General features: G+C 47.1%; 2 protein-coding genes across 6 annotated transcripts in view; both read left to right on the top strand.

Moving 5' to 3' along the window:
- The first annotated feature begins 5,005 nt into the window (after positions 1-5,005).
- On the top strand, positions 5,006-68,882 carry FAM107A (family with sequence similarity 107 member A). 2 transcript variants are annotated; one of them, XM_074957349.1, is made up of 5 exons: positions 5,006-5,376; positions 35,723-35,786; positions 58,874-59,048; positions 63,718-63,874; positions 64,945-68,882. In XM_074957349.1, exons 1-5 carry the CDS (start codon positions 5,353-5,355, stop codon positions 65,050-65,052), a joined length of 528 nt encoding a protein of 175 aa, XP_074813450.1. In that variant the 5' UTR covers positions 5,006-5,352; the 3' UTR covers positions 65,053-68,882. The 2 variants fall into 2 exon arrangements, with proteins under 2 accessions (XP_074813450.1, XP_074813451.1); XM_074957350.1 differs by lacking the exons at positions 5,006-5,376; positions 35,723-35,786 and adding an exon at positions 38,073-38,297.
- A 25,309-nt stretch (positions 68,883-94,191) lies between these two features.
- Positions 94,192-112,420, top strand: part of ACOX2 (acyl-CoA oxidase 2) — a 31,488-nt gene continuing 13,259 nt past the window's right edge. Inside the window, exons 1-11 of one of the 4 annotated variants that reach the window (XM_074957338.1) lie at positions 94,217-94,308; positions 95,149-95,193; positions 96,057-96,225; positions 98,919-99,081; positions 102,113-102,264; positions 103,153-103,260; positions 105,272-105,391; positions 105,964-106,079; positions 106,904-107,076; positions 108,399-108,561; positions 109,651-109,841. In XM_074957338.1, the coding sequence (XP_074813439.1) occupies positions 94,291-94,308; positions 95,149-95,193; positions 96,057-96,225; positions 98,919-99,081; positions 102,113-102,264; positions 103,153-103,260; positions 105,272-105,391; positions 105,964-106,079; positions 106,904-107,076; positions 108,399-108,561; positions 109,651-109,841 (1,418 nt within the window). In that variant the 5' untranslated portion in view covers positions 94,217-94,290. Of the gene's footprint in view, positions 94,313-95,148; positions 95,194-96,056; positions 96,226-98,918; positions 99,082-102,112; positions 102,265-103,152; positions 103,261-105,271; positions 105,392-105,963; positions 106,080-106,903; positions 107,077-108,398; positions 108,562-109,650; positions 109,842-112,420 lie in introns of all 4 variants that reach the window. The other 3 variants (XM_074957341.1, XM_074957339.1, XM_074957340.1) reach the window with 3 other exon arrangements.

Here is a 112,420-nt window from a genome sequence, read left to right as displayed (position 1 = left end):
ATGGTAACACCCATTGTTTCATGTTCTCTGTGTATATAAATCTCCCCACTGTATTTTCCACAGTATGCATCCGATGAAGTGAGCTGTAGCTCACGAAAGCTTATGCTCAAATAAATTGGTTAGTCTCTAAGGTGTCACAAGTACTCCTTTTCTTTTTGCAAATACAGACTAACACGGCTGTTACTCTGAAACCTGTCATTTAACAAGTTGTAATGCTAGGTTCAAACCAGTAGGTGGAAACCTTCCCGCAGGAGAGCTGGGAACACAGGCTGCATGTTTAAAATCTCTACTAGAAAATCAAAGCCTGACAGCAGTGATTCACCTAATGCTTTGGAGTCTCACTAGATATCTGATGCTGAGTAAACTTCACCAGGGTCCCTACTAAGAGACTTCATGTAGATACGTAACTCCCTGTGTTTGCTGTGGATCTTATTCAGGGCAGAGTTGTACAGAATTTGGTAACAGCCCGTGGGCTATTCAGAATGCAGGGCTGCCTTTGACAGAGCCCCTTTGGGAGCGGGGAATGTCTGTACAAGTTCAAGAGGAGCAAGAGCCCCAAAGCCCTATTTCACAAACACATACGGCAAAACAGGCCAGCTCAGATGTGTCCCAGCTCAGCTCATGAGCCGAGCCACATTCAGATCTGACAGGTTTCAGAGTAACAGCCGTGTTAGTCTGTATTCGCAAAAAGAAAAGGAGGACTTGTGGCACCTTAGAGACTAACCAATTTATTTGAGCATAAGCTTTCGGAAGTGAGCTGTAGCTCACGAAACCTTATGCTCAAATAAATTGGTTAGTCTCTAAGGTGCCACAAGTCCTCCTTTTCTTTATTCAGATCTGAAACGCCTGTGTGCATCAAGTGCCTAAAGGCTGGGAAGATGTCTGGCCTAAAGCCTCTATTAGACTGCCTTCTGCCTCTTGAGCATGGTCTGGGCTAGGAAATCTAATGGCAGGTGAAAACGGTTGTCAGCAACCAGGTGAGCTGGATGGAGGAAGAACATGGGTTACCTGTAATTGTAGACCAGGACAAACTGTGTTCATGATTCTATAGTCTTTAATTTCATGGTCACATATGATTTTTTCCACCAGTCCTGGCCTCATTCAGTGCACAGCAGTGGTGCTGGAACAGTTTTTGGAGTTGGGTGCTGAGCTGCACCCCTCTTACCCCTGTCTGCGCCCCTCACCGCCCCCTAAAGCTGCGGCCGGGAGCAGGGATGTGGCTCTGGGAGGTGTGGACAGAGACAGGGTAAGGCAGCAGAGACTGGGCTCACAGCTAGGGGTGGGTGCAGAGCCCTGGGTGTGGGGCTGGTGGCTGGGACCATGCCTGTGGGTCAGGTGGCCAGGCAGAACACTGGGGCTGGCGGTGGAGCCCCCGGGCCCGGGGTCAGTGGGTGGGACCCCACATGCAGGCCGGTGGCTGGGTCCCTGAGGCGGGCAGAAGAGCCCCCAGGGCCAGCAGATGAAATCATTGTTGATAAATGCAAAGTAATGCCCCTTGGAAAACATAATCCCAACTATACATATAAAATGATGGTGTCTAAATTAGCTGTTACCACTCGAGGGAGATCTTGGAGTCATTGTGGATAGTTCTCTGAAAACATCCACTCAATGTGCAGCGGCAGTCAAAAAGCTAACAGAATGCTGGGAATAATGAAGAAAGGGATAGATAATAAGACAGAAAATATATTTCCTCTATATAAATCCATGGTATGCCCACATCTTGAATACTACATACAGATGCGGTTACCCCATCTCAAAAAAATTACATTGTAATCGGAAAAGATTCAGAAAAGGGAAACAAAAATGATTAGGGGTATGGAACAGCTTCCGAATGAGGAGAGAGTAATAAGACTGGGACTTTTTATCTTGGAAAAGAGACGACTACGAGGAGATACGATTGAGGTCTATACAATCATGACTGGTGTGGAGAAAGTAAATAAGGATGTGTTATTTACTCCTTCTGATAACACAGGAACTAGGGGCCACCAAATGAAATTAATAGGCAGCAGGTTTAAAACAAACAAAAGGAAGTATTTCTTCACACAACACACAGTCAACCTGTGGAACTCCCTGCCAGAGGATGTTGTGAAAGCCAAGACTATAACAGGGATCAAAAAAGAACTAGATAAATTCATGGAGGATAGGTCCAGCAATGGCTACTAGCCAGGATGGGCAGGGATGGTGTCCCTAGCCTCTGTTTACCAGAAGCTGGGAATGGGCGAGGGGATGGATCACTGGATGATTACCTGTTCTGTTCATTTCCTCTGAAGCACCTGGCATTGGCCATTGTCGGAAGACAGGACACTGGGCTCGATGGACCTTTGGTGTGACCCAGTATGGCCATTCTTATGACTGCAGGAAGGGACAGTCTGGTCTAGTAGATAAGATAAGATAGATAGATCAGGCATGCGGCCTGCTAGGGTAAGCCCCCTGGCAGGCCAGGCCAGTTTGTTTACCTGCCGTGTTCGCAAGTTCGGCCAATCACGCCTCCCACTGGCCGCGGTTCGCCGCTCCAGGCCAATGGGGGCTGCGGGAAGCAGCGCAGGCCAAGGGATGTGCTGGCCGCCACTTCCCGCAGCCCCCATTGGCCTGGAGCGGTGAACCGCGGCCAGTGGGAGCCGCAATCAGCCGAACCTGCGGACACAGCAGATAAACAAACTGGCCCCAGCCCGCCAGGGGGCTTACCCTGGTGGGCTGTGTGCCAAAGGTTGCTGATCCCTGAGATAGATAGTTGAGCATGACCCAGGAGAAGTGGGGTCTATCCCTGGCTTTGCCATATGTTCTTGTGAGAAATTGGCCAAGTCACTTAAACCAGCATTTTCACAGGTGGCCACAATCTGTGTGTTCCTCATTTCCTAGATGCCCAGTGAGAGACAGCGGAGGTCTAATTGTCAGGAGTGCGAACCACTCAGAATTAAAAAGAAAAGGAGGACTTGTGGCACCTTAGAGACTAACCAATTTATTTGAGCATAAGCATTTGTGAGCTACAGCTCACTTCATCGAATGCTATAGCTCACGAAAGCTTATGCTCAAATAAATTGGTTAGTCTCTAAGGTGCCACAAGTACTCCTTTTCTTTTTGCGAATACAGACTAACACGGCTGCTACTCTGAAACCTGTCACTCAGAAGTGTGACTGATGTCAATAAGAGGAAAAACTCAGGCACTCTGTGGGCTTTTTGGAGACTTTAGGCGAAGGACATGCAGTATTTATACAGCCTGGTATCTGCTTTTCCTGCAGGCTGCTCTGCGGCATTCCTGGGGTTCATGCAATATGAGGAGCTCAATCACACAGAATTAAGGCAATTTTGTTACATACAGAGACGCTCTTTCTGTTGCCTGCGAAAGAGGCCTAGGCCAAGCTAAAGAATAAAGGTCCACAGATCAATGCAAAATACCTAATCCACTTCTTAATAACCTAGGGCAGGGGCTGCACTCCTGACCCTGGGCCTTTGGCCTCTAGATTTCGAACCCTAGATCCCCTAACCCTAAAAACAATTAGGAAAAGTAAGCTGCAGTTTCTTTTCTTAAATACAAATAAAAGCAAAATTCCCTTTAATAACTTTCAAAGGTTATTGCAAAAAGCAGACAGACATCAAAATGATTAAACCGTCAGGAGCCTGCCTGGCATTTACCCTCGTACGAAGAGCCTTATGTGCTTTTCCAATACGTTTAATGAAGTCATGATTTCTCACAAATAAGTCCTCAACTGTGCTGTAAAAACACTGCTGTTAAAGCCAAGTGCTTATGCGCATACCCCATATCAGCGCTGAGAAACGAGGGCCATGTAACAACTGCAGTAGCTTTTCTAATACCACACGCCTCGTGCCTTGCCAGCGTTAATCTGTCAGCTGGTTTAATTCCCCTCAGAAAGCAGGGATTCCACGCGAGGGCAGATTAAATGCAAATTGTAAATATTTCCCACAAGGCCACGGTGTGGTTGTGGTTGGAGTGGAAGGATTTCCAAGGGGCCCTCAGGTTTCAGGCTCTGGGCAGAGACTCTACTTTTGATCCCGTGATTGAGCAATGAGTAAGGCGGGTCAAAAAACGGGGGCTTTAAAGTCAGGCGCCTAAATCCATATTTCGGCAGCTTGCCGAGCAGGCAGCTTTTCAGCAGTGCTGCAGCCGAGCAGCTCCCCCTAGCGGTACTGGACGCTAGTGATCACCCAGCACTTTGTAAAATCCACCCATGTTTCTAGGGGCCTAAGTGTGGCCTTAGGAGCCTGACTCTAGCCACTTTTTCTACAAAACCATTTGGCTGTGGTAGCTCCGCAAGGGGCGGTGGGTGCCCCAGAGGCTCCAGTCACTAGCGGTTTGAAAGGATTCTCCATGACTGAGATCGTCCCTGGTGAGTTTATTAAAGACCATTGCCAAGTGTCCTGAGTGGAACTGAGCCTCCCCATCTCACGTTGACTTCAACAGAAACAGAGGGTGCTCAGCACCGCACCGGATTGGCCCTGGGGGCTGTCTGAGCTGGGCAGAACTCCAGTTCAGCCAGAGTAAGCATGTAGGACAAGGCCTTTATACGGTGCGGTTCGGCGGTGGGTACCCACTGGGGCTAAGCCGCGCACACAGTTCACGTTATGTAACATCTTTGTTTAAGATGCTTGTTTGTGAGCAGCCGCAAGAACTTGCAGAAGTTGAAGAGCTGCCTGATTGGGATTGCAGACGCCGAGTGCAGGAGCCACAGCCTAGCCGCTGAATAATAATCCTGCATTCTTTCTCTTGGAAGTGGGGAAATGGGCTTATTTTTCAAGGCGTCTCCGCCAAGCCATCGTGAAGTGCAAGACAAATGGCTAGAGAGGATGGCACAAATCCACTAGCAAACAAGGACCTCCTAGTGCTGGGGCCCAGCCGAGCCCAGCAGGTTGAATTCTTTCACAGATCAGCTCTGCATTCTGTGACATCTTGGTCTGTCAAGTACAATTACTATAATCTTCCACAGCCTTTCAGAATAAGGAACCCAGCTTAGAAGCCAGGCATCTACGGGATGAAAGCTGCCTTTGTGCCTGGGCAGACCTTGTGTGCAAGTCAGACATTAGGTATACAAAAGTGAGTTCTTTACGTGGCAGGAGAAGAAGTAAAAGGAAAACTTCGATGCTCATCTCCTTTAAGATCCTGCTGATTTTTGCCTGCGTTGCTCTGTGGAATAAACTGGAGCTGTCAGGGTGCCAGGAGCTGTGTGTTTGCACATTCCCTAGTGTTTAATGCAGCCCATGCCTCTCCACAGATTGTGTGGACAACACCACAGAACGACACGGAGCCTGCGACTCCCTGCAAGCGCAAGCCAAGAGGACAATTTGGAGGGACTGCCGGAGATTTGGGGGAGGCTTCCTGGACACTGAACTTGTACCATGGGAGCAGCTCACGGGAAAAAGGTAATGGGATGCCTTCATTCTTTGATGCTTAAGCATTCGTGGCTTTGAAGAGATGACACTTGTCTGCTCACATGTAGCTCTGCTTCACCCCTTTGTGCGCTGCCCAAGCTTTTCAGTAGTTCAGTGGTGGATTAGAGACCAGAAGCCGCTGGTGTGGACACAGGTGTCAAACGCTGTCAGCTGGATGAAGTAATTCGATCTGATCAGATTGATAAATTGTCCTTCCTTTAGGGAGCTCTCTAGAGCCAATGAGGAACGTGGGGTGGGACTGAACAGTGATATGTCTGGAAGCTGGAGGGTTACACACACACACACACACACACACAGGGCTTAGTTTTTGCAATCACTGCCAATGACAATGTTCACTCACATATCTGATGTTTTCAATCCTGTCAGGGAAGGGCAGCAGAGTTTTACCAACTTAGCTTGTGACAGTTCTGAGCGATGTTAAAAGCAGGGCAGTATTTGGGTTCTGGCGCACTGGGGAGATGTGTCAAGTGAATGGGTGTGCAGGTCTGTAAATTGCATTCTCTGTAGATCGTCTACAACATGGCTCCAGGGGGGCATCAGCAAGCCAGTGCCAGAAGTGAAGGAGACCTCCTGGGATTGTTCTACTTGCTCAACTCAGCAGTCTGGCGTCACCAGCAGCTGCTCATGGCATTCTTTTTTCATTTCATTAGTCTAAATAAAATGCGAACGTGTTCCCCTGCAGTAAAGAGCACTCCTCTCTGGCCTGCCTACACACTTCTTATCAAAAATGACCCTCCACTATGAGAAAACATGTTAGAGGCTACAGCTGAGCAAATATTCATCACACATCATTTCTTTAATATAGCCTCTTGTCTGTTCAAGAATCACCTGCAAGCAGCTCAGCATTTCCCCTGAATGTATTCATTAGGCAAAAGCATGACAGGTTCTCAGGAATATTTCTTGCCCTGTACATTGTTCACAGCTCACTCACCACAAAGTATGCAAGGCAGGATTCCTCTGTCAGTGAAACTCAGCTGAGACTCTCCCTCCCCTCATCCTCCAGGAGCGCTCTTTTAAAAGGTTTCCTCTCTTTCTCTTCTCCCATTAACTCCCCTTCCCCAGAAGGGCACATTCAGTGTCAGATCCCATCGGCAGAGAAGAGAGGAGGCAGCAATTACAGATTCATAGATTCCAAGGCCAGGAGGGACCATTATGATTATCTAGCCTGACTCCCTGTATAACACCGGCCCGAGACCCGCCACCAAAACAACCCCTACAGCAGAGCTTTTGGAAAAACATCCCATCCTGATCTCAAAACTGTCAGTGTTGGAGAATCCACCACAACCCTTGGGAAATTGTTCCAGTGGTTAATGACCTTCGCTGTCGAAAAATTACGCTTTATTTTCAGTCTGAATTTGTCTAGCTTCAACTTCCAGCCATTGGATCTGGCTAGACCTTCCTCTGCTAGACTGAAGAGCCCATTATTAAATATTTCTTCCCTGCATAGGCACTTATAGACTGTGATCAAGTCACGCCTTAACCTTCTCTTTCTTCAGTTAGATAGATGGAGCTTGTTAAGTCTCTCACTATAAGGCAAATTTTCTAATCCTTTCATCGTTCTCAGGGCTCTTCTCTGACCCCTCTCCAATTTATCGCCATTCTTCTTGAATTGTGGGCATCAGACCTGGACACAGGACTCCAGCAGCAGTCGCACCAGTGCCAAATACAGAAGTAAAATAACCTTGCTTGCACCCAGTTTACCAAGCGAGCTAGATCACTCTGAATCAGGGACCTCTCCTCTGCATTATTTACCACTCCCTCAATTTCTGTGTCATCTGCAAACTTACATAAATTAGCCTTTTCCTAACCTATCCCATACACTCCAACACTGACACAGAGTATAGCTGCATTTGAACTGCACAGTGTAACTTCCTGCTCAAGGAGACATGCCTGTACTACCTCTGATTGAGAGTAGCCACGGTGCTGGAAGTGGCAGGAGGGGATAGCCACCCCAACCATGGTACCATCGGAGCCCCTACGTCCATGCTCACAGCAGCTAGCCCCTACTGCTGCTCAGTCCCTGTGCGTGTACTTCTAGCTCCATCAGGGATGTCTTGTGGAGCTGGAGTTTGCACCTGGCTTGAATGATGATGTACCCGAAGTCTGCAGGACGGAGGACTGAATTTGTACCAAAGCAGCCCTGAAACAAACTTCGATGCCTTCTAAGTTACACCAAGCCTTGTGCGAGGAGCTGAGCGGGGACAAGGTAACAGCATTTTTTAATTTAACGATAAAAACCCCCTCACGAGTGCTGCCCTGGGGCCAGTCCCCCCAATCGCCTGGCCTCTCCATAACCCCTGCGCAGTCGCTAGTGAATGGCAGCCCCCACAAAATACAGGCATTTCCAGTATAGCAGGCTTGACTCTGACAAGTTTCTGAAAGATGCTGGTTTGGAGACGATTTGATTTGGGTGGGTAAAACAAGGTCACAGATTTCACTTGCATTGCAACAACCACAACATTGCCTGGTTAGACAAAAGAATGTGGCCCTGGATAGTGGCCGTTAAGCAGGAAGACCTGTTAAAGGCTAATGACTTGAGGGTCCATTTTTTATGGTCTAGAGTGAATCTGATGGCAGTGGGAGGGAAAGCCCCTTGGCTCCTGTTTCCTAGGTATGGTTAGGTTGTGCATAAATGGTGCAATCCTTTCTTTCCTCCAGCACTGAGTTAAAGTCCATGGGACCGAACAGAAGCTAGCCTGGCTGATGGGCTGTAATCAGGGGTTCCCAAATGCTGACCTCCTTTCTCTGGCGTCCTTCGCAGGCATTTACAAACTCCCTGCGCGTGCTCAGAGAAAGTTTCGCCTGACACATAAAAGTGAAGCAGCAAGAGCCAGATTTAACGTGCCTGCCACAATGTCTAGTGAGTAGCTTGGCCCCGAAAAACACAGGAACAAAGGACAAGGGACTAGCCAGCCATAGGAGGACTGGCCCCGGGCAGGCATAGCAGCCCCTGAATGACACGCCTCTCTGCGGACAGTATCGGGGCTGTGGCCAGGATATAGCTATGCCCCACTGACAGCCCTTTGTGAGTCCTGCCATGTAGCCCCAGTTGTTTGCTTTGTGGAGACGTTTGGCCCTGGTTATGTGGGTAGGACTTTCATCCATCCCTGCAGTATCTGAGCCCCTCCTGTGCTGCTGGATTCAGCCTCCCAGGTGTCCTGCGAGGCAGGGACGTCAGCAGTCCCATGTTATAGCTGGGGAACCTGAGCCATCCGATGAAGTGGGTTCTAGCCCACGAAAGCTTATGCCCAAATAAATGTGTTAGTCTCTAAGGTGCCACAAGGACTTCTCATTGTTTGAGCCAGAGAGGAGAAATGACTCGCTCAGGGACACACAGGGTGTCTGTGGCAGAGGTGGGAATTGGGATTCTGTCTTGGGAATTGGGATTCTCTCCAGTCCGGTCTCTTAACCTCCTGTCCGGCTCTGATTTACACGGCTGGACCAGCCCTGTGCACAGGGCCCCGATGAACAGTACTGTGTACTCCTCGCTGCAGCCAAGGACTCAGGCCATAGCCTGTGCTCCTTGTCTCAGATCATGAGAACCGGGGATCTGCGACACTGACAGGCTGCGTGGAAGCGTACCCTGGGGCCCGCAGCGGGAGCCACACCGAGAGATTAGCAGTGTTTGTGCAACCTAAGAAAAGACATCTGCCGCCACACACGACTGGCACAAGGCGGGACTAGGGCCTGCACAAGGAGCGAGCTGATCGCCTGTGAGAGTCAAGGAGGAATTTTCCATCCTGGCACATTGGTGCTGTGTGGGAGGAGCATTACTGCCCAGTGGCATGTCAGTATTGGTCCCTCCGGACCAGCTGGCTTGCTTTGCCCATGTAGGACATCTCCTGTGTGAGCTCCTCCTCCCCTAGCTGTACCTGCCGGTCCTGGCCAGGCTGTGCTAACGGAGGCTGCGTGATGGTTTTCTCCAAGTCTTCACAGGCATCATTAAGAGCTGCATTAAATACGCTGCCCCAGACGGGCTGGGTTCCCTCAGCCAGGCCCAGGAAAGCTCCGGTGTAAAGAGCAGGACCTGCACAAGGAAGTGCCCAAGGGCTGAGCCTGATATGGGGCTTCACGCACGTCACACCCAAGCTAGGACTGAAGTCAGGAGTTGCCCCAGCTTCGTACCTCTCAGATTTAGAACAGAACAGCAGCACTGAGGGATTAAAATAAGTGGATTGTGATGTACAGGACATCAGCAGAACAATAGGGCTTAGCAAAGAACGCCGGCATGTCCGCAGGGCATTCGCCGCCAGCCCTAGGTCAGGGATCTGATGCAATTCCCCCTTCCAGGGCTGCAGCCGCTTCACCATCGCTGCCTCACATGGGGACACTGGCTCCGCATGGATCGGCTCCAGCGCTATCAACTGCAAGATCGGGGCTAAAACAGGGACAAGATGCAATGGGAGGCGCAGAACACGGCCGAGGGCAGGAAGGGGGAGATCAGGATGAAAAGGTCTCAGGGCCAGGCCCTCTGCCCAGTGCTTTGCACAGCAGTCACCAGTAAGATAGAGGGGAATAAAGGCAATGGGGGGGTTATTAGATTTAGAGTGGATCGACCTAGACTAATCTAGCTCACCAGCCCTGTCTGGGAGTGACTCCAGAGACTGGTTTGCAGTTCTGAGGAGAGACTGCAGGAAGCGTCGTGGGATGGAAGTGGAATTGCTCTTTCATGTCTCTGCTGTTGTGTCCGGGGTTTCCTTGCATCTCTTGCTCACCAGCACATTTAAGACATTAGCAATGCTGGCCCCAAGCTTTGGCTGGCAGAGCCGGCCACCTTCTCAGTGGCGGTTCTGGCTACACACATTCTCCGGAATGTCAGGCTTCCACAACACTGCAAAGACATTACCCTGGTGTCGGCTCATCTTCGGTTCCCCTTCCCTTGCAGCTGGGAGCGCGGCTTGCGGGTATGAAATATTGAAGGCAGCAGTCCAATGGTTTAGGAAGAAGGCTTCAGACAATGACCAGGGGGGTTGCTTAAGCAAATGAAGCATGCTGCACCAGCCAGGTCGTCTGTTTTAAATTCTCCTTGTGGAGAGGTGTAGTTATAGTCAAGGGGAAGGGTCTGGCGTCTCTGGGAACTGGAGATATGCCATAGGTCAAGAGTTAAACTGGAAACAGCAGCTGGAACTGAAAACTCCACCAAAGCCGTGAAGTCAGCCTGTGTATCTCATTTCTTTATGAACTGCCACGGTGCTGTACTCCTCGGCCTGTCAGTATTTCTAGTCTGCCATAGGGCAAGCCCACCTGCAGCACCCTCCAGTGGAAGAACAGGCATGCTGGCCTCAAATTCCCTCCTTCAGAGTCCCCATTAACGTCACACAGGCTTTCTTGTCTCAATAATTCCCTCCTTTGGGACAGTTTATTACCAAAACATAGTTAAAATACTCCATAACAAAAGCTCCAGACTCAGTCCACTTCTCCATAGTCGCCAGTGTTTATAGTCCTTAATGCTTCACATTGTCCAGTCACTGACCTAGCACGTACCACATGCCCACGTCTTCCACCACACCCAGATACTTCTTTGGACCTTTCAGCAAGACAGCCACCCCAGCCCGCACAGCTGGACTATAACCATGCTCTTCCCAGCAGGAACCCCCACATCCTCTCTGCTGGGAGTTCTGCCTCACCAGGGGACCACCCATATCCGCCCCCTTTTCCAGCTCCCAGCCGCCGGTGGATAAGCCCCTCTGCTGCTCACAAATTCCCGAAACGTCGGACATTCACGCACTTCTGGGAACAGCATGGGCCCGCCCCTGCCAGCATGACCTCACATGCCCGGCGTGTGCAAGGTCCCGCCACATGGGGGATGCCATTTTCTAGAGCGCCCTGGCCCCGCCAGCCTGACCCGCTTCCAGCGGGCGAGGTTAGGTCAGAGGGATGGAGTGACGCCCTCTTCAGAATGGTGCCCCCATCTGATACTGGACAAAACCACCTCTGGTTTTCTCCTAGGATCGGATGGGGGACAAACCAGCCAAAGAGAGGACAGGCCGGAATCAAACCAGACGAGTGGCCTCCCTATCCTCTTCCCCTTGCCCTCAGCCCTCTCTGGCCCTTTGCTCTGGCTCTCCAGCTTTGATGCCAGGAGGCAACTCCCTCAGCTGTTCTGCCTTCAGCCCCGCCGCGTCCCAGCTCTCCAGTGTGGGCAACTCCACAAGCAAATGCCTCCACTACTCTCATCTTCTGCCTTCGACCAGGAACCACCTACAGCTTCCTTCAGGGACCTCCCGCAATCTCCCAATCTCTGGCCTCCCAGGCAGCTCTCACTGCCCCTTCCTGACCAGCTCTTCTCTTTAGAGCCCCGGTGCCCTCTTTTAAGCCCAAATGGGGTCAGCTAACCCATCACAGGTGGCCTCTTCCCTTGCCACCATGTGACTCATGCAAACACATTTAAGGATGCTACATAAAAATAAAATGTACCACACAGATGTTGCCAGGATCACTAGAACTGCTCTGTACTCGGCTGTATTTCTGCCAGTGTCCTGTATCCCCTCACTCCCACATCTCTGTATTACTTTTCTGACTGCTGCTGATCATCGAGATATTTAAACACACCCAAGAGCTTTCCTCTCTTGTAATCAACTCATTCTGTCAGTTCCACTTATCCACAGACAATGACACAGTCCAGTGACGGTGACATCAGCCACTGGTATGGGAAACCGGTTGTCACCAGGCCCCAAGTCCATAGGAAGTGAAAGCAAAGCAGCTTGTAACCTTTTAGTACTGAGTGATAGCCTGTAATCTCTGGAGAGCTGAGCTGCTCCCGATTTAGAGTAGCTACTGTTACAGCAGTCACTGCTATATGCTATGCCAGCCGTAGTGTAACGGTACCTACTGTGCATTACATTCCATCCGTTTCATAGGTGCATAGATTCACAGATATTTAGGTCAGAAGGGACCCTTACAATCGTCTAGTCCGACCTCCTGCACAACGCAGGCCACAGAATCTCACCCACCCACTCCTGTGAAAAACCTCTCACCTATGTCTGAGCTACTGAAGTCCTCAAATCGTGGTTTAAACACTTCAAGGAGCAGAGAATCCTCCAGCAAGTGACCCGGGCCCCATGCTACAGAGGAAGGCAAAAAAACCCCAGGGCCTCTTCCAATCTGCCCTGGAGGAAAATTCCTTCCCGACCCCAAATATGGTGATCAGCTAAACCCTGAGCATAAGGGCAAGATTCACCAGCCAGATGCCCAACTGACACGGTATATCAGGCTATTGCTGAGATCATACTGCAGCACTACAGAAGTTAAAGAAAGTTGCATACTTCAACTCTTTTCTGTTTAAGAAGCTTTGGATAAGAGTGAGCTCTTCCTACTAATTTCTTCATATTTTTACCTACCGTCCCCTCCCAAGTATAAAGACAGCTCCCCAAGAAATGAAATGATGCCTTGATTGTTCAAAGGTACGGAGTCCCTGCAGCTCCCATTGATGCAAACACAGGACAGTCCAAAATAGCCCTGTTGTTTCAAAATGACCCTGCTTCCTGCAATTTCAAATAAAATATGGTTAGTCATACATTAATTGCAAATACGATCATTTCATCAAACCAGATAATTCATGCTGCACAGGTGACGAATGCTACAAGAGTCAATATTTCAATTCTAAAATACAAGCTAAGTCCTGGAATAAAATCCCTAGAAGGAAATGGGCTAATATTACTTGTACTGTACCTCTTCTCTAACGGGAGGAGAACTGTGCATTGATAAATAACAGGTCCCTTGCCCTTTTCATTGGCTTTGGTACAGGTAATAAAGTAAAGCCACGTGATCATATGTTCATAAGAGGTGTCTCTTTCAAAGCTTAGTCCATGGTAAGGCTGTCCCAGATTATGAGCATCTACCTCTTGAATCTGCCACTGGCACAGCAAAGGTAGCAAGTAAAGAACTAAGGAAAAGTTGTGTTTCTTTTGGTTCTTCCTCCTCCAGTTCTCAGTATGGCAGGAGGCAGCGATGCCATTTTTATCAGTGTCACCAGACGGCTGAACAGGTGAGTTCTCTTCCAAGCCCCACAGGTGGATCAGCATCTGAACGCAAGCACAACCTCAAGCATTGTAGCCCAACCAACCCTAAAAGGAGGGCTTCCTTTTCTGAAGGGCATATTGTTAATGAGCATCTGTTTGCCACAGACTGGACATTGGGTCAAAGCAGCACCTAATATAATTCCATTTGTTCCAATGGAGTTTACACCAGGGAAGAGTTTGACCCTTTCTCTTGAATGGTGCCTGCTGTGAAAAGGCAAGAAGCTGGCAGTGAGCAGAGCTCTTAAATGCTAAGAGGAAGTTTAAAGGGAAAATCTATGTTACTAAATGGAAAATTCATATTGACCAAAAGCCGCTTCTCTCCCTTGGAGCTTTTGGAAACTCTTGTCCTGGCCATTAGAATGCTGGGCCATTCTTTTGGAAAGAGAAGTGCAGAGAAACGGCAAACAAGAGCAGCAGTGTTTGTGGCTGGCAGGACAGAGAAGGGCTTTATCATGCGAGCCAGAAGCGGGCTAGTTCTTTGACTGCAAGGCAAAGTGCAAGGAAGAAAGAACTCCGATTTCCGGGGGATTAACATGTAATGCCAGCCAGCCACTCCGAGAGCCTGATCATGATTCCACCAGAGTTATAGATCCTGGAACTTCCATTTAACGGGAAGAACTGGAACTGGGGTCCCAGATGTGATTACTCAAAGACTGCTCTGTTCAATCTGCAGCTCAGTTCCCCTTTCCTTCCTTCGAAAGCTCATTAACCTCCTCCGGCATCAGCTGGAAAGCAACAACCAGTAACAAAACCAGCCTCAGGAATCAAACAGGAAAATGGAACAGAATGGGCCAGGTTCTCAGCTGCTATAAATCAGTAGTTCCATTTAAATCAATAGAGTTTATGCAAATTTACAGCAGCTGAGGATATGCCCCAAAATGTATTTATGTGTACATACAGCTATCCCCAAGTTAGTTGTTAATCCTAATTAAACTGGAAATGCCAATTCTGAAAGGCAGAGCAAAACTCACTGGCTGGAAGCTGACGCCTTTGTGCTCCAAGAAAGGGATGTTGGGGAAGGCAGGAGCATCTGCGCGGGAGGAGGATAAAGCAAGGGGGAAAGAGCATTTGCTTAGATTCAGAGATCCCATGGCCAGAAGAGACCACTGCAATCACGTAGTCTGACCTCCTGCATAGCCCAGGGCAGAGACCGGCCCCACAGTAACCTCTAGAGCAGATCTAGAAAAACAGCCCGTCTGGATTTCAAAATGGTGAGAATCCACCATGACCCCTGAGTAATTGTTCCAGTGGTTAATGAACCTCACTGTTACAAACCAACACCTTATTTCCAGTGTGACTTTGTCTAGTTTCAACTTCCAGCCATTGGATCCAGTTAGACCTTTTGCTGCTAGACTGAAGAGCCTATTAATTAAATATTTGTTCCCTGTGATCCCTTCTAGGCTGTGATCACGTCACCCCTTAACTTTCTCTTTGTTAACCTAAATAGCCTGAGCTCCTTGCATCTATTACTGTAAGGCAGGTTTTCTAATCCTTTAATCATTCTCATGGCTCTTCTCTGAGCCCTCTCCAATTTATCACCATCCTTCTTGAACTGTGGGCACCAGAACTGGACACAGGATTCCAGCAGCAGGCACGCCACTGCCAAATACAGGGGTGAAATAACCTCTCTACTCCTACTTGAGATTCCCCTCTTTATGCATCCAAGGATCGCATTAGCCCTTTTGGCCACAGCATTGCATTTTGAGCTGACTATCCACCATCACTCCCAAATCTTTGTCAGACTCGCTGCTTCCCAGGAGAGAGTCCCCCAGCCTGTAAGCGTGACCTACATTCTTTGTTCCTAGATGGACACATTTACATTTAGCCACATTAAAATGCATATTGTTGCTTGTGCCCAGTTTGCCAAGAGATCCAGAACGCTCTGCATCAGTGACCTGTCCTCTGCATTATTTATCACTCTCCCAATGTGTGTGTCATCTGCAAACTTTATCAGTGATGATTTGATGTTTTCTTCCAGGTCATTGACAAAAAATGTTAAATAGTGTAGGGCCAAGAACGCCCCCCACAGGACTCCATTGGAAACGCAGTGGTGCTGCTCAGTGGTGACTCCCTGTTTTAACGCTGGGGGGGGCAGGGAATGCTGGTTGAGGGGAGAGACACTGTGAGTCTATGAAACAATTGCCCTACGTGTGGTTACGGGCTATACTGACCTTAAAGAACTCTTCGTTTATGGCCAGAAATGCATGCAGGTGTGAGATGCTGTAGGACTGATGGGAATGGCTTGTGTTGTGGTGTGAAGGCTGGGTGCCCCCAGGCATTGCAGGGGACACTGACGCCCAGGCCAGAGTTCCCAGGAAGGACCCGCACTTCTGGATTGTCCCTAGCTCTTTTGTGTAGCTGTTGAGCAAAACCCAGTTTGGACGTTGCCGACTCTCCGCGTTCCCCTCAGCTGTCTAAGGGCAGCCTCTCCGCGCCTGCTAGAGCATCCGTCCTCCTAGAAGAGCAGCAGCCTTCGCCGCGCATCTGTGCAGGACACGCCCCCTTTGGGCAATGGGACCATCGATGGCAAGGCCCAAAAGGCAGAGCAAGCGGGGCTGGTGGTCACTAAACGCTGCCAGGCGTTTTGAGAGAAGATCCAAAAATCAGCTGTAGCTGTGTGTGTGGGGGGGTCCCTTGCATTTTCCATAATAAACACTTCTGTTCAGGAATCAGAAGAGTTTCGCTAGAATGACTGGCCTGGCCGGCGCTGAAACGACACCTGTTTGTGTCTCCTAGCACTGGCGAGCTTGTTGATGAGCAGCTGGCTCTGATGCAAAGATGAGCGTGCGCACTCTCTCTCCATGCAGTGCTGTTAGGGCTGGGGAGACTCGGGGCAGTGTGTCCACCTTGGCATGTGGCAAGGTTGGCGTGAGCTGGGGGATGAATTCAGTGGCCGTTTGTGGTCTGAATGTCCTCACAGCTCTGTCCACAGGAATCCCTGCAGCCTGCTTCATGATGCCACGTCCCCTCCCTTCTCCTCTTCCTCCTGTGTCCTCCTTCTGACTCTGGCAGCCTCTCCAAGCTGGCTTATAGCCAAACCTCTCTCTGGAGGAGCATGCCTTTCTTACAGCACTAGAGCCAGGCAGAGGACAATTTCATTCCCAAAGGCTTTCCCACCTCATTTTATGCTTATCCCTATGGGCTAATTTCAGTCACGGTCAGCTAGGCACCACATTTGTGCCTTTGCACGGAATACCCAAAGGCGTCCGCAGCACCCTGGCCTCACACAGCCAACAGGTTGGTAGTTGTTCAGTAATTAATAGCAATCATTGTTTGCAGTGGCCAAAAAGCCACCCCTTTTGCTTTATTTGGTGGAAAGGGGTTCCCCAGCCTTTCCTTCCCTCCAGGCCCTCACCTTCCAGCCAAACGGATCAATGCAGAGTGACAGAAGGGGCTCTCTGCCCATGGGTCTGCTCTTCACGGCACTTCAGCTCTGACAGGCAGCAAAAAATGGCCAGTTTGGAGCCGTATTCCTAGCCACGGAGCTAGTGGGTTAGCCCCACATGCTGGGGTTTTTGTGCCAGCTGCAGTATTGACTGCCCTGCTAAGATGGACAGTCTGACACTGGGACCTTCTGCCTTTTGTAATTAAAGATATGCCCGAGCCAAACCCCATAGCCACAGCCTGGCAAATGTTGTTGACATTCAGACTCCAAAACCAGATCCACACCCAAATTTCTGGCTGTTCCAGATCAGCTAAACCAAAACTCTATCCTGAACAACCGTGAATTTTGGGGTTGGGTGTCAAAATCTGGGCTTTACCAATGAGTCTTGGGCCCTTCACTATTTTCCAGATTTCTTGTGGGAACCGAGATCTCTGAGCTTTGTTACCAGGAGGAAAAGGAAAAGCAGCTCAGTGGTTTGTGAAGCCCAAGGGTAATTAAAGAGCCCAGCTTGCTGACAGGTCTCAGACTCTGGGCTTTCGCTGCAGCCGCAGTCTAGGGAGGAGAATAAGCTCATGTCACTTCGACATGCCCACAGAAAATGCCCTGATGTACAGCTGAACACACTGGGCAGGAAGCAAAAGAGAGATGCTGTCTTCATCCCTAAGAGACCATTTGAATAGAACTAAAGGGACTGAATTCTGCTGACACTTTGGCCAAATGCCACCTGCTGCGTTTGGGAGGCTGCAGAAAGCATTTCTAGACAGATCACTGGGCCACAGAATAGAGTTCCTTTTAGGACTTTTTTGCACAATTATGGACACTCATGTGCATGCGCACACACATACACAATCATTCTAACTGATCTAGCTCTTTCAAGCAGACAATCCCAAATGTATTATTGCTGGGTGAAATTCACCCAGTAGGGTAAGGCACCAGAGGAGAGTCTGAAAAGCAAACAGAGCAGCTACAATTCCACTCTATAGCCCGGGAGCTGTGGAAGAGGGGAATTTCGTATCCCCGGTGTGCAGTGGAGTAGGCTCAGCATAACCGTCTCAGGAACCATTTACTTCCCCAATGTGGAGTCAACAAAAAACAGAGCAGCTGGGAAATCTGGGTATTTTCTTTTGCTCTTTCTCCTAAAACTGTTTCCTTTGGGCCCTTCAGAAATCCAGGCAGTTCTCCCACGGCAGTGCCCAGTCTGAACTTCCAGTCTGGAGTACAGGCTCCAGATTTAGGACAGCCGCTCTTAGCCCCACAGGAGCCCTTTTGTAGCCAGTCCCGGTTTCAGGGGAGAGTGTATAGCAGGAGATGGGACTGACAAAGCCAAGTAAAAGCTCAGCTGGGGAGCAGCCTGGTCTGCGGAGTAGGAGAGGCAGGTGGAGTCGTTAGTGGGAAAGTGACCAGAGCCATCACTGCCCAGGAAAAACACCAGCTGACAGATCTGTGCCAGCTCGCTGACTCCCAAATCAAAACTGATTCAAGTCTTTGCTGGGCTGCTGCTGTGTCTTTGTTCCTTGGGGTTTGCATTTCGACTGAGCCACTCACATTTCAAGGAAACTTCAGGAAGTAGCAAAATAAGAAGAATAATTTGCGGGTGGGAGGTTGTCATCCCCACAGAATCCTTGAACTCTTACTGCTGTGATCTCTCCATAGCCAACTACTGCTATGCAGCCACCTCTGGGGTGGGACCATGGCTGACAGGTGCACAATTTGCTCAGCTTCTACTCTACGGAAGTCTGGACAGGGGAAGTGTTGGCCAAAGATGCTGGGGCAAACCGCTAAGCTAGCAATAAACACACTGCCACAACGTTCACAAACAATCTCTAGCCCGTCTCCTCGGCCAAAAGCTGGGAGTGGACAACATGAGATGGCTCACTCGAAGATCGCCTGTTCCGTTCATTCCCTCCGGGACACCTGGCATCGGCCACTGTCGGCAGACAGGACACTGGGCTGGATGGACCTTTGGCCTGACCCAGTCTGGCCGTTCTTAGGTTCTTCTCCATGTTTTCCAGTGATTTTCTATCTGTCACTTTTGCAACATTACTTCTACATGTACCAAGTCATGTAGGAGCTGCAGTGAGCATACTTCACTCTAAAATCAGCGTTAGCCGAACGTAGGACTAGAGAGAGACTCGAGATGGGCCTGGGTCATGAAGCTCAGACACTCGGCGGTAGCTAAACTTGCCCAAAGTCAGATGGTTCAGATCCAGGTTTTTGATTTAGCTGGTTATAGAGAGATGGGCCAGCCACAGAGACAGACCTGAATGTCTTCCACAGCCTTCAATTGTCCTTGTAAAAGAGCAGCAGAGAATTATTCAGCATTAACATCTCAGTGAGGAAGGCTTCCTCTACATCTAGGAATGTCTCCTTCTGTACAGGTGATGATAAAACCCACTGGCCCCATTAAACTCCAGTGTAGATCATGATTCGTTATTTTATGGAAACCACAAGTGTGCTAGGCGCTGCACATAAAACATCCAGCGGGCAGGTCCCTGCCCCACAGAACGTACGGCCTATAGGAGTGGCTTACCAGGTGAGGGAGGGCGTGCCACACACCAGGAAGGGGAGAGGCTTGGGAGGACACAGGCTGCAGACATGCCCACATGGCTGCCCGTCTAGGAGTCATACGTCTTGGCAGTTCAAACGTGAGGAGACTTTTGTTTGTGGCACCTCAGTGCCTGGCCCGTGGAGCTGGGCTGGGCACTGGGCAGACGTGTGAGTGACAGGGGAGAGGAACCCATGCAGCAATCCCATGCCATGCTCCAAGCTAGACAGGGTACTGCTACGAGATCCTGCTCCCTCCATCTGCACAGCACAGCCAGCTGGGGCCTGCTGCCTGGGGACCCACCCCAGCCATGCCCACCTGGGGGCTGAGACAGGATCGGCCAGGAAGTGTCTGTCCACACAGTTCGCTCGAGCCACATTCCCCACCTCCAGCTATTTGTGACGTGGGACAGGAAAACACAAGAGGGTGCAACATGCTGCTGCAGCCTGGGACGGCTCCCAGCATCCGCCAGCAGCAGAGTGCCAGCTTGCAGCCCTTTGAACAGGGTGGCAAAAAGAGTGCAGAGAAGCAAGAGGGCTGGGAAAGCAAAGTCTTTCAAGGACTGGTACTTCGGGGCAGCTGTATGCCCCAGCCAGGCCAGCAGTGCCCCACCGCTGCTCCAGGCCTGGCTCCTTGTAGGACGTGGCAGCTCAAGCCACCAGCAATGCACAGAAATAGCATCCAGGAGCCTTAGGGTCCCTGTGACAATCCTCCATTTGGTGTAAATCAGCCCAGTTCCATGGGCTTCACTGGAGCTACGCCAATTTACATCAGCTGAGGATCTGGCCCAACGTTTTGCCATCCTCAGTGCCTTACTGGTCCTTGCATGTTGAGCGTGTGCATGTGGCAGACCTTCCACTCCATCTTCCCGCGCTGCATGACCCCACCCACCCCCCCACAGCTTCAGTATGAATCTCTCTTCCAGGGAGCTGCCCTCTTGGGATCCCTCTGCCATTTCTGCCCTTTCTTTACTCCTCCCTCCCTCCCTCCGTGACATGCCCACCCCCGGAATGCCCAGGCCGCACTAGAGCGACGCTGACCAGCCTTGCTCTCCATTTCTAATTGCTGCAGGAACCAGGGGGCGATGGCAAGTGGGTGTGTTTGCCCAAGGCACGCTTTGTCCCAGGTTTTAAAGAACTGTCCCTGTTTGCATTCCCAGGCCAGTGGTGATGTGTCCAAGTCCTAGGCTGAAACCCCAACAACCCAAACGCTGGGGCTGGGAGCCAGACATCTAGGCCTGGGTACAAATTCCGCGGTTACCACCCCGTCTAATGGGCTGAACCAGAACCCAAAATCTGAACAGAGCAAACTTTGAGAGGTTTGGCCCAAACATAGGCTGGCTTTTCCTGCTAGGACCCATCTCCTGTAGGCCTGAGGCAGTGAGGTCAAGTGGGAAGTGGGCCGTAGTGGGCATCAGAAGAGCTGGGTTCTGTTGGTAGCTCTGTCCTCTGACCATGAGCAAGTCAGGTAACCTTTAGCACCCGACTTCCCCATCTGTAAAATAGAGATAGTGGGTAAGATTACCATGAACAGCTGTATGTCAGAGCTAGGTATTGTTACATGCGAAGTTCCTATGCGATGAGTGTCACTTGTTGCAAAGCCCAATTCTATTGGGCTCCATAGCGTTCTCCTTACCGTGTTCTCCTCCGTGTGACAGCAATTCAGCCGTGACTCTCTCTGGGCCCCTTTTGTATCTGCCATCAAGGTAAACTCTCGACACCCCTCGGAGGAGCCAGGAATATCATTTGCATCCTTCATTCAGTGTCTCTGGTGCCATGCACAGAGGACACTAACTCGGGCAGAGCAAGGAGCCTTGAATGGCTCAGGGTTTCCGAGGCCGGTCTGAAAGGGACATGAATAGCAACAGCTCAGGAGCTGCTAACTAACAAAGCTCTGCTGAATGGTGTGAATGTAGCCAACTGAGGGCAGTGCAAGAATTTGGCTGCGTGCGTGTGCACACGTTACACACTCCGCGCACCACAAGGGACTAGCTGAAAAGTGACCCATTGCAGGTGAGGATTTGGCTAAGGCCTAGAGCCAACGGGGGGTCCTTTGGCATCATGTACTGCATGACATAATGTCTCACTTTGTTTTGTGTTAGGTGGCACCCAACCAAGACTTTCCTTGTGTTCTTTGTGTTGGTGTGTAAGATTTGACAGTCAGTGCCAATGCTTCCCAAATTGTCCTTGCATACGGATTGGCTGGGCTGGGGGTAGTGTTTTACACTGTGTCCGGCCATTCATTGCTTTGGTTAGTTTGCAGGAAGTCTGTTGTTCAGACCTGTCTAAAAGCAGTACATTATGCTTGATCTCACTGGTCTCTGTAGGGTTTGTTTTTAGACTCAATACGCAGCACTGAGATTGGACATTTATTGGGGCCCAGTCTAACTCCCATTGAATTCACTAGAGGGTTTTTCCACTTGGATTGAGCCCTGAGGTTATTAGCTTCCCTTCTTTGTCTTTGCAGTTATACTTTTCCGGGGAAGTCAGCAAAATGGGCCCAATTCATCAGCGTTTTAACACTTGTGGCCCTCTCCGTTGGTTGCACCATTGTTATTTCCATCGTGCAGTACTTGCAGCCTGAGCAGTGCTAAGAGTAAAATCCAAATGAACCAGAAAGACAGGAATCCATGCCTGGAATAGGTCCCAGCCTAGAGACACAAGTGGGCACAGTACTGCAAAGAGCACACACAGCAACTGGACTGGGCTAAACTGAATTAAATCCAGACCTGCTGTCCACTACCCCAGCATCATAATATGACAGTGAGCCAATCAGTCCAACAACACATCCTTTGCCTAATGCAGAGACGATTAGCTAATGCACTAAGTAAAGGAAACGTGCTTTTCTTTTCTTTATGTTGATGCATTTATTGTGCCTGAAAGCGAAGCTTCACACTGGTTAGAAGCAGGCATCCTGCTTCCCCAGTGCATGTCCATCCTGACCTACAGGGTCCTCTTCCAGCTTCTTGGACCTCTCTGGGGCAGTGGCAGCTGGCTGCCCTGTGCAGAGCTGGTTTCTGGTTCTGAGATGTGAATGAAAGTCCGTGGGGAATGGGATGAGGTCACCAAATCTGCTTCCATTTCAGGCCTAATCCGAAGCTGAATCCTGGCCTCCCCCCAGAAATGAAAAGCTCATGCCATGAGGCCACAGAAACCTTAGGAAGGAAAGTGTAGTGCCTCTTATTCCTTGCTAAAGTTGATGGACTAGTCTCCCGCCAATAGCTCCAAACCGGCAGCACTCATTCAGGACCTGCGCGGTGTTCTGCTACCCTGTGTCGAGTATGATTATGGAGCAGCTTGTACTCAGTCCAGACTTTGGCCATGAATTAAAAGGGTGGATTCGTGTTGTGATGGCCATGCCTGTCCTGTGAGCAATGAGCATGACCTCTTGGTATTTCAGGTCAGTGTGGGCATTTGCGTTAAAGGCCACAAGGAAAAAAAACCAAAGGGTGCTTGATTTATGAATAAAATAACACCAAGTGCTATTTCAAGCACTGGCAAGGTTCTACTTGAATAGCTAGTAAAGTGGCCACCTGTCTGATAGTCTCTGAGCGCAGCCTGAGAGCCGCAGTAATGTGATAATAGTATAGTAATGAGATCTCGTGACTCGCCTCACCGTGTAAGCTTGCCATTTTTCCCTACAGTCTTTGAAAAGTCATTAGGTCACTGTTCATTTTCCTGAGATCAGCCAGAAATTAAATCACATGGAAGTACTATAACCCTGAGCCTAGCTTTAGCCCAAGTGGAATAGGACAGATTTTTAAAGGTCAGAAGATCAGTAATGAAATGTTACACCAATAATTTGATATACTGGAAAGCACTTTGCAATATGATAGTGAAATCTGCTATGTTATGGGCAGGGAATAGAGGTAATATTATCTTTGTGCTTTGCTTAAAAAAACTAATCAGATGCTGTACAAACCCAGCTATGCATATGAGTGCCAGACAATGGGAACTGGCACAAAACAGCAATGCTTATGGTGTGCTGAAACCAAGGTGACAAAAGCAAACCACCTGACTCTATGCTCAGAGGATGGTGTGTGTATTTCCCATTAACTTGTTCCTTATGTACATTAAAGGATTCCCATTATTATAGAAACACAGTATTCTGTCCTTCGTGGGTTAATGCTCTTTTCTGGAAATAAAGATGAGGCGCTATCAGAGAGGGAGGTGTTAGAAGAAGAGGTGTGGTCGCAAACTGATCATTAAAAAAGCATTAAACCACTAAGCCCACATGGTCCATCCGAGAGATCTGAAGGAACTTAAGAATTAGCGGGTGAGCTGCTGACGAAGATATGAAATCTCTTCTTAAAAACAGCTACTGTTCCACAGGACTGGATGGTAGCAAATGTTGAACCTAAATTTTAAAAAAGGCTCTGGGGAATTACACCGCAGTAAACCATACATTGGTACCTGACCAGCTGGTTGAAACAATGGTTAAAAATAGAATTATGAAACACCTGGAGATGATGATCTGATAGCGTCTATCTGGCCTGGTTTCTGTGAAGGAAAATCATGTCTCACTAATCCCTTAGAAGTCTTTGAATGTGTCAATGTAGTAATGGTTAAAGGAGAACAGGCTTACATTATTTAGACTGCCAACATGCCTTTTACAAGATCCCTCACAAGAGGCCATAAAAGAAGCTAAGTCCTCATGGGCTGGCAAAGTATTGTCATGGGTCAATTCAGCTGCTAAGGGACTGTAACAGAGTGGCTTGCCCCTGGGCTGGAGAGCCTGGGGCTAAGCCAGCCCTGATTACAGGATGAGCCCACCTGGGGGAATTGGGTATTTCAAATACAAAAGGCAGCTGGAAGCTGCAGGAAGCGGGTGTGGTTGAGATGGCCAGAGGCAGAATCCTTGCCTGTAAGCCAGGGAAGAGACTGTGTGGATCCTGGAGCTGCAGAAAGATTGTGTGTTTGTCTGGGGACTTTTTTGAGTTCTGTTTTGGACAATTATCTTGCCACCTTGCTGACAAGTGAATTAAAGGAGCTGGGGCTGAGAAGGCAACTGGAACGATTGTGAGTTCTTAAAGGGGCCCTCGTGAAGGGGGAACAGAGGCAGGTGGTGGCCCTGGGACGACAGAAACAAAAAGCAAAAGAGTGGAATTCAATGGGCACACAATTTTCAGATGACACAAAGAAATGTAGGGCACTCAGGATCAGAGAGGACTGTCAGGACCATCAGAGAGACCTGAACAAGCCAGGAGAATGGGCAACATCATGGTAGATTAAAAAAAACTAGGAGGACTTGTGGCACCTTAGAGACTAACAAATTTATTTGAGCATAAGCTTTCATGGGCTAAAACCTGTCATCATGGTAGATGAAGCTCATTGTCAACACATGCAAAGTAATGCACACTGGAAGGAAAAAAATTAATCTGCTCGTACATCTCACAGGGTTCTACGTTAACTGTATCACCCCAGGAGAGAGACCTGGTGATCGCTGAGGACAGCTCAGTGGAAGCCTCTGCTACACAATATTATGGTACATAAGGAATGACAGGGAGGCTAATACAGAAAATAGTTTATGCCCTTGCATAAATCAACGGGCAGCCTTGCTGGGATACTGTGTGCAATACTGGTCAGCCCATCTGCCACAGGACATTGCCGAACTGGAGGGGGGTCAGAGAAGGGCAACAAGAATGAGCAAGAGAGTGGAAAAACTCCTCTGAAGAAAGAGTGGAAAGATTGGAAGTATTTACCTTAGAAAAGTATATAAAATACTGACTGATGCAGAGGATGTAGATCAGGAGTTTCTTTTCTCCTGGTCTCATACTATAAGAACTAAGAGACATTTAATTGAATTGAAAGGTGGCAAATTCAAAACTGATAAAAGGAAATACTTTTTCACATAATGCCTAATTAGACGGTGGAACTCACTGCCACAGGAAGTCATTGAGGCCGAGAACGTAGCAAGATTCCAAAAGAAGCTGGAGATTTATGTAGGTGTCAGGAATATCTGGAGTTATAATTAATGACAAGGCCTAGCTGCTGAAGCACCTGCCGTGCTTGCAGTACACCTGACACACTACTGGCGCCCGAGGGGTTTGGTGCTCTGAGCAACCCCCCAAGAAGTACTTCACTCATCAGCAAAGGCTTGATCCAATGGCTGATTTGGGTGGGCTTTGGACCAGGCCCCAGTTGCTGAGAGGCAGCGTAATAGACAAACTATTGAGAATTAAGATGTGAGAGCAGAGCAGCAGCTTCAGGTAACGTCTTAGCATCTAAGAGGACCCAGCCACATGGTCTCATACAAGGCATTGGGTGCCAGCAATGGGAGGACGTCTCCGGTTTAAAATAACCAGTGTTCACCTCGGATATAGCTAATGTGTTTCTAAGTCTCATATGATATGGTTTCACCAGGTGGAATTGCTGTGTCTCTTGGATGTGTCTGGGGCTAATGTGTGGTTTCAATGCATCAGACCTCCCTTTAAGGGTTATTTTTTAAGCACTAACATTGTTTTCATTAATCATTGTGTTCATTCACTGACCATCCGTGTAAACAGTCTCTATGTCAACTTACGGGAATGAATTACCTTTTTTCCGATCTCCCTTACACTAGAATATTTTGAGCAAACTCCAGTCAAGTTAATGGAGTTATACTGGTATATACGTGTGTGTGTGTTCAGAACCAGGCTGTAGATGTTCTTTCACTTGGTGGCATTTTATACACCTTAATATTTCCTAGTTACCATGATCTGATTGCAGCAATTCCTTTCCTAGCTCATTTACTCAGATTTTGATTGGCAACATAATACTATGACTATAATGCTATAAGATAAGGGCTTTGATATGGACCTAAATCCATCTGACACCATACTTACAAAAGAGTCATTAAATTTGCATTTGCCACTTGGATTGTGCCCGTGTTGACAGCTGGCTTATCTAGCAACTTTAATCAACACACGAACACAAGTAGAGATTACCGAGAGGATTAATTTTACTGAAAGCTAGCGTTATGTTATCTAGGTGTAGGACAAATATCACTTGTTCGAAATGTTGTATAGGAGGGCTGGGTAGGGGCTTTGGCAGAGGCGTGGGGTCCCTGGAGTGGACTCTCCCTCACTGGGCTAGAGATGGAAATTAACGAGTAGGGGGAAGAGGAAGAAGAAGGAAAGCTAATTGATGCTTGCTCTTACCAGCCACTTAATGGAGGTCCCCGGGCTTTGGCTTCACCTAATTTATGGTGAAGTTCTCCAGTCACAGCCATTCAGAACTGAAATATCTCAGGAACTACAAAAAGAAAAGGAGGACTTGTGGCACCTTAGAGACTAACAAATTTATTTGAGCATAAGCTTTCGTGAGCTACAGCTCACTTCATCGGATGTAGCTCACGAAAGCTTATGCTCAAATAAATTGGTTAGTCTCTAAGGTGCCACACGTCCTCCTTTTCTTTTTGCGGATACAGACTAACACGCTGAAACTACTGTTTCTACTACTCTGAAACCTGTCAGGAAATACAGTGGTTTCAGGATGAAAAGGTGGGGAAATGCTTAGGATCTGGCTCCATATCAGAGCAGGATCCAAATCTGGGGACTGTACAACACACAGGAGCAGAGCTGGTGCTGTACATGCTGACTATGAAACAAAATCATACCAATAAAAGAGCAAATTCCTGCTAGGAGATCACTCGAGCCAGTCTTTATAAAATAAGTCATTTTCCCAGTTGTCTCTGCAACACGCAATGCTGCAGCCTATCAGAGAGACTTGTGCACTACCAGGAATATAGCCGGCCTAGTGTGGCGTAATGTTGGCACACCACTTCTGGAAGTAACAAACAAAAATCCATGTTCTAGGTGAAGGCATTTGCGTTTTCCATAAATACATGTTATTATATTTTAACTAACTTTTAAAGGACAGAACAACTCCAGGACATACGCTAGGAAGGGAGTTTAAAATGGAGGGCTCGGCGCTTGTAAACTGAGGTCACTGGAGCTATGCCAGGCTATGCCATCTGCGGCCCTGCCATGTAGACCGTAAGTGTGTGCTTGGTGCCCCCTTCAACAGCCATGGTGTTTGAGAACCTCTCTCCACCAATGGGGAAATTTCCTGGCTGGATTCACGCCTGGTGGATTTTTTCATCTCCTGTGGGTATAGTTTGCTCGAAGGAATTCAGCCATCCTTGGAGCAGCTTCTTAGAACAGACTAGGAAGGCTAGTGACTCCGTATGCTCCTGTGCATTATGGCTCCAGGCTGTTTGAGGTTCACTGGTTAGATCTCACACCTGGAGGCATGTGTGATGCTGACAGTGCTTCACATGAAATGTCACAGCAAGCAGGCACCTACAAACTGACGAGAATATAGGGCTCTGCCTGGAAGATGTTAGAGCCCTTAGATCCCATTTACTTCAATCAGGATTAAGAGCACTCAGCACTTTGCAGGAGGTGCTCAGAACTTCACAGGATGAGGCCCCCAGTCCCTTTCATTTCATCTGTTAAGCATACCATGGCCTTCCTGCCTGTGGATTAGCTAGTTCTGAACCTAACCAAGAAAACTCTTCCCATTGGATTTTCCACTTTGGGTCGTTTCCCTTTCTCTTCGTGTTTCCCCTCCTGACACATTGCTGTTTTCCTCTGACATCATATCCCTGTAGGAAAGCAGCCATGATAAGGTTAATTGGGTAACCCAGGGTATTATGGGATGGAGCCAGGTTCCACCCAATCCCTTGCTTCCTGTTTAGACAGTGGGACTTTCCCCTCAACTCTGGAGTGATGCAGTGAAATAAAGCAGCAAGTTCCCAGCCTGTAGTGCTGTGAATTGACTTAGTTTTGTTGCACTGAGCGAGCTCTGCAAAACTTCTGTGATTTAACTGCCTAATTCTCAGAGGGAACCTTCAGACCATCTCCAGTGGTGGCATGCTCCTGGGATAGCACAAGGTTTATGCTCTGACTTACTGCCCCCCATCCCCGTGCAACTGCACATCTGGTGTTGCCATCTCTAAACCATTCCTACATGAGTCTCACAATAATTGTGGGTTCTCCGTAAAGCCCCAGCTCCTGGAGACCAGTGATTACACGTGAGACTCCAGCTTTCCTTTAAACAAGTAGTAAGTTTCTAGCCCTCATGGTTGTAGAGAAAAGATCAAAAATGTGAATCAAGTGTAAGGTAAAGACTCAGAAACCAGAAAACAAATTAAAAAAAAACAATTTTAAAAAAAAACACTGATGATTTTTAAGCCAATCTCATGATGTTTTTGGAGCCTGAGTCATGATTTTTGACCATTTGGGGTTGGCAATATTGTAAATCTCAGCAGAATTCAGCCATTGTTATGTGAAGAAATCCTCTCCTGATCTCCCCTACCATGCACAGCAGTCTTTGTTATCTCATTGTGGTGCACGTGTTGACATTGGGCGTGTACCTCCGCATTTTTTCCCTTTGGAGTGTGTCGTTAGCAGCCGTGTCTTTCGCTTCGCCCTGATCCGAGTCCACAGTTATACAGCTAAGCCCAGTACGTGACTTTTTGCTGATCAGTCCAGCTAAGCATGTTTACCGTTTTGACACTGGAACAAAGCAGTTCTTTGTTTGGAGCCCAACCTGCATGTCACTCCTGGCCTGTCACCGTTTGACGTTCCGGGGTCATTTCAGAGCATTTTTGTTCCTCTGCACGTCAGGGCCTTCGTCTTTCTACACAATGAGTAATGTATGTCCTAACTGACAGCCCTAGGGGGGAATTCACCCCTCAGCACAGGGCCCAGTCACCCCGACCTGCAGTTTGAGCCCTGGCTGCAGAGGGGTGAATTTCACCCAGTATGAGAGCCCGTCCAGTAAAGACTCTGCAGCCTTTTTCCTTACCTGTCTCCGTTAACAAACTAGGAGGAAACACACCTGACCCCCTAATGCCAATAGAGTCAGTGGGGAGGCGAGTTCTCTAAGCACAGTTGCAGTTACTGACCTGGTTGAGTGTGCATGTTTAGTAACAGTTCTTTTGGGGGAAATAGATTAATGTGGCAAACTCATTCCCTTGTCTCTCCCTTTAAAGAAAAGAAAACAAAAGAAGCAGGTCTCCAAATCTGCAGCCTGGCTTTAGGGAACTGCTCCCCAGAGTTACACACTGGACCAAGCTGACATTTCACAAGGCCTTATCTACACCACAGACCTTGGCCTGAATAGCCGCACAAGCAGAGCCCCCTACTGCACATGCAGCGTAAGCTACGCCACTTCCCAGAGTGACACTAGCCAAGCTGACAGACACGCTTGTCTCTCAGCACAGCTGTATCCACACCGCGGTTTTGCCAGCATAGATACACCCATGAGGGATTAGGATTTTGTCACACTCCTAGCCCACTTAGCTGTGCCATCAAAGCATGGCCATGTAGACCAGCCCTGCAGGGTTTGCCTTCAGATCTATCAGGCAGCTTGCAGCGAAGGACAAGCCACTTAGGCAACGTCACCCACCACAGCAGTGCCGCTATCCACCGTCAGAATACGGGCTGTGGAAGGTGCTCGGCTGCCTGAGAGTGAGTGTCTGTCCCACAGTTGTGCAAGAAGATTCTGCTCCTCTTGGGTGCCGTGGAGCTGGGGTGGGGCCAGGCCGAGGCCACAGGGTCCATGATTATAACCCTTTGATGGAAGGGGTGCACAGGGGCTGACTTGATTCATGCCACACATGGCCTTAGTGCTATACAAAGAGAGAAGAACAATAAACCATCATTCCAGACCCAAAGACTAAACAGCAGCAAGTAAGAGGCTGTAGCGCTGCCCTGTACCCTACTCTCAGGGTGCAGATAAACTCCATACCCCTATCCAGGCACATTTCTCCACCCAAAATCTGTCATGAACATAACGAGAATGTATACCCCGGTGTAAACCCTTCAAAGCCAGTAGGGCTGGTCCTCCACTCACCACCTTTTTACACCAATGTAATTCCCTTCAATGGAGTGACTCCTGATTCACGCGAGGGTAGAGGAGAGATTTGCATTCATCACGATCCCCTACCCCGACCCGCTGGAGGACTGGAAACCCTGTGTTTTCCAAACAGTATAATATTTTCACACGTTTTCCAAACAGTATAATGTTCAGTCATGGTTTATTTCCCCTGGAGCAGCGTGGCACTGAGACATTGTTACCGGGTGAGTCATGGATGTCCTGGTACCTCCTGTCACACTATGTCCCTCAGTCCAGGAAGTCTGAGAGCGGTTAGAGGTCAATTATGTTTTAACAAAATAATACATTTCCCCCTCCCCCACCCCCCACCCCGTCTTTTATTAACCTTGACAAGATTCTGCTCTAGCTGCCTCTGGCAGGGATTTACCCAGGAGTGTCCCCAGTTTCTGGAAATGGCCGAAGCACATTTCTCAACCCATCGCCGCAATGTTTTCTCCAGGTCTATGATTTGATTTGAAAAGCAAATGCTTGTCCGTTCCCACAACACCTCTCCATAGACCCCGCTGGGTCAGGCAGAGGCACCCAGTCCCCACTCCCACCCCTCTGGAGCAGAAAAAGAGCGACCTGGGGTAATTATCTGCATTTTGAGGGCTAGAAAGAAGCTGCTGAGGAGGGTTGTAGCCATTGCAGTGACTCAAGTGACCTCACCCGTATTCAGAGTAGCAGCCGTGTTAGTCTGTATCCGCAAAAAGAAAAGGAGGACTTGTGGCACCTTAGAGACTAACAAATTTATTTGCGCATAAGCATTCGTGAGCTACAGCTCACTTCATGTAGCTCACGAAAGTACTCCTTTTCTTTTCACCCATATTGTTGGCACTTTTCTTTCTCTTTTCTCGGTGGGGGAGGCAGGATTCTAAGCCCCCCCCCCCCACTGAGCAAGTCACTTCACTAGGCCGTTGACTTTGATATTGCTGACCAAGCCCCCGATCCTCAGCTGGTGAAAATCAGCGTAACGCCTTGGACTTCCATGGATCTACACTGACTTATGCCTGGTGAGGATCTGTCTCCTGTTGAGACGAGGAAATATCTGTCAGGTTTTGGAAGACGATCTTCCAGCAAGTGGAGTGAAATCCAGGCTCAATTAAAGTCAAAAGCAAAACCACCATTGACTTCAACAGGGTCAGGATTTCACCTGTGGACTCTGAAAGACACAACTGTGCACAACATTACCTCCACCTTCCTGCAATCAGCTCTCAGTGGGCTGAGTGTCAAATGAGGTTTATTAAAGACACGTAAGGGCCAGAAGGAGAAATCTTTTCAAAGTGACCTGAGCCGTTCCCGGTTTATTTTGGAGCTTGCATACACGGTGATGGTTCACTAATGTCATAGCTTGGGTGAATAGTAAATATAAGTTGGTTCATCCCTGTAGAGGGGTGGTTACCCACTCCTGCCCTGTGGGGCTTAAAAGCCAGCCCTGGGAGAGAGCCAGGGCTGAGGGCAAGAGAAGCTAGGCTGATTGGGGAAATGGCCACAGCTGGGCCATGCCCCAATCAAGCCGCAACTGGGCCTAAAAAAGAGCTGCTAGGCTGAAGCTTAGCCAGAGTCTCTCTCTGTGTTCAGAGAGGGAAGGGCCTGGCTGCAGGGACCTGGGGGATACCTAGATTGGAGCAGGGCTGAGGGGGGAAAGGCCTTGGGAGTAGGGGAGCTCTGGCCTGGAAACTCCCAGGCTGAAAGGCCTAGATTAGGGCCTATTAGGGTACTGGAGTTGCAAGGGGGCAGCCCACGGGTAGACAGAGGCATCAGGTCCACACCCCTTTGCCTGTGATGAGTGGCTGATACACTGCAGTCTGCCCTGGGGAGTGGGGTTAAGCGATGACTGACAGTAGCCAAGACTGAGGCGAGGTGGGGGTTTCCCGGGGAGGGGAGACCCTCAGGGATTGTTGGGGTTTACTGCCAGGGGGCAGCACCCCAGTGGGAGGAGGCATCGGGTGCTGGGAGGGACTGGGGCGGCGGTAAGGCAGATCACCAGACAGCAGGGGGTGCTCCAGAGGCTGACGAGCTAATTCCCAAGGACAACCAGCAGGAGGTGTCGCCGGGTGAGTCCGGCTCGATTACAATCCCCTTGCCATGCATGTGGGGAAGGACCGTTTCATGCCATACAGAGCTTTGGAAAACTGAGGGTCTGGCCTTGCTGATGCCCTGTCTAATTTCTGTATTGATTATTTAGTTTGCTAGTTTTAAATAGCAATGAACAACTGCCATGCAAAAAGCTCTAGGTGCCCTCGCAATTAATTAGACAAATGACAACCACACAGCAGCAACAAAGAATCCAATAATGAGTTAACTCCACCAGCTAATAAATCAACACAGCAAACAGCCTCTGTAAACTCCCACACCTAGGAGCAGCCCCTACACCTTCCCCCACCTCACTGTCAAATTAAGGGTTAATATTTTTGAGGGTTAATATTCATTATTTATTTTATAATAATTCCTCATCTACTCCATAGGCGCAGTATTCAGTGCACTGACTGAGTCTCTGAGAACATATTTAAGTAAAACCTAACGCCAGATCCTCAGGAGGAGTGAGTCCGCTTGGCTCCCCAGAAGTCAGCTCACTGAGAGGGAAGACTGGTCCTGTGTTGAAGGAACGGGTCTGGGACACAGGAGATCTGGGGCAGTCACTCAGTTTCTGGCTCTGCGACAGACATCCCTGTGTGTGATGCAGTTCTCCAGCTGTAAAAACGGAGATAAGAATCCTTCCTTTCTCTCCTCCCCCGTTTCCCCCCAGCCTGTCTTGTCTATTAGTTGTAAGCTCTCTGGGGGCAGGAATTGTCTATACTGCACCTAGCACAATGGGGGGCCCAATCTCAGTGGGGACATCTAGGCACAGCCGTACCCCAAACACTAAGTGCTCATTCTCCTTTCAGCCTGAGAAAAGCCCATCTTCTCTTTGAAACACTTGTTTTCATTTTCCCAAGCTCATGAGTCACTCTGAAATTACAAGACCCAAACAGCTCAGGGTCACAACGTTAGTGTACAGAATTGCTACAATAGGAAGAACAACATAAGGAACATGGCCTACTAGGTGCCTGCTTAGGACTGTGGATAGAAGAAGTAAGAAAAATAACCAATCTTGCTGATAACATCCTGGATGAGTCATCGTCAGATTTCATTGTCTCAGGGTATCAAGTCCAGGAATTTCAGCTTTGCTAGTAATGTTGGGCGAATTTGAAAACCATGAAATGCATTGTCCGAAGGAGCCGCTCCAGATAAGTATCACCTAGCAACCAGCTGCATTGGCACAGTAACCTTCAGGGAGCCGTGGAGAAATACAAAGGCTTTTTGTTAGCCCCGAAAACTTAAGAGCACAGGTTGAAATTGTTTACTAATTTAGATGCCAAAATGAATCGTAGCTCAAGTAACTCCTAGGAAAGCAGGTTTGATGTGAAACTCCATGGCCCCCTTTGGCTCCACTGAAGTTCTTTACTCTCAGAAAGACTCGTCCATCACAGTACAGAGCCTGTACACCCCTACACATGTACAGGAATCCCTTAAGAAGAGAGTAAACAGGCTGCACAGCGGAGAGGAGTCTGAGAGTGGCAGCCTTATGCATGGGCATGGGAGGCTGTGAGAGTGTATCAGACACAGAGCAACATTTCAAGAGTTTTGAGCATTTCATTTTTACCAGTTATCTGACGCTGAACTGATACAGGCTTCCTCGTGGGCCCCCATCTGTCCTAGCAACAAGGCACTTGGGATCTGAAGGCCAGTTTAAATCCTGCTCTGTTCCCCTTGATATGGGCCCCCGTGAACTTGCTGATCCAGAGCTGAGCAAAAGCCACTGGCTAGTTCACAAGCAATATGGAGAGACTGCACCCACCCCTTCTTGGACAGAAAGCTAGACATATGAGTTAGGAGCTTGAGTGTGGGAGAACCCAAGAGAAGCTTGAAGGCCCATTCTGAGGGCGAAGAATTCCATTTGGGCTGTCACTCTGTATGCAGTTTAAACAGAGAGCTGGCGACGACTATAAATAACACTGGGCAAAATGCTGCTGTCTAATAGAGGTGACTAGCCTGAGGCCCGTGACCCTGTATTAATAACCTGATACTTGGTGTTAGATCCACGTACTGCAAGTATTTGAATGGGAAAGGAGTGGTGCCTGTTGGTTAGCGCAATACACCAAGGGCCAGGAGGGCTCTTGGGTTGGAGCTGACTTGCTGTGGAACTCTGGGACAGGGACTGGGAAGGGATCGTTTCCATTGCTTGCGTGTCCTGCGTTACGGGTCGTCACCAAGTGGTGTTGCCACTTCAGAGGAAACAATACTGCCCTATCCTTGTAGTCGGCCAGTTGCTTTTAAGGTCATTGTTCTCATACAAGCTTATTCATATCTGCCTATTAGTTGTAGTCATTATCTTGAGGAAGTTAGAGCCCCCGGGGCACGTTGGCCATGTCAGGAAAATGAACCATCCTGGGGCATCTTTGCAACAACACAGAAAATTAAATATTTCCTCTTATTTGCTCCACTTCCCGGCAAATGAACCAGTGAAGGTTATACGTGTCAAAGGAATTGTAACAGAACAGTAATGCTGAAGTGCTACTACTTGGCTGGACAGACAGACATCTTTGGATCATCGTAGGTCTGTGACATCCTGACTCTTAGCTTTCATTCTAGAACTTCTTGCTTGTGCTGAAAGTTAGCATGGATCCAAACCAGTTAAGGTTCACCAGTTTTCCTGAGGTTCTTCTGGAACTGTCCGTTTGAATGTATTCCTATGTCTTTGCTGCTGTGGATCTGGAGTTCTGCTGAAGTGCCTGAGGTCAGAGAACCCAAGAGAGGTTTGCTTTAATTGTGAATTGTGTAACTGTGCTGTTTAAATGGAGGGCACTCACTTTTCTGGCATGGCTTTGTTCGAGAGAGTGAGAGTCCTTCTGTATATGTCAGAACGGCTCTTTTCAAACTTAGCCCTTTTTTTACATAGGAATGTTCAGGATTGTGTGTGTGTGCATGCGTACGCACACGCGCTCGCACACACACACATATGTAGGTACCATGTATATGTATTGGAATACATACCGGGTAATTTCTCCACTACACCCGGTAATATTAAAATCCAGCATTTCCCCCCAGATCGAGGTGAAAACTCATGCCCCTACTCTCTGGGTCCCTACTGTCTTCAAAGTCCATTTATAAGTCCATTGGCAGACTCTGTCCACTGATGATGAATTCAGGGCCGACGCCGGTGAAGCTAAGGCATACGGCAAGGGTGATGAATTGGACTCTAGGGCTAAAGGAGGTGATTGCTCCTTGCTACATTATTCCTCTTCCTTCCTAATGCCTGGGTCGTCTGAGAAGACGGCCAAGTCCCTCTCCGTCTCTGCTGGGGGGAGCAGCCTGAGGTGAGAGAGTGTGAGGTGCAGAATGTGAGTGTGAGGCGCTGGGGCTCGTCATGTGGATCAGGTGGCCAGACTGAGGAGATGGAGACAGACCCCTGGAGCACACAGAAAGGTCACCTCTCGCTTTTCTCTCTTCTCTTTCACAGAAAGAATATTCTCTTCAGTCCACGTTTCCCAACGGAAGTGGGAAGCATGTTGTCAACGGCTCAGGTGAGTGTCTGGAGCGAGCCACACCAGGGTGGGAATGGCACATTCTGCTCAGCCAAGCAATGGGGTGCTTCCAACAGCAAACAGGGCAATGTCCATCGTTCTGCACAATCAGTGTTCCTGGGGCTACCCCTTGCTCGCAAACACGGCCAGGCTGGGGGGCCAGGGCAGGGAGCTCAGAACATGGGTTCCAGCCAGCCACAATCCTGGTCCGCACTCAGGGCGGAGGAGTGTTACTGAAACACAGTATTTAATATAGGAACATCTGACTGGTTCTGTGTGGGGGCAGAAGGGGAGGAGAGGGTGCTGGGAGCTGTGCGGCAGCAGAAATGGGGGAGAGGGTGCAGGAAACCCTCTCCCCTGCAGAGGGACCCACCACAACCTCAGTAGGGAGCCCAAGGAATATGCTAGTCTAATGCCATTGATGCTGCTAGACTGTGGCCTGGTACCCAGGGCCCATGGTCTTGTTCCTCATCTGCACTAGCCAGTGTTGTTTAGCGGGTGAGGCAGGACGTGCGCATGACACCATGTAAAGGGGTAGCTGAGCTCCCCCAGAATCCCTGGAGGAATTGGGGTTGAGCCAGCCAGAACCGCCCTGAGAACCCCGGCTACAGCATGGCCCCTCCCGAGCAGCCTGCCGCGGTCCCATGACTCTTCAGCTCGATGGTTAGTAAGTCTATATTACAGCCGGCGGGAGATCCAGAGGCAGCTTCCCATTAGGCTCCCACACTGCCAGCGTCACACAGGGCAGGCGGCAAAATGGCCGCCCCCAGCAGGGTAACTCTGCTCTGGCCCCGTTTCTTCCCGGGTGGTAAAAGTCTCAGCCCCACCCCATACAGATTACAGCTCCGCTGTGACTGAAACGCGGCGATCGCAGGGCACCAGAGAGGAGCTCTGACAGCTGGGTGGGTTGACTTGCAGTGGGCTAGCAGAGGGGCTCTCTCACCCCTACACCCAAACCCCAAAAGGAACCGTTCTCAGGGCGGAACGTTTCTCGCCCCCCACATCCCTCTCACCGATACGTGTTTGTGGCCCCTGCTGAGACTGAGCCCCAAAATCCCATGAGATCGTGGAGCTTGGGGTATGGCTGCCCCTCCCTGCCCCCGAATTTGCTGAAGAGGGTGAAGCCCTGTTGGGGATGGGGGGGTGCCCCCTTAAGAACCCAGAGATGCCAGCACCACTGGAGGTTCCTTGCTGATAAGCAGTTTATCCAAACCGCCTCCTTCCCCCGCTCACAGTCCCACTCATGGCAGCCTCAGTCCCCCCTACCCCCACCCGTCATGCTACTCTCCCCTTCCTCCCTTCCCTCCCCCTCCATGATCCTGTTCCTTTCCTGTTCTTTACCCCCATGCTCCTGTGAACTCATCCCCTCGTGCCCTTCCCCCGCCCCCTCTCTGTTAACAGGCTGCATGCCTGGTATGACCCCGAGCCTTTTGTCTGTGTCATACACTGACACGCAGCATGTCAACATGCGTGTCTGGGCTAAGCGACCATTCAGCCTCCTATTTGCTCCCAATTCAGAGAGGTTTTATTTACTGCAAGTTGTAGGAGCTTGTGGTTTAGGTGCCAATGGTCCCGGGTTCGATCCCTGCTCAGACTCATGGCGTCGGTACCTCTATGTTGCTGTGGTTTGTGACACTTGTTCCTTTTTGTCTTGTAGACTGTAAACTTGCAGGGGCAGGGACTGCCTCTTCCTACATAGCCTCACAGCATCTAGCACGTTTTGGGGCACCACCAGAATAGGAGCAATCATCACTCGAACAGTAACGCTGTTGCCCCAGATTCATGTTGCAGTGGATTATCCCGGGCGGTGGGGAGTGTGGGCCGATCTTTGGACAGTCTGGTTGTCTCTGTCTGCGTGTGCCATGCAGCTTTCAGGGCAGAAATCACTGCTAGAACCTGGGCAGTGATTCTGACGCCTCTGTCAGCTCTGTGGGTTGCGGTGAATGTTCTTGCCTTAATTGTTGTTCCAATCACTTGTCACATGGGAAGCTGTTTTTCCTCCCATGAAAAGAATCAACTCGTTCCTGAGCATTGAGCTAGCCACTTGCTTTGGGGAAAAATGTCCCCAAGCTGAGCAATTAACAGCAAATAAGCCATTTCTGGGTGGAGTTGCCCAACTAGTGCAGAGGAGTTAATAATGCTCCCCTAAGGTGTGGGCAGCTCCCCTCGCACAATAGTAACGTAATATTACAGGAGCCGAGCGGAATGGTTTTGTTAGTGCAGAATGTGCTTGTCAGCAGGGGAGGGCAGCAGCTATGCAGCAAGCTCAGATCACGTGACTGTGTATTCTCACTCCCTCTGAAAAGATCTTACAGAAGTGAGAGAGCTTAGCAGTACAGAGCCAAAAAGTCATGCACACTTAGACCTGCACAGCACTGAGAAGAAGCTAACTCAGACTACACAATACTGAGAAGCTCAGAGACCTGGATCTCATGTCTCAGAGGGTGGAGGACCAGGTGAGGGTACCACCTGGAGCTACTGGACTGTACAGAGCAATGCTGGTCAAATCAGGTAAGCACAAGTGTCTCTGGCAAAAGTCTCCCAGGCGCCCTCTCAGGCAGAACCAGAAATTTGATCAACTTGAAATTTCCATTCGACCTTCAGCCTGCTCTTCCTCTGCGTTGGCTTTGACAGCAGTGAAGGTGAAGTATTTTATGAACCCTCCTGGGTCTGTGCTGTCTCTGAGTTTCCCTCATAGGAATACTCTGCAGCACATATGTGTTTATTTAAGGGACTATTTTACAGCTAGTTTTAAGTCATGTAACTCTTTTGAGATCTTTCCTTTAAGCCTTCTGCAGTTCACAGCCTTCTTCTGCCTCTCCAAACAGACCCATAGGCCTCTATGTATACTGTAAGCAATCCTGTGCTGTAATTCAAATGCTCTGTTTGGAAGGGAATTATGCTGGAAGAAGATACGTGCTAATGAAATCCCTGCTGTTAAACTCTGGAGATTTTTCTCTGTGATCTTTCAGATATCTTTGGACTACCTAAAAACGTTTGCTGGTGATTGGGACAATGGGATCTTTTTATCATGAGTATGCCAAAAGCAGAGAGCAAATATGTGATGATATATTAGTAGTGAATGTAGGATTTCTAGGCATCTGTCACTTCTTAACAAAAATAACTAGGCTGGTGCATTGGTAGTAATTAGCAATACGTATGTTAGAGAGAATTCTTCTATGCCCATGAGAAATTTCAACAGTAATGACCCAAAACCCTGCTGTCACATTATGGTTTTGACCACTCCCATAGAATACCAGGGCATGTTTTTATAAGTGTAGAGCACTTGGCATTTCTGAAAGGCATTTCATTGAGACAGCTTGTTAATTGTTAATCAAGGCAGGAATCCAAGGACTGTCATGTGTATTTAACTGTCACAATCGGCGAAACTTTAAACTCAATTGTTAACTAATTTACCAGATTTCACCTGCTGCCACCACAGCAGGGATTTGGCTGTAGGGATAACTTTATAAGCAGTTTCAAGCTTAGCTGAAACACAGTCAAATTTGCATGAATTGCAAACACCTTATAATTCAGTTTGTTGAAAAATAAACCAATGTTTGTTTCACTTGGAACATTTGGTGATTTGGTGACCATTTGGTGAACCTGTTCTGTTCATTCCCTCTGAAGCACCTGGCATTGACCACTGTCAGAGACAGGATACTGGGCTAGATGGACCTTCGGTCTAACCCAGTGTGGCCATTCTTATGTTCTTGAGAAATTAGCTAGTGAGCAGGATTGGAGCAGTCCCAGGTGTCACGTACAACCCTTTTGGATTTGAACACCTTTTGAAGGTATCAATACTGGCAGCTTATGTTCTCAGTAGACAATGCTAGCAGCTGGTTCTCAGTAGGCACTGGACCATGCTAAGTTACACCAGTGTAAAGCTAGAGGGACTCTATTACATTTGAATTTCTTTGAACTTAATTTGCAACAGTATAGATGACAGCAGAATTTGTCCCCATATTTTCAAGAATGGCACTAAGAGTTGTGATGGATGGATACATGGGAATATTAGTGAGTTACCAGCACCTAGATGCCATGAAGGAGTGTGTTACTCCTTGCACAGCTGTTTGGGGATGTAGCAGGGCGAGTCTCTCAGTAACACTGGTGTAAATCCAGAGTAATGCCACTGACTATTTACAGATCAAAAATGGCAGGCTGTAGGTACGGCTGGATGGCTCAGGAGTTTGGTAATGTGCTGTGGAGTCTTTGCCTTTCACAGCAGGTTGCTGGATCGATCTAGCTTAGATCAGTGGTAACCCGAAGATGGTACCAACTGAGAGCTGTTGACCTACATGGAAGTAAAGGGTGTGGTCTCCTCCCAGTGGATGGGCACCCACCTCCCAAAGCTGACACTTCCAGCGACCCACAGGAAAGCTCACGTTACTGCTGGTTATGCTGAACTTGCTCTGTGGATGAACAGAGATCTTCATTCCCCAGGGCTTTCAGCCTGGTACCTTTCACCAGCACAAAATGAATAGAACAATATACCAGGTTAGAGAGATTTGACAGAGTGAAGTTCAAAATACATTGTAGGGAACAGGCCTATACTGGCACTAGGGAAGGACTAGGCAATCCAGCCATCTTTTAAGTCTCTAATTTATGAATACACCTCCGTGGGGCCACCATTTCAGAGCTAATAAGTATGACAGGGAAGCGACCAGCCCTGCTCTGAGCGGGACACTCTGAAATGTTCCTTGTATGTTCTTTATCCCTGAACCCGGCTTCAGGAACACAGTTAAAAATCCAGGTGACAGTAGGTAGTGTGGCTGCTGTATTAAAAATGTGAGCAGAGACTGCTGTCAAGATTTCTTTGCTTTCCCCCAGCAACAGTTTGTACCACGAAAGGCCATTTTCTTCTGCCCTTATTCATGGAGAGAAGTGCCTTATTCTGCGAGCAGTCCCTAGAGAGATTGCCTGTGCTATGAGATGAGCTTAATAAATTAGTGGAGAACAGTTTCTTTCCACACCCAGAGTGACATATCGCACAGAGATTCACGCACTGCACCTGGTCTGAAATCACATGGATCTTAACTGTAAAAAAAAAAAAACAAAAAAACCCCAGTTAGCATTATAGAAAACTAGGGGAGTGATGCTGAAGCAGCTACAGTACCTGCAACCCCAGTGAAGTCCGTGTCGCACAGGGTTCATGTCCTGGCGACTTCCCAAAAGTAACTGCAGCCCTTTCCTTCCCATAAAAAACGACTTATGGCATTGCAAATGCAATTCATGTTTTCTTTCTCTTCCTGACGTTGCACCCTCTGTTCTTTGTTTTGTCTCTGAATTTTAGTCTTGATCAAAGCTTAGAGAACCTGCAATGTCTGCATTTGCTGCTCTCATTCAGACAGTTAGGAATCATTTCCCAGGGTGATCACATCAGGTTACATTTGCCCTATTGCATTATAATTACCAGAATTAGGCTTGGTTAATTATTTAAAACTATGGATTAAACGGGGACAAAGGATTTCTGTCTTCCTTTTGGAGCATGCCCTGTTGCTCCTCAGAAGTGTGACTGCCTAACCCAAGGGTGAGTGATGAGGAGGGGAATGTCTGCCAGGTCTCTAGTTAGACCCCATTTCCCCTGGATGCCATGCAGATGGAACAGAGCAAACGCCATGCACAGCAAATTCCAAAAGCTGCCTACGTGGCAGAAACTAAGACCCCAGACAGTTAAGAAAATCATAATGGTAATTGCTAATGCTAATTGCAATGTCCATCACCACTGCAGACACTAAGCTAATGTAAGGGAATCAAGTTGTTGTTCTCTCCCCAAAATGATCTTTGTTAATAATGAGATTCAAAATGGTTACTGCTCTGAATCACGTACTGTAGATTTTGATCCTTATAAAGCATCTGTCTAAGAGATTTCTAAACACCACTAAATCTCTGGTAATGCATCTGATGAAGTGAGCTGTAGCTCACGAAAGCTTAGGCTCAAATAAATTGGTTAGTCTCTAAGGTGCCACAAGTCCTCCTTTTCTTTTTGCGAATACAGACTAACACGGCTGCTACTCTGAAATAAATCTCTGGTAGATTCTAGGACGCGTTCACTTTTGATCATATCAACAAGACAGTTCTGCATTTGGCTCTTTTCTTAATCTACTGACACCTCAGGGGATAGAACAGGGGTGGGCAAAGTTTTAGGCCCGAGGGCCACATCGGGGTTGCAAAACTATATGGAGGGCTGGGTAGGGAAGGCTGTGACTCCCCAAACAGCCTGGCCCCCACCCCCATCCGCCCCCTCCCACTTCCCGCCCCCTGACTGCCCCCCCTCAGAATCCCTGACACATCCAAACCCCCACCCCCGCTCCTTGTCCACTGATCGCCCCCTCCCGGGACCCTCGCCCCTAACTGCCCCCTGGGACCCCACCCCCTATCTAACCCATCCCTGTCCCCTGACTCCTCTGACCCCTATCCACATCCCTAACCCCCCCCGCTCCCCATCCCCTGACCACCACCCCAAAAACCTCCACCCCATCCAACTGCTCCCTGACTGCCCCCCCCGAACCCCCAACCCATCCAACCCCCACTGCTCCCTGACTGCCCTCCCCCAGAACCCCCGACCCATCCAACCATCCCCTGACTGCTGCCCTGGGACCCCCCTGCTCCCCGCCCCCTTACCATGCCGGAGCCAGCCCCGCCGCCATGCTGCTCGGCAAGAGCGGCGGGCCAGAGCGCTGGCGGCGCAGCACGCTCAGGCTGTGGGGGTGGGGGGACAGCTAGGGAGGGGCCAGGGGCTAGCCTCCCGAGCCGGGAACTCAGGGGCCGGGCAGGACAGTCCCATGGGCCAGATGTGGCCTGCAGGCCATAGTTTGCCCACCTCTGGGATAGAACAAAACTTTCCAAATCAGTTCATTTTCCTGGGGTTTGGAGAATTCAAGAGGATCAGGCCAGGTCAGCATTCAAAATACTTTTTATTTGGAAGCTAGGTTCTTATTAATTTCATGCAAGACACATATTCCCACTGGCTAAAGAATACTAGCTGTGTTGCTCATAACTGTGACAAAATAGGGACCAGTATGTGGCTGCTTTATTGGTCTGTGTCTTCAGAGTAATGTCCAAGAGGAACTGTGTCTGGAGCAAGTAGCTTGTGTCTCTCTGGTCAGGATCCTTTTGCAAATCTAACTCTGATCTGTAAACATGTAGGGGCGGATCCTGGCACAGCATCACTGACTACAGAGGAGCTATGACAATTTACTCTGTAGATCTCCCCCAAAGACCTTACTATGGAAATTATAAAGCAAGGAGAACTCTACCAAACAGAAACTCATGACAGATTAATGTTTCCTTTGTGTTTGTGGAACAAAAGTCAAAACAAATATCTGTCCCTTTCCCACAGCATCAGATTATACCAAAGTCATTGTGCGTGTCAGCAACGTTGGGAAACAGAACAACCGATCTCTGGATCCCCTGATGTGGTTGGAAATGTTACCTAAGGCTCCTCCAGAGATCTGAGACATGTTACCATTACTTGTGCAAAGGGACTGTAGAAGGATTCAAAACTCGCACGACTTCTCCAGTGTAACCTCAGGTTAAAAGCCTAATAAAGAGCCTCCTGTTGACTTGTTACTGTATCTTGTATGTCTTTGTATGACTTTGGGTACAGGACGTTGGGATACAGAACAGCCTACACTTAAATATTTCCAATCTTATCTCTTTTTAATAAAGTAGCAAAAAAATCATCTAAATAACTGCAGGGTTATGATGTAAATTGCCAAGAGGCAAGACATTCAAACTGAAGGATCATCATAGAATCGTAGAATCATAGAACTGGAAGGGACCTCGAGAGGTCATCTAGTCCAGGCCCTTGCACTCAAGGCAGGACTAAGTATTATCTAGACCATCCCTGACAGGAGTTTGTCTCACCTGCTCTTAAAAATCTCCAGTGATGGAGATTCCACAACCGCCCTAGGCAATTTATCCCAGTGTTTAACCACCCTTGTAGTTAGGAATTTTTTCCTAATGTCCAACCTAAACCTCTCTTGCTGCAATTTAAGCCTGTTGCTTCTTGTCCTGTCCTCAGGGGTTAACGAGAACAATTTTTCTCCCTCCTCCTTGTAAGAACCTTTTATGTACTTGAAAACTGATCTCATGTCCCCTCTGTCTTCTATTTTCCAGACTAAACAAACCCAGTTTTTTCAATCTTCCCTCATAGGTCATGTTTTCTAGACCTTGAATCATTTTTGTTGCTCTTCTCTGGACTTTCTCCAATTTGTCCACATCTTCCCTGAAATGTGGTGCCCAGGACTGGACACAATACTCCAGCTGAGGCCTAATCAGTGCGGAGTAGAGTGGAAGAATTACTTCTCGTGTCTTGCTTACAATCCCTTTGCCTTAATTCATTCTTTAGGACATGCATATGGCATAACATACAGTATCATCACCGTGCATCTAGCACCGTATATAGAGCCAGATTCAAAGTCCGCTGAAGTCAGTGGAAACTCCCCCATTGATTACAATCACCTTGAGATCAGATCCAGAGATTGCCTTCCTGCACTCATCTGAGACCCCCTGCCAGTTGGCTTAGCAGACTAGTGTCAGTTGTGTTGTCAAGGGCTTGCAGGAAGCGGAAGTTCTGGGTCTTGCTGTTTGAAATGCACACATTAAAACTTCTGGAAAATACATCTTTTCTTCAGAAAATGTGCAGGGTTTTTAAAGTTCCTAATTCATCACAAAGGCTCCCTTAAAACTATAGTCTTATGCTTTGTCCTGGCATCTCCCTGGGAACCTTTATGTTGTATGGTGATAAGGTAGAATTTCTAATACTTAGTGTATGGATTCTGAGATATCAGGCGGCTCCTTCAGTCAACAGGGACTCTTTCCATTAAGTTTAGGGATTTTTAATATGTGGATACTGAAATACTCGCCAGTAATAGGTCCCTTGTGTTCCATGATATTGTCAGTGTGGATGCCATTTATTTTTACGTGAGACTGAAGGTGCTCTAGGTTCATGCCTTAATTTCCTTGTGGAGTTCGGGCTGACCAGCTGCAAGTGAGCATTTTCAGTTGTCTCTTCTAAACAAACAAACTGCAAACTGTTAGCTACGGTTTTGAACAGTCACATCCATGTTTAGAGACGTGAAGGCCCCAAGAGGTGCCCTTGATGTACTCATGCAACAAAGAGTCATGTGGGGCATGTAGACATGGGCACACGCGCTCCAGCCTTCCTTAAAGTGCTTAACTTTAAGCATGTGCTTAACTCCCATTTGTTGCATTAGCGATGAGTGATGCGGCAGGCAGAGTGGCAGGAAAGAGCTCTGTATTCAGCATGCACAGAGGCCAGCTTTATATTCAGAGAGTCCTGTGTTTGTCTCATAGCCATCTTGCCCAGCTTGCACTCCTGAGCCCCTGGTGACATACCAAACCGGGTCCCTCCAGAAACTTCACCCTCTTCCTGCATTTCCACGCGTTGTAGTGCACCTTTGACTTCAGTGTTCAAGTTAGGGGTGTGCTTTGCTAAATTGGCACCTCAGGGGGTGCACCTCTGTAAAATTCCAGCGTACAGCACAAACTGTACAGATAGAGATATATCACTAAGTTCTGCTTCTTGTTTAAGCCGGGGTGAACTTTGGCAGCCAGGTTATAGACTCCTTAAAATCAGGGAGACTGCTGACACACCTGACGCAACCCTAACTGTGGCAATGTGACTGATGTCATTATTCCATTTCACCCGAATGCCCAAAGTCATTTCTGCGACACAGACATTTGCTGACAGTGCACAGTCAAGGCCTGCCAGCACCACTGCAAACTGTGGTACTAGCTTGAAAGAAAGAGTTTCATTTGAGCAGCTCGCCAGGTTACCCAAAGTCAGCCCTTTTGTGTATGAATACAGGCTTAGCTGAGATTTCTCAAACTCGTCCCACCCTCTGGCCATGTGAGAGCCAGATTGCTGTGGGTAGGCGAACCATACATCTGTAGCCGTTTGGCAAAGCATCACACTTCAAACATCTTTGGGAGCAGAAGGCATTCAGAATGCTGCAGAATTTTCCATCCACCCAGCGAGTTTGAAATGGCCTTTGCCAGATCCTTTTTTGCCTCTATGCAACAAAGGAGATTGAACTTCTAAGTGAATTAGCAAGTGCAATGGTGCTGCAGTGCCGACCCTTCATGGCAAGAAAAGGCCAAGTCAGCTATTCCTAATTGTAATGGAGGTGGGTTTTTTAAAGCTAACAGCAAGATCTTTGTGTGTCTTTGAATAGAGCCGTAAATATCTGCTTGATACTTCGTTTCCTCCCTGCCTTACCCTATCTGTTATTCAAAAGATATTAAAGCTGTTGCTATTTTTTTAAACATCTTTCCCAGATCCCATCAAAACTTGCTCCATACAGATGGTTTTTTAATATAATTTCTGCAGAATGCAGCATTTTGGGGCTTGTTGGGGTTTTTTTTGTTTAGCAGATCCAGAGTTATAAAAGGAGTTGGCTTGGGCACTGGAACCTTGGTGCAAGTTTGAGTTGCCATGGAGACCTCTTGTGTTTAATATTTGTGCTTTGGCAGATAAAACGCTGCTTGAGTTTAGAACACCACTGGGATGGCAAATTCTTGGAAATGACTACGAGACTCGTCCGTGTTGCAGCTGAGCATGTTGAGTGCATAATGTAGGTTATTTCATCGTGTCAAAGCAGCAACAGAACCATTCCAACTAGCTGTGATAAGCCACATTGCAATACAGCATATTGAGTTGTGGCTTTTAGATGACTTATGCAATGCATCTTCTCCCACTACACGATAACAGTGTTGATACTACACCGACCCAGTTCAGTAGCCACCATCACTAATTTACTATTTTGCCATTACTGTACTGAGATTTGTTCTTTTTTTATTACAATAAAATACAGACAGGATATGCAAATGAGCAATGGGTTACTTCCTAGAGTTGTATTCGTAAGTCACCATTCAGGAGAGGTGGATTGTTAGAACACTCCATTCAGCCAGTGATTTTAAGAGCCCTGAACAGCCACGTTTATACCCAAGCTTCTGGAATCTTGGTCAAGTTTTGACTTTCTGGCAATCTCCGGCAGGAACAGGGTTTCCTAGAATTATGAACATTAATGCTCCCTCCATGTGAGTCCTGACCCCACCATCAGAATCATGCTTCAGGCCTCTAGTTTTACACTAGGTGCCCTATCATAGAATATCAGGGTTGGAAGGGACCTCAGGAGGTCATCTAGTCCAACCCCCTGCTCAAAGCAGGACCAATCCCCAATTTTTGCCCCAGATCCCTAAATGGCCTCCTCAAGGATTGAACTCACAACCCTGGGTTTAGCAGGCCAATGCTCAAACCACTGAGCTATCCCTCCCGCCTCTGTCCCAATCACCTATAAACAGAGAGAAAGAGGAGGAGGAAAAGGTTTTAATGATATCATTTGGCCTGAAGCAATCACAAACATATAGAAATATGAAATACAACCCACATTCAGTCCTCCCTGAAAATCCAGCAACAGTATTTCAAGAACCTGTAAGAGGGATAATAGGAGTTTGTTTGCTGCCCTTGAATACTGCAGCACCCACTGTAGTTAAGGTAGGACTATTGTATTTAACAGATACCACCTGTTGTAGATATTTTCTAACTTTCATCTAAGCCCCCTTTTTCAGTTGTTCCTAGTTTATTTTAAAAACTCCTTTGGGGGCTAAAATGTTCCATGCTTAGTCTCTGCCCAAAGGTGAACTTTTGTGGAAAGATTGAGTGAAACCATTTTGCAATCATTCAGTCATGAACAAAAACCTTTTCCCCAGATGTTCTAGCCAGAAAATTAGTACTCAAATAACTCAACCATCAGAAACTAGGAATTGCAAACTTGGCTTGTTTTGTAGATCTCGCTAAAGCTTAAAAATCAAAGGGCTCTGAACAGGAAAAGCTCAATAGCGTTAAAATTATACCTTTTGAAAGTCAGCACTTTTTGCATGTGTGCATTAGAATTTTTCCACACATTTTTATGAAAACATATAAATAATTTATATTGGTATATTTCCAGGTTAAGGGGGCATTTGTTAAGGTCATCCCAGTTAAGGTTGCATTAGTCAAGGATGCCTCAGTTGGCAACATTAATCACTGAAACATCTGTGAAATTATTTTGTTCAAATAGTGATCGATTTTAAGTGTCAATGAGATCAACCAAACCAGCTAACTTTGACATTTCTAGCTTCAGCCCTATTTAAATTTTCTATGCTGGAATAAAAACAGCAGAATAGCAGACACCCAGTTAATGGAATCCCCTCGTTAGGGAAGCCAGCAGAACTTGTGAGCACCACTGGTTGAGAGTTCTGTATCAAGAACATTGCAAGGTCGGCCAAGAAAGGATTTCTAAAGGGCTGCTGACTTAGAGAGAAGGCCTCAGTGAAGGACAGTGCTGCTTCAGCCACAAAGTCCAAGAGTCTGTGAAGCTCATTAACACTGCCAGGGACCCGTTAGCCCATTGTTTGTATTATAATAAGCAAGATGGGGCGGGGGCTATTGTTCTATTTGTCAAACACAGAGCGAGAGGCAGTCCCTGCCCTGGAGAGCAACAATCAAAATAGAGAAGCCAGAGAAAGGGTGGACGGAACGGACATACCATACAAGTAGCGTGAACAATGGGACAGCTTGTAGATGCTGTGCGGAGTCGGGGAAGGTTGTGGATGGGTTGGTTTCCTGTTTTCCTTTTTGTGGGGGTTGTTCAGAGGGAAGGGGACTATAGCTATGAGGAGGGGGGGCAAAGTTAAAGGGGAATTGAGAAGGGAGGCACAAGGCATGCAGAGTGATCCTGGAAAGGAGAGACTGTCAGGGAGGGAGCGGGCAGCCAATCAGCAAAAGGGAAAGAATTTCAGAGTAAAATCTGTAAAAAGTCGTCAGGTCTCCCCTGAACAGCTCTGGTCCAGGGGTGCTGGGGCAGAGCCTCAGCCCAGAAATAAAGCTTCTGAAGCCTAATAGCCCTGGGTTTTGTTCTTTCTTTGCTTTTGTTTTTAGTCATTTCCGCCCCTTCAATCCCTTTTGTCTTTTAGAAACCTGCTGGACCCAGCCTCAAGCTGTAACCAGCCATTGCACCTGTCCACTGAGTGATTACTTTCACTTCCCTTTAGAGGGGAGCTAATCCACTTAACATTCCTTGAGATTTTTCTCATGCACCCAGACTGGCAGACAAGGCAGCTGGAGCCCTTTAATAACAGCACCTGGGGCACCAGCATAACAAGTCTCTGCCAGGTATGGGAATATATGGTCCCGTGGTCGTGGTGCACGGCCATAAAGTGATCCATTTTTCCAAGACGGGGCATTTCCAGAGTGAATCCTTCCTAGTTAGAGATAAGTCGAAGGACCCCAAATACATTCTCTGTGAAGTGTATCTCCTGTCTTGTAGGTAAATGACGTCACTGTGACCCAAAGAGCAGAAACAAATGAGATACAGGGATGGGGTTTATAGCTCAATTCACCCTCTGAGTTTGGGTTTCCACCCCAGTCCAGAAAATATAACTTAGCCCTGAAAGAGAGTGATGCTAGTGACGGCGAGACTGGCTCCCAGGGAAAGAGAAAGCATCATGCCACTCCAGAATCCATCACCCCAGCCTGGACAGTATTCAGAATAAGAACATATGAACAGCCATACTGGGTCAGACCAATGGTCCATCTAGCCCAGAATCCTGTTTTATGTTCTTATAGGCAGCAGGTTTAAAACAAACAAAAGGAAGTGTTTTTTCACACAATGCACAGTCAACCTGTGGAACTCCTTACCAGAGGATGTTGTGAAGGCCAGGACTATAACAGGGCTCAAAAAAGAATTAGATAAATTCATACAGGATAGGTCCATCAATGGCTATTAGCTGTTTGCTAGAAGCTGGGAATGGGTGATGGGCTGGATCACTTGGTGATAACCTGTTCTGTTCATTCCCTCTGGGGCACTTGGCGTTGGCCACTGTTGGAGGACAGGATACTGGGCTAGATGGACCTTTGGTCTGACCCAGTATGGCCGTTCTTATGGTTATGTTCTTATGTTCTGTCTTCCGACAGTGGCCAATGCCAGGTGCTTCAGGGGGAGTGTACAGAACAGGGCAGTTGAAATGATTCACCCTGTCTTCCCCTTCTGGCAGTCAGAGATTTAGGGTCAGACCGAGCATGAGGTTGCATCCCTGACCAGCTTAGCTAATAGCCATTGATGGACCTATCCCCCATGAACTTATCTAGTTCTTTTTTTAATCCAGTAATACTTTGGCCACCACAACATCCCCTGGCAATGAGTTCCACAGGTTGACTGTGGGCTATGTCAAAAACTAATTCCTCTTGTTTGTATTAAACCTGCTGCCTATTAATTTCATTGGGTGACCCTTGGTTTTTGTATTGTGGGAAAGGTTAAATAACACGTCTCTATTCACTTTTCCACTCCATTCATGATTTTATAGTCCGCTATCATATCCTCCCTTAGCCATCACTTTTCTAAGCTAAACTGCCCTAATCGTTTTAGTTTCTGCTCATACAGAAGCCATTCCATACCCTGGATCATCTTTGTTGCCCTTCTCTGAACCTTTTCTGGTTCCACTATATCCTTTTTGAGATGGGGCAACCAGAACAGGACACGAAATTCAAAGTTTGGCGCACCATGGATTTATATAGTGATAATGATATTTTCTGTCTTATTTTCTATCCCTTTCTTAATGGTTCCCAACATTTAGTTCGCTTTTTTGACTGCCGCTGCACACTGAGTGGATGTTTCCAGAGAACCATCCATGATGACTTCAAGATCACTTCCTTGAGTGGTAACAGCTAATTTAGAACTCAGAATTTAAATCCCAGAATGGGACTGTTAGAGTTCAGCGGACGCTTAGATCCCTCCTTAGTCAGAGGGAGGGCCAGGTTCGTATGGGGCCCGGCAGGAGGAGAGGATGAAAACAGAAGATGGGAAGGTCTGCACAAAACTACCTGCATTCCAAGCAGCGCTGCCATTCGGGAGTTGTAGTGAGGATCATTCCATCCAAGTGTAGGTTTCTTCTTTTCTAAATCTAGTGTTTGAAAGCACATTCAGTGCCCCCAGCAAAAGCTGATGGACAGTGTGTTCTATAACACACATCAGGTTGGGACTGAAAACAGCCTAAACTGGGAATGGCTTGGCTATTGAAGTGTGGCTGGAAGCCCTTGCTGAAAACAGACACCCTCACGCTGAGCAGCAGGAAGGGCATGTATTGTTCATCACCTGGATTTTGTTTCGCACTCTGGTGACACTTGCAAACATGCAGTTCTGAATCCAGAATACCAGGCCTCTGACAGGGGCCCAAAAAAGGCCAGACAAAATTATCCACCGATGCTGTAATGTCAGAGACAGCTGCATGGCTGAAAGACCTCAGTCTGTGGTGGGTACAGGGATATTAATTCAGTATAGATCTTGGCAATTAGACAGAGACCTGACATTTTAGCTACATCTTGCACCGTGGGTCTCAAAGGCAGCGTCTAGCAAACTAACAAGTATGCATACAAGTCTGGGGAGCTACAATTTTCCTGATGTGGCAGTTTCCAACAATGCATTTGCAGTTATCTAACACTCCAGAGAAACCATGCTTTTCAAACCCCAGCTAGTGCTTTTCCAAAGCATTCTACCCATCCTTGGTTTAAGGGGAGGCAATCAGTGCTCCACATTGGGCTGGACAGAATGGTCATTAACTCTCTCCTGTAAAATGCGGAGGTGGACCAGAAAGGAGGTTGGCTTCAGGTCCACAAGTCTGGTGGTGATTTTAGCTCTGGATCCCATTGTAACAACCAACGTTTGGGGCAGTACTTGGGCTCAGAAAAAAGGTTCTGGTTTGGGCCCCTCTCGAATAAAATATGTGTAAAACTCGATAGTAATGACACTGTAACTATGCCAAACCCACTAAAGTTGTCCATCAAAACCTAGATCTATACAAACATTCAAAGATAAGGAGGGAGAAATGTCACCTAAGCTCCTCCCCTAAGTGAGCCGTATGGTTTAGAAGAAAAGTCTGTGTCCTGTGTCCTGGCCAGACTGGGTATTCAGGGTCACACATGATGATGCATATACTGGAGATCTGTGTATTGCTTATGAAGCAGAGCTTCCCCGTTACTTTTGAAACAGGTGATATGACAAAGGCTCACTGTATTTTTTTTGAACGAGGTGTCCTGCATGCTAGACACAGCACAAAACCTAAGTGAAGCAAGAAGTTGCTATAGAAACTTCCTTTATATTGATATCAGAGTAAATATTTGCTTAACACTTACCTAACTTGTTGACATGCCTGTTTCAAGTACTGCAGCTCTGCAGTGACTTTGACTGTGGTCTGAAATGCAAAATTTAGGTCAAGATTCTCCTTTAAGATCTGCTCAGCAGTGAGACCTGCACCGGTCAGGCTGCAGAATATGCTCTGAGAGGAGAATTTCTCCCTTACTCTTTGGGCCTAGGCATTGCCTTGGTAAACATTTAACAAAGGGAACTCCTCCTTTCGCCACTCCTTTCCCTAGGTGTGGCAATCTTGTTCCTTTAAAAGGAAATGGCTTTCCCCCTCTTATTCCTCACGTCCTCTTCAGTTTGAGGTCTTGGTTCCTATTTCACCTCACTTTCTCCCCTCTTTGACTTGCATGCTGCCTAGGTATACACAGTCTAACAGCAGGCGGTGAGCACATGAATAGCTGCTGCAGAGAAAGCTGGCCTAACCATTTCCTGGCATCCAGTGCTTTAGAAATCTCATGTTTTTATTAAAATAAATTGATTCCTGACTCTAGATCTTGATTACGCCCAGCTGGACTCTGCATTGTTATGAATGTAAACATTCAGGGCCCAGTTCCCCACTGGTGTTGTCAGCACAGCTCCATGTCTGACGGGGCTTTGCAGATTAAACTAGTTGATGATTTGGGCCTAAACCAGGGCTGGTTTACATTCTGCAAAACCAAAACCAGTGGTGGTTTGGATCCTGGCCCCCTGCAACCCAAACCTCACTGCACCGGCTAGGGCATGGCTGGAAGGGTTTGGGTTTGGCCCATTTCTAACTTCAATGGTCAATGGTCATTTAGGCATCGAGGCAAGCAGGAGTAGGGCCCAATATCTGCCACGCAGCCTCTCTCTCTGTACGTATCATAGTGACAGCCCCAAGAGCCCCACTCCACGGTCTGCTCTGTCTGGCTCAGATAGATGCGCCGGCCACTTGACCGGCTCTGGTAACTCTCCAGGCAGGCAGCCAATCCACCCCAGAGGCTTTTCAGCCACAATACTTGTTCCTTTCTCTGGAAAAACAAAGCGAAGGCAGCTCCTCTCAAGGACTGAAATGTTACATGAGGCTTCTCGGACTAATAACAAAGGCCGTGCCCTTCTCCCTCAGAGCCGCATGAACGCCAGGTGTCTCTGTGCCTCCAATTTCACCCCGGAATACAAAAGGGAAGGACCACTAAGGCAGAAAGGCGAGAGAATTACGACAAGGCCAGGAAGTGCAGGTGTCAAGTTGTCATTTCCAAGCCTTTTGCTTTGGTCTTCTCTCTCACTTCTCTCTAGCTTCTTTCCAAGCTAGAAAGGAGGAGCACGTTCTATGGTGGCCTTCCAATTCTGTGTGTCAATGAATGTAAACGATTCTGAGATGGGTCAGTTCTCTGCTTGTCTGGCACAGAGACAAGTAGCTTTAGTCTGAGGTATGGACAAGCACTCGAAGCTCCTCCTGCTGCTCCATCAGCGGGCTTCAGCATGACCTGTGGGCCCCCCTGTACATGGGAGAGGCGGTTCAGGCTCCAGGGCATCCTGTCTCCTCCTCTCTCCTGAAGCTGCCCTCCAGGGCAACAAGTGGTACAGTGGCTTCTCTGAGTCTCCTCCTGCCTGCTAGGAAATGGACTGAGGCCTCCACGCCTTGCACAGCTCTGCATGGGTGGGGAGGAAACTGCCGCATGCTGAGCCCAAGCCAAACGCCCACCAACGTCCATGGCCTTTCTCAGATCTACACACTCTGGCCTTTTTCACCCTGAAAAGCGCCTTCCCTAGAAAGCCTGAAATGTCTAGCGATGAGGAAAGGGAACGTATGTGAACAGCAAGTCAATGGCTTTTATAGGGGCTGGTAGGGCTGCCAACTTTCTAATCGCAAAAAAACCAAATGCTCTAGCCCCGCCCCTGACCCGAGGCCCCGCCCCCACTCACTACTTTCCCCCTCCTTCAGTGACTCACTCTCCCGCACCCTCACTCACTTTTGCTGGGCTGGGACAGGGGCTTGGGGTGTGGGAGGGGGTGAGCACTCTTAACTGGGGGTGTGGGCTCCAGGGTGGGGCTAGAAATGAGGGGTTCAGGGTGCAGGAGGGGGCTCTGGGCTGGGGCAGGGAGTTGGGGTGCGGGAAAGGATGAGGGTGCCGGCTGGGGGTGCTGGCTCTGGGGTGGGCTGGGGATGAGGGATTTGGGATGCAGGAGGGGGCTCCAGGCTGGGGGATGGGGCTGAGGGATTCGGAGTGCGGGAGGGGCTGCGGGTTGAGGCAGGGGGTTGAGGTGCGGGTGGGGTGAGGGCTCCATCTGTGGGGGTGCAGGCTCTGGGGTGGGGCTGAGGATGAGGAGTTTGGGGTGCAGGAGGGGGCTCTGGGTTTGGGGGCTCAGGGCTGGGGAAGGGGATTGGGGCTCAGGGTTGGGCAGGCTTACCTCAGGTGGATCCCGGTCAGCGGTGCAGTGGGGCTAAGGCAGGCTCCCTGCCTGTCCTGACTCTGCACTGCACCCCTGAAGCGGCCAGCAGGTCCAGCTTCTAGGCAAGGGGGCCAGGAGGCTCCACGAGCTGCTCTCATCCCCCACAGCTCCCACTGGGCCATTGCAAGGGGCCAGATCCCACTGACATATGACTGAACCTTGCACAAACGGGCCCGGTGCTGCAGAGAGGGAGCGTGGGTGACCACACAAACCCTCTGAATGACGATACTAAGCCAGCTGATAGCCTTATGGCTTTGATATTAGTATCAGCCAGGCCTGAAAACTTTGGCTCAGCTCCACTAGAGGTCATTTGGCCATAGGGGGCCCGTCTGGTAGAGTGCGATGGAAGAGATGCCTGGGTCCTTAACCCACAGGCAAGCCCTGAGTCCTGTTTCAGGGAACACAGGCACTTTTCACGGTCTCGCTTTTCTTTTTATACTCCACCCACTGTAAATTACACCCTGAACTGCACCAGGCAAAGGACCCATGAAGCTTTACACAAGAACAGCCAGCCTGAGTCAGACTAAAGATCCATCTAGCCCAGTATCCTGTCGTCCGGGAGGCTCCATCAGCAGTGTAGCTAGGAGTGGAGATTTGGTTGGGCCCCGACTTTCGGGTGGATGGGCAATGACAGACGGTGCTCGCTCCACTTCTCCCCCACCGCCACGCTCTGTTCCTAGCACTGGTGCCCCCAGGCACAGGGCTTCACCTGCCGAGCTGGGCACGTGTACGGGGCGGCTCAGGACATGGCCGGGCAGAGCTGCCGGAGTGCGGCTTTCTGAAGGGCGGGCACATAGCTCCATCCTGGGTTTCAGGCGCCCGAGTGACTACATGCCTGCACAGATTGGAGTGGGCCTGGATGCTAAGTGGGTGGGCCGTGGCCTACCCCAGACTCACCCAGGGCTACGCCTTTGGGCTCCACTATTGGAGAAGACCCCGACGTTGGAAAATTGAAGGGCCAGATAATAGTATTTAGCCATTGGCCTACACTGGGGTGGTGTGAAACCTTACTTGAAGTCAATGGAGCCTGATTCCTATCTGCTGTACATTGGCATTACTTCGCTGAAGTCCCTGGAGCTGTAGGGATTTACACCAACTGGGGATCTGGGCTTTTACGTGCTTACTGCTTGATTTTACTTTTGAACTTGCTACTTGGTTTCAGCTCTGTTACCCACTGGCTGGGCCGGACACCAATAGCTAGCGCACAGAGAGCAGAATGAAGATAGTGACATACCTAAGCAGACAGATGAGTCCTGCCCCATCTGAGATCTAGCACCCTCTTTGGCTTTTAATGGCCTCATATTCAAAGTGCTGAACACCCAGCATCTGATCTTGGCATCAGTGGAAACTGTGTGGGTGCAGGGATGCGAGAACAATTTGTACAGAGAAGGTCCTGAGAGCCATTGAACCAAACTGCAAACCCTATCTATGATGGAAACCACTTCAAGTCAGGGGGGGTGTCACCACACCCCCACCACCCCTAGTTCCAGCACCTACAGTTGGGGCTCAGTACTTCTGAAAATCAAACCACGTATTCAGGTACCTAAATATGAACTCAGGAGCCTAATTTCCTTTGGAAGAATCTTACCCCTAATGTATTGATTTGAGATTTGAAATGCTGGTAACAGCGACATTAAGGGCCAGATCCTCAGTCAGGCTGGTTGTTCAAAGGTACTGTAAGTATTTGCCAAGCAAAACTTTGCAAGAAAAGAAACAAGTTTGTTTTTTTCCAAATTTTTCTTCAAACATTTCAGTTTTTTGATTAAATGAAACAAAACATTTCTTCGCAATTTGGGATGAAAATTCCATTTCAAGTTGATTCAAATCAAAACGAACAACCCTTGGGTTTTTGGTATTTTCTCCCCTAGCTCTCTCATCCTTCCCCTTTCTTCTTCTGGAAAAGGGAAGAAACAAAACAAATTAAACGCAAAATTATCCTGACCGACTCTCCCCCTCCGCTGCTGCAAATCAGTGGCCTCCATTGAAGCCTGATTTTCACCAGCTGAGGATCTGGCCCTAGAACAGGGGTGGGCAAACATCAGGGTTGCAAAACTATGTGGAGGGCCAAGTAGGGAAGGCTGTGCCTCCCCAAACAGCCTGGCCCCTGCCCCCCATCTACCCACTCCCACTTCCCGCCCCCTGGCTGCCCCCATCAGAATCCCTGACCCATCCAACTCCCCCGCTCCCTGTACCCTGACAGCCCCCTCCTGGGACCCCCACCCCTAACTGCCCCCTGGGACCCCACCCCTTATCCAACCCCTCCTTCTCCCTGTCCCCTGACTGCCCCAACTCCTCTCCACACCCCCCACCCCTGACAGGCCCCCTGGGACTCCCATGCTGTATCCAACCCCCCCTGTTCCCCATCCCCTGACCGCCCCCCCCAAAACCTCTGCCCCATCCAACCACCCCCTGTTCCCTGTCCCCTGAGCGCCCCCCCAAACCCCCGACCCATCCAACCCCCCCACTCCCTGACTGCCCCCCTGAAGCCCCGACCCATCCAACCCCCCCTCCCTGACTCCCCCCCCGAACCCCCAACCCATCCAACCCCCCCGCTCCCTGACTGCCCCCCCCAGAACTCCCGACCCATCCAACCGCCCCCTGCTCCCTGTCCCCTGACTGCCGCCCCGGGACCCCCCGCTCCCCGCCCCCCCTTACCAGCCACGCTGCCGTGCTGCCCAGCAAGAGCGGCGGGTCAGAGCGCTGGCAGCTCGGCGCGCTCAGGCTGCGGGGGAGGAGGAACAGCGGGGGAGGGGCCGGGGACTAGCCTCCCGGACTGGGAGCTCAGGGGCCGGGCAAGACAGTCCCATGGGCCAGATGTGGCCCACGGGCTGTAGTTTGCCCACCTCTGCCCCAGAAGTATGTGAATCAGTCAGGCATTTGTCACTGAACGGCTGCCCCCAGCCATCTTTCACGTCTGCCAATAATAATGTATGATTCTAATGGAAAATAATTTGGTATAAGAAATCATTGGCCCAGGATCCCAGCAACCTTGAAATGTGTACTGAACTTTTCACCCCAATTATGCTGATGTAATGGGATGTGATTTGTTTTTCTTCATTCCCAGCGTGCTGGGGCTCTAGCCCCATTAACATGCAATGGGAAGCTGTTCAGAACCGAGTCATTTTCCTCAGCAGTATTCGTTCTTACACAAGTTTATTTGCTAGCAACCCATTTTAAGTTTGGTGAACTCTTACTGATTCTGGAAGAATCACCCTAGCCGGCCTTGTTCCATTGATTGCTCTTTCAAATGGATTTTATAGCTGAAAAGAGAAAGATATTGCAAACCAACAGTTTGCCCTGCTGTTCCCCGGACCCAAATGCCCCCACAGTACGCTCTCCAAAACTGTGTAAAAGAGAGAGAGTTCCTGACGTAGTGCTGCATGCACTTGCTTCCTGAGATTACGCTGCACTGATTTGTAAATTTCCAAACTGTACACGCAGGTGGTTGTGAGTGAGTGGTTAAGAATGAATTCCTCGTTACAGGCCACTTCAATTTCTGCATGCATGCATCCTTTATGCATCCTGGCACAAACCTCGTCAGCCTGGCTGTGCATTGCGCTTAAAGACCCTTGAAAGTTCGCGTACTTTATCTCTCAGTCTGTGGTTTTGGTCATTTTGTATAAATATATATTTTTTAAAGTTATTGAACTTTGCACAACATCAGCAGGCTTGTCTGACATCCAAAGTATTGTCAATTACAACATCACAAGCACATGTTTTGACATATTAACATATTAAGTATGAGATGTGTGAACTGTAATCTTGATGCTCTGGGGCACAGGGTTGGGTACAAAGCAGTAGACCAATAGGGTATCACTGACAGTTTAAGATTTCATACATTTCATACAATTTATGACAATTTCTTCGGAGCAGTTTATGGGGTCACATCCTGTCGTCATGGGTCCACCTGGATCTGCACTCGTTAGGGTCTGGATGCATTAGCAGTAAGGTGCAAAGTAGCAGCACCACACGGGAGTATCTGGGCCAGTGTTTGTCTTTTGTTTTATTATGACCTATTTCATTGTCATAAACGATTGCAGCGTAGCGACGGGCATTAATCGATCATTGTCATTAAATGCTGTAGCCCGTGAACTGAGCAGCTGCCACTGTTTAACAAGTGGACTAATTCATTTGTATAAAATTCACACTATCATGGGGATTTTCTGAACAGCAAGATTTTTTGCATGGGTACATGCACACCCACACACGCCAAGCCACACACGCCCACACACTTAGATTGTAAGCTCTTTGGGGAAGGGACCCTCTTTTTGTTGTGTTTGTACAGCACCAAGCATCCTGGCTCTTCACTGGGGCTACCTGGTGCTACTAAAAAACACACATATATACCGGCACACACATACACACACCACCCGGGGGTCGGGGTGAAAGGAAGGTGTACCTGTTGGATTTTTGACCTCAAATTCAATTTGTTCCTGTCTATACTGAGCCTTCTCTTTTCTCTTCCAGCGTCTATGTATTCAGAAATACAGAGGGAGCGGCCTGAGGTTAGGAATTTCATGTCTCACCCAGACTACATAGATGGAAACCCGGATCTCATCAAACCTAAGAAGCTCCTAAATCCTGTAAAAGCCTCGAAAAGCCACCAAGAGCTCCACAGAGAGCTGCTTATGAACCACAAAAGGTGAGGTAAAGACGCAAACGCCTCTTCAGCGGCCTTTGCATTGGGCTGGATGAGAGAGACTGTGGTTTCTGGTGTCACATCAGGGCAGGCAGCAGTGACTCGTCAGAAAGCCACAGGCTGGGTTTTTGACGATTGCGGCAAATCGCTTTACTGTTATGGGCAAACAGCAAAAGGTGTGAAACAGGCTACAGTGGGAGGCGGCTTTTCTCTGCCATGCTGTGACCCAGATTGTAAAAGAATCGCTCTGTCATTCGGAAAAGCTAGGAAGTTCCTAAAAGCTAGGGGCCTGCTTTTCAGAGCTGCAGAGTGCTCACCAGCCATTCCAACGGAAGGCAGTGGGAGCTGCAGGTGCTAAGCATCTCCGAGAATCAGATCGCTCAGCCAGCTGAACCTCCAAGTCTTGTCTTGTGTCCCACAAACATCCCTCCCTCCTGTCTTACTCCCCCTGCCCACCAGGCAATGCCATGATTTACAGCCCGTCTATGCCTCTTGGAGTGTTTGGTGTGAATTTTTTGCTGGGGAAAGGTGGACTGCTCTGTTTATTGACAGCGCAGATCATATCAATGCAGGCTCCTGCATACTGGGAAAATGCTGACACCCATTTCCCTACAAGCAGACTGGTGCTAGGTTAAAGCCTGAGCTAGCATTCATGGGCCTGATTCTCCAGTGTGTTCCTCCAGTTTAACCATGTTGTAATCAATGGAGTTACAGCAGTGTAAAGCTGGAATATGGCAATAGGGAATTAGGCCCAACAGGTGCATCAACACTCCCGCAGTAACGTGGAAAGTGATGATTTCGAAAGCAGCTGGGTAAAAGCACATTTGGTACAGAGCCCTTTGAGCAAGGAGCGAATTCTACTGACTCTCAGTGGGATGTTTCCTAACAGTCTGAGCTGTTTGCAAATCTGACATCATCAAATAACAATAATATCCATTTGCTCGGCTAATTGTGAACAGCAGCCAGACTGATTGAAAGTGACATCAGTAATCATAAGAGACAAATCAAGGTATTTAATCGGCTAACAATCAAGCCCTCCAAAAGCAAATTGGGGTCATTGATATTGACACAACCTGGACTTGGACTTGACCCTGACATTACAGGTGATAATGTGGACTTGGACAGGTCACCTGCGCACACCACCCTGGGAGCAGAGCAGAGAATGCACTTCATTTAGCTTAACTTTTCATTGATCAATACAAAAGTGAGCTGCAATTTGATGGTAGAGCGCTGGGCATGCTGCTTTATGTTACTTCCCCTTAGCCCACTAGATGTCCCCAGAATACAGCCTATACTACCACAAGCTCGCTCTCTCTTTTGAGAACCTCAGACATCTTTTCTTTAAACTCCAGTTAGGTTTCTCAAAGCTTCAGTTGGCCCCCTTCCCCTCCCCCGCCCAAGGCCTTGTGAAAAGTGACCAAGAAAATCCTTTTTCCAGAAGAATGCATGATGCCCTGTATCGTACAAAATGTGCCTCATATCTGCAGTTAAATATAACTGTGTTCAGAATATTTCATCCAGCTTTAAAGGGCTTCAGGGGCTGATCCAAAGCGCATTGATTTACATGGAATTTGGATCAAGCCTACAGAAATGTGGCAGATCACAGTATAATCAGTCTTTCCCCATAGCGGACAGCTGTAAAACTTTTGATTCCTCTCCCTCAAAAAATAAAACTTCCCCAACTACTTCTAGAAGTTCAGTAAAATGTACAATTCCCAATTTCTCCAAATTGTCCTCCAAGGACACTGACTTTCTAATTGCCCTGGACAAGGGGGCTTGGTCGAGGCCATTCTGTGTCAATATCACTTCTTAATAAGCTCGTCTGTTAGTTTCTTATAATTTAGCACAGTCAGACTAAAGTTAAGCAAAGTCTTTACTTCTCAAAGTTCAGCAAGTATAGATGTGTCCCTATAAGTGGACCGGTTCATATGAATTTATAGCTGAGCAAGCGTTGCAAATGTGTCAAGTATGGAGTCACCATGAGGCAGAAGTGATTACAGGAGATTTTACTGATCTATATCAAAGGGATTTTTAATATTGACAAGGGACAGGTTCAGCTTCTCTGTGGTGGGGAAGATTTTAGACCCTCCCCCAATCCTAGAAGAAGAGTAGGGACCCTCACACTGTAGTGTAAAGAGAGGAAAAAAAGTGATCTTGTGTTTGGGGCATTAGACTCATGAGGACACTGGGTTCTCTGTCACCAATTCCCTATGCAGCCCCGGGCAAGTCACCTGAGCCTCTCGCTCATTCTGTTATCTCGCCAGGGCAGGTTGCTCAACCCTTCCCATTCTAAACCCCTGGTTTCAGGTACTGATGACTATTTGGGTTGAAACTGTCCATGTCAGGTGTCTGTTCAGGCTGAATTGTTTTTTAAAAAGTTTCAGCCAGAGTGGTCAAGCTTGTGGGGGAGCAGGCAGAAGTGAAACCCACTGGCAAAGTGTGTGTGTCTGTCTGTGCGTGTGTGTGCGAGAGAGCGACAACCTGCTCTTGCAATCAGTTGCTGCTCGTGTGGCAGAGGGGTGTGTGTGAGGTGGATCTGAAGGTTCTAACCCAGCCGATCACCCACGTGCGTGTCACTATGATGCCAGTTTGCTTTTTTAAAAAACCTAGGAAATTACACACACAAAAACACTGCTAAAAGACCATTAAAGTGGCATAGCTAAGCCCTCACAAGTTAGGAAATGCCACAATTAAGACGGCCTGTACACCACCCACCCTGTGCACTGACTGAGGCAGGGGTCCTGATGAAAATAACAGTAGGTGCCCATGTAATTGACGACTGTCTCATAGTGCATATGCACAGGAAGCTTTAATTTTGGCATTTCCTGACTTCTGAGTGTTTGGCTTTGTTATTTTAATGTGGTTTCGGTGTGTTTTATAGATAGAGAATCAACTAGTCATGAGTTCTTCTGACCTGGTGTCTTAAGGGTTCATGTGGCCCATTATGAAGAAGGTTGGAGGCGTTTTAAAAATCAGAATCTAGCTCTGGTTGGATTTTGAAGATCCCAATGATGGAAGGTGCTTGAATCTAGGGATTTGCTTCAGGACCTTCTCTTGTGTGCCCACAATGCGCTAACACGCAGGTGAAAGCTCCGGACATGTCTCATTTCCAGTGAGCCCATCAGGTCGCAGACCTCGGCTGCTCGGACCAGCACTGCTGTATTAATACACATCTCAGGGGTGAAACTGCCTCCGTTATTGACAGACACTTGTGCGTTCAGGAAAAGGGGCCTTTTATTTTGGCCAAAAGGCCCAAACTCTCTACATCAGGCAGGAGCATCACTCTGTTAGCTCCAGCTCTAAATTCAGCAGAGCCATAAAGCGAGTGGAGGTGGACCTAGACTAGATACAGTGAGGAAATAAACTGCTTGAGGGTTAGAGGTAAACTGCAGGGCTAATTGCTGTCACCCACTCCCCCTGCCGGTAAAAAAGAAAAAACTCAGGCACTTAAACAGCCTCATAAAGTTACACACGATTAAGGTTACGTTTTAGTCACCGGGACTGTTAGTAAAAGTCATGGACAGGTCACGGGCAGTAAACAAAAATTCATGGACCGTAATCTGTCCATGACTTGTACTCTATACAAGTCCCCTGACTAAATCTTGGGTGCACTAAGGCAGGGGGTGGCCTGCGGGTGCTCGGGGCAGGGAGTGGCCCGGGAGTGCCGTGGGTGCTCTGGGGGGGCAGTGCTTGGCCCAGGACCCCCGTGGGTGCTGGGGGGGATCGGCAGCGGTGCGCAGCCAAGGACCTCTGCAGGTGTTGGGGAGAGGGGGGACGGGTGGCGGCAGCCAAGGACCCCTGCTGCTGCTGGGGCAGGGGGGCACATCAGTCGAGACCTCTTCTTCTGCTGCTGGGTGATGGAGGGGGCAGTGGCCTGAGACTGCCCCAGCAGCAGCCGTGCAGCTGGCCCAGGGGCTGCCCAAGATGCTTGGGCAGCCCTGGAGCCAGCTGCACTGGCCACTGCAGAAATCACGGAGGTCCTGGAAAGTCACAGAATCTGTGACTTCCATGACAGACTCACAGCCCAATGATCCCTTTTTAGAATTAGCTACAAATCAATAAGAAAGGCCACTGCAGACTGTCCCACTTCCCCCAGCTCACAGAACCTGACGGTGGCAATGGACATGGGGCACCAGATCTGGCTAACTTTCTATGCCCATGATTCCCAGCCACCCACTGTAAACATCACACATGTTACACATCCCCTATTAATGCATTAATGGGTTAACAGCAGATACATATCGCTACCTGTTCCCAACCAATAAACTTCATTAACCTATAGTTAAAGTGTAAAATCTTCATTATGTTATTTCAATGTTGCTTGGGTTTTGCATGTAGTTTCGGAGAGTGGATAAGCTCCACCCCAGGAATAAGGGAGTTTCCATCTCATTTACTGTGATTTATTTCGATTTTGGCACCAGGCCGTGCATCATTATTCAGTGGGTGAGGAAGGGCCATTTAGAACCCCATTCAATGCCCACTGAAACTGTCGGGAGTCTCTCTGTTGACTTCAGTGGGCTTTGGCTCAGGTCTTTCATGTTCCTGTTTGGATCTGAAGACTGCGCCCCAGCTCTCTGAACCAGCAGGCTCCGCACACCTCGAACGGCAATGCGATTCAGGGCTGAAGGTAGAAAGGGCTCCAGCTCAGAGATACTCTGTGCTCTATTCACAGAGGCTTGGGTGTGGAGAGCAAGCCTGAGCTCCAGCGAGTGCTTGAGCACCGACGGCGAAATCAGCTGCTCAAGCAGAAAAAGGAAGAAGAAGAGGCAAAGAAATTGCAATCTCCATTTGAACAAGAGCTCCTGAAGCGACAGCAGAGGCTGGATCAGGTAGAAACTGAATTTTAAATGACTCCCAATGTTATATTAAGTGCCCTGCACAAGGGCCAAGTCCAAAGAGAGGGTTTGCTCTCCATCAGAGCTGAGCCAGGGCCTTATCTCTGCCCCGAGCGCGAGGTGGTGCTGTGGAACGACAGTGGCTGAGTAGTGGCACGCGAAGCCAGTCTGCCCCAGCGGGCAGCCTCTGGCACAACACCTCCCGGAGACCGCCGGAAATTGTTGACATAACATTTTTTCACCAGAAAATGCCAATCGCGCAAACCAAAACCTTCCCCGGGAAAGTATTGGGATGGGCAAAGCTTTTGCTGGGAAGGTTTCTCGGGTCCAGGATGGAATTTCTGGTCAAACCCAGAGAGAGGGTGACCCACCTGGGAATAGCGAGTAATCCAGCAGCTAGGGTTGTTACCTAGGCCATGCGGAGCCAGGTTCAGGTCCTTGTTCTGCCTGATGCAGCCTCTCACATCCCAGGTGCACGCCCTCACCACTGGGCTATTGGCTAGTCTCTCTGTCGCTCGCTCTCAATTTCCGGGTGTAAAATTTCAAAAGGTCTCAGTCTGTTCTGCTGCAGAACGAAACCTAATGGCAACACCTTGACATTTGTCACAAACCGGTATTTTTGTTGCCGGCCAGCCCTACTCAACAGCGTTCCTTACGCCCGTGCCTGGCAGGGACTGGGCCCTCCCTTCAGACCTGCTGCCAGCCCAGATGACTGAGTGACATTCATTCCGATTTTACTGTCTAGTTTCTCTAACTACATACAACTGAAATCTTTAGCTGTTCCAGGTGTAATAACTACATTAACATAATACTTTATAATTATCCATTGTTTATTTATGTAGGGACAGATCTGCTACCCTTACTCACATTAAGTAGTACCTTACTCTATAAATAGCTCCACTGAAACCAATGGGACTAATAGCAGAACAAGGGGCTACTCAGTGTGAGTAAGAGCAACAGACTCCGGCCAATAGTAATTAAGTATGAAACATGCAACAATGAAGTGAATGGCTTGCACGTCTGTTCTCTAGCAGACTAATAACAGTCACTGTTCTTTCATCTAGCTGGAGAGAGGACAAGAGAAGCATGAAGAACATGCACCAGAATTTATTAAAGTAAAAGAGAACTTGAGAAGAACATCAGCGCTAACTGGGGAAGAGAAAGTAGTGTAGCATCTGCCAAACCTAAATGGAGGATCGTATCAAGCTGGCGCTAATACCTACACACCGACATCTTTGTACGTGGTGGACATTTACAGCCATGTCCTTGGGGCTGCTTACTGTTACTAATGCTTGCTCCAGTAGAAATGCATAAAAGGGCTTTCCCGTCCAGGACAGGGTATTTAAATGGTAAAGGTGCAGTATTTGCCAGTAGAAGTACTCACATGAGAAGATGTGGAGGCAAATGATGTCATTTTCCCCTCAGTTTGTGGGTCCATGCTAACATCTATCCCTATTAACTCTTGGTTAACCCTTGAGATACAGCATATGCTCAAGACAGAGGCGTTTATGGAGTGACAGGTTTGGGAGACCCTCCTAAGTAATCATCCCAGATGATCTCCGACCGTGTGGCTGCTGGTACTGAAATCTACAGGACAGCAGCTGTAGCTTGGGAGGGCTTCCTGGAAACCTACAGGTGACACCTTAAAGGGATGATCCTGCATATTGCTGGGCATGGCCTCAGTGACGCGCAGGGGCCAGATGGGAGAGCTATAGGGTGGCTGTAAGATTTAAGCCTTAGAGAAGCTATGTGTCCTTGCAGTACTCCCCTGTTTAGCTGCTGTGAGAAACTCAAGTCCCATATCTGCGTGTTACTGAGTCATCCTTGCCAAACAGGATCCTGGTAGCTGTCCTGAACTTACACTGAAAATCTGATAATGAACTAGGACATAGCTACATAGCAGGTAGCACACTGGGCTGCACCACAGAGGCCACCTCGGGTTAAGGCTAATGTCAGACACTTAAAGCAAAGACTGGGAGTTCTGAGCATTGGGTTTAACCAGACTGCACCCTGCCCAGCCAGCCGGTCCCCTTGGCCAGAGCAGCTCATCCCGAGAGTCAGAGCAGCAGACTCATTGACTCTTCTCTCCAGATTGTTGGGCTTTGGGTCCCCTCCCCCCCGCTAGACACCTGTTATTTTAACAGCTCTGAAAAGCGTGTTCCTGGTGCATTGCTTGACAGCTCGCATAGCTGGGGTGGAGGGGTCAGTATAAAGCCCCTCAGACCTAGCAGCAGCTCGACTTAGTGCTACTGCAGAGCTGGGACCTGCACCAGTTTTTGTGACTGAGGGGCAGATGTGGATCACGGCAAAATACATGGTCATGTTCCATAGTTATCCTCCTCCCTGGAGGCCTGTTAAGGGGAGAGTGGCCATGCTCATTTGCCACGAATGCAGAGTATCTTCTAGTGTTCATGGTGGCAGCGCCCAGCGTGTGTTGCCATGGAAGGTGGCACCTTTGCAATCAGAACTCCCTCACTCCTAACCCAAACTTCAGCTCCCCCCATGCCTGAACTTTGGGGAAGTTCCGATCTGGAGAAAAATTCTCTGGCTCTTGGCTTCTTATCACTCACTGTGTCCCCGATAAAATGTGAGAGCAAAATAAGCTATTGGCTGCCTTTGGATACTGACTGTCTGATCACAGCAGTCAGTGGGCCTGGCCTGTGACAAAGGCATCAGGTGATTAAACAATATCCACTGTGTGAGCCCCAGCGGATTCACATGCAAAGTCAATGAGCACTGGGGATTCATCACATCTTTCTTAAAAAATTAAAGCAACCCCCACAAACACATTTTCTGGTCTCCCCAAGCTCTGCTAGTTCAAGAGACTGTTGCTTATTCTGGCAGCTTGAGGAAATATCTGAACCCAGCAACGAGGCGTGAGCAGTGACCCAGGTATCTCCGGGTACTGTATCAGACTCTGGAAGCCCTTAGCTGAATCCAGTTAATGAGAGCTCCAGCTCCCAGCACTGTCTCTGTGGAGATTAGCACCACCTCACCCAGCGTGTTTATTCTAAACTAGTGTTTGTTTCCAAAAGCTAGCGCCTCTCGTCAGCATAGAGCCAATTCAGTCTGAAATCAGCTACTCCATCCTTTCCGCTAAATGCAGCTTTTCGCTTAGCTTGTTGGGCAATCAGTGTGGAAAAAGCAGTATTGTGGGTTTTTTTAAAGAGAAATTTCTCACCGACACAAAAGGGGAGCAGTTGGGAACATTTTACATATGGGTGTGAAGAACACTGTGTTACACCCACTCAGTAGCATCAACTTAAATAACATTGTTATTAGCCAAACCTAACTGAGCCAGGTTTCTGATGGCTTCAATGCTTTCCTCCCAGGGGTTACAGCAGTGGTTAAGGTGTCTTAATTAAACATGGCCAAGAAATGAAACAAACAAACATGACTTCTCTAAAGGTGAAACTCACCCCAGTGCAGACAGCCTGCACCAGTTAAGCTCCAGGCTAATCGCTCACCATAAGCAGAGCACAGGACCGTATGTCCGCTCCCTGCACTGCAAAAAGAGCTAAGCGCTTGCATAAAGGAAAACCTGCAGTACTGGTAGCAACCGTGTCCTTTTAATCCATAGCATGAAAACCACCCAGCAGGGCCTGGCTAAGCTGAGGGCCAAGGTCAACATGGGTGAGTCTGTAAATCCCTGTCAGTGGACTGGCTGAGTAGGCTCGTGTTGGCGGAGACCTGTGCTGTTCACATTTTGACCAAGTGTCTCGGTTACGGGTGATGGTAAAGCATGACTGCAGCCTGGGATTCACTGAGGCTGCAGGGCAGGAAAAGGTGGGGTGTATTCTAACAGAAGGGAGGGGCCAAATCATGCACTTCTGAGTCAGGGTAAGTTCCCCAGCGACGCCAGAAGACATCTGCCTGCCCGTGGAGAGACAAGGCCCAAACTACAGCCGAACCGAAAGTCACAGAGGGCAGACCCACACCAGGGAGACGCCACGTGCCCCTGTGCACTGCACAGCCACGCTCCACAGCATCACACGCCATGGTGGAGACTGAGCCACGCGGAGGGGGGCCAGCAGGGCCACACACTGCCCAGAGCCGCCGAGCTCGCCATAATCAACGACAGCCCAATTGCTAGAGTAACACTCGCAAATCAATTGCCTGGTTCCCTGCTCCCTGTTCCACATGGTAGAAGAGGGGTCCCTCTGCCCTAGCCATGGCATTCAGCCCTCAGCACAGGCTGGGAGAGAGGAAGACGTTCACCCTGAGCAAGGACTGCAGGCTCTGGCTCTAAGGGGCTGCACGTTTGAAATGATGCTGTGAGTATTTAAGGGTTTACTAGCAAGTTTAAAATTGCATCATTTTCAAACACACATATCCTCATCTGTGTTACCCAGCAACCGGTTAAGGTGTGAAAACTGAAAGCATTTGAAAAGTCCTTTCACCGCAGATACCATTTGTATTTCACCCGCCACTCTACTCAGCCTAGAAAAATGCGGGAGACAAGTTTCTAGTCAGGTTCTGGTCCTGACCCTGGAGTCTGGCCACACTGTTCAGGTTGTAAACACTGTGGGGAATGTTTAAAGCCAAAGAAAATAAAACCAGTTGTCACGGAATTTTAAAGAAACTAATCAGTGACAACAGTACTATCATTATTACATTACTAGGTTTTGTAAAACTTTTTTTTTTTTTGCCTTTTAAATAAAAACCTAAATGATGGGCCTAAATTTCCTGCTAGTATCCCTTTCAAATGCTTCCACAAATAAATGTGATTTACCCAAACGATGCACATTCCCAATATGACTGAAAAGACAACCTTTTGCATTGTTTATGCTATATAATGCTCTACATAGTATACATACTGTATGTGTGTATGTATATGCACTTATATATTATGCAATTTTATTCAAATTAACTGTTGTTGCTCACATTATTTAATGCACATATTTCTGAAGAAAGATGATCAGCAAATAAATCAAGTGATGATTGTATATTTTGCTCTTTTCCACAAGGAACTGAAAAAGCTCCATGGATGAAGGCAGACAACAGCCAAATAAAATGATTTCAAATTAAATCACTGAAGTCTGACAGTTGATTGGTCCATTAGTGCTGCAGTATCAGGCTCAACAAGAAAATGTTTTCCTCTCCAGGGCCCAATCTTGTATTTCTTGATCACCCAAAACTCACACTGAATTTACTGAAAGTAACTATGCAGGAGCAGGCCCCATGTCTGTAAGGCCTTCCTTACCCACCCTCTTAAAATCAGAAACCTTTATTTTTTTAATTTCCAAACTGAAAAGTCGAGGCCCAAATGCTTTAAAAAAAACCAGGTGAGGAACCGTAGCAAAGAGACTCTACTGAACACATCCCTCTGGTAAGGGTCTCGAGCAGCTGTGACGCTTTGGGGTTCACCCAGACCAGGAAGGGGAGGTGTCACCTCCTGCTCTGTAACCCTGGGTGCGTCTGTGTTGTGCAGCTTTGGTTCAGAGCCCTGATGCCAGCAGCTTGCTTACAGCACAGTGCCCTCCCCGTAGCTTCCACCAGCCTGTGTACGACTTGCAGGGTGAGCCCAACAGCCCCTTTAGCCCTGAGTCTCCGCAAAGCTGTCTCCTCTGCAGGGCTGTAGCATTCACAAACATGGTCAAGTTGGCTGCTCCTTTAAAGAGCCAGCACCAGCCTCTGAGCTTGGCTGGGGATTGCACTCTCCAGTTTGAAACGCTGCACTGAGCTGGTTGTGTAATAAAACAAGATGAGGTTTATTAACACAGACCAGAGATTTAAGAGACACCAGGTGGAAGGAATTGGGATACAAATGGCTACAAACAAACAAAATTAAAATACTCTTCTAAGAAAGACTAAAACCTAATGTCACGAACCCGTCTTTTGTACACAGTAGATTCCTCCCCGCAGGTTTTCTTCTGGCATGGCTGGCCACTCCTTACCTAGGATCCAACACTCACAGCACAAAGCGCTGGGCTTCTTTGTCTCCTCGGCAACCAGTGCCAAAATGGCCTTTTCTCTCTGCTTATAGTCTCAAAGTTTTCTCTTTGTTTTCAAAGTCAGGAAGCTCTCCTGCAGCTCAGCTTGCTACGTCCACCAGGTTGCTGACACCGTGTTAATGTGAGCAGTCTCCCCCTGCCATGTTAGCTAAGTGACTATCTCCCCCACTCAGTAGTTTGATGCCCTGCCTGTCACTGTGCTTTCATTGTCTCTCACGGGAGACACCTCCAAGTAGGCCAGGCCATAGTCCTTTGCCTAGGGCAGGATGACTTATGCTCTACCTGCCAAACACGTTTGAAGAGCATCTTTCCAGCATCTATTTATAATGTTTCACGTATCACCCATACATATGCCACGCAAGCCTTTTACCGACCAGCGTGTTGCCAGTTTGCATACAAGACCTTCCATGACACCTTTTAGCCACAGACCATGACAACAGCACTGGGGTGCTCCTAGGGTCACAGCTGCCCCTTCATACAACTCTTCAGGAAGACAGGCCATTGTGACTGATTTCACTGGGCTGGGCCATAGTCACTAAGTATCTTTACACGCAGGTTTTCTAGAGCATCCATAATGTAAAGGAACACGCTGTCGCAGCTGATAACCCCCTGTCATTGCCCAACGCCGTTCCCAGCGGAGGTGGGCAAGAAACAGATTTCTTATCCCATGAAAATGTTCAAGACTTTGACATTGGTTCCTGCTCTGCACTGGGACAAACCCTGAGATCGTCCAAAGTTTTCCATGAAAACTGAGAGAGGGACCCACCCCAGAACAGCCAGTAGCTGTGAGAGAGCAAGGAACGATCTAGGATGGGGAAAACCAGGTTCCAGTCCCTAGTCTGAATCAGGCAGAGAAGAGACTTGGGCCTGGGTCTTCTTTGTCCCCAGCCCTGACTCCCCAGTCTATCCTAGGGTGGGGGCCTCTCCCACGCCTTCTTCCTCCTCGCTCCCAAAACTCATCCGGGGCCTGAGAAACCTTCCCAAGGAGAGTGTCAGCAAAACCGACACATTCCCGGGAAAAGTTTCGCTTTTGATGAATCAGCATTTTCCAACGAAAAGACGTTTAACGGAGCAAGTCCCAACCCACTCTAATTACCAGCATTCTAATTCCAGAGACGAGGCGCTCGCGTGGCAGGAAAGGCTAGCGTGGCCCCTGTGCAGGAGAAGGTGCTCTGACTGCAGCCTGGCAATGCAATCAGTCATGTCGTTACCAGCACTGGTCCCTGGCATTCCTCTGGAAACCCTGGTGGGGTGAGAGCAGAAGCCTCACGCTGCTGCGCTCGCTGTGTGATAACTCAGGCGACGCCATTCAGATCAGCTAACTAATACAACAAAGGGCCCTACCCTGGTGCTGTGCCATACCCAACGGGGGCAGACGCCACATTCGCTGGCCGTCCCATACTAACTGTGGACACGGAAAACAAAGTGAAAGCATCTCTGCCTGTCCGTCTGGGAGAAGGAGGAGCAAGCCCCCTCCAGGGCTGGCATTTGTTTTCAGGGGAGATATGTTTTCCCATTTGGGCACATTTCCCACTTTCTGTGCATGCGCCTGGATGCACGATATAAACAAACCAACATGCACGCAAGATCCCAGGCCTTCGGCCAGAGACAGCCGCATCCCAAAAGCAGACAAGCTGAGTTTTCACCGTCAGCTGTTAACAGAGAGTGGTTTATCGGGGTCCAAATTCCTCTCTACAGAGACACAGAATAATTAACATTTTATCACCAACTGCTTTTGCCTTTCTTTCCATTCAGTAAGCTGCACACATTTATAAATCAATAACTAGTAATAGTTACTCCTCTAACCTGGTCATGCTGCGATGTGTATTATCACAGTGAGCAACAGTGTTGGGTTGAATGCCTGGGTTGAATGCCTGCATACAAGTGTTAGCAAGAACAGGTCTCATTCTTAGCTCCAGCATGGAACTGAGATCTTTCTTTGGATTAAAATAACTGGACAAAGTCTGTGATAAAGAAACATAAGCAGAAGGTGCGGAAATAAGAGCTGTGGCAAGATGAAAAAACTTTTACTATGAAGCCATTTTGCTTTGGATGCTGCAAACAAATATTTAAGGAGTCTATTGAAAAGAGTTAATTTAGAAAGAAAAATTGGCTAAAACAATTGATAATAATTCTTTGCCCTTCTAGGGCCTCAAGGACTGCAGTTAAATCCTTAAATTAATTAAATAAGTCCTGAAGCATCCCTACAAGGCAGTATTAATACCTCCACTTTACAGGTGGGGAAACTGAGGAACAGAGCAGGTGAGTGAGGAATACTGAAACCTGGAGATGTGCTGAGCTCCTCTGAAAAGCCACCAGCCAGCAAACCAGCATCAGAGCCTAGAACTGCGTCTAGGAGGTCCACCTGTCAGACCCTCCCCCCCCCGGCCTCACCAATAAGCAAGCTGCTTCCCTCGACAGGAAATTCACAGCTACACGTGTCAGAGAAGATGCTGACTGACTCATTCCCAGAAATGTTCGTTGCTCAGGTGCCAGACCACTATGGATTGATAACCCCTATTTGTCATTGCAAATGTGCTGCTCATCGAGCGTCAGTACGTTAACTCAGACACAATTACACAAAACCCGATACCTGTTTCAGAGAGCCACGGTAGCAGTATCTTTTCCGTCAGCAGCCTGTTTATCAGCATGTCCCCTACGCACCATAAGCCTTGATATGAGAGCCACTGGGTCAGTGATTTGCAGCTGTGCATGCATATCAGATGAGAAAAAAACTCCACCCCAATAAAATCTCACACAGGCTGGTTTTTACCTTCTTTATGCTTTATTTTAAAATTAAAGCATGGAAACTAATAATCCCACCCAAAACATTACAGACATGTTGGATGCACAGTCTAGTCTACCCTGAGAAAAGCTAAAAATTAAGATAATACTAAATTGCACCCTGGACAATATTCTGGATTTGGATCATTTATAAAATGATTTTTAAAATATCACAAAGGTGACCAGGTTTATAATAGTTGAAATACAAGTCAAGACCACCATATATTAGAAATATACTGAAATAGAGTCAATACAAAGAAACACTTTTTACTGAACTCTCTGCTCAAATATAACGTGGCGTCAATTGTTCCAGTGAGTCAAATATTAAATTATGTCAAATTCTGTTCAGAGGGTTTCCTATCTACACCCCTAGCACTTTTGCCAATAGGAAAAATTGTGCCCAGAATAATAAATATAAGACCATGACGTGCCTCCTTCCTGCCAACTTTGTAAACGTTTTCTTATATTTATTCTCCAGCTTCTTACCAAGGGCTACCTGCCCACCCCACATGCATGGTTGTGACTCCCATGGGAGTTGTACCTGTTTAACTGGGGTACCTGATTTAGGTAGAACACACTACTGTGTGTGGGTATAAACCGTGTGTATAAACTGGGATTTCACAGACAGCCCCCTTTGTGCCCTGGTGAAATGCAACTACACCTGTGTACTAATAATGAAATGACTGACATGCTGCACCCTAGTGGCAGGATGGAAATAAACAACCCACAAACCTTCGGTGACATTCTGCGTTTCTACAATGTGTTTCTATTGTAATGTGGTACGCAGTGGTGTTGTAGCCTTGTAGGTCCCGGGATATTAGAGACAAGAAGGGTGAGGTAATAGCTTCTGAAGTTGGTCCAAGACAAAAAATATGACTTCACCCACCTTGTCTCTCTCTTGCACATGTGATTTTAGGATTTTACAGATGTTCTTCTACAGTAGAGCCCTCTGAGCTCCAATTGTCTATTAGTCACATCCACCAAAACCACATTGTTTTAGATCTAGGAAACTACTACATTAAGAGAGAACATCTGGATCTGTGTTCAGCTTGAGGTCCTTATCAGTCCCAAATTAAACAGATGGCAAAAGTCTGTAGCAACCACAATAGAGCACGCTGTGCTGGAAACGGCAGCAGCTACGTGCCCAGACAAGAAACGGTAAAGCTGGGACACCACAATCCAACACAAAGTGAACTGATCGAATCCCTGGAGCTCGCTGCTCAGTGTGTGTTACGCAATCTTCTCTCTGCCCCATCCACAAAGCTTGTCAGTCTGTTACAGGGCTTCTCTAGAAAGACTGTCTCTTTAGCCCAAGTTGCAGAGACTCATGCTCTTACCTCTGGAGGTCACTGATTAATCCTTGGTGTTGGCCCTGATGATATCACTCACATTTGCACTACTGAGGCCACCAAAACATGTGGAAGGAAGAGCTCTGTCTTCCCCCCACCTTCATAACAACCAGGAATCTCCCACCATATGGAAGCCCATTGGCATAATGGAGAGTTTGGAAAAAATGCAAAATCCCAACTCCGATCTTCTGGCATGAGAGGAATTATTAAAGGTAAAATAAGAGGAATTGTTCCATTTGGCCCACGCTCGTTAAGAGAGAGCTCACAAGACTGCTGTTTAGAGCAAGCTTACCTTTGACTGTCCAAACTGGTCACTGCATTAATTGTTGGCCTCTTGCAACGGATATAGCAAGATGGCTGCAACTGACACAGACAGCAAGGACAAAAAGACTTAGGCCTATTTGTGCTGCCGACTGTAGTTACAAATTCCAACCAGGTTTCGAATTGCTGTTATATGGCTCTTGGCCTGCTTTGTAGAGCTCCTTAGAACAAGGGACCAAGTAACTTCTCAGAACTTCACCTTTGTTCTCTTGCTCCCCTGCGGTGGATTTCCTAGAATCGTTAGTACCGATATGTGTCATTTTAGATGGTCTCTCTTTTTAACTCTCATGACCGTACTTTGTGGAGCTCATAAATTATTGAAATTAGTAATAGTCTTGCCATGCTTAAGCCCATGCTTATGGCGCACTCATTTTCACTCACCGCCAAGTAATTTGGTAACTGTGAACAAAGAGATTTTTTTTTTCACTGTGCTGTGAAATGGCTTTGGGACGTCTGCGCATGATCATGTTCTACCGCAGCTTAAGCTTTCCCTTTTCTGCAGCACAAACACGTTGAACATTAAACTACCTTGCAAAAGGCAACCCTAAAAGAGAGGGCTTTAACTGAGAGCTCCATTCTGCAATGTGCTGAGTGCCCTCCACATCCTAATAAGTCTTAACACCTACACGGCATAGAAAAAATTAAACAAAATAGTTAAACCTACAGTGAATGCTTTTGTGCCTTGTTCTGAACTGAGCTGGATGAAATGCAATGAAACCCAAAACTCTCCTGGCTTTAGATTTTGCAATTGAGCCTCATCCCAGATACGGTGAAGACATTCACTGACTATGGCTACGCTACAGCTGAAGTCAACATAAGCTATATCACCCAGGGGCAGTGCTTAATTTGGGCCAAGGCTGAGCCCCCGGGGGGGCTCTAGGCTCAGCAGTTCATAGCCCCGGCTATGTAAAAAAATTGCTTGAGCCCCGGCATCTCTTTCATTACAAATTAAGCACTGCACCAGGGGTGAATTAGCCACCACCCTGAGTGACATAATTTATGCCAATTTAAGTGGACAGTGCTATGTCAGCAGGAGAGCTTCTCCCACCAACATAGCTACTGCCACTCACAGGGGCTGGAGTCGTTACGCAGGGGCTGGAGTCATTACAGCTGTACCGCTGTAAGCTCTCTGGCGTAGCCATAGCCTGGGATTCACACACCTTCTCAGTGACCCTAAGGCCGATCTTTGATCATACAGAGAGATCATGTGAAGCTCATGGTTTTAACATGAAACTAGTAGGAATTCTGAGTGGACTAAAATGTTTGTATGAACCTCTGTAAATGAAAGGTGTTGAGTTTCACATCGCTCTAGTTCGAATACTACGCAATATATCCCCAAGCGTCTGTTGACTCTAGCGTTAAAACAAAGCCATGTTTGTAATTACGCTGCATACCATGGCACTATAGAATTTCCCAATATGAAAGTGACAGTGGGGTTAGAATTCCGATACCCCGGCTTCACAAGGGCCGAACTACCTGAGCTGTAGGAAGCTCGCTGTTAGCAAGAGCGAATATATTACACACACTGCTGAGCCCTTCTGATTCCAGCCAATAGAAAGCAGTGGAAAAATACACAGTTAACAGCCAGCTCTTTGTTGAATATACATATGGCTTTCAGTCCAGTGAAACGACATCTCTGAGTGAGAACTTGAGATCCTGGCTGCATTAAACCCTATTTAACTCAGTCTCATCTGTCATCAGAAAACACTCACCTCCTGAAAGGCATTTTTAATAAGTGGAGTGAAACCCGAAATCACAGGCTTAATGCCAGCCGTGGCTTGCCTTCCTCTGAAGATGCTGGAGGGTGTGTCTTTCGGCAGGTAGAGTATTATAAGGGCCTTAAAGTTTGAGGGGAAGAAAGGACACACATTTGAGAATAAGGAGAAATGAAGTTAGTATTTGTTATCTCCTTATTTGCAACATTACTTATTCTCTTTGGTGCAACAGATTCAGGTAAGAAGTCAGGTACATTTCTTTTTGAACTTTTGCTTGGAATGTCTTAGCTAGGACAATTCAAGTGCAGCTCAACTCTTGAAAAGTGACTATGTAAAAACAACAATTTCTTTCTCAACAGATCTAGTCCTTGAGTGTTTTCCTAGTCATAATTACTTATAGATGTAATGCTTCTCAGCCATGCAGATCAGAGAAGGAGTGCTGGATTCTTTTCTCTCTGTTTTGTGCATCATCAACAGAAGTGTTCACTAACAGAACTACAGAGTCATTCCGTTTTTTCATGTTCTGAACAGGATGGGCATTATGAGCTATGTATACAGACTGGGATGAGGAATTTACCTATTGTCATATATAGAAAACTGTGCTCAGAATTTGTGCTGCAACATTCAACTCCAAGGGGCTCCCTCCTCAACCAGGGGAGACCGGCTCCAAGCAGCTCGTGGTGCACAACCCAGGAAAAGACAAATGGTGGGCCATTGAAACAGTCAGACAACTCAGCCAGCATTTCCCCACCCTGAATAACCATGAGTCACCATGCTAGAGACAAAAAAAAAGAAAAAAACTCTTTTTAAAAAGGAGGCTTGAGACTGACATCCAGCTGAAGGGCAGTCGCTTGGTGGGTACTGTCCATGAAATGCTGGATCCCCCCCATGGGCGGGAGGGGACACATTGGGAACTTGTCCAATGGCAACAGATAACTTGCATTAGAAGAGGGGATTTATCTAATATAGACGTGGAACACCTGAAGTTGTGCCCTTCTGTTTATTTTCTGGGTCACTTGGCTGTGTGGCATTCCCTTGCTATTCTGTCTCTGACTCAGTGGTTTTTTTCTATTAAATAAACTTTTTCTTTCTTGTGCCCCCAGGCCAGTGTCTGTTGTGCAGACTGTGTGGAGTGTGCGTGCCAAAGTGACCAGTTATCTGGGGAGCTGGTTTCATTATCCTGGGGGTGAAGAACTAGAGGGGAGAAACCCAAGTGTCTGGTAGTTCAGAGCTCAGGAAAGATAGATTTGGGGAGACGTGGGACCAGAAGGGCTGTTGGGGTCACTGGAGTAACTTGGCTGGTGGAAGCCAGCATGACTCCCTCATGCGTGTGGGCTGGTTACCGGTGGGAGGGCTTTGAGCCATCACAGCCAGCATTGAGGCTCCGCAAGGTGACAGAGCAGGCACGTCCAGAACCCCTTACTGGTGTGGGTGATCCCCAAAACATCACAATTGCTTTTCCCATTGGTGCAGACAGAGAGAAATAGAAGTCTTTGCGCTTCCCATCCCCCTGCAGACGAACCACACCTTCATGCTTTCCACTTGTAACTGAACTCAGCTGTTTTGAATGAAAATGGAAGTTACATGCTTAATGTCACCAGGCACTGTGCACAAAATGTGTCTTGGCATCTTTATGGCAGGCCTGCAGTTGGCTAGGTATCCGCAACCCAGTTCCAGTATTTATGATGGGTTGTTTCCGTATACTGTACACATCACAACAGCCACCAATGCTTTCTGGGAAGGTGCAGCGGTGTTCCTAGTGTTGGCCAAGCAGCAGAAAAGCCGGTAACCAGATAGAGCAGATTGCTGGAAGGAAGCTCTCTGCTAGACATATGTCATCTTTAAAAAATAATCTTCAGGATCTTACAGTTAGAGAGAAAGCAAACCCAAGGCAAGCACAATAGCAGGGTGGTGTTATACCTGAGAATAAACTTGATCTCACCTTCAGAAGTGGGTGCTATAGGAAGCAGAAAGGGATGCTAGGCATCACTTTGAAGCATAATAAGCACTGTGAACATCATGTTCTGAACTTTTTTTGAAGTATTACAGCTAGATACAACAGTTTCCAATGGCGTTTCAGTGGGATCTTGACCCCCTGTAGCTGTAGGCTCTTTGTAGTAAACAGGAGATTTCCCTGCATGATGCTGCACGCTCCTATCTTTTCTGACTCTCCATTAACGTGTTACAATGATTTGTCCCTTCGTAGCCTTCTTGAAGAAATCAGATGCTCTTGAGTTCTTGGGCAAAATCCGCAAGCGCCGTGATGTGGATGGAGGCTGTGCTGATGGGAGATGCACCTTTGAAGAAGACAATGATGGTTTTGATGATACAAGCTTTGGGGTTAGTAGATGGCATGCTGCATGGGAAGCTGGAGGGCTTGAATCACATTACCATAGTAATATGGGATGACTTCATTTGTTCCATTAAGGGTCACTATAGTCCTTCATTTGCCTTAATTCATGTAGGGCTAGAAAAATGTAATCATAGAAATGCAGGGCTGGAAGGGACCTAAAGAGAGGATCTAGTCCAGCCCCCTGTGCTGAGGCAGGACCAAGTAAACCGAGACCATCCCTGACCGTTGTCTGTCCAACCTATTTTTTGCAGTGCAGACATACCCTATGACGACCTTAGATTAAGACCTTGTATCATCCTGGTACATTGCATAATCTGCAGTGATGAAAGTCACCCTGGTGCAGACGGCCTGTACAAAGACGTAGGCAAAACATAAGGCCCGCTTAAACCTCCAGGGCAATAGCAGTGTTCAAGTCCTGGTACGAGCTCTCTAAACTTCACCCCAGTGAATCATGTTCTTGCCCTGGTCCAATGATCACCACTGCACCATACTCCAATTAGGATTCAATATTCACTAACAAAGTAAAGGCACAATATGTTATTTCTCTTGTGGTAAAGGGATCGCTACTGACTAGTTTATGAGGAAGGGCAACTGATGTGGCAACTGTCCCTATGGAAAAATATTTTGGGGAAAAAGCAACTGTCAAAGTCAGATTCAAGACTCACAAAATTTGTCAGACCACTCTGTTTATTAGCAAAGCGCTTTGCCAATGCACCCAGATATGTGAGCCTCCTGCAAAGGCTCAAGCTGACTTATTTAAACAGATAAGGGAAAGCCAATTTAACATAAGAGACAAAAGGAAGCAGAAACTGACAAATATACATACATATCTTATTTGCATACTAACGTTTACCAATCTCCTAGCTCAGTAGGAGCTCTAAGTTAATTAGTTTGAGGACCCATTGTCTCACACTCCTTAATGTTTCTCTTCCTGACAACTATATTTCAACAAACCCTTCAAGCAGCATTTCTTTAATGAATTATAATTTCAATATAATTCATTCTACTTTCACAATCCCTCCTTTTGGTCAAGCGACGCAATGACCAACAATTACTGGGTTCCACATATCAATCGTTCTTTATCTCTTTGTTCATCAGTGATATTTAAAATCATCAAATTAGCACTCTGGTTTGGGGCAGCTATCTGTGTAGCATGCCTGACACAATTTTGGATACAACAGGAAAGTAACTGAAAACATACAAAAATTATTAGGATTCCAAACAGGAGAGTTAGGTCTCCCTGAAACAACCAGTTTCCTATGCCAAAGAAATTGAAAAGGTTACTTAACCACTTCCATAAAGAACTTGGCTCTTCGTGGGGAAGATATGCGATTTGTTCTAAGTGGCTAGCACGATCTATTACCTCATTGGTGTTGTCTGGTATATACACACAGCAGTCTTTTCCAATGAGAGCACAAGTCCCTCCTTTTGCCGCCAGCACTATGTCCAATGCCTGACGGTTTTGGAGGGCCATCTGTCGGATTGCCCCTGTTTCTTTGGCCAGGGCTCTTAAACTTTCTCCGGTTTCATTTGCCATTATTTCAACTACTGCTTGTAACCTTAGGAGCCTTTTTGCATGGTGTATTACTCCCCCTAATGGTATGAAGGAACCGCCAATGGCCTCTTCCCAGGTTAAGGGGCTTATGTTATTTACATAGAATCATAGAATATCAGGGTTGGAAGGGACCTCAGGAGGTCATCTAGTCCAACCCCCACATACCATTGGGCATCTGTTAAGTCCCTTCTTTTACGCCTGAAATTGCGGAGGCGTTCTCGAGGGAAGGTTCCTAGCCCTCGGAATTGTGGGAAGAGTCGGGCGGGATAACAGATTCCTGACCAATGAGCTGGTAGTGCGGTATAAGCTCTGGTCCCACACACCCAGTGGTGGCCTATTAAGGCCGGGAAGGGTCGGTTGCACCCATTTGTCATACAGGTGTTTGCAAAGGAGGAGGAGTATCCCCCAAAGGGTACAGGGTAATTCTCCTTACAAGGAGTGGTGTTATTTGCATGACATTGAAAGATTGTATTGTTTTCACTAAGGTTACTATAGGGGGAACATGAGATTGATTTCTCTGTTTGATCCCAGGTTGAGAAAAAATTCATATCTCCATACCCGGCCCGCCACTTTTTAGTTTTGTTTGAATAATCCCATACACCATTGGCCACAATATGCTGAAGGCAACGGCTTTTCCCCAGATCCAGCCCTGTCCCATTACACACCCAACACCAATGACCTTTTCCCTCCACCACACTTATCCATTGAGATGCATTTATTCCCACCGCTTCCCAAGTGTCATTGCTGTTCCATATTTTGTTAAACGGACGAGGCCCTCCAGTGGGGTCTGGGGACTTGAGTGGGATAGCCAGGACAGGAACACCAGTTTGAGAGTGGGCTGGGATGTGGCTGCAGACCCAGCCATTAGAAATATTAAGGGTCTGAGCTATCCACACCTGCTGCTGGATAAAAGAATTGTCATCGTGGTCTCCCCAGACCGTAAGATACCAGCAGCCGAGGAACAGGCAGAGGCGCATGTTGGAGGCAAGGCTCTTCTGGTTCTGACAACCTCAACTGAGGGAACCGCAGTCACGGTTTTACCCCCACCAGGCAGTAGGCGCTAGGCTTGCTACTGCTTTTTTTTGTTCGTTGTCTGCTTCTGGCAACCCTTACGAGAGCGTAGATTGTAAGGTATTGCAGACTGTTCCTCTGCATCGTCTTCTGGAGTCAAAATTGACTCTGCATTGTCCTGATGTGATGATTGGTTCTCTGGGGGCGGTGCCTTCTTACACTGTGAAGCATGTATCCACGCTGCGATGCCAGATAGTCTAACAGCCGTCTGTGTAGTAAGCAGTACCTGAGGAGGACACTTCCACCGGGGCTCCAAGGCGTGCTTTCGATGATGGCGCCATACGTAGACCCAATCACCTGGCTCGAGGTTGTGGCAAGCGTCGGAGGGCCAGGCGACTCGAACCAGTGAATGGAAGTGACTTACAGCTTGCATTAGTCCCTTGCAATACTGAAGGAGCGCACTGTGAGTCAAGTTCAAATCTGGAACGGGAGTAATGGTAGTCATAGCTTGCATAGGGCATCCCTTAACAATTTCAAAGGGACTTAATTTATGCCTTTGGGATGGAGTGGATCTCATGTCCATAAGGGCTAATGGTAAGGCTACTGGCCAGCTTAATCCTGTAGAGTCACAAATTTTAGCAAGCTTATTCTTAAGTACACCATTTCGTCTTTCAACTGCACCTGCACTCTGTGGGTGGTAGGGACAGTGCAACAGGTGTTTGATATGCAATATATGGTCCAGGTGTTGAACAAGTTGTCCAACAAAATGTGTACCCCGATCACTGGACAGAGTAGCAGGAATTCCCTTGGCAGGCATAATATGATTTAACAAACATTTGGCAACAGACAGTGAGTCAGCCTTGCGACAAGGAAAGGCTTCAGTCCAACCGGAGAATAAACATACCATAACCAATATAAATTCATATTGTTGACACTTAGGCATTTGTGCAAGAACGGTGCTTGAGGCAGGCCCCGGAACCCCTGAGCCGCTTTTACAGGTTTACCTGTAAATATTATGGCTTTGGCAAATGGTACAGGCTGCACAGTGGCGGGCTGCAAAAGAGCTAAAATGGGGGGCCCACCATCCTGTCTTAGTTACAGCAGAGACCATCCCCTCCTTTCCGACATGCGAAACACTGTGTAGCAGGGCGGCCAGAGACGGGTAGAGTGAAAAGGGGGCTACAAAGGTGCCAGTAGGCGAGCGCCAAAAGGAATCGGGATGTAGAGAGCAACCCTGGGCAACCCAGGATTCTCTCTCGGTTTCTGGGGCAGAGTCTTGGAGCAGGGTGAGGTCAGTGAGGGACCAGGAGGGTAAGAGGAGAGCGGAGAACAAGGGAATCAGACATTTCGACTAGGCACACTGCAGCAGCCACAGCACGCAGGCAGGGGGGTAAGCCTTGGGCAACAGGGTCTAAAGTGGCAGAGAAATAAGCCACTGGGCGGTTCTTTTCTCCGTGCATCTGAGTGAGAACTCCAAGTGCACACCCAGATTGTTCGTGGCAGAAAAGGGTAAAAGGCTTAGAATAGTCAGGCAGCCCTAAGGCAGGGGCAGAAGCCAAACCCTGTTTGAGGGAAACAAAGGCAGAATTGGCCTCAGGGGGCCATGGCATGGGGTCAGGCACAGACAATCGAGTGAGGTCCTGGAGAGCTTTTGCAAGGGAGGCATATTGGGGAATCCATTGTCTGCAAAATCCAGCCATGCTAAAAACTTCCAGACCTGGCATGGGGAGCAGGGTCGGGGAAAGCTAAGGATAGCTTGGATGCGGGTGGGAGAAAGTGCACAGGAACCCTGGGAGAGGAGAAAGCCAAGGTATGTGACAGAAGCTTGACAGAGTTGTAGTTTAGAGCAAGAAGCTTTGTGACCCTTATTTGCTAGGGCAGTAAGGAGCACTAAAGAGTCAGTTTCAGAGGCAGACAATGAAGGGGAACAGAGGAGTAGATCATCTACATATTGGACTAGTGTGGACCTGGATGGGAAATAAGGTCAGCAAGGTTTCGGGCTAATGCTTAGGAAAAATATGACTCCTGGGGCAGTGTGGTCCATGGTTACTGTTGCCCCTTGTAAGAAAAGGCAAACAGGAACTGGGAGTCAGAGTGAACCGGGACAGAAAAGAAAGCAGAGCACAAATCAACAACAGTAAAATGAGTTGCATCTGGTGGGATACAAGCCAGAATCGTCGCTGGGTTAGGGACAACGGGAAAGGCAGGTATGACAATGCGGTTAATGGCCCGAAGATCCTGAACAAACCGCCACGATTTACCATCAGCTTTTCGAACTGGGAAGATAGGGGTGTTACAGTGGCTGGAGCAGGGGATGGAGCAATTCCAGCCTCTGCTTCGGGGTTTAAAGGGTATTGAGACAGGCGAGGCAGAGGTTTGGCGGAATCAACAATAATGCAGACGGGGTCAGTATGTAAACGGCCCACTTCAGATGGGTGGGTTGGCCACAGAGAGGATGGGACCTGTGAAATTAGGTGTTCAAGGGACGGGACCAATGGGCAGCAGGGGACCGGAGTGGAAAGGGGAGTTTCAGACAGCAGGGAGGCTACAGAATCACTCAGAGAGGACTGGGGGATTTGTAAGTAGACACCATCCGGGGAACAGTAGATGGTACAACCAAGTTTACATAACAGGTCCTGACTCAAAAGGTTCACCGGAGTCGAATCCGAGAGGAGGAATGCATGGTCCGCGGAAAGGGGACCAACCTGGACTGGTAGAGGCTTTGAAAGGGGATAAGGGGTTGGGACTCCCGTAATGCCCACAGCGGATATGTTTTTTTCGGAGCGGGGAACCTCAGGCAGGTCGGCAGTATGAACTGCAGAGAGCGAAGCTCCCGTATCAACAAGGAAAGGGAGAGAAAGATCATTAATAGTCAAAACACATTCACCCGTGGGAGTGAGAGGTAGTAAAGGAGCTAAAATTTCCTGAGGTTCCCTGGTGTTCTGTCATTGCTGTGGGACAAAGTAAGTCTGGGGACTGTCGGGCTGTGCCGACAGGGGGTCTAGCTGGTTGTTTACAGAGCTATTAGGCTGGCGTGGACACTCGTTTTTCCAATGTCCGGGTTGTTTACAGTAATTACAAACACCCCCAAAACCCGAAAATCCAGTTCCACGGCCCCTCCCGTGACCACGTCCCCCTCCCCTCGGATTCCACTCTGGTGAACCTTTTGGGTCGGGATCTGTTATGTAAACTTGGCTGTAAGTCAGCTGGATTTTTGTTGTTTGCCCATTGTCACCCAGGTTGACATATGTACTAGAGCAACCTAAAAAAATGTAAAAAGAACGAGGAGTACTTGGGGCACCTTAGAGACTAACAAATTTATTTGAGCAGACTCATGATGACTCATTACACAAACTAAAAACTATTCCCCATGCTAATTTTCCCCCTACTGCTACTCACGCCTTGTTGTCAATTGTTTGAAATGGGCCATCCTGATTATCACTACAAAAGTTTTTTTTTTCTCCTGCTGATAATAGCCCACCTTAATTGATTAGTCTCATTAGAGTTGGTACAGCAATCCCCATTTTTTCATGTTCTCTGTGTATATATATATCTTCCTACTGTATTTTCCACTGCATGCATCTGATGAAGTGGGCTTTAGCCCACGAAAGCTTATGCTCAAATAAATTTGTTAGTCTCTAAGGTGCCACAAGTCCTCCTTTTCTTTTTGCTGATACAGACTAACACGGCTGCTACTCTGAAACCTAAAAAAAGTCTCTCTTTTTGTTTCCCAAGGAAGAGTTCTTGAATTTTTATCTCTTTAGGAGCTTGTTACAGCGCCTTCACTACTCTGGGAAATATCAGGTATCTAGATATTTATACCTAGATCTACATTTTAAAGAATGAAATAATTTATTTTGCATTTCTTCTACCAAGTCTGACCTATTAACTATCATAGGCAGTGATGCTGTAGCCAGGTTGGTCCCAGGCTATTAGCAACACAAGGTGGGTGAGGTAATATCTTCTATTGGAGCAACTTCTGCTCGTGAGAGAGTTGAGCTTTTGAGCCACACAGAGCTCGTCTTCTGATCAGAAGCTCGTCATTCTTGCCAACAGCAGTGGGTCCAATAAAAGCTATTAACTATCAACCATTTTCATGGATTTAAGGCCAAATGGGACCATCCATAATGGTCATCTACTCTCATCTCCTGCATAGCACTGGCTGTAAAATTTCATCCAACGATTCCTGTAGCGAGCCCAGTGACTCATGTTTGAACCACAGTCCTCTGTGCCAGTTTTCCAGGCTGATATTCAAATAAATTAAAATCTCCAGTTCACATCATCCACAATAATGTATTGATTTGCATTCTTCTACAGCCCCCATTTCCCGGCCATCTTGGTATCACGCATTCAACTGGAAAACGGACCAATTCATCTTCAGCCAAATGTTTGACACAGGCCCTAACTATGACTAATATTTATATTGTGATAGAACCAAGAAGCCCCAGTCAGGCCCTGAGGTCTAACTGTGCTGGGTGCTATACTGAGAGAAAGGAAGACAGAGATCACACGCCTAAAAGCCTACAATGCAAAGAGATAAACACCAGACAAAGGGTGGGCGAAGGGATGCGACCAACAGGCAGAAGGATGGGGTGAGGGTGGGCACGTCATATTAATGCCAGGACTTTTTGTCTTTACTGTATTTGTTTTATCTCTCTTATAAAAACTGAAGAGTCAGGGGGACTGTGGGGCAGTCAGTGTTGCAGCGGGGCAGAGAGAGGAATTATGGGAGGGGGAGGGAAACTGAAGAGCAAAGACGAGAAGGGTTGTGGGAAATGAGAAGCGTAATAGGAATGAATGGTAAGGTTGGGCATTTGAATGGCTGCGGTGTGAGAGAGGGGCAGGGTGAAGCCACTCCTGGGAATGCAGCAGGTGACGGGTGGGGAAATGCAGCATCGCCAATTTTCTTTCTTCCCTGCCCAACACTTTCAGACTCAGTTCCACCCAGCGACAGAGTCTCCACCGGAGCCCACCATGACGCCGCAGGTACTTTGCTGTTTGGCTCGCTGGATTGCTTTGACCCAGAAGCGCTCTCAGGAGCACAGTTCAGAGAGGTCTTTGATGAGGAAGGAGAATTAAAAGCTGCTGTGGTCTACAGACTCATCAAGCCAAGGCAGAGGAGGGCAAAGATGAACCACTTGTAAAGCAGATGACAAATCTCATACGCTGGTGCTCATGGGAGATTTTAACCAGAGAGAGAGAGAGACAGCCGTCAGCCTTAACAACTACCATCGCTAGCTTTGCCCTAGATACCCAGATTAGTTACCTCAGCATTAGCAGTGTCCCCGTGGTAGTTCTTCCAGTCAGCACAGGGAATGTTGGCAGGTCAGAAGTAGCATAATCTGTGTACCTAAGGCAAAGTTAGCAAATTTTAAGGGTGATCATATCTCTCTCTCTCTCCCTCAGTAATTACAATCTCCTGCAAACACCAGGCTACGAAACTTGTCACCCCCACTGCTTACGATCACTACCTCTGGTGGGCTATATTTATTTGTTTCTCTATTACCCCACTCCAGCCCCAGCCCGCTTGTTTGTCTCGTCCACCTGTTACACTTTTCTTTAAGATGGTAAACTCTTTCAGGGTGGGGACAGACATTTATACCCTTATACAATGCCTAGCACTATAAAGCCTACCCTGGTTGTGGCTTTGAGATCTTACTACAGTGTAATTACTTTACTGCAGTGTAATTAGGCTTGGAAGGATTAGATTTTTATCAGTAAATGTCAATAAATGTTGATTTCACCAGACAAGCACAAACTGATGAAAAATATCTCCATTGATAATTGAAATTTGCAGACAGGCAAAGTAAGAAAAATGCTTCTTAAGACCTTATTAGAGTTTGATTTAAAGATATTTACTTTGTATATTTTGACATGTGATGTTGACAGTTCATGTTTTGATGGCTATAAAGCCTGAGCTTTTTGAATCTCAGTGTCTACAGTCATTAAATAATTATTGTCTGCCCCCCCATAATTGCCTGCAACTGTAAAATTTAAATTGACAAAAAAATACTTAACCTCCATAATTTTGCACAACTGTGAATATTTACATCAATAAAAATAAACCAATATTATCTGTCAAAATTATAAAAAAAATAAAATTGAATTCTTCCAAGCCTAAGTGTAAGATTAAATAATAATTTTCATTTTTCAGCTTGTCTATCTGTTCTACAGCTAGAACTGGGAGAATTTTTTTGGATGAATAGCTTATTTGCCAAACCCTGTCATTTTGGGTTTATTGAATTCAAGTTACATTCGGCTACTAATTTTGATTTAAAAAAAACCTGAATTTTTTTAAAGAATAGAAATGTTTTGTTTTGACATTTTCAAAATGAAACATTTTGACGTTTTTAAAAAAAAATTATGGGAAAAACACACCTGACAACTGTACAAAACATTTCATTCTACCTGAAATTATTTTTTCCAAGCAAGAAAAACTGAAAAACTTTCATTTCAGTTTGACCAAAACAATTTCCCCCCCAATTCTTTGGTTTGCCACCAAACCAAAAAAAATCTGTTATTCACTCAGTAATGAGCGAGGAGTCAATAGACTCAATTCTTCATTCTCCTTCCTCTCTTATTCTAAACCACAGGATTTCACGGCTTCCACTGACATAATTATCCATATGTGTTCCACCAGTACTATACCCCAGCTCCTACAGACAGGTCAGATACACAACCTTTTACCACAAAAAATAAATTTATCTCTGCTTGGGTTAACTATCTGGCCAAATATACAACTAGTCAAGTGCAAAGTGAAGGTCTGACTCTTCAAAGCCTGTAGGTTTCCATTCATTTCATTAATTTGCAGGAGTCTTCACCATCATCTGCTCCACCTGACAACTCATCTCTTTGATTGATGCCCAGCTGGATCAAGTGGATGGATTCACTGGTGAATGCCCATTTGTGCTCAGAAGAAACTCAAGGAACATTCAGTCATCTCTCTTCCACAAGTAGAAGAAAAAGTAGCAGAAATTGGCTACTTGGAAGTTGTCTTGTCTGTATTAACTCTGATTAATAAAAGCAAGCAAATAACGATGAAACACATCACTCCCGACTCAGATAATACAGAAAAAAAGACACCAGGCTATTCCCTCCTCCCAGACCCCAAGCTACTTGCATTCTAGCTGCATATGTATAAAAACAAGTACCCAGAAGTGCATTTCTCAGGTTTAACTGTCAGAGGTGATGCACAAAACAAGTAAGACAGAACCTAGACCTAAAGGTTCAGAAACAATAAAGCTGAATATTGATTAGAATTTAAACACCTTTTATTTCAGAACTAAGAATAAAAGTGCAATGTAAGGAACACAAAGAGTGTCAACAGCTGTTTATAGATACCACAAATTACCATTTATTTACTTTGCTTTTAAAACTCTGTATATTAATGTAAAATATTCTGCCTTGCTCTGTATTTAAAAAACACCAACAGTGTTTTCTTACCTATACAGGAGTCCTAGAGTTACATTGGTCAGAAATGACAAGGCTGTTAAAGAAAATACATTATTGTCCCGGAGAGGTTGGGAGTGTTGGAGTCATGATACCCTTATTCCAGGCTGCTAAAAAGCAAGGTAAAACTCTGAGCAGAAAGCAGCTTGCAGCCTGGTTTATACATTAAGATGCTTGCACCCTGCATAAACCAGCCATAATCAAGTTTAAAAGAAATAAAACGGTTGTGTCTAATGTGGACACACAATAGCAGGCTGATCTGGTTAACACAGCTCCCTGCTCTAAACACAATGATGGTAGTAAGTACATTTTAATGATGAAAGACATCCTGTCTAAATATACCTGGGTGGAAGCCCTAAAGGATAAGACCAAGAAAGAGGTGACGAGGGCATTTAAAACTATTTTCAATCAAATCAAAAATTATAGATGGACTGTGGAAAAGAATTTGTAAACAAAGCTTTAAAGAATTTGTTAACACAACCGGGCACATACTGTTTTGTTATCGACAATGAAGTTAAAGTGGGGGTCGTGGAGAGGGTTAACAGCACTTTAAAACGAAAGATGTGGAGGTACTTTACATCCCACAACACCCATTGGTACCGTGACATGATGCAGGCTTTTATACACAGTTACAACCGAAGTTACCACAGCGGGCGACCGACCGATGTTAACAGTTCTAACGCGCTGGCTGTGTGGAAAACGGTCTAGACGGGCAGTTTTAAAATAAAGTTAACACAATCTCTTTTTAAGATCACGTCCTAAGAGTACCTAAATCATAAGGGGCATCAGTTAATTGGGGACTGCTATGTCCGCTGTTGCTTTCACATCTGTGGCAGCAACAAGGAATGTATCACTATCATACATGGCAAACTGCATTATGTTCCTTGGAGTAAGCAGCACATCACTACGGAAATAAAGACAGACCAGAATAAAAACATTTCATTTCGTTCGGAAAGGTGATCGTTCAATGTCATCTGCACTTTGGGAAAGTTGACTATAAAAAATGATGGGGACCCCTCTTTGTTTAAGAACTACTAAAAGGCCCAGGCTGGTTATGCCCTATTAGGATAATCAGGGATTACCTGTTATGTAGGGGGCTGAGTTAGACTGGATATTCCACAGTCTTTTTAGAAAAGCTGGGCTGATTCTGAGACAGGGGCTAGAAATTATTAAGACTCACATGAAAATGGATGCAAAACATATAACCAAAAATGTAGTGACCCACATATCTAGTGCCATTACACACAAGGAAGGCACATACATGTAACAGGGAGGCTCTGGTCTAGTAGTGATTAGGAGAAAAAGAGCAGCGTTGTACGTCCATTTACAGGCCCTCCCATGCCCTTTAAAAGGAAAGCTGCCTAAAGCCATCGCAGACAAATGTGAAAGCCGTCCGAAGAAGAAGACCATAGATCATGATAAAGGGGATATAGACTCCCTGGGGGGGCCACGAGCAGGTTTCCGGAGGGCTGCCAAGCAGGCCAGAATTCGTCTCACTGGAGCCCAGGGTAGAAAGCCGAAGCCCCACTGCATGGGGATGAAGCCTGGGGCACTGAACCCCACCACCTGGGGCTGAAGCTGAAGCCTGTGCAGGCCCCAGAAAATTGCCCTGCTTGCTACCCCCTAACGCTGGCCCTGGCTTTTAGATGCAGAAAAGCAGTTATGGTGGTACAGGTGGGCCGTGGAGTTTTTATAGCATGTTGGAGGGGCCCCAGAAAGTAAATCTTGAGAACCCCTGTTTGAAAACACAACACAGCTTTAATTCATGGCGGTCCTGAAGAATGTGCTGAATCCCAGCTGGATTTATTTCAAATAGCCCCTAATCTAACCAGTATCGAGAATCACTTTTCTGGTGAGGTGCGACCTCGGCTGCTTTAACCATGAATGCCCCTCGAGAACGTTTTGTTTCAGGACACAGGGATCATTACTTAGACCTCAGCAACACTTTGCAGTGCATATTCTGCAAGACAGCAAAAGAAGACGGTTCAGACATTGATGACAATGCCAGGATCGTCCCATTGCCACCCTTTGTACCAGCTGGCTGTCAGCCAGACAACAATGCTTACCCTTACCAAGCCTTTATAGAATTGATTTTAAACTACCACAATGAAATCTTCTCTACGCAGGTGTCCCCCAGAGGGTTTCAGGAAGACACAGAGGGAACTCACGAGAACACCACCTGGCTGGTGTGGGTAGCAGGGGGTTTACGCCGCAATTTCATTTTTCAAGAAAAAATGCTGCTGAATGGTGTGGATGTGAAAATTAAACTCACACGTAGCGAAGACACTTTTTGCTTCACGAGTGGGAATGCCGGTCAGAATTATAAAGTGCATATTTAGTGCCACGACTTTCTTTCTGGATTGTCTGAAAGCGGCTCCAGGGGTCCTTTGGGGACATGCAGAGGCTCGAATGACAGCCAACGCAAAGCACCCTGGGGACTGACTGGGGATGACAGTATTTAATATTCCAGCCAGCAGTCACATCAGTAACCAGGAAAATCTCTTTCTGGGGCAGTCACCCAAGCAGCTCGTTACTGGATTTGCAGATAATGATGCCTTCGGTGGAAATTATGCTAAAAACCTTTTCGACTTTAAACATTACAATGCTGCCACAAAAATTGTTGCCATTTTCAGCCTCCACTTATAGACCGTTTGTAGTGTGGCTGTCACTTACCCATGGCCTGGCTACCCCCCAAAACAGCTGTTCTTGGGCAATTTTTCTAAAGCCGCAGTTCTCTTTGCTCTTTTGAATCTGGTTCGCGAGAGCTTTCTTCTTCTTGCTGTTGTTGGGTATCTTGGTAGATAGCGTATGATGCCTCTGCTAAATAACATGCATAAAACCCAGTTTTAGGATCCAGTAACAAATATTTTTAAAAGTTTTAAACAAAATTCTAGATTTTTAATGAAAAATTATTAATGGCGGTAAATTGCTGGATGAGGGATTTGAACTTCTGCAGATTCACAGGCTACTGGGTCTTAAACACAGCGGATTAACCACTCTTGCTCTAATCATGTTAGGGTACAGCTTGGCAAATTACTGTACTAATGTTTCTTCAGTATGTAAATGCATAGCAGAGCTGTCAAAACTAACCCCTTCTTTACACTAAAAGGGATGCTAAGCATCTTTTAAAAACTTTACCTATGCACTGTCATGTTTATTTCAAATTACTTTTGAGTGACACCAAAATCTTCTGGTTGTGTATGGGAGCTGAGGGGAAGAGCAGGGATTCTGCATGGTTTATCTCTCCTGAAAACTGCTCTCTGATTACTTAACCAAACAGTCAAGTCATCAGTGTTTCACATTTCACAAAACTCCATATAGAATGTCTAAATAGCAGTCATTTGTAATGGTAGCAATTTTTAATTCACTTTAAGTCTTGAATATATTTAAGTTATAAGCAAATTTTTAAAATACAGTTATTTCAAAAACTTGCCATACTTACAGCATCTCAAAACTGTTGTGTAAACAGAATCAGAAACCCTTAACCTTCGCAATTGTAATAATAATCACAAATAACAACTATACCTATGGTCTTGGGTATTATTAGGAATGAGGCCATTTTGAATTTGAATGCTGACTCGGTCTAAATTCCACCATATTTGGGCAAAAATAAAACAACAAGAAAACAAACAAAAAATAAAATAAGATCTATACATGAACCTGATCTTTAGGAGTCAAGTCTTTTGGGGGGGGCAGTAATTTCTGTAGCTATGCTCAGTTTCAGTCTTTTTTTGACACCAACATACACATCTACAATCTCTCTTGTAATTGTTACAATCAGAACAAGATGCAGAGAACTAAACTTCATTGTTATCTTCAGCCTGTAGGCGTCCATGTAACAGATTCCTGGGGCTGTTTGTAACTCTCAGTTTTCAAATGAAGAAACAGATTTTCCCATGAATTTAGCAAACTATGTCAAGGGCACCATTGCTTTCAGGAAACCAGTAGTCAAGTTTTCAGACTCCCACAGATACCAAGGCATATAGAAAGAAAAGGAAGGACCCAGACAAAATGTCACCATTTCTGTAGAGAAACTTTTTACATTTTTATCATGAAAATGGCAAGTTTTCATTTTCACTGAAAAGACTGAAACATTTTAAATGAAATTAGCAAAAGCACCCACACAGCTCCTGGCCCACACCCATTTTTAAAGAGATATCCGAAGAAGCATTGCCTTTAGGATCTGTCTGAGGGGGACTGAACAAAAATCTCCTTTGAGTGTCTTCCCAAATGCACTCTTCATGCCTAAGGGGATTTTCACAAGTGCATACTATAAAAGTATCAAAATCTGTTTTGCTTCTGTTAGGAATTGCCTTACTCTAAAGTGAATTATTGACAGTGAGGGATAAAGCAAATATTAAGGGTTCTATTGTCAGAGTAAATCTGCCTTCCAGGGTCCTTCAGTCACACACAGATCTTTGCTCTCAGACAGTCTCCTGTTGCATTAAACAATGGTTCACCGCTGAATCTCCGTGTCTGCCATGCAGTTCAAACCAAAACTTTACGCTTTTGCTTTTGTGAAACAAATAGTGACCCCTCAATATTTCCTGTCGCCTCCTCTCCTGTCTACCCACCTCTGGGCGGGGCAATGGAGATCTGAAGTGGGGACAACTTCTCACTGGCAAGAGGCCCTTCAGCGAAGCTCTGTTGCCCACCTTCAATCCCGACTTTGCCTTTGCTGCACACGTAACTGCGGGCAGGGGCACTGAAACAGTGTCTGGCCTTCCTGCTCTCACTAATGATGCCGCTAATTTTCTAGCACCTGCCCCACATTGTTACCACACCCAGAAGCCCACGATGGAGGTGGCTGCGACACAGAGCCTGCACGGGAGAAGACTCAGCCACCTAGCACAGTAGGGAGTGTGACACTGCTTCAGAGACAGTTCCCTTCCCCTCACCGGCTGCACACTGCCACGGCCTGCAGCATGCTCGGGCCCCCAGAGCTGTCATATGCCAGTGTGTCAAAGAGACCCCGAGGGCAACATATGCCAACCAAAGTAGGTGGGTTGAGAGAGCGTGTATCTGCCGGCCCTCAGCAAACATGGCTAGCCCCTATGCTGCCGGGAGGCAGGGCGGCCCTGTGAGGTGATACAAAGGGAAAATGTGGTCGGGAAGGGGCAGGGATAGAGAGTACCTGGGGGAAGCACCCTGGGGTGCAGGCCTGTGTTCTGCTGCACGATCGTAATGGTCCCCCCTGGCCTTACAATCTGTGAACCGTGGAAGGTAGAAGAATTGAGCAGGACAGGGAGAAATACCGGGGGGCAGAGAGGGAGCGGGAGGGAGATGGTGATGTGGCAGAAGCCAGAGGGAAAAGGGAATATGAGTGGGAGGGCCAGGGAGCAGGTGAGGGTCTGAGACGGAGGGAGCCAGAAGGGGGTGATGGGGCAGGAGCTCAAGGCTGGAGGAAGGAGAGAGCGACGGGGTTGGGGGGGGCATGGAAGGGGACAGAGAGACAGCTCTGCCACCCCCAGGCTAGGGGAAGGGACACGAGCCCCCGCCACGCGGCTAAGGAGCAGGCCTGTGTTTGTGTGTGCGCATTTACGTTGAATTTCCACCCCAAAACGATCTCACACCCACACACGTTGCAGGGCTGGGGTGTCCCCAAAGGGGTGAATAGTCAGCGGGCCAACCAAAAACAAAACCATTTTTAAAAATCAACCGCCTGGTGTTTTGGGGGGAGAGGCCCGTGTTGTGAGTGCTTGGGGTCAGCCCTTCTGCTCACTGCAGTGGTGGTCTGACACCCCTGGAGCAGATGTGAGGTGCCACCCACTAGAGGTCACTGGCGGTGCACAGCAGCCAGCGTGTACCGCACAACAAGGAGTTAATGACAAAGCCTGACACGGAGCGTCCTGGGGAAGGGAGTTTGCAGTCAGCTGCTGAGGAAGTTGGGACTGGACTGGAGATGCAACTTTCCCTCTAATGGCTACCAAGGGGAAGGTAGGTGAGTGTGCGTGTTTGCATGGTGAATGAAGGGCAGCTAAACCAAAGTAGGAGCATGAAGCTGATGGTTACTGGTGACCTCTAAGCTGCCACGTTTGCTTTTCACTGTACAGCAAGGGCAGTCGATTACATTTGTTTTATTGGGAAGCTCTGGTTTGAGCGACGTTTCTATGCCTAGAGGATAACAGGCGGACCCTGAATTCAATGCCTTAAGATCATGCCAGGTGTTAAGATCCATCTTGCTCAGGGATTCGAAAATTGCAATGTCTCGGAATGACAGATGGGTTTATGAAGCCAGACAGCCTCTCATCAACTCCGGCTGAACTGGGGATCCTTTTACTCAGCAATAAAATTGTACGTTTGGGTACAATTACGGTTACATGTAGACAGATTTTAAAGCCAGACGGGACCATTAGGATGCACAGGATACAGAATTTCACCGAGTGATTCCTGCATCAGTAACATGTGGTTGAACTAGAGAGTATCAGAGAGTGTCTGAGAGCATAACTGCAATTAATTGAAAGAGCGTATTCGATTTTCCTTTCCTTTCCCTTGAATTAAATGATTCTGCAGTCATTAAATCCTTATTTTTCAGCAACTCTTCTAAACAGCTTAATCTCAATCCTAAATTAAAGTACTATCAACACATGCATCTCATTAAAAAACAAAACAAAAGTGTCCCAGCTACAACTGTGCTTAATTGTGTTAAGTAGTCAGGAAGCCTACTTCTTGCTCAGTCATTACCTGCCAGGGTTAATAAGCAACATGTTGGATAGGGGACGTTAACCAGGTAAAAACCAGAAACTAGTGACCTTTTCTCCCCCTGACTTTCTCCAGAAAGAAGAGTGGGATAGTTTTAAGGGAAGAACTTCTGTTTTAAGGGTAAGAGACTGTTTATGGCCCTTTTTTCCGTTCAACATGTAATGGAGGAATTGTGAGTCTGCTCCAGATATGTTGTGGTCGTGTAAAGGGAGCTTTTCAAATTGCTATACAGTGTATGCACTATAGCTGCAGTCCTGCAACTGGATCTCTGGGAGCAGTTGAAGTCAGGTCACTTGCTTGTGTTTACACATGCCTATGTATTCCCCGCAATGTTGCAATGTTTGGGGTGCAAACACTACCAGGACATTTAGAATGGGGGATGGGGAAGGAAGGGTAGTTTTGATAGGAATTTTTAAAGTAAAACGTAACAGAAATCTCTTTCCTTAAACTCTTATATTTTGAGTCCTAATCCAAGATGACCATGTGCCATCAAGTGTCCTAAACATCATCATTCTATGCTGCCATATGGTGGGGTTTAAACAGTCATGCAGATCCGCATATTCTATTAAATTCTCATGATAATTTACCTGCCTGGGGACAATATCTACTCCTGCACCTTTTGTGTTGATGATGGATGCCAGTGACAGAAAACATACAGTATTCTATTTGCCAATTCACAGGGGGAAAAGAAAGTGCCTGCCCTGCACACGTAGGATTTTGCCAGGCTGAGTTAGTATCTGCTTAGTGGAAGCCAATCAGCTGGTGCCTTTACAGTTCTTTTGGTTGCACAAAACACCACATTATCAGAAAAATCCAGCAAAATAGCACCAGTCCTCTGAACTGAACTAAGCATAATTCATCCTCATTGTAAGACCAGCTCTAGACTTGCAAGTAGGTAATGAAAATGCTGCCATAGGGGATGCTCACCTGGGTTTTCGAGGGCTGACAGACTAATTCATACCATCTGTTCTCTGGGAGTCCAGCAATCTCAGATGGCCCAGTGGAACAGGAGTGGCTATTTCAGGAGCTCTGGTAGCAGAGATGTGAATCCCGACCTTGAAGCTGAAAGGCAGACTGCCTCCTTCAGTGTGGAGAGGCTCACTACCATATTGGATGGAGGTGCTGACAACACCAGGACACGGAGGGCAGTAGGTGAGTGGCCTTTAAAAGACTTGATGCTTTCTGGATGAGAGAGACATTTCCATGTCCCTGTTATGTCTGCTTCTCTGCAGTGGTGACTCTTATACCCAGTGAGGAACCGTCTCCTCAGATCAAGCAATAAAAAATTAAAGCAAAGAAAATGTCATAAGGGGCTTTAAGAAAGAGAGAGGCTTGAGGCCAGGATTCTCAGCTGGTGTAAGTCAGTCTAACACCACTGGAGCTACACAAATTTACACCAAATTTTCGCCCCACTTTTCCTCCTCCAAATCTCTGGGTGACTTCGTAGGGTGCAATAATTTAGGCAAAACATATAACTGAGGCTAAGATTTTGTCATGAGTATTTTTAGTAAAAGTCAGGGACAGGTCACAAGCAACAAAGAAAAATTCACAGAAGCTGTGACCTGTCCCTGACTTTTACTAAAAATACCCATGACAAAAAGGGAAGGGGCTGGGCAGCTGTGGGGTGGCTGGCAGCTCTGGAGCCCCCACCACCCGTGGGGGCTCAGAGCTCCAGGGATCCCCCCGCCTCCTCCCCAGCAGCCAGGGAACAGGGTTGTTCCATGATTTTTGGGAGAAAGAGTGGTAGGGTTGGTTAGGGATAAACTAAATGGAAAGAGAAGAGAAGGGGAAGAGAGGGCAGGGTAGAAGGGGCAGCTGGGGAGGGAAAGCTGAGATGCAGCAACCCCGAGGGAGCAGGTTGGAGCAAACAGCCAGTCACCACAGAGCAGAGACAGTCCAGTCAAAATGGCTGATAGTTATCTGAAGGGCGAAAGGTCCCTGCTTTAGCTGCTTCTGTAGCTGCTCCGACTGGATCAAGTCTCTAGCTGGCTCCGCTCTGCAGTTTTTTGGGCTGGGAGGTGCATTTGAAATTGTACTAAAGGTCACAGATTCAAAACCCCGGTCTGTATACATATTTCACAATGACCATCAAGTTCAGAACATTACAAGCTTTCATAAAGGACCGTACTCAACATATTGTGATACACAACGTTGTATGCAACCAGTTGATTCAATTGCTTATTCTTTGGGGTTCAGACCCCTTGTCATAAATCTAAAGGGACGGGTAACCATCTTTCTGCATACAGTGCTATAAAATCCCTCCTGGCCAGAGGCAATACCCTTTCACCTGTAAAGGGTTAAGAAGCTCGGATAACCTCGCTGGCACCTGACCAAAATGACCAATGAGAAGACAAGTTACTTTCAAAGCTGGCGGGGGGGGAGGAGGAACAAAGGATCTGTCTGTCTGTGTGATGCTTTTGCCGGGACCAGGTCAGGAATGCTCTTCAGAACTTCTGTTAAGTTAATAAGTAATCTAGCTAGAAATGCGTCAGATTTCCTTTTGTTTAATGGCTGGTAAAATAAGCCGTGCTGGATGGAATGTATATTCCTGTTTTTGTGTCTTTTTGTAACTTAAGGTTTTGCCTAGAGGGATTCTCTATGTTTTGAATCTGATTACCCTGTAAGGTGTTTACCATCCTGATTTTACAGAGGTGATTCTTTTACCTTTTCTTTAATTAAAATTCTTCTTTTAAGAACCTGATTGATTTTTCATTGTTTTTAAGATCCAAGGGTTTGGATCTGTGTTCACCTGTACAAATTGGTGAGGATTCTTATCAAGCCGTCCCCAGGAAAGGGGGTGTAGGGCTTGGGGGGATATTTTTGGGGAAAACGTCTCCAAGTGGTCTCTTTCCCTGGTCTTTATTTAAAACGCTTGGTTGTGGCAGCATACGGTTCTTAAGGACAAGGCAAAGTTTGTACCTTGGGGAAGTTTTTAACCTAAGCTGGTAAGAATAAGCTTAGGGGGTCTTTCATGCGGGTCCCCACATCTGTACCCTAGAGTTCAGAGTGGGGAAGGAACCTTGACATCCTTGTTCTCCCCTAGGGGTGTCTGGACCCTGACTGTCACACTCCCTAACTACAAGTAGGCAACTGATTTGACTGGTCCTTCCTACCCTGCTGCATAGAGAGCTGGGATCCCAGAGTGCATTGCTCCACATGATGCACATGTGCCCTGGACACTGTCCCCCAGCTGAGGCAGTATGGGACAGTGGCCAGGGTAGTCCCAGGATGCATTGGCTCAAAGACAGTGACGCAGCATGGTATGGGTGGGCAGGCAAACACAGTTGGATACAGGGTTGTGTTACGAAACACCGGCTGTGTAGACACAATACAATGTGGTGTGGTAGCCGTGTCAAACGAGCATGTCATGACCAGGTTACCATACCGCTTGTACTCACCATGCAGACAGGACTCTGGAGGTATAGCCTGGCTGCAAACAAAGCCTACAGCCGTGCCAATGCCAAGGAGGGGGCCAGAGCGGGAGCATGTGTGGTCTGGAGGAGGTTTCTGGCCTTGTCATGCAAAAGAGGGCTGGAAAACAGATCACTAAAATTAAGCTGTGAAGGGAAGAGGGGGATTCTGTGAGTTTGATCAGGTCGAATCCTTGCCTGTGTAGATCACATAGCTCTGCCTCACCTGAAATAGATGCTGGGACCAGGGTTGTCTGCAGAGAGCTCTGCCAGGTGAGGCTTTCCCTGTGGGCAGCCAACACCATGGTAAAGCTTTCCATGGCTGCAGCTTGCTTTCAAACACAGCTCAGGGTTTGCTGAGAGACTAATCATATTGGGGCAGAGGCACCCCAAGCTGTATTACCGCAGAGTGAGCTCTCCTGTTCTGTTTTACAGAGGCAGTTATCCACAGTGACCCCGGCTTTAGCAGAGAAAACCAGTACTTTCAGAGCCAGAATGAGAGGTATGAAGCAGCAGTCAGAAAGTCTGTCCACCTCAAGGAGAAGATGCATCAAATGGGATGGACTGAAAACAGGCCTGAAATTAAGTACTGCTACAGGTAATGGCTTTAATATTGTTATTATTTTTCTTTAAAAAAAATCTGCTTAAATCACACACACCCCAGTTAAGAGGCTGGAGGCTGCAACTGTTAATGGACGGATTAACAGGGGTTCCCCCACAAGCATGCTACAGATTTTTACTTTAGCACTTTGCCTCAGAGAAAAGAAAAACATTGGTATAAAACTCCAAGGGAACCACTCAAGAAGTAGCATACAGCTGCTCCTGCAGAGTAATAAAGGTGACTCAGCATACTGGAAATGGCAGCAGATCCAGCTTCTTCGCACTGTCCTTTCACACTCCCTTCCCACGCGTGCTGCTTGTGAAGACAGATGTGGCCTGGAAGAACTCAGGCCGGGCTCCCAACTCACATGATCCTTTTAAACAATCCATAAGAACAACCAGAAACACATTAAAAATTCCGAGTTGAAATGTGTGAGTGGAAGGTCAGCATTTACCCGCGAGGTGGTGGCATGAGGCCTGGACTGATAACTCCGATTCCCCATGAAAGGTGCTCATCCCCACAGCTGAAGCCAGAGAATGCCGTCCCAACTGACTTTTTAAGTCTCTTCCGTCGGATAAAACGCTACTCCAGTGAAAGGTCACTAGTACGACAATCTGACAGCGTGGTTTGCAAACAGTCACTGCAGCTCAGCTTTTGAATTCATGAAAAAGGCAGGGAATTTACAAAGTTGTTGGATAAGTTCCATTTTTTTAATAAAAAAATGTTTGGTTCGTGTATTTATTTAGCTATATGCATAAAGGAGGAAAGCTGCTATCCTGGGCTCTGGGCTCCTTTGATAGAATTTTTAAATGCAATGACAAAATAACCAGCGGCTTTCCCCAACCAGAAAATAAGAAAATAACCAATCAGCACCCTGATGATAACCCACCACATCTGCTTTCATCAGGCCCCTTTCCCCATTGACATCAATGGGACTAGTCATGTGCTTCCAGTTAAGTGTGTGCATAAGTGCTTTGTTGAAACAGGGCTGAGTACCTTGCAGGAGGACCGAGTCCCTAGCCTGCATCTCATATATAATCACATGGCAAGTTCTTCAAAGGGCCTCACAGTGTTGGAGATTGTCAGGGTTCCCTCCCCACTCTGAACTCTGGGGTACAGATGTGCATGAAAGACCCCATAAGCTTATTTCTACCAGCTTAGGTTAAAAACTTCCCCAAGGCACAAATCCTTCCTTGTCCTTGGACAGTATTGCTGCCACCACCAAGTGACTTAGACAAAGATTCAGGAAAAGGACCACTTGGAGTTCCTGTTTCCCCAAAATATCCCCCCAAATCTCTATACCCCCTTTCCTGGAGAGGCTTGAGAATAATATACCAACCAACAGGTTAACCAGGTAAGCACAGACCAGACCAAACCTTTGAGTTTTTAGGACACTAAAAACCAATCAGGTTCTTAAAAGAAGAACTTTATTATAAAGAAAAAAGTAAAAGAAGCACTTCTATAAAATCAGGATGGAAGGTAATTTTACAGGGTAATAAGATTTAAAACACAGAGGATTCCCCTCTAGGCTCAACTTCAAAGTTACAAAAAGCATGAATAAACCTCCCTCTTAGCATAGGAAAAATTCACAAGTTAAAACAAAAGATAATCTAACGCATTTCCTTGCTATTACTGACAATTTTTGTAATCTTAGATGCTTATTTCAGGTAGAGTTTTAGGAGATGTTTTTTTCTTGCCCTGGTCCCTCTCTGTCCGAGAGAGAACAACAAAGAGGGCACAAACAAAAACCTCCCCCCACAGATTTGAAAAGATCTTCTTCCCTTATTGGTCCTTTTGGTCAGGTGCCAACCAGGTTATTTGAGCTTCTTAACCCCGTACAGGTAAAGGAGGGATTTTATGCTACCCTTAGCTGTATGTTTATGACAGAGATAGTGAAACAGTGGCAAGTATCTCTACAAACTGTTTTGAAAATTCATTTTTAATAATGTATATTCCTAGCTAGCTAGCTAAAGAGTGTATCACTACTGTGCAGTGCAATCTTCCTTCAAGCATTCCCTTACACACATTTCTTCCGCCCCACCCTAGATGATCTTGAAGCTCTCCAAGGTCCTGTATAACAGGAAGGGGATGATCATTTATTAAAGAGAACAGGTGTCCATCAGTTTCTAACAGAGGTGCCTGTGGTGGCACTGCAGTAAAACAAGGGGTTGCAAATAATCTAAGGAGATAGATTAATCAGCTCCACTGAGCAAAGATTTCCACATGTGACAAAACGTGAGCTCCCTTCTGTGCAGAAGGAGAAACTCCAGAAGGAAGGTACTTCAGACTCCTTCTACTTCTTCTCACTGTTTCTATTTTATAAAAATAATTAAATATTTTACAAGAGAGAAATTTTCACCATGTGCTACTGAAATTAGATTATCTAAGTTCCTATGGGCTGCAGAATCTCAGACTGCACCATTCTGGGACGACACCATGCAATTGAGCCGGCTGGCATGTTGTCAGAGGAACTGACTAGACATTTTAAAAAAAAGTTAGGTAAGTTCAAAGTTGTCTAAGTCCTGAGTGACAGCAGATGCAGCTCAGTCCGTTCCAGCTGAAATCAGTGATATTCAGTATTTTTGGTTGTGATTTAAATAGAAGGAAGAGGAAAGATGAAAGGGGGAAAAGAGAAGAAAGGGTTAATAAAAATCAAAGAAAGTTTAGGGGCTGGATGGTGTTTTTTAGAAGCTCAATTCAATACTACTAAGCTGATCCGGAAAGAGAGAACACCTTTCCACATTGCCAATTAAAAGACAAGGGAGGTGTAATCATCAAACAAATAACTCTCAAGCAAGGTATGCTATTAAAGACAAAACAGAACCAGCTTTGAAGGATTATTTTTCTCGCACTTCCTGTGTAGATGCATTCTGTTACAAAATTAATTCAAAAGATCAGTAACAATGGGAACTCAGAACTGGTAGGTGCTGAAGTTTTTTTAAAAATGCCTTATGCATTGGGACGGTTGCATTAACCATATTCTTGGAACTAGCACTCATGCAGAATACTGTCCGTACATTCCTTCCAGGGCACTTGGAGGAGACCTAGCATTTAACGTCCACGGAGTCTTTAAGAACAGTATCTTGGCCCTGGGAACAGATGAACAGATTGCCAAGTGGATCCCACTTGCTGACAAATACCACATTATAGGAACCTATGCTCAAACTGAATTGGGACATGGTAAGTCTACAGAGAAAATGTAGCTTTTCCTTAGGAAGAAAAACACTGGCCCAGATGCTCAATTGGTGTAAATTGGCTCAGCCTCATGGACTTCATCTTAGGATATGGCCAAAGATTGTTTACAACATGAGACGCCCTTTGGGGAAATCAGCTGCTCCCACCCAACAAATTTCAGAGACTTGAGTTTAGAGGCTGTGGAGATGTTCAGCTGTGGATTGCACAAGAGTCCCAAAGGAAGAGAAAAAGCCTTTCTCGCTTTATAGAGCTGGCAGGAAAAAAATGAGTGTCAGAGAAAGTCCGCTGGAAGCTGAGTTTACTTTTTGATTCTGAAAAGTTCAGGTGGTGGAAGGGGAAGACTTGGAGTTGGATGCCAGAAAACAGGGATCCAAGAGGGTCACCCTCATCCCAGGAGTTGGTTGGGGGGATATATTTGGTTATACGTTTTCTATTCCTGGGAGAGGGATTTGCCAGGTTACATCTAGGGTAGATGCGCTTGGGAGATGGGTTTTAGGGTAGCACTCACCAGGCTGGGTTCCAAGCCAGAGAGTAAACCACAACATTTGGGGAGTGTCCATACTAGCTTCCAAAAAGGTGTAACGACTGCAAGTTAACTCAGGGAAAAAACGGTAGTGTAAAAAGACTCCAGAAGCCAACAGGTTAGGCCCAGCCTTAAATATCCTATGGAGACAGCTGCAAGGGCCTGCACTGAATGCACAGTCTCTGGCAGATCCTTCTCTGAGAGGAAGGGGCCTGGTATGAAGGGAGAGCTAACGATCTACCAGAGGTGCCCTGTCACTTTTCTTCAGTGAGGCCTCAAGGATGTGGTGTCTGTCTCTCAGATGACCCTTCTGACATACTGAGGGATTATGTCCATTTATCTTTGTGCAGGGACATTTCTTCGGGGTTTGGAGACAACAGCGGTTTTTGACATTTCCACTCAGGAATTTACACTGAATACACCAAAGATCTCTGCAATGAAGTGGTGGCCTGGAGACTGTAAGTACCAAACTCAGAATTACACTCTAGTGTTCCTAGTCTGCACCATTCAATCACTCTCCCTCCCGCTCCCCGACTTAACTTGGCATGTGGGTGTCAAAGCTGCCTTTGCTTACTCCCTAAAACATATTAGGATTACATTTTAAAGCTGAGCTTTGTGACTGGGTGAGCCACTTGTTGTAAATATTTATTCATGTATTTAAAAGTCAAAAGGGACCATTATGATCATCTAGACTGATCTCCAGCACAGCACAGGCCAGAGAGATCCACCCAGTGACTCCTGCTATGCAGGGAATCCTTCTTCTCTACTCCAAGTGACACTTTGTGCCCAATGACTTGTGGTTGAACTAAAACAGAGCTTGGAGTTACTTCCAGTCTCAGTTTAAAGACTCAAGTGATAGTGAATTTATCACCCCCTTTGGTAAGTTGTTCCAGAGGTTAATTATCCCCCGCTGTTAAACATTTCACCCTAACTCCAATTAAAAATTTCTAGCTTCAATTTCCAGCAACTGGATCTTGTTAAGCCTTTGGGTAAGTCGACATGGCAACTGGAGATGTGATTGCAGCATGTATAGACACACCTCAGATAGCTTTAACCTCGCACACTTGGGTAGCAGAGCAGTGACGCTGCAGTAACATGGGCTACAGCATGGGCAGTTCAATCCTGCCTGGGACCCTGGGTACTCACTCGGTTGGCTACTCCGCAGTACCATGGTTTCACTGCTGTTGATACTCTTGCTAGCTCGAGTGAAGCTAGCTCGTGTACATCTACACATGCTGCAAGCACACCTCCAAATGCAGTGTGGAAATACAAAAAGAAAAGGAGGACTTGTGGCCCCTTAGAGACTAACCAGTTTATTTGAGCATGAGCTTTCGTGAGCTACAGCTCACTTCATCAGATCCGATGAAGTGAGCTGTAGCTCACGAAAGCTCATGCTCAAATAAATTGGTTAGTCTCTAAGGTGCCACAAGTCCTCCTTTTCTTTTTGCGAATACAGACTAACACGGCTGCTACTCTGAAACCTGTGGAAATACAGACTCTTTGCCTGCTGTAGCAAAGGGCTCCCTCCTGTGGTGTGCAGTGATCACTCAGTGCTTAAGGTGCTTGCAAGAGCTCTGCTTTATTCTGTGTCCAGTTCCAACTGACTGTGTTTAACAAGAGCTTCACCACACCCCAACCAGCATCTGTATGAGAAGCTCAGCCCTAAAAGCCACAGTCCCCAATAGCACAAGTGGCAGATGTCTTCTCCCTGCGTAGGTACTCACAGATCACAATTAACCCTGCGATCAGTTTGCTACCAGCAGGTGGCAGGCTTTCCCAAAGTACCTGTAGAAATTAGAAACCAGCGAAAGGACTGGGTTTTGTCCCCTCAGTCTGCATGTGGAAGGAAGGAAGGAATAGTTTTCTGATTACAGAGAAGGATGGAACCAGGAGCCGTGGGATCAGGGCATTCATTTCTTGTGCTAGTTTCCTTACCTGTAACACTGGGATAACACACACAGTACCGCCTGTGCAGGATGTTGAGAGGACAAATTCACTAATGTCGGGAAAGCTACAGAAGTGCAGAGTATCAGAACCTATACTCACAAGCCAGTGTCTCAGGTTCCCCTTGGTTTGAGGATGGCACGTTCCACATACAACTGCAGAACCCAAGGCAATTACTACAAAATACTTCACACTTCAATAGCATCTTAAATATTCTAGGACCTGTATGAGCATTAACTACTTACGTAGATGAGTCTCCTCATTTCAAAGGGAAACTGAGGCAGGAGGATTAAGTGATTTGCACAAGATAATCCAGAAAATGAACAGTGCTAGGAGAACTACTGAGGGACTTCCTGGCTCCCAAGGTCCCTGCTCAATCCACTAGATCACATCTTCCTCGAGGAACCATTCACTATCGACTACTACATGTGTTACGTCAAACAGAACCAATGTCTGCTGCATTGAACTATAAAAGCATTTATTGTATCTAATCTTAGAGAAACCTGGTATTCTTCCTCCTTCTAGTGGGCAGATCAGCAACCCACGCTGTGGTTTTTGCCCAGTTGTATATTAAAGGAAAGTGCTATGGTTTGCATGCCTTCATCCTGCAGATCCGCAGCCTTTGTGACCATTCACCTGCGCCAGGTAATTTACTCCAGATCCTACAGTGATGCTTCAGTTACCTTGTCTAGTTCACTCTCAACATATTTTCTAAACACTGGGCCGGAATTTTGAATAGTCCTACATGGACACCTGACAACTGTCCCAATGTAGCACCAAGTACTTATAAAGATATTCCTGAAGTTTCAGGGGAGTCACAAGCAGTGTTTACAATTGTCAAACATTGGCCCAGCATAGCTATAATTCCCCCAAGCCCTTTAACTGAAGAATCATTGGTAATGCCCTTTGGCAGCTTCAGCCTAAATCTACTTTCAATTGTGAAATGTCAAGGCTCCTAGCTGTGCTGCTGTATCCATTTTTGGTATTAACATTTGAACCCTGGTCCCCAGGCAGCACCTATAAATCAGTAGATAGGTAAGGTAGGCAGACAGCCCTTTGAGACTCAGTTACCTCCCTCGCACCCTGGGAAAAGTTTTCTTCAAGGGAAGGGTCAGGGAGTTGAATTTTACCTTGTGCTAGATCTACAAACCTACTGAAGTACTAAGAAAAACAAAGTTCCAATGGAAATAAACAGGATCCATCTTCCCATTCCTTAGGGGTCATTGTGGGAGACATCGGTCCCAAAATGAATTTTGAACACATTGACAATGGCTATCTCATGCTGCAGAACATTAATATTCCCAGAGAAAACATGCTGAGCAGATTCTCTCAGGTACGTGATGCATTAAATCACAAACACTTCAAGCAGATCCAAAAACATCTAGAGTTATGGAAAAATTTTATCCTCAGGTATGCATGCAACTTCAGTTGAACTCACTGGGAATTGTAGATGAGGGTGGAATTTACCTGTATCCTAAATGTACTCTGTACATCAGGAGTTACAAGTTAGCGGTTAAGGCAGCGGCTCCCAAACATGTGCCCTGCATGACCCCATTTTCAGATGTGTTGCTTCCCGCAGCCCCAGACAGGATGGAGGGCGCCATTTAAAAATGGCAGCCTCCCTGCAGCCTGATCTTGCACACACCCTACACGCAAGGTCATGCTGCGTGGAGGATGCCATGTTGCTTTACAAAAGGGCATCCTTTGCACAGTGTGACCTCCCACACGCACGGTGTGTGTGTGAAGTCATGCTGCATGGAAGGTGCCATTTTGTAGAGAAAAATAGCATCTTCCATGCAGCATGACCTCACACGTATGGCTGTGCCGTGTGGAGAACGCCATTTTGTAAAATGGTATCCTCCACACATGCAGGATTGCTGCAACCTCATCCGCTGATGGAGTGACCCCGCTTGGGGTCACAACCCACAGTTTGGGAACTGCTGTGATAAAGATTATGATGCAGGCAAAATATATTGGTGTCAGCAGAAGAAAGAGCATGTGTATCTTAAAATGGATACTTTATCCCTTAAATACTGGAATATTTAGCTCCATGTTCATTTTGCTCAACACAAAATGACCACAGAACCATCTATTTTACTGAAGACAACTATTGCCCTCCATGGGTGCTGTTTTATTACTCTGTATTTCAAAGTCTAGGTTCTACCGGATGGCACCTACATGAAACAAGGGTCTGATAAGATTAACTACTTGACCATGATCGTGACACGTGTTCAGATACTTTGGACTGAAGTTATACCCATGCTGCTGAGGGCCTGCACCATCGCCATCAGATATTCTGTGGTTCGCCGGCAGTCCAAGTTGAACCCTAGGTAATGGCATGAAGATAAACAAGGGGGACAGGTGCAGTGTCACACTGTACCCCCCTTCTCTATTTTATGCTTTTATTCCTGTCTCCTTTCACACGTGATCTCATCACCGTGTCATCAGTTTATTCACCTTTCTATTTGAGGAAGGAAATTAACATCTTCCATCGCTATTCACACTAACAACTTTTCAGCCAAATCCCAGGAGACCCCATTCACAATTACTGTCTGAGATAAGACCCAAGCTTTATATACTCCAACAGCCAGGAAAGATCACTTGTTATCTTCTCCCTGATTGGCCTTCCTTCATGATTACATAATCCAGCAGAATCTTGAAAAAAAACACTGATGGGGTAGAGAATTCTTCTTCAGTCCCATTCTATTAGTGGATGAGACATTAAACTGATTCGCTAGTGAATGCAGTGTTGGTGTAGCCATGTCACTCCCAAACCTGAAGAAGAGCTCTGTGTAGCTCGAAAGCTTCTCTTTTTCACCAACAGTTGGTCCAATAAAAGATATTACCTCACCCACTTTGTCCCTAGTGAATAGCTACATTGTACAGTGTAGAATTTTTATTAGCATTATAAGTCCCTGTGTAATGACTGTGTTAGATGGCTATTGTTCAATTGACTTAGACCCAAAACTTTAAATACTTTCATGATTGATTGATTTATTTTAGATTCCAGTGAAAACAAAGTCTCCTTCAAATGTTCAACTCAAACACTGCACCAGTTTGCTAATAGGAAGCTGACTAGTTTAGTTTCACGGGCAAGCTCAATTTTGGGCAAAAACTAAACACAGAAAAAAGTGAAGAATAAATTAGACTATTAAAAAAAGTGGTAAGGTCCAAATATTTTCATAAGAAATGCAGGGTTTGACCCAAAGGATAGGTATCATATACTTTTATAATCTTTAATCTAACAGTGCACATTAAAAAATACACATTCTGTATTCAAGAGAGCTTTTGAAGTTTGACCATTTGGATTGGACTATTAATACTGATAACAACACCAGACAATCGGTAAGTGTGTGTCTCTGTGTAATGAAGTTGTTGCTGTTGCTAGGGCTTTTCCACTTCTATTTTCGATTATTCTTTCCCCCAGTTGAAGAAGAAATTTTGCTAAAGCACCTTTAACCTTCTGTGCCTTTATTACAGAAACATTGGTGGGAGTTGGTCAGTTTGTGAGCTGCTTTCAGACCAGAGGAGCCTGCTTGCAAAGCAAAAATACTTTGGGCTCCTTAGATTACAAAGGCATTTCAAACTAAACTAATAATAATTGCTGTCCACAGCCTTCCATACTTTATAATCAGAAATCATCTTCCTACAGTGACCCAGAGGCAAAAATCCTAGACTACCAGACTCAGCAACAGAAGCTACTACCTCTGCTAGCAACAGCCTATGCCTTTCATTTCATGAATGCCTTCGTGAATGAGTTCTACAACAAAGGATACACCGAGATCAAACAGGGGAATTTTGATTCACTACCTGAGGTAATTTGCAACAAAAGTAATAAAATAATCATTACCATTATTTGCACACACTGTGCATTTTAATCCCTAGATCTCACAAATAATTTACAAAGCACCCCACTAGACAGATGGGAAACTGAACCACTAGGATCTTAAATTATTTGTCCAAGGCCCACAGAGAGATTACAACTCAGATCTGGACATCCAGAGTTATCTGCATGGAAGAGACAGCATTTGAAAGTTTTTTTAGCTTGAGAAAACATTGTTTTAATGATCCGACAGATCAACGTGGCTCAGATTTACTTCAGTCTTTCCACACTCTCAAAAAATTAACTTCTGGGCTAGGATTGCCAGTTTTGGTTGCACATATTCCTGGACGTTTAATCACATGACAATCTTTAATTAAAGATCAATCTTTAATTCCTGGAGACGCCAGGACAATCCTGGAGGGTTGGCAAACCTATTCTGGGCTGAGAACCAGTATGTAACTTTGGGGGAAAACCAGTGAGTGCCTGTAAATTGGGGCGAGGAGTGCGCTCAAGGTAGGGGGAACAAGGCGTGAAGAGGTGAGGTGGGGGCGGAGCGGAAAGAGGCAGACCAGGCATGGGGCCTTGGGGAAAAGGGGCAGAGATTGAGCACCCCCAGAGAAATAAGGAAGCCGGAGCCTGAGACTCCTCCATGTGAATGCTGCAGCATGAACTAAAAGGGATCTAGTTCGTATCAATGCACTCCTCTTCAAACAGGACTAAGTTAATGCAAACTAGCTACCTTTTCATTCCACGTGGGAGAGTTACAGTGTAGGAATGCTGCAAGTCACATGCCCATAGTCCAAATTGTGGGGCCATGTAGACATAGCCTATGAATCACCAGGCAGCATGGTTTAGAAAAAGCGTACATGGTGTGAGCATGTGCAAATTTGCAAGGACACAAGTGGACAAAAATCAGGCCCTTGAGTTTGCCTGCAGCCAGAGGACCCACACTAAAGTAGTCAGACTTACCAGAGAATACCGTACTTTAGCTTTTTATAAACTTTTAATGGCCTTCATCACAGAAATTGTGTGGCCAAAGGCCAAACTCCTTCACTGTTAACAATATGTCTGCTTTATACAGCTTCATGCACTTACTTCAGGCCTTAAAGCCATAATTACAGACTACTGCACGGCTGGGGCGGAGGTCTGTCTCAGAGCCTGTGGAGGACATGGTTACTCTGCGCTGAGTGGACTCCCTTTTTTGTATACTAAATTAGTCGCTTCTTGTATTTACGAAGGGGAAAACACAGTTCTGTTCCTGCAGACTGCCAGGTAACTATTCATTCCTGTTTGTGTAATAACCTGCCTCTCACTCCCTACAGCATCTTCTCCAAAGCAGTTAAGGACGTCAACAGCTTTCCTATAATGCATGCCCAAATCAAACCCATTTCACAAATGATCCAGTTTTCACGCCCACAGGCAGGAAAGGAGGGGGAACAGTCACTGTCCATCCCTACTGCTCCGGGTCTTGAGATTCCATGGTGATGGTGGTTTGTAAACAGATTGGATACGTTGTACCTACCTCAAGATCTTGTCACTGGGAGGTGAAGTGAAAATACCCCTCCACACAATAACAGTTAGGGAAAGAGTTTTCAATGGAATTTGTTGCCTTTTAAGGTAATTTTAAATTAAGCTTAAATTTTGAGAAGGTAAACTTGTTCCACTTAGCCCAGGCTGTGGCCTGTTCCAGTGATGTTGTTTTCCTTTGGATACATAGTCTGCTAATTATCTGCAGCGGATAAAACGCAGGAAAGGTGCAGTGCTAACATCTAATTGGAGTAATAAAACATGCACTTAGCTAAAATGGGAAAAATCTAGTCCATGTCCCGAGAGAGAGAGAGAGAGAGCGAGATCCACCCCACACCTCCACCACTACCCACCCACAGCAGTGCCACAGACAGGACGGACTCAGAGATGACCTCTGTACTGTAGCCTATTGCTTCTGGAGATGGTCCATCCAGCTCAAGGCTGAGTCACGTCAATGGGACTTGGTGGTGAAGCTCACACTGCTTCCGTCTGTCTCCCTGTGCGCGGAAAAAGAGATTCAGTCAGAGGTGAAAGCAAGCCGGTGCGCCGTACCTGACCGGCTTTCCCAGACAGCAATTTAAAGCCCTGGGGTAAGTTGCGGCAGGGCTCCGGCGGGGATTTAATGGGCCCCGGAGCTCCAGCCCCCACTACCGCCCCGGGGCCATTTAAATCCCCACCGGAGCCTTGCTGCCGAAGCCCTGGGGTAGCGGCAGCGGGGCTCTGGAGGAGATTTAAAGGGCTGGGGCGGTAGCAGTGGCTGGAGCTCCGGGGCCCTTTAAATTCCCGACGGAGCCCCCCCACCTCTACCCCAGGGCTCGGGTAGCAGGGCTCAGGCAGGGATTTAAAGGGCCAGGGCAGTAGCGGCGGCTGGAGCCCTGGGGCCCTTTAAAGCCCTGCCAGAGCCCCGCCGGCACTAGCCCAGGGCTCGGGCAGCAGGGCTCTGGCGGGGATTTAACGGGCTCGGGGCTCCAGCAGCCGCTACCACAGCAGAGTCCCAGGCCCTTTAAAGGTCTGCCAGAGCCCAGAGCCCCGAGCCCCGGGGTAGCGGTGGCAGCCGGGAGCCCCCAGGGCTCCTCAGTGATTTAAAGGGCCTGGGGCTCTGCAGCAGTAGCTAGAGCTCTGGGCCCTTTAAATCACTCCCGAGCCCCGGGAGTCCCGAGCCCCTGCAGCTGGTAGCTCAGGGGTGGTTTAAAGGGCCCCGGGCTCGCAGCCACCACTCCTGCAGCTGGAGCCCCGGCCCTTTAAATCAAGATGACCGTCCGTCCTGTCTGTGGCACTGCTGCTGGTACTGCCAGCAAACGCAGTGGGTGGGTAGTGGTGGAGGTGTGGGGTGGATCTCGCTCTCTCGCTCTCTCTTGGGACATGGACTAGAGTTTTCCCATTTTAGCTAAGTGCATGTTTTATTACTCCAATTAGATGTTAGCACTGCACCTTTCCTGCGTTTTATCCGCTGCAGATAATTAGCAGACTATGTATCCAAAGGAAAACAACATCACTGGAACAGGCCACAGCCTGGTCTAAGTGGAACAAGATTACCCGCTCAAAATTTAAGGGATTTAAGTCCCCGCCTCTTCCGGTTGAGGCTACGCCCCCTGCTCAAGACTCCGGTGTACCAGTAAGTCCTTTAACTTACTTTCACCCCTGGATTCAGTATTTGGGGCTCTCATGTCAACATTTTTCATGCTTATGCAGGTTTTTTTTTTAAGGGGATAAATGCACCAAACACAAATTGCCTTTAACTTTCCTAGTTTTGTGGCTCATGCAGTTTTAAAGAGAACTATCTAATTATCACACAGATGGAATCCTGTTAACAGCAATATCAACACCAATTCTAGACATTCATCAGGACACAAACATTAGACAGACCCTGTGGAAAGCCAGGCCCATCACATCAGGTTGCTGCAAACAGCACACAGAAAACAAAATCCTTGTTAACTGATTGGTGGGTTTTAGACTTTTGACGGGTCATAGGAACTCACTGCTCCTCCCTCACCACACAGAGAGGCTCATGACACCTTGCAGTAGTTTGCACAGAACAAACAGGTTCAGTGCAGCCTATTGCATCTGCAACGAACAGATTCTTTAAGGATGCATGTCCTAACATGAAAACTAAACTAAAATTCAACCCGGGTTTGAAGTCCACTAGTTAAGCCCGACTCGCAAAGCCATGTTCTTTCCCCAGGCTCTGTGCACCATGGAGGCAGAGTGCTTGGCTCCCATAGAGGAGTGGGGAGCAGCTTGGGTTACTAAGCAGCCAAAAGGAGTTATTGCTTAACACGTGGTGTAGGACCCGTCCAGCCCTGCTTGGCTAGCTGGATGTCAAA

This window comes from Natator depressus, chromosome 7, assembly GCF_965152275.1.
Source record: "Natator depressus isolate rNatDep1 chromosome 7, rNatDep2.hap1, whole genome shotgun sequence".
In the NCBI taxonomy this organism is placed as follows: domain Eukaryota; kingdom Metazoa; phylum Chordata; order Testudines; family Cheloniidae; genus Natator; species Natator depressus.
The sequence above is the reverse complement of the archived record's forward strand: the minus strand, read 5'-3'. Positions and strand labels throughout refer to the sequence as shown.

Coding starts and splice junctions, on each gene's coding strand:
- FAM107A (XM_074957349.1), top strand. CDS start 5,353: ATGGGAGCAGCTCACGGGAAAAAG. Junction 59,049..63,717: donor CTGCTTATGAACCACAAAAG/GTGAGGTAAAGA, acceptor CTCTATTCACAG/AGGCTTGGGTGTGGAGAGCA. Junction 63,875..64,944: donor GACAGCAGAGGCTGGATCAG/GTAGAAACTGAA, acceptor TCTTTCATCTAG/CTGGAGAGAGGACAAGAGAA.